This window comes from Bos javanicus, chromosome 12 (assembly GCF_032452875.1).
Source record: "Bos javanicus breed banteng chromosome 12, ARS-OSU_banteng_1.0, whole genome shotgun sequence".
NCBI lineage: Eukaryota > Metazoa > Chordata > Mammalia > Artiodactyla > Bovidae > Bos > Bos javanicus.
The window spans coordinates 32550931-32676078 of NC_083879.1; the positions used below are offsets into that span (position 1 = coordinate 32550931).

Below are 125148 nucleotides of genomic sequence, written 5' to 3' on the forward strand. Positions count from 1 at the left end.
CAAACTATTTTATGGAACTTCACAAAACAAGATTAAATCAAACAGCAATTCCTACACTGTAAGCTGGCCGCAAATCCTCAGTGGGATATGCCCAAAGGACACAAAAACCCGGAAGCCAAGCCTCCTGAGGCTTTCAGTCAACATGCTGTTGATGGTCACACTCGTACTGTCATTCTGAGACTCGTGTCTAGGTAGTAACATGCGTGCTTCAGTGGAGTCCGACTCTTTGCGACCCCATGGACTACAGCCCACCAGGCTTCTCTGTCCATGGAATTCTCCAGGCAAGAATACTGGATGGGGTTGCCATTCCCTTCTCCAGGCGATCTTCCTGACCCAGGAGTCAAACCAGGGTCTCCCAAGTCTCCTGCATTGACAGGTGGGTTCTTTACCCCTGAGCCACCGAGGAAGCCAGAGAGTTACGCAAGACAAATCAAATTATGCTGGTATTTTGAGAACTTTTCACTGTGATTGAAAGAAGACACAGTGTAAGACTGACAAAGCAAAATTCCTGTAAATCTTGGATTTGAATCCCCGTATCAGAGGATTTTATGATTATTTAATCTTTCCTAAAGAACACATATTTTCTAGCTCTGTCCATGGAAAAGGCCTACAAACAGAGTGACCCACCTGGTGGTAATTACCTCTCCCAACACTCAGACTGTTATCTCTACACGGCATATCCCGCTAAAAACAATCAGGAATCCTTGGAGAAATGGCCCCTTGCAGATTTGGGCCAGGAAACCTTTACAGATAAGCTAGGAAACTATCACAGGCTACTCAGGTCAAAGCTAGGACAAATGAAACATATTTTTATATGAATGAAAAGTGCAGTGGGTTGAAAAAGGCCAAATATGTTTAAGCCCCCGAGTTCTCATTGATACAAGAGCCTACCAAAACAATAACTCATTTGATTACCTTTGGATGATATTAAGGAACAAAATCTTTATTCTCTTTTGAATTGCTGAATCAGGGGACACAACCAAGTATTTGTCCCTCTTTTCCTATATGATCTGGACCTGAGAGAAACCAAAGGAGTGATGACAGCATTCCATCTAGTCAGGGAAGAAGGAATGATAGAATATCACCATCTTGCAACTTGCAATTAAATTAATTGCTAATTTAAGTAAAATTAATAAATCTACATGATGATTATCAGTGGTCAGTTACATTATACAAAAAGAGAAAAGCATGATACATTTGCTAATGGATAATACATTTGCACACACACCCCTAACCAAGCCTCTAGAACTGGAAGTACAAGGGGCAGAAAAGCATGTTAAAGGACTCCCACAAGAATCCCATCATCAATATTCAGCCTGCAAGAAACTCTGAAAGAAAAATAACTCCATTTCTGGTGAAGGTAGGGTGCAGTTAGGGGAATGGGGGGGCGGGGACCTAGAGATTAAAAGACACTCAAGAGACATATATGCCAATGTATGGACCTTATATCTTATATGGATTCCAAATCAAACAACCAAACTGCAAAAAAGTATTATTAGGCAATCAGAGAAATGCAAACGTTGGCTGGTTATTTGATACTGAGGATATGATTGTTCATTTTTTAGGTACGATATTATTGTGGGGTTTTTAGAGTTCATTTAGAAATATTTATTGAAATATTTACAGAGTTTGAATTATCTGGGCATTTGCTTCAAAATAACCTGGGAGGAGGGGTAGTGTCAGAGAAGATGAAACAGGCTTGGCCATGAGGAAACTGGGTGGGCGTAGGTGGATGGGGGTCATGATATTGTTCTCTGCGTTTATGAATATTCTAGGGTGTTCAGCGAAGACTCAACTTGCCTGCCTGCTCAAGACTCTTTTTAACTCAAGCAAGGCAGATGGCAGTACTGGGTCCCTGGAGGGGAGTTTAGACAGAGCAGCAGGGTGGTCTCAGTGCTTCCCTTTGAGGGGGCCACCTACCAAGCAGGGCATGTGGGACCAGGCACAGATCCTGACCCGTACAGAATGACCAAGCACTATTAGGAGCTGGGGAGGCGGGGGAGAGCAGGAAACACATCTAGACCTTCCCATCACAAGATAACAGATCTCAAATACCTGGATAACAATCTCAGCCCAGCACTGAGATGCGTGACTCAGATACCAGGAGCAAAGGAGGGCAGAGTTGCCTGAAGAATAAAAGACACCAAAAATCCAGCTTGGCCTTTATCTACTAGAAACTGAACTTTCTCCCTCTGCTCCCAGCTCTGCCTGCCATCTCCTCCCCTCACCCCACACCCTTGCCTCCCCACTTCCTCTCCCCTCCCTCTTCCTCCCTTCCCCCTCTCCTGCCAGCATCTGGGGGTCTTTCTCTGGCCCTGTCCCTTCTCCGGGATTCACACCGAATCCCTCCTGTGGAGGCAAGTCCTGTGTGCCTTCCCACAGCGCCTCCCACACCTGGGCCAGGTGCCATTTCCTTCTCCAAGGGATCTTCCTGACCCAGGGATTGAACCCAGGTCTCCCGCATTGCGGGCAGATGCTTTAACCTCTGAGCCACCAGTACCTCAGAAGGAGATTGTATTTGGAGACAAGTAGTGGCTCATGTGGTAAAGAGTATGCCTGCAGTGCAGGAGACCCGGGTTTGATCCCTAGGTCAATCCCCTGAAGAGGAAATAGCAACCCACTCCGGTATTCTTGCCTGGAGAATCCCATGCACAGAGGAGCCTGGGGGGCTACAGTGCATCAGGTCACAAAGAGTTGGACACGATTGACACTTTCACTTTTCTTTAAAGATGTGATTAAATTAACAATGTGTGTGTCCTCAATCGCTCAGTCATGTCCAACTCTTTGGGACCCCCTGGACTGTAACCCACCAGGCTCCCCTGTCTGTGGAAGTCTCATGGAAGGCAAGACTACTGGAGTGGGTTGCCATTCCCTTTTCCAGGGCATCTTCCCAACCCAGGGATTGAAGCTGCATCTCCTGCATTGCAGGCAGATTCTTGACCATCTGAGCCATGAGGAAAGACCAGAGCTCTGCTCTATTTCCCCCGAATTCTTTGTGCCTTTAAAATTATCTGCACCTTTGGTATTTGTCTGTGGCTAAGGACAGTGCCATTCACTTCTGCATCTCCACTGCCTAGTACAGTCCTAGCCCATGGCAGGTACTACATGAATGAAGTCCTAAACCAATGTTGTTTAGGATATATGGATAGTGAAATTGAATGTCGTTGGTTCAGGAATTCAAGATGTTTCTTAAATAAACAAGGAGATCTCATCTGTCTTTTTGGTACTGCCTGCAACGCAGGAGACTCTGGTTCGATCCCTGGGTCTGGAAGATTCACCTGGAGGAGGAAATGGCAACCCACTCCAGTATTTTTGCCTGGAGAATCCCAAGGACAGAGGAGCCTGGGGGCTACAGTGCATCAGGTCACAAAGAGCTGAAGACAACTTAGTGAGTAAAGCACCGGGTGTAGGAATCCGAGATGTTTCCTAAACAAACAAGGAGAGCTTATCTATTTTTTTTGGTACTTCTGTTATCATAATTTCCATTTTTCAAAATTTGGGAGGTGTGATACTAAATCTGTCTCACAGGGAAGAGGGGAGGGCGGGAGGGAAGGAGAAGCAATGGAGGAGCCCCATGCACACCACCTCAGAAATCCTCATACCCAGCCCCGGGGCAGGGACGTTCTGGTCCTCATTTTATAGATGAGAAAACAGAGTCTTGGAGATGATGCCAAGGGTCCAATGACGAAGTTGAGGAGAAGAGATTTAAAAACCAGCTGTTGGCAGAGGCCAACACAACACAACACTGTGAAGCAATTTTCCTTCAATTAAAAATAAATAAGTTTGGAAAAAACCCAGGGAAAGTTTGTTATTATATATCCCATCCAATTTCTAACGCTTGATTGTCTTTTAAAATATAATTTGGCATTAGTTATAGTAAAATCCCATGGACGGAGGAGCCTGGTGGGCTGCAGTCCATGGGGTCGCTAAGAGTAGGACATGACTGAGCGACTTCACTTTCACTTTTCACTTTCATGTATTGGAGAAGGAAATGGCAACCCACTTCAGCGTTCTTGCCTGGAGAATCCCAGGGACGGGGGAGCCTGGTGGGCTGCTGCCTATGGGGTCGCACAGAGTCGGACACGACTGAAGCGACTTAGCAGCAGCAGCAGCATAGTAAAACAAAAAAACCCCCAACTGTCTAACTGCGAAGCCCACACCCATTCCCTGCCCTGTTTTCCCCCTGCACAAAGCGTTGGTGTTTCAGGACCAAAGGCACAAGATCCCCACGGACTCATTTCTCTTAAGATCTCTTGAGCGGGTGAGCTGCCTGCCTTTGGGTTCTCTCCATCTGGTCATTGCCATTTGGAAGACTCAGCTCAGCACTACTTCCACAAATGTTGCCACAGAGTCAGCAGGAAATTTTAAAGGGGGGGAAAAAAAACAAGCAAAAAACCCTGCTGCATCTGTTCAGGAGCCTCCAATTACTCATCTGCTTTATTAATATGAACGTGACCTCGGTGTGATTTTTTTTGCAGAAAAGCCTGGCTGCCTTTCTCTCTGAGCACAACCCACGAGGCCCTCTGACCTCAGACAATATATGTCCGAGAATCGCCTTGGCTTTCCTTGGTACTGCCGCTCTTCCAAAGCGCCTCACTACATGGGCTTCTCCAGGTGGCTCAGCGGTCAAGAATCTGCCTGCCAATGCAGGAGACATGGGTTCAGTCCCTGGGATGGGAATATCCCCTCGAGGAGGGAATGGAAACCCACTTGTACGAGTTGGACACGACTTAGCGACTAAACAACAACAAAAACAACAACATCCCATTACACGGATCCCTGGGGAAAATTAATCTGTTAAAAAACAGGAGTGAATACATGTATACAATTCCCTAACGCGTCCCTGCCTGGTTGCCTGGCCTACGGCAGGTGCTGGTTACATCTGTCGAGTGAATGGAGGGTCCACACCAAAATCTCAGGGCTGGACGGTCAGGAATGACCACCTTCAGCCTCACCTTCACAAGCATCTCGCCTCACCACCCATGGCTACATGGAGCGCCCCTGAGGAATGTTGCTCCCCCGGGTGAAACCTGCCTCCTGACACCTTTCCATGCTGATAAGTTGGGCCTAAGAGGCATGTCTTCCAGGAACAAGTGCCCTTCAAACCCTCTTATTAGTGCAACCCCTCAAGTCCATTATAAAGGAATTTGTAGGGGAGTGGAAGGCTGCCTCTAAGATCTCCCGGCCTCCGGCCATGAATCTCTAAATGTCACAGAGCCCTGGCACCCTGCCCTCTTCCCCCTGCCCACCCCCACCCCCCAGCCTGGAATGCAGGATTGTCCCCTGGCCCGGTGGGGGAGGGCACCCGCCTCCCCCTCCCCCCGCCCCCACCCCATCCCTCCACCTCTGTGGAGCCTGTGATGTTTGAGCCCGGCTGGCCTGCCGGCACCCAGGACGCCAGGCAGTGCAGGCCAGGCACACCCCCATGGCTCCCCCATTGATCCCCGGCACCTTGCGGGCCCTCTCTGTAAACGCTTTTATTTTCGCTTCAGTTTATGGCCTCCCCTTCCCAAGGATCACAACTTGTTTAAACCAGCTCTAAACAAAGGCTCTGGTGATTACAGACCCGCGGCTGGTTTTACGGGGGTCTCCCTTTGTCCATTTTCTCTCTGTCTTCCTCCCTCCCCGCCCCCGCCGCCAGGCACTCGGTTCTGCCAGCAGATCGTCTGGATCCCCTCAGCCCTGGCTGCTCTGACAGGCGGTAGGGGGGTGGGGGGGGCAGTGAAGCCACCAGGAACCTGCGCATCCCAATCGTCCTGAGCTTCAGCCAGGTCCTCAGCTCCCCTCCCAGGAGTGAGGGGCCTCTGGCCATGTCCTCAGTGGCAGGGGTGGGGGGACCCACCGGCCCAGACCTCGGCCCTTCTGTGCCCCTTCTGCACCGTCCTGGCCAACCCCACCCTCCACCCAGCTGGTGCGGAGTCAGCCAGGGCCGGGAAGGAGCCAGGACCCTGCTCCAGCCCCAGGCCTGCCTGCTGCGGGATGTCCAGGTCAGCTGCCCAACCTCCAGCCCTGGCAACTCCCCAGGCACAACCTGCTGGGTGGGCAGCATGGGCCCAAGCTGGTGTCCTCCTAGTCTGTAACTGGCTTGCTGCTTCTGTGCGTGCTCAGACACTAAATCGTGTCTGACTCTTTAGCAACCCCATGGACTGTAGCCCACCAGGCTCCTCTGTCCATGGGATTCTTCAGGCAAGAACACTGGAGTGGCTGGGTGTTTCCTACTCCAGGGGATCTTCCTGACCCAGGAATTGAACTCATGTTTCCTCCATTGGCAGGTGGATTCTTTAACCACTCACCCCCCTGGGAAGTCCATGCTACTTCCTTAGGTCCAGCTAAATCCCACTTCTGGGCCTCCCCTGGGGAGCTAGAAAGGGCAAAAGCATGGAGAGAGCCTGGGGGACCCCAGAGCACAAAAGCCCTGAGGTTCCCTGGGGCTCGGCAGCCCTGGGGGTGGGGGGATGCGGCCACTGAGCAGACATGGTCACCCTCCAGGGCTCCACAGACGGAAGGATAGACAATGAGGCCTGAGAAGGCGACACCGTGGAGTCCTGTTGCCCGTCTTTGTCTCAGCCTGGGGATTCCGACTTGCAGAAGGCATTTGTTCAAGGGATCCTCAGGAAAGCCTTTGAAGGAAGCGTCTAGGGCTGAGGGGGAAGGGTGTTTGCTAACCAGCCTGACCAGGACAGAAAGAAGACTGCCTCCATCTGGCTCCTGTCCTGGTCACTCACACACACACAGGTGGCCTCAGCGTGACTCAGAGTATGCTCCAGGGGACAGGAGAAAGGCCGTCATGGGGGATAAGCCTTTTTCCCATCAGGGTCCCTGGTTATCCCCTCTCCAGGTGGGATACTCTGTACAGAACACCTGGAAGGCAGCGCTACCCAGAACTGGAGCGGACACTCAGCAGATGTGTTTGAAAAATAAATCATAATCTGAATCCCTCCTCAGTTTCCAGGCTGCAAAGTGAATGACATGCGAGGATAAGCACACAGTCATCGCAAGGAAGCGCTAGACTGGGGGTGCAGTGGGAGCCCGGAGAGGAAATCCTCCCCCTTCTTCCATCTCCCAGAGCTCCAGCCTCTGAACTTCAGGCCAGTGAAGGAAAAAGGAGCCTCAGAGACCAGATCCCAAAGTTGCTCCAACTTTTACATAACCCATCATAGGAAGACTGTAGGGGCGCCCCAGGTGACCCTAGTGGTAAAGAAGCCATGCAATGCAGGAGACGCAAGAGATGGCGCTTGAATCCCTGGATCAGGAAGACCCCCTAAGAGTAGGAAGTGGCAAACCCCTCCAGTATCCTTGCCTGAAAACTCCCATGGACAGAGGAGCCTGGCGGGCTATAGTCCACAGGGTCACAGAGTCAGAGACGACTGAGCACACAGGAAGATTGAGCCCCAATCCTCACACGCACTCCTTCTATTATATATATATATATATGAACAGCAATTCCATAGTGATTTTTCTTTCAGTCTGCAGACCTATTGCCCTTGTCATACTCATGACTGCTCAGTGAGTGTTTCTGTCTTGTCTTTTCGGAAGGGTGATCTAGGTCATAGAAAAGTGACTTACTCCATAAATGGATCTATTGATCAAAATTATTTAAATTAGAATACCAGCAATTTATTTGGTTTTAGAAATTCACAGTCTGCTTCCATAATTGGTGGGGAAACATCAAGACCTGAGAGTAACTAAGACCCAGAACAACCACCGGTGGTCCAGCGGTTAACAATCTGCCTGCTAATGCACGGGGGCACAGCTTCAGTCCCTCCTCTGGGAAGATCCCACAAGCCTCGGAGCTGTTAAGCCCGTGTGTCCCAGCTGCTGAAGCCCAGGCGTCCTAGGGCCAGTGCTCCGCAACAAGAGAAGCCGCTGCGATGAGAAGCCCACGCACCACACCCAGAGAGTAGCCCCCACTCGCCACTAGAGAAAGCCTGCACGTGGCATCAAAGACCCAGTGCAGCCAAAAATAATAACTAACTAAATAAATAATTAAAAAATAAAAGAGTCCAGAAACAACGCCACACAGACACTGGATCGACATCGCAAGCACCATGGAGAGAAGTGGAGAGCAAGGTCTTCTCAATAATCGGTGTTACAGCAATCGGTTCTTTACGTATATTGGTTCCATAAACGTGCAAAAGACAATCTTGGCCCCCACTCCACACCATACATCAGTTCTACATGGACTGATGCTCTAAATGTGAAGGACAAAACAAATTTTCTATAAGGAAACAGGAAAATATCTTCTTGACCTTGAGCTCTGGAAACTTTTCAGATTCATAGACACACAAAGTAGAAGGATGGTTGCCAGAAGGTGAGAGTTAGTGTCTGATGGGAACAGACTTTCAGTTTGGGAAGGTGAGAAAGAACAGTTTACAGCCAAGGATGCCCTTGTGACATGATAAAGGGGAAGGAGAGCTGTAAACTAAAAGCAAACATAACAAAGAAAAGGTTCTGTCAAACCTGATGTTCGAGACCACCCTCTTTTGTGCTTTTTAAATTAGCCAAATCTATCCTCAGTGGAATCTCGATCTTTTGTTTCCACGCAACCTTGATCACATTTTTGGAGGTTTCATTTAGCTGAGGTTTGCAAATTTGCTTAATGCCTCTGGCTTACCCCACTGCACTGAGCTTTGGAATGAACACACACACAAATAAATCATACACTTTCTCCTCACTGGGGCAACAGACGAGAAAACAGTTTCAACACTGTGGGACTGGTGGCTTTTGTTGTTCAGTCGCTAAGTTGGATCCGACTCTTTGTGATCCTGTGGACTGTAGCCCACCTGGCTCCTCTGTCTGTGGGATTCTCCAGGCAAGAATACTGGAGTGGGTTGCCATTTCCCTCTCCAGGGGATCTTCCCCACCCTGGGATCGAACCCTTGCCTCCCACATTGCCAGGCGAGTTCTTTACCACTGACTCTGCTTTTATTTCATCTGTGGCTCCCCAAAGTCTTAATGCCTGGATCACAAACTGAGAGGGGAACAAGGAAAGGAAGCCCTTCGTGGGAGGATGACTGGGGAGGATGGGGAATCTACAGGTGAGAGGAAGGATAAGGGTCTAAGAACAAGAACAGGGCAGAAAAGAGGACTGAAGCCCCCTGGTGGGGAGAAGGGGTAGAGGCTGTCAGGGGCAGCCAAGACCCATGGATGGGTTCCCACAAAAGGCTCCCTGGGGACAGCAGAGAGCTGAGGTTTCAAGGTTATTCTTTATCCTTTATCTGGGAGAGTGTTGTTGTTTCAACTACTACTCCCCTCTCACAGCCCTACTTTGGTAGCTCAGAGCTTGCAAAGCCCTTTCCCATGTACCGAATTCTATTTCATTTCTGCTAATGTTTGGTACTTCACTGGGTGCATCAGTTACCTTTTGATGGCACAGGTTTTTGTTTTTGGTTTTTTTTGAAGGATTTTTGGTTTTGTTGTTGGTGCCAAAATACTGTTACTGATACCAAAATTTCTCCTATTCCTTGTTAAACCAAAGTAAAAACTAGACACGAAAGTGCTAAATATGGTTTTCTGTTGTTCGCGCTCAGTCTCTTAGTCGTGTCTGACCCTTTGCAACCCCATGGACTGTAGCCCGCCAGGCTCGTCTGTCCTTGGGATTCTCCAGGCAAAAATACTGGAGTGGTTTGCCATTTCCTTCTCCAGGGGATCTTTCTGACTCAGGGATGAAACCTGGGTCTCCCGCATTGCAGGCAGAGTTGGTAAAGGATACTGCTCAGAGGACTGCTCTGCCCTTATGAAGATTGTGTTGTTACACTGCAGTTTCATCTGGGTGTTGTGGTCCAGGCAAGAGGTAGGTTAGATTTCCAGAGTCAATGGAGCCTGGCACTTTCTACAGGTTAGAGGGATGGCCAGGTCGCAGGGGACCTGGGAAAACCAGTACACTAAGTTGCCGGGGAGACGCTGTGTGGTTACACAGTGCCCCCTCCTGGTCTTTCCAGGAATTCAGACAACCTGCAGCAAAATCAGGACTGGAACGCGTGGATTCCTGAGCCTGAGACAGATAGAGAAGAGGGTGTGGCTGCATAATTTTTCCCCTACACCTTATGAGCATAATAAAACCAGGGAGGACTGGCTGTGTCTATAAATTCCTACTGACTGGAAGCCACCAAATAAAATGGGAGGCTCACGGTAGATGCTGAGTGCCCCGGGAGCAGGTCTGGGCTGGGAGTCAGGGAGACGGCCCCAGAGGCTGGCATGTGTTTGTTCACTGGGTCGAGAGCTGATTGAGTCAGGAAGGGCAGGCAGAAACTAACCCTCTCTTCACGTTTGCCAGGAAATGGCCCTGCCAGGCACCAGAGTGTCGAGGGCTCAGCTTGGGCATAGCAGTGTGATGAGCTTATTGCTCACAGAGAGTCATCTTCCACCTGGGATTTTCCGAAGCACCCTCCTTGCCTGGAGCTCACTGTCAGGTCAGGACTTTGCAGGGCACTCCTCGAGGTGGGCGTGGCAGCTCACAGAGACCTCCATGGCCAGGAAAAGACATGCTCGGGGAGCCACAGGCTTGTTGGCGTGGCAGGCAGTAAAGCCTAAGAAGGAACTCACCATCCGTGTGGGCCTCGTTGAAGGAACTTCATTTTATTTTGCTGCTGATTAAAGCTAAGAAGAACTGATGCCTTCAAATTGTGGTGCCAGAGAAGACTCTTGAGAGTCCCTTGAAACTACAAGGAGATCAAACCAGTGAATCCTAAATGAAATCAACCCTGAATAGTCATAGGAAGGACTGATGTTGAAGCTGAAGCTCCAATACTTTGGCACCTGCTGTAAAGAGCTGACTTGTTAGAAAAGACCCTGATGCTGGGAAAGACTGAAGGCAAGAGGAGAAGGGGGCAACAGAGGATGAGATGGTTGGATGGCATCACCGGCTCAATGGACATGAGTTTGGGCAAGCTCCGGGAGATGGTGAAGGACAGGGAAGCCTGGTGTGCTGAAGTCCATGGGGTCACGAAGAGTTGGAAACAACATGGTGACTGAACAACAAAGCTGTGTAACTGTGGAAGCCTTGCCCTTTGTTCACATGGAAAACCACTGGAAATGGACCTTGGAGGGCCCAAGAAGACTCAGTCCAGTACTAAATTTTAAATCCTGGTACTTTCAAGATGGAACAAACAAATGCGTAAGGAAGCCACTTGAAAATCTCACGGAGCTACCCCGTATGAGAACAGCAGGATAGACAGACAAACAGTATCCTACCGGACCAGGACATGTTACATCCCCACAGTGAGTCCACGCAGAAGAGAGTCCGGAGGAGTCCCAGGGATGTAGTGCGGATGGGCGGGGGCGGGGGCGGATGTGCAGTAGGGATAATGCAACAGGAATGGGACCTGGACCAGAACTCTGGGCTTCCAGCTGCCATCGTTCATTCTCCAACCAAACTCTGCGGTTAGGTTCTGACAAGCATTCCATACAGTTTCCTGCCTGGAAGGACCCTTAATGCTGGAAGTAACACACCACTACCAATACCACTTCCTCATCACTCGGCGCTCTTTTAGCCAGTAGAGAGACAAATAAATGCTGGGTTTTATACTGAGAATATACTTCATATGGGGGGCTTTCCAGATGATTCAGTGGTAAAGAATCCACCTGCCGGTATGGGAGACATGAGTTAGATCCCTCGGTCAGAAAGATTGCCTGGAGGAGGAAATGGTAACCCACTCCAGTAATCTTGCCTGGGAAATCCCGTTGACAGAGGAGCCTGGCTGGCTACAGCCCATGGGGTCACACAGAGTCGGACACCACCTAGTGACTGAACAACAACAACTTCGTGTGGGAGGCTGTTCTGAGTACTTTCTGTCATTAGCTCACACCATCCTCCCACCAGGACTTCAGCCCCATGTTACACAGGAGCAAGCTGAGCTGCAGAGCAGTTAAACCACTTTCAAGGGAACCAGGTTACAAACCCTGCCATCTTGCTGCATAGACTGCCTCAGGAACCACCAGCCAAGCCAAGCTCAGAAAGAGGGGGTCTGGACAAAGAATTAATCTCAAAAATATACAAGCAGTTCATGCAGCTCAATACCAGAAAAATAATTGACTCAATCAAAAAGTGGGCCAAAGAACTAAACAGACATTTATCCAAAGACATACAGATGGCTAACAAACACATGAAAAGATGCTCAAGATCACTTATTATCAGAGAAATGCAAATCAAAACCACAATGAGGTACCATCTCACAGTGGTCAGAAGAGCTGCTATCCAAAAGTCTACAAACAGTAAATGCAGGAGAGGGTGCGGAGAAAAGGGAACCCTCTTACCCCAGTGTTCCTCTCAGCACTGTTTATAATAGCCAGGACATGGAAGCAACCTAGATGTCCATCGGCAGACAAATGGATAAGAAAGATGTGGTACATATACACAACGGAATATTATTCAGCTATTAAAAAGAACGCATTTGAATCAGTTCTAATGAGGTGGGTGAAACCGGAGCCTATTATACAGAGTGAAGTAAGTCAGGAAGAGAAACACCAATAGAGTGTACTAATGCATATATATGGAATTTAGAAAGATGGTAATGACAACCCTATATGCGAGACAGCAAAAGAGACACAGATATAAAGAACAGACTTTTGGACTCTGTGGGAGAAGATGAGGGTGGGATGTTTTGAGAGAATAACACTGAAGCATGTGTATTACCATACGTAAAATAGATGACCAGTGCAAGTTCGATGCATGAAACAGGGCACTCAAAGCCGATGCTCTGAAACAACCCTGAGGGATGGGATGGGGAGGGAGGTGAGAGGGGGTTCAGGATGGGAGACACATGTACATCCATGGCTGAGTCACCTCAGTTCACTCGCTCAGTCATGTCCGACTCTTTGTGACCCCATGCACTGCAGCACACAAGGCCTCCCTGTCCATCACCAACTCCTGGAGTTTACTCAAACTCATGTCCATTGAGTTAGTGATGCCATCCAACCATCTCATCTTCTGTCTTCCCCTTCTCCTTCCACCTTCAATCTTTCCCAGCATCAGAGTCTTCTCAAATGAGTCAGTTCTTTGCATCAGACAGCCAAAGTATTGGAGATTCAGCTTCAGCGTCAGTCCTTTCAATGAATATTCAGGACTTATTTCCTTTAGGATGGACTGGTTGGATCTCCTTGCAGTCCAAGGGACTCTCAAGAGTCTTCTCCAACACCACAGTTCAAAAGCATCAATTCATGTCAATGTATGGCAAAAACCACCACAATATTTTAAAGTAATTAGCCTCCAATTAAAATTGACCTTTTTTTTTTTTTTTTTAAGAGAGTGTCTGGTGGAGCCAGGGCTGGGAGGCTGCCCCTTGGAGGATATTTCAGGGTTCTTCTGTATAAATGTTTTATTTATTGCACACTATTTTGGATTGTGGAGTCCAGGCCACCACCGTCTGCTCCAGGGAAGCTGGGCGTCGTCCATCCGGGTGCCTGCGGCTCCCTCTGGCCAGAAGCTCACCGGGCTCGTCCGGGGTGGCTGTCTGCCTGCTGACCAAGCCGTGCAAACAAGGGCAGCAGCTGCTCAGTGTGGACGGAAGCACAAGCACAGTTTGCAGAGTAAACGGACTCTAATTTGGACAAACAGGGCCGTGGCCGGGGGCCTGGGGAGGGCAGAGCGTTGAGGGTTGTTGGCACAGTGTTCCCACGGGCTGAGTGGGAACGGGTGTCCCCTCTTCCCCAAGCTCCCCAGGGGAAGGAGACTAAATGGCTAGGACTGAAAAAGAAATTAACCTGGAAGGTGGACATCTTTCCAATTCACCGAGGATGCTGCCAAGCGGAGGGAAGACTATGTGGAAGGGCGCGGGGTCTGATCAGGTTAAAATGTTTAAATGTTCCCACCAGCTTAGCAACCCGGCAGGTTAGCCCAGGCCCAATCTCAGAAAAGCAAGCCGGTGAAAGGACATAACACAATAATTCCCATCCTGAATAAAAGTTGATCAAAGAGTCAGGGAGACAGTGCCTTGAACACTGATTGCATCTCAAACGTTACTGCGTGTGTGCATCACCTGGGTACAGGTAAGCTGATCTACCTGCCTCCCGGTGTCTGGGCCAACGGGAGGCATCATCTAGCTTCGCTGGATCTTCCCTCTCTCCACTTGTGCTCCGAGGGCTGCTTCGAGACAGACCGAGATGGTAAAAGGCAGAGCACAGTGCCTGGCACATTGTGGATGTTAGACGGCAGATGTGTTGTTAATTTCAAAATTGTCACTGGACAAACACCCAGTGTGGTACGACCCCAGCGCCCCTGGTGAGAGTATTGCTGCTAGCACAGCTGCGCCTTCTCCAGAGAGCTGGCCTCCTCAGGACGCCACCTGCCCTGAAAATGCCTGGAAGTTTATACCTACTGACTTCCTGGTCATTGTTCAGTCTCTCAGTCATGTCCAACTCTTTGTGACCCCAAGGACTGTGGCCCACCAGACTCCTCTGTCTGTGGGGTTTCTCCAGGCAAGAACAGTGGAGTGGGTTGCCATTTCTTCCTCCAGGGGATCTTCCTGACCCAGGGATTGAACTTGAGTCCTGGGCATTGCAGACAGAGTCTTTACCACTGAGCCACCTGGGAAGGCCGCCTACTGACTTGCCTAGGTACAAAAAATCCTGGCCCTCTTGTGGCAGGTCGGACAGCTTTGCTGATCTGTTCATGTTGCAGATCACTCCCAGGATCAGGCTGAGGCTACATTACATTTCTGTTCAGTGTCCCTGCTGCCTGACCCCCCTCACTCCCTGTGGATCGTCTTCCCCTGAGCACACGCCCTTCCTCAGCCTTTGCACATCTCAGACCTCGGCCTCTGCCGCTGCCAGACTCCAGTGACCCAGCAGGGAGAATGTGGTCCTTGCGTGGAGATGGTCTGTGGTGGGACAGTGACTGGCAAGGGGACAATTACAGTAAGAGATTCCACAGCCATAAGGCTGGGACGGTGTGAGAGCTCACAGGATGGGTTCCTGACGCAGGAAAATGTTCTCGGGGGACAGAGGCACCTGACCCCGAAGGAATCAGCCGAGCACTGGGGCAGAGAGAGGGTCACCTTCAAGGCTCAGCGAGGGCGTGGTGAGTCTGAGGGTTTGCAGGGGCCCCTCTAGAGGACAGTGACCAAGGGGCTCCAGAGTAACCCCCACTGCCTTCTTTCCATGGGCTGCAGGAGTTGGGCAGAATTGCCGTGGCAACACAGCCTGCATCGCCTAAGGCTGCCCTCGGGACTCTGCTGTCAGGATGATGGAGATGCCTGCAACCTCTCGTACTGAGGTTCTTGAGCTCTTCCCCATGAGGAGCTTTGTCTGAAACCTGCGCCTTTCTTCTTCCCACCTGCAGCAGAAAGAATAAGGCTGTTGTTGCAAATATGATGTGATTTCTCTTACAGAAGGTACCTGGAGCAGGCAAATACATGGAAATGGAGAATGGAAGGGTGGGTGCCAGGGGTAGGGAGGGGCATGGGGAGTGAGCCTTTAATGGAAGCAGACTTCATGCGGGGAAGATGGGAATGTTCTGGATGTGGACGGCGGTGACAACAGTGTGAAGGTGGTCAGCGCCCCTGAGCTGGACGCTTAAAAGTGGTTGCAATGGTAAACGTTATGCTATGTGGGTTTTACTACAATAAAAAGGTGAAGTAAAGCTATTGCCTAATCTAAACTCGGGGCATGGAGCGATGCTGTGTCTTATGGTGTAAGACTAAGAAGCTATTGTTTAGTCGCTCAGTCATGTCCTACTCTCTCAGGACCCCATGGACTGTACCCCGCCAGGCTCCTCTGTCCATGGGATTTTTCCAGACAAGAATACTGGAGTGGGTTGTCATTTCCTTCTCCAGGGGATCTTCCCAACCCAGGGATTGAACCCTGGTCTCCTGCACTGGCAGGCGTATTCTTTACCACTGAGCCACCTAGGAAGCCCAAGACTACGAAATTACCAGAGACAAAGTTTTTAAAGCATCATTTAGTACCAGAAAGCAGATGGCTAGATAACCAGGTAATCGGACCACATGTCTGTAGGTGCTGGCTCCCTCTCCTGGCAACAGTGGCCTGGAGAGTTCTGAGAACATAATGTGATGATTCATCTCTGCGACGAAGCCCTTTCTGGCAAGCTAAACCTCTCTCCTCCTGGTCTACCTTTCTAGAATCACACAGAAAGCAGTAAGAAAAATGTGCACGCTAAGTTGCTTCAGTCGTGTCTGATTCTTTGCGACCCCATGGACTGTGGCCCACCAGGCTCCTCTGTCCATGGGATTCTCCAGGTAAGAATATCAGAGTGGGTAGCCATTCCCTTCTTCAGGGGATCTTCCCAACCCAGGATTGAATCCGTGTCTCTTAGGTCTCCCGCATTGGCAGATGGGTTCTTTACCACTAACGCCACCTGGGTGTTCTTAAAAAAGAGAGAATGTTCAGTCCTTCCCCCAGAGTCCATGAGCTTTGATAAGAAAATACAATAGGAAAAATACCAACCACTGTTCCTAGCTTGAGCTCACAGAACATCATTGTCATTTGGGAGCTCTACTCCAACCAGAACAGAAACAGGACCCTGTCTTCCTGTGGCCCTGAGGCTCCAGCAGGGCAAGATGGTCCTCTGATGGCCTGTCCAACACTGGCCCAGCATTGCTAGGGGCTCTGGGGATAAGGGAGGAAGCCAGGACAGAGGGAGGAGGGATGCCTGGCTCCCAGACCACCTAGCACCTCACCCGTCCTTGTTAGATATAAGGAATTTGGCCCAGGACAAAGAGGTTAAGTCCAAAGTCACATGCTTTCGTTAGGTAGGCGGTGGCCCTGGCTGGGGTCAGAACCCAGCCTCTGGGTCCCTCATCAAGACTGCGTTATCCTAAGACGTGACAGTCAAGACGCCACTTGATGACTGGTTAAGTCTAATTAACTCCCACCTGGAATAACTGAACTTTTGTGCTGCTCATATTTGTTTCTTTGATACTGAGTGTTTGCTCAGGTAGAGTAAACTTTTTAAAGATATGGAGCAGGGTCAGAGGCCTTGGTTTTTACACAGTGATAAGTACGGAAGAGTGGCCATGGCTTCGCAGGTTCATCTGACTAAGGAATCAAGTTTTTGTGGATCAGATTATCCTCCCAAACTGCCTCCCTTGTGTTTGGCCCAAATGAAAAAAAAAGAAACAAATAATTATTGAGGCCTGCCAAATGCCAGCCTTGCCCATCATCCCCCTAAATTCTCATGGAAACCCAGGGGCATCATATTCGTGTGGTTACAGGTGGGGCAGCTGTGGGCTGAACAACTAGTCCTAATTCCCTCTCCTCCAGCTGAATCTGGGTGCAGAACTCAGCTGACATTTAGGCTGCATTATAAGGCTTTCCTGATAGCTCAGTTGGTAAAGAATCTTCCTGCAATGCAGGAGACCTTGGTTCAATTCCTGGGTTAGGAAGATCCACTGGAGAAGGGATAGGCTACCCACTCCAGTATTCTTAGGCTTCCCTTGTGGCTCAGCTGGTAAAGAATCCTCCTGCAATGCTGAAGACCTGGGTTCAATCCCTGGGTTGGGAAGATCCCCTGGAGAAGGGAACGGATACCCACTCCAGTATTTCTGGCCTGGAGAATTCCATGGACTATACAGTCCATGGGATCGCAAAGAGTTGGACACGACTGAGCAGCTTTCACTTCACTTCAGGGCCTGGTAGTTAGCGCCTATGTGTAGCATCTCTTGAATGAATAACCCAGCTCTTATCCATCTACCCATAGCATCTGTACTCTTGCCCCTCAACCGTATCTATTATCCTTCGTTGGAAGGTGACATATAGACCTTAGAGATTATCCTCAGGCTCAAACAGCAGGGTGACAACGCAGTCAGATGGGAGCTAAAAACACCTGATGAAGGAGAAAAATAAGCAAAACTAGTTTAACGAATCATTAAAGCCGATGGAGGTTAGGGAGTGGGAGGGGTGTTGCACAAGTAACAGCTAACTGTGTTGAGATGTCACATTTTTGCACAATGAAGAGACAGGAGAAAACCTGCGTCCTGGAGCTGTCCCTGCCAAAGTCACAACGGGGAGGACCAAGAAGGCTGTCAGGCCAGCAGAGCAGCATGGACGGTGTGTAGACCAGAACACCAGGGTCCTCGGGAACCTCTCCTGTGGCTTCCCCTTCTTTCCCACAAATGGCTGTTGTTGTCATTCATTCGATAAGTCGTGTCTGATTCTTTGCAGCTCCATGGACTGCAGCACGCCAGGCTCTTCCACTAACAAGACAGAGTCTAAAACAGAAAGGAGCCTAATGAAGATTCTGAAACCTCCTCCCGGCCGAGAGCTCTCTGTGTGCTGCTCCCTGCCCTCCCGGCACAAGTGACTTCTGTTTACAGGCTCTGGGAGGACCAGACCTTCCCACTGAGGTTTATGGCGGCATCTTTCCATCAAGCTGAGAAATCATCAATCAGGAAAAGCTACCTGGAGCTCCTGGCCCCGTCAGACATTCCTTTCATGTCTGCCTTTCCCCCCATTCAGTTGTTTATATCCTCAGCCTCAGGAAATCTTGGAAGTTACTCCAGCTAAAGCAGGCTGCACTGTGCCAGCAAAATGCAGTCGGACCTGCTGACACAGGGGCTTGGCCGTGATCCACTGCCCTGGGGTAAGACTCTACATTTGTTCTGAAAGTGGGGGGATGGAGAAGGAGGTGGTGAAATCAATACCTCGCGCTTCTCCTGACTGGATGGGAGGTGTGTGCTTTCTTTTCCACCCTAGATGTTGTTGAAGCTGTTTATTGAAAGGTTGTGCAAATATGATCAGTCGGCTCCAGGGCCATTAATAATCTGCTGGACAAAGCCGGCTCCATTCCGATTGATTTTGGATTTCTGAAAATGTCAGATTTCTTGGAACAGAGATGAAAGCCCAGGAGGCGTTGGCCCCGGCGCGTGAACTCTTTGCCTCCACTGGGACTGATCCAGTGGGTTCTGGAGGTTGAACAGCGTGATGCTGCCACGAGCTTGCTGATCTGCATGGGTCTGAGGTTTTGCAGCAGCGCTGGAGGGGGAGGAGGCATCACAAACAAATACTCGACGTGTCAAGACGCCAGGGCACAGCCTGCCTGGTCTACAGTCCAAGAGTGTCATCGGCCACAGTATCATGGAGGAGGCTCACTGAGGTTGCTCCTGTCTGCAGGTCACTTTGCCCATGTCGTTCCTCCCCTGGGGCCTTCCTGGGGCTCCAGGGACATAATTTCTGTGGTGCGTTTGTTAAAGCCCACATTTAGAACAAAGCCACTTGGAATGTAAACTATGTATGGAGGTTCCCCAAACACTAAAAATAGTTACTATATAGTCCAGCAATCCCATTCCTAGGCATATATCCAGAGAAAACCCTAATTCAAAAAGATAGTGCACCCCAGTGTTCATAGCAGCTCTGTTCACAGTCAGTAAGACATGGAAACAAACTAAATGTCCATCAACAGAGAAATGGATAAAGAAGATGTGGTCCGTACATACAGTGGAATATTACTCAGCCACAAAAAGAATGAAATAAGGCCATTTGCAGCCACATGGATGGACCTAGAGATCATCATACTAAGTGAAGTAGGTCAGAGAAAGACAAATACCATATGATATCATTTAAAAATGAAATCTAAAATATGACACAAGTGAGCGTATCCATGAAACAGACACACAGACGTAGAGATCAGGCTTGTGGTTGCCAAGGGGGAGGGAAGGATTGGGAGTTTGGGGTTAGCAGATGCAAACTATTATGTACAGAATGGATAAACAACAAGGTCCTACCGTATAACACAGGGAATTACATTCAATGTCCTATGATAAACCATAATGGAAAAAAACATGAACAAGAATGGATGTATGTACAACTTAATCACTTTACTGCCCAGTAGAAATTAACACAACATTGTAAATCAATTATACTTCAATAAAATAAATTTGTAAAATAAACAGAACAAAGTCATTTGCAGGTGAACAGCTCCTATACAGACTGACATGAGGGGTCGCCCATGTAGACAGAAGAGCTTCACGGATGGCCTATAGGAAGAAAAGTTAACCATTTTTTTTTTGGCCACACCGTGTGGCTTGCAAGATCTTAGTTCCCCAACCAGGGATTGAATCCTTTCCCTCAACAGTGGGAGCACAGAGTCCTAACCACTAGACAGCCAAGGAATTCCCAGGAAAGTTATTTTTAATGAAAGCAACATGTAAAGAAATAATAAGTGAATTTAAAACTAGTCAGTTTAAAACACATGGTGATGGAACAACTCAGAACTCTAAAAGAAGTACATGTTTTAACACTCATGTTAAAGTTGAAAAAAACAAAACAAAAATATAACTTTTTTTTTCTTAGTTGTGCTATTCTACTTAGTATTTTATTTTCAAAAATAAACCCTGGTGTTTCATGCATCTTTGAATCTACCTAGGACATTATGTGGAGAAGGCAATGGCACCCCACTCCAGTACTCTTGCCTGGAAAATCCCATGGACGGAGGAGCCTGGTGGGCTGCAGTCCATGGGGTCGCTAGGAGTCGGACACGACTGAGCGACTTCACTTTGACTTTCCACTTTCATGCATTGGAGAAGGAAATGGCAACCCACTCCAATGTTCTTGCCTGGAGAATTGCATGGACAGAGGAGCCTGGTGGGCTGCTGTCTATGGGGTTGCACAGAGTCGGACACGACTGAAGCGACTTAGCAGTAGCAGCAGCAGCAGGACATTATGGGGTGAAAAAACCTTTTAAATGGAAGACAGAACACTCAGGATAGTGTGGGAAAATCTGTGCCTAGTAACCATTTTAACCGTTTCTGCTTTGAATGGCTTTACCTTGGGAGAGCAATCACATCTGGCTCTTTACCAAATCGGATTCACTTTGAAAACCAAGTTGCAAACTGAAAAGTGTTGCATGGGCTGGCAACCTAGACTTTTTCCTCTCAATAACTTTAATACTTCCATACTTCTGGATTGGGCTTCCCAGGTGGCACTAGTGGTAAAGAATCCATCTGCCACTGCAGGAGATGCAAGAGGCACACGTGTAGTCCCTGGGTTGGGAAGACCCCGTGGAGAAGGAAATGGCGCCCCACTCCAGTATTCTTGCCTGGAGAATCCCATGGACAAAGGAGCCTGGTGGGCTATAGTCCGTGGGGCCACAGAGTCAGACACGATTGACCATGCACACACACATACTTCTTGATCAGCTCAAAATGCTATTTAAAAAAAATCATGGCCACGGGGTGGGAGCAGGCAAGGGGGGTGTCGAGGAAGCCCCGGGCCGGTGTCAGTCATCTGCTCCACCTTGGTCCAGTTGAGCCCAAATCCACTGGCAGTTGCCCCAACAATTCATAAAAGTGATGTCAATTAGCCAGAAAGAGCATGGCTTTAATATATCTTGTGGTTTTATGCTGCAAAAAAATTACAAAGAAGAGAGTTCCTAGGGAACATGTTTCAGCTTCATGGGTAAAGTAGATAGAGACTTGGAGTAATGCTGAAAATGCTAGCAAACTCCAGTTCAGGGACACGCATTGCCAGTGAGTCAGGAACACAGGGGTTTTCTCTCTAAACATCTTCCAGACGGTGTCTGGGCCCTTGCTGTGACCTCAAGGGGCCCCCAAGCCATCCATACATCTGGATCTGTGGATGCAGTGGGCAAAGGGCTAGAATGGGCGTGAGAGGAAGTCATGGGGAAAACCAAATTGCAAATGAAGAACACATCTGCTGGGTTGTCCCACAAGGACGCTTATTCACCGGATTAGTTAGTAATCTACCATCCCATCCTTTAAGGTCCCTCTCAAAGTCTCCCCTGAGAGATCATCTTAAAGGAGATAGGGCCAGGAATGATCACTTTCCTCCAGGCTCAGCTGTGCCATGCTCTATCAGGAGGCGTAAGAAATCTGGTCCATTCTTAAACATTGATAATTCTATGATCCAGAGAAAATGTAGTGGTGTCTTAAACTTGCATTGCCCTGCCTTTGAGAGTTGTAGACAATCACAGTGTATTGTTTTGTGTTAAAGTTAACCCAGAGGCATTACAAGCTAGAGATGGGAACTCACGAACCAGATTCTAGTACATGCCTTCCAGGAAGTGCTTCCTGGGTGTATGGGGGTGTGGCAGGCAGTTTTTCTTGGGTCTGCTTCCACCCACATCACGGATAGCAGAGGTGGAGAGGGTTAGAGAGCGGGGCTGTCCTTTGGCCACCTCCCTGGCATACCTGGCCCAATGCCTGCACTGATGCCACTGGGGTGGGGCCACCCTGGTGCCACTGACCCTGGGGCAGAATGACGTGGCTAAATGCAATAGCCTCCCTCCCTGTGTGCACTTTATTAGGGGACTGGAAACCTGACATCCCAGGACCAGGCAAGAGTCGAGACCCAGAAATCTCAGCCCCCAGAGAGCTACCTGCAAGGGCGCCTCCACTGGCCCAGGAGGGACAGGCCAGCCCTGAAGATGGAACCAGAAGCAGACGTCAGCTCAGGATGGCAGGGGTGGGTGGGCAGCCAGGATAGACTGGGGAGAGGGTTAAAAAGTGAAAGTGTTACTCGCTCAGTTGCGTCTGATTCTTTTCAACCTCATGGACTGTAGCCCATCAGGCTCCTCTGTTCATGGGATTCTCCAGGCAAGAATACTGGACTGCCATTTCCTTCTCCAGGTGATCATCCTGACCCAGGGATCGAAGCCCTGGGGAGGGGCGGGGAGCTTATGATTTAACCCAGGGATTATTGGGGCAGCCCTGCTCCCCCCCCCCTGAGGGTGGTGCTTGCGATGGGCTGCATCACCAGCACCCAGGATGGGTCTCCCTGGGACATCTTATCAGTGACGTGCATATTCCAGAAATTGTTAAACACGAAGGACAAATTATGGACCATGGGAATCTGGAGGCCTTGGTCAGGACAGGAGCAAGGCCTCACTCTTCCGCATCAGCGTCCCTGAGATTCCTGAGACTCCTGCCTGGAGGAAGGAACAACTGCCTGGAGGCAGGAGGCGATTCCTGGAGGACGACGTCACACGGGACTGAGACAAGAGCCCCCGTGTCTGCATTGGGGCATCCACACCCCCAAACAGCAGCAGTGTCGGGGGCAGGGGAGAGTCTAACCTACAAGCTCGAAGACAGGTGGGCGGGCCAAGAGGGCCAGTGACCACGCAGCTCCAGAAAGTCCCGGCGTCCAGCAGGGCAGGGCTGCAGCAACGAAAACAAGGGACGGGTCGTTCCTGGTAGTGCAGTGAGTAAGAGTTCACCTCCAGTGCAGAGGATACGGGATCAATCCCTGGTCCGGGAAGATCCCCGGAGCAGGGGAGCAGCTAAGTCCGTGTGAACCCGGCACACCTAGAGCCCGGGCTCTGCAACTAGAAGCCACCGCGATGAGAAGCCCACACACTGCACCTAGGGAGTAGCGTCTGCTTGCCCCCACTAGAGAAAGTGTAAGAGCAGCAACAAAGACCAAGTGCAGTCAAAAACGAAGTTAATTAATTAATTAAAAAAAAAAAGTGGCCAACACATCCCCTCAAAATAAAACGGCTATCTGAACTAAAATGTTCCTCCTGACTCACTCAGGAGGTCAGCAGGCCAGACATGAGCTACTTTCCCACCGTGAACCAGCATATGAATGACCCCGAGGCCCCTGACCATCCCTGGCTTTAGGGGCAGCCTCATCCAGTTCTCCTCCCCCGCAACCCAGGTCGACAGGCCTGGTCCCTGCACTTCACTTCTTGGGGAACAGCGACACTTGCTGGCCGTCATGGTTACTAGGCGCCAGTGCTCGGAAATTAAATGGCCTCTTTCCTCCTTATGTGAAAGCTCTGTGTGAGAGTGGTGTCAGTGTAAGCACGACAGAGACTATACCCTGCTCCACCCTCCGGGGGGCACTTTCAGCCTCCTAAGCAGCAAACATATCTTAAGGAGTGTCCATGTCAAAGTATCCTTCCCCCTTCACCCTGCACTGAGGGTGGGAGAGTCTGGGCTTGTGAGCGCACACACACACACAACTCGATGTTAGAGACAAGAAAGGCACAGTGATGGGACCTGGAAAGGTTGTCGAAAAGGGATATAAGGAACTTCCCTGGTGGTCCAGTGGTTAAGACTCTGAGCTCCCACTGCAGGGGGCGAGGGTTCGATTCCGGGTCAGGGAACTGAGATCCCACATACCGAGTGGTGTGGGCCCCCCGAAAAAAAAATAGAATGAATCTCTTCCCAGCAGAGCCAAGACCCAGACACAGGCCCAGGCCACCTGCTTGGTGAGTTAATGAGGGCATCAGACATGGGTCTCTTCAGACATGGGTCAATCCACACATGCAGAGACCTCACTGCTTCCCAGCTCACCGGTTAAAGAAGGGCTCAGGTGTCTTTGTGAATCCTCTCCTACCTGCTCCTTGCCTCAGGGCAGGCCGGGGCAGGCTGCAGAGCTGGCAGAGGAGCCCAGCTGTGAAAGATGAATTCATGGGTTCATTCAGGAAATAGTCACGGAGTGTGTCTACAGTCCAGGCACCATACGCTGCGAGAAAAGCAGAGAACACGATCAGTAATGCAAACGTGAAATATGAAGGTTGCCCATGTTGCAGATGGGAGAGAGACCGACAAGAAATAAGGGACAAAGGTGCTTCCTGAAGTCATGAAGGAGGTGACACCTTAGTGACGCTTTTACGTCGAGGGTGCAGTGTGAAGGACCCCTTAGACTGGTGGCATGTGGATGCATTCATGAGAGTGCACCTGAGGAGCCAGCCAGGAAGGGGAGGACCGTTCCCGGCAGGGACCAGCAGGGCCACAGCCCTGTGAGGGGACCGAGGGGGCGCGAGGGAGGGTCCATCCAGGCCAGAAGGCTACCTGTGCAGGTGTCGTCACGGACAGCGACGTTTTATCCTACAGAAGGGGGCACTTCCCTACAGTCCAGGAGAGAACAGGTGTATCAGAGTCATGTTGCCGAAGTGGCATTTCCTCTTCAGAAAAGAATGTTTTGCCCAAAATGAAAAACAGAAATGAATATAGCTTTCCCAGGGGCAATGGCTTACTGTAGAGGAAGTAATTTAGATACTGTGTTTGGTTTTCAAATCACAGGCAGATTTTTATTAGTAAGAGGAGAGGGACAATCTGGCTTCACCAAGATAGGTGATCACAACATGCTGACTGCACCGCCAGGTGGGGCTATGGACTCAGAAGTGGGGCCTGGTCCAGCCGGCGGCCGGGAACCTGGACCCATCTTTCCCAGAGGGAGGTGAGCTGCCTTCCTTCTCAAAAGGCACAACAGATGTTTGCTTTGCTTTCTTTTCGCAGAACCTGTGCTCTTTCCTCCCCCTTTCATATTGTCTTGTGTGCCGGGATCTCCTACACCCCAGCATTTGGTCACTGGGCCAGCATGTCCCTGTGGGGAGGAGGGGAAGGACCGCAAGTTCAGGGAGTTCAGCCCTGGTGGTGCTCCTAACCAGAGCCTGCATGTCTGAGGTGTGAGGCTGGGGCACAAACTCCATGATGGAGACATAGTTCTCTAGGGATCACTTATTCAAATATTGGAAGGACCGATACTGAAGCTGAAGCTCCACATTGGACACCTTATGTGAAGAACTGACTCACTGGAAAAGACCCTGATGCTGGGAAAGATTCAAGGCAGGAGGAGAAGGGGACGACAGAGGATGAGATGGTTGGATGGCATCACCGACTCAATGGACATGAGTTTGAGCAAGCTCTGGGAGATGGTGGACAGAGAAGGCTGGCATCCATGGGATCGCAAAGTCAGACATAGCTGAGTGACAAAACAATAACAGGGATAACTTAGGAGATGGAGGAGAAGCAGGGGTCGTCTGAGTCCTTAACAAGCCCGGGGCAGTGCCAGCTGAGCCAACATCACGGACTCCAAGAGGACGGCCTGCTCCTGGCCCGAATGTAGACAAGGAGCCTGAGGCTCAAGTCGGTCATCCAAGGGCACAGACTGGCTCCTGGCACTAAATGCACAGCCAGAAGATTTGCTCGCTGTGAAGTCAAGGACCAACGAACGGCGCCTTCCAGGTGAGCACAAGTGAGGATGCTGTTAAGTCAGCTGCTACTTTCCTCTAGTTTGGAAAAGGAAGATGAATCTGGTTCCGGACAAATTTGGGTTTGGTTTGGCAGGAGGCAAGCTTTTATTCCCTGGAGTGTTTTAGGAAGTTTCACAAGAGGTTAAGTGTTGAAGAAAGGATAGGAGACGGATGGGGCGGGGCAGGCAGGAGGGAGGCCCAGCCTGGACCAGGGCCTGGATGCAGGACTGGACGTGGGACAGCTCCTCAAGGCCCTCCCCAGCACAGTGAGCAGGACACCCAGGGAAATGCCAATAGCCAGCAATCTTCTGTCACAGGCGTCCTGCAGTCACCTGCTCTGTCACGTCCTGCTGTTTTGGGATCTGTGGCCTCTGAGGCTTTGAGTTTTCCACCTGGACTGGCATTACAGAGACCTGCTGTGGTTAAAGGAGAAGCTAGCTGGGCAAAGAGGGCAGGAATTCTGCCCAGCAGTGGGTGGGTTTCAGACAGTAGATGGCCTTGGACACCAATCAAGACACTGGGGCTTCAGAAACAGACTCACAGGTACCAAAGGGGAAAGGGGCGGGGGAATAAATCAGAAGTGTGGGATTAACAGATACAGACTACTCTACATAAAATAGATAAGCAGGGACTTTTGTGGTGGTCCAGATGCTTAGATTCCGAACTCCCAATGCAGGGGGCCTGGGTTTGATCCCTGGTCAGGGAACTAGATCCCACATGGGGCAACTAAAAGAAGATCCTATATGCTGCAACTAAGACTTGGCACAGTCAAATAAATAAATATTTTTTAAGTAATAAAAAATAAAATAAATAAGCAATAAGGATTTAGTGTATAAAACAGGGAAATATATTCAATTTCTTATAATAACCTATAATGGAAAATAATCTAATATACATTTACGTACAAAACTGATTCACTTTGCTCTACACCTGAAAGTAACACAATATTGTAAATCAACTGTGTGTGTGTGTGTGTGTGCTCAGTCTCTTCAGTTGTGTCTGACTCTTTACAACCTCATGGACTGTAGCCCACCAGGCTCCTCTGTCCATGGGATTCTCCAGGCAAGAATACTGGAGTGAGCTGCCATTTCCTTCTCCAGGGCTTCTTCCCACCCAGGGATCGAAACTGGGTCTCCTGTGTTTCCTGCATGGTGGATTCTTTACCAGCTGAGCCATCAGAGAAGCCCAAATCAACTATACTTCATTAAAACAAAGAGAGGCCCTGGGGTTTTCATCCTAAGCCATGAAAGTGCTGGTACAGGGGAATAACATGGGTTTTCAGAAAAATAATCCAGGGGCAGATTTAGGATTGATCCACAGACTGGAAGCTGGGTGGCCTGAAAGATTATGGGACGAGTCAATCACTTGTGATTTCCTGTTTGCAGCTCCCTCAGACTGGGATGTCCCTTCCTGCCCCGCCCTCCCACTGCCCCCTACCTGGGGACATGCCCCTTCATTCCAACAATCCGGCTAAGGCTCTTCTCTCTGGAAACCTCCCCACCCCCAGCTCCCAGGCATGGCATCTCCAAGCAAAACCCATAGAACTGAGCTTGTATAACAGCGCTTTGTAGAATGGTAACAGTTTGAAGACAGGGGGTGTGTTTTCTCCATTTTTATAACCAGCACTCAGCTCTGCTTGTGATAAACTGTGATGCTAAAAGAATGATGAGGGATGAACAGGGAGCAGCTGGGTGATTGTAGGGATGAACACGCTCCTTGGAGACAAGCCTCGGCAGAGTGACCCAGGACGTTTGGGTGAGGACTCGGGCGCGTACAGGGCACCCTCTTCCCCTTCTGACCATCCTCTCAATCTTGGTGGAGCACCTCTCCGTGTGGACGGGTCTTGTGGGCAGGAACGCTGCAGTGGGGAGTGGGTAGAATTGTTAAGAGAGAGAGTGTGTGTGTCTGGCTGCTTGCTGCCCAAAAGCCAATAAACAGGCCAGCCTGGTGGAAAAGAAAGTTTGCTTTATTTCAGATGTCAGCAACCGGGGGGCCCGGCGGGGAGCAGACATCTGTCCAAAGACTGACTCTCCCCACCACCAACAAGCAGAGGGTAAGAGCTTTTATAGACGTGGTGCTGGGGTGGGGGGCTACATGCAGAAACAAGCACAGCCATCTCTGACAGTCATCTTCCATTGCTCATCAGTGGTCTGTCCAGCATCACCTTGGTTGTTTTAGGTACAGTTGATCTTCAGTTCCGGGGTCCATTTGTTCTGATTTCTTTGCGGCCAATTCTTGGAATTGTGGCAGCTCTTATCATGGGTACAGTCTGGTCATCAAGTAGTTAACTTCACCTGGGCTTTTAGTATGTATAAGACAGCTCACAGGATATGGCTCAGAATATTATCTATAGCCCTTGAGAAAGAACTAAAGGTCCTTGACTATTCTTAATGACTACATTATTATTATTTAGTCTTCTTTGACTGTTTTCCTTTGTTTCCACAGTTGTCACTTCTCTGATGAAACTTATTCTCTGACTAAAGATAGACAAAAGGCATGCAGAGGTCATGGTTTCAGGGCAAGGACCGTAGGGTCCCGCTCCATCTCAGAATGCTAAACCCACCCAGGGCTTTCAGCTGCCCTGGAGGCCATGCTTTCCTCAGGACCCGGGGCTGTGGGTGCGTCTTGATGCGTCTCTTCTGTATCACCTTTGTGCCACAGGCCATGTGAGTTTTCGACCTCTGGACTTCGTTGTTGCTGCTCTTTACTCGGTTCCGGCCTACTCTTTGAGACCACATGGCCTATAGCCCGCAAGGCTCCTCAGTCTAGGATTTCCCAGGCAAATGAAATGGGTTGCCATTTTCTTCTCCAAAATAGCGATGGAATCCACATCTCCTGCATTGCAGATTCTTTACCTCTGAGCCACCGCGGAAGGTGACTAGAGGTAGACAGATATAAATCACCGTTTTCACGTTGTATCAAACGTGCTTCTTATGTAAACCCTCCTTTAGACCCCTTGTCACTTTTATGTTACTGACTTGTCACACGTCTGACCGTTCTCCACCCAGTGACATCAGTCTGCATCGGCTAGTACCTGTACTTTGCTCAGTGGACACTCCCTGAGCCCTGGAAAATGCAGTCCACATATGCATGCTTTCCTTCTCTGGGAAGAAGCAGAACACCCCAAAGGAGAAAGCTCACGACTGGAGGTGTTCCTAATAAGCGCAAGCACATGGCTGTTTCTCTGGTTGGTCAGCTTGAAAGCCTCCTGGTTCAGGAGGGGTCAGATAGCAGAGTGGTCAAGCCCTACCCCCAGCCCTGCTCATCGTTGACTGTCACCTTGGGTAGCTCACTTGACCTCTCTGAGCCTCAGCGTGCCCTTCTGTCAGGCCACGTCAGGGTCACACCTGCACAGAGACAGTGTGGGCAAAGCACCACTCCAGGAGCTGTTAACCTCCTTCTAAGCCCGCCTCTCCAGCCCTGCCTGGGGAGCTTGGTCCACAGCCAGGGAGAGGCCCTTCTGGTTGCCGCAGAATAAGGACTGAACAGAACTACTTGTGACCAGGTCTCCCCCACTCAGCCTCTCAAGTGGGACACAAGGAGGTTCTCTGCAGATCTGCTAAGTGGTTTCTCAGATACGATCCAGCATGAATCACCATGTCTGGGACAATCCTGCAGTGACTCCAGCCTTCCTCTGACCTCCCAGGCTCTGCCGGGGCACGAGAGACCTCTCCGTGATGTTGTCCTTAAAAGGCCGGAGTCGTGCCTCCCAAATCCTCGTCTTGCCAGAGACACGTCTATCCTTCTAAACCCCAATGACCTTGTTTGGGGTTTCAGGCAGAACAACGTGAAGATGAGACAGGATGCCAGCCGGCCATGTGGCGTCACGGCGCTGAGCGTGGGGAACGTGAGAACCCAAGGACGCGGTAAATCTTTACTGAGCGTGTTACACTGAAGGCACAGCCCTTCACTGTGGCCCTCTCTGGGAAAAAATTCACGAATTCCCCAGCCAGTAAGTCAGCTTGTGTTTATCATCTGTGTACTTTTTAACCAAGATGGGTTATGGTTTCCTTTTGTGGTGGGTAACGCTAGCAACCCCGTGACTTTGGACTTATTCCATCTGGCAGAATAGCCTGAGTTGGGTTTTGGCTTCTTTTTTGTTGTTGTTGTTTAGTTGCTCAGTCGTGTCTGACTCTTTGGGACACCATGGACTGCAGCCCACCAGGCTCCTCTGTCCATGGGATTTCCTGGGCCAGAACACTGGAGTGGGCTGCCATACCCTCTTCCAGGGATCTTCCCAACCCAAGGGGTCCAACCCGTATCTCCTGTGACTCCTGCAATGGCAAGTGGATTCTTTACCACCGAGCCACCTGGGAAGCCCTTTGACATCTTTGCCACCTGACAATTCACCCAGGCAACTATTTTACCACCTCTGGGCGCAATACCTGAAGCTGTGCACTCATTACTAAAATTCTTCCTTCATTCCCCATTTCCATGCGAGGGAGGAGCCTGGCATGCTCCTTCCTTGGCACGTGAGACTGATTCCTTATCTTGCCTTCCTGGCTGCAAAGATCTTTCCTCTGACTGAGACTGTGCCCCCAAGACACACAACAGGGCAGCTGGCAGCGTCGGCCTCATGGACACTTCCTGCTCACCCTGTGCCGTGCACTGGGCACACGAGTGCTCCGCATTTGTTCACACTGAGGGTGAACTAAAGAAAGGCAGTGCTGTCCTCTGGGTTCCCAGGCTAGTGGGGGACAGTTGTCACCCAGCGTGGCGCCCTGATCTGGGTGAAGCACAAGCTGGACTCAAGATTGTCAGGAGAAGCAGCAACAACCTCAGATATGCTGATGACACCACCCTTATGGCAGAAAGTGAAGAGGAACTAAAGAGCCTCTTGATGAAAGTGAAAGAGAAAGTTGGCTTAAAACTCAACATTCAAAAAACTAAGATCGTGGCATCCAGTCTCATCACTTCATGAAACATAGATGGGGAAACAATGGAAACAGTGACAAACTTTATTTTCTTGGGCTCTGAAATCACTGCACATGGTGACTACAGCCATGAAATTAAGACATTTGCTCCTTGGAAGAAAAGTTATGACAAACTTAGACAGCATATTAAAATGCAGAGATGTCCTTTTGCCAACAAAGGTTCGTATATTCAAAGCTTTAGTTTTTCCAGTAGTCATGTACGGATGTGAGTTGGACCACCAAGAAGGCTAAGCACCGATATACTAATGCTTTTCAATTGTGGTGTTGGAGGACTCTTGAGAGTCCCTTGGACTGCAAGGAGATCAAACCAGTCAATCCTAAAGGAAATCAACCCTGAATATTCACTGGAAGGATTGATGCTTAGGCTGAAGCTCCAATACTTTGGCCACCTGATGGGAAGAGCCGACTCATTAGAAAAGACCCTAATGCTGGGAAAGATTGAGGGCAAAAAGGAAAGGGGGCAACAGAGGATGAGATGGTTGGATATCATCACCGATTCAAGGGACACGATCTTGAGCAAACTCTGGGAGATAGTGGACAGAGGAGACTGGTGTGCTGCAGTCCATGTGATCACAGAGTCGGACATGACTTAGTCACTGAACAACAACACGGTGTCCTGACAGGGAGCATAGGACACTCTATCTTAGGGTGCTGGGCACCCCTGGAATCAGGGAAAGCTTCCCAGAAGCTCTCTGCCTTGGCCCCAAACTTGAGCAGCAGCCCTTGAACCTTGAGGGTGCCTCTCCCCAAAGCCTGCCCCTACCCCTGCAAAGAGACTGTGGGGTCTTGCAGGCAAGCCAACAGCCCTCCGTCTGGGCCCCCTGTGGAGGCTCCACCTGGAGAAGCTGAACATCCACAAGGTGCCCAACGTGGTGCCTGCCCCAGAGCAAGTCACCAAAGTGAAACTGTTTTCACTAAAGGACTTCGATCAGAAAATAACGGGCTGCATGCTGAGGCTGTGGGCACTTGCTTACCATCCCACAGTCCACGCTGGGGAGCTGGGAGTTCACGGGAGACAAGGGTGGAGCGAAAGGAGCCACATGACAGGGACCCAGAGATAGGGGGCACGCTCCCCTTGTGGACACCGGGATTCTGATAAAGGATTAGGATCCTTCCTTGCCCACGGTCATTTCTTGCAGTTTTACTTTTACGATAGAATAGCAATGGTTGCCTTTCCTGTGGCAGGAAGTTTGTTTTTCTTTTCCTCTTATCTCTCTTATTCCTGTCTCGCTTTTCCTGTCCTCCAACCCCCTCTCCTTGTTCACTTGAAATTAAATGGAATGAAAAGAGGCATCTTAATCTACCAGCTCTGAGCAAAGGGAAATTTGCATCTCTTCAGTTGCTCCTAATTATTCATTTCCTTTCTCTCTTCCCCATCTCGAAAATAATTGCTGCGTGAGTCATTTTCCCTAGATGAGAACTGGAAGTGGCCGGGCTGTCGGAAGTGACTGAACTTTCTCCTCCAGAATCTTCAGGGTGGGTGAACTTTGATGGAGCTGTCCTGACCGTGGCCTAGTCCCTACAACAGGAGGGGCAGTGGGCGCACAGAGCAGTGCTCCTTCGTCAGCATGTAGTCGTGTCATTATTGTTTTTATATTTAATATTTATGACCTGCTCAGAGTATATGTGGGGCTTCTCTGGTGGCTTAGATGGTAAAGAATCTGTCTGCAATGCAGGAGACCCGGGTTCAATCCCTGGGTTGGGAAGATCCCCTGGAGGAGGAAATGGCAACCCACTCCAGTATTCCTGCCTGGAGAATTTCATGGACAGAGGAGCCTGGCAGGCTACAGTCCATGGAGTTGCAAAGAGTTGGACACGAGTGATTGACCAACAGTTTCACTACAGTATGAAGAGTGAAAGTAAAGGTAGTGGCACAGTTGTGTCTGACTCTGTGATCCCGAAGATCACTATAGTATATTTGGTGTTAAAGCGGAGCTCTAAAAGTTCAAAGTCAATAATGACAATAATCCCTCATATTTATCATCAATAGTTTATGATTTGGCTTCACACACATTTACAGATTGTGAAGTTTAGTGACTTGATCAAGTGGCAAAGCCAAGAATAGAACTCCCCTCCCTGGAAGCAGCTCCCAGCTTTCTACGTGCAGGTGGGTGGCGCAGAGGGACTCTCTGGACTCCGGAAAGGTGGAGCAGGAAGATGAGGGAGCCAGGAGGAGAAGCGGATGCAGAATTCCAAAACAAGAGTGGCTGGGACTTCTCTGATGGTCCCGTGGTTAAGAATCCACCTTCTAATGCAAGAGACATGGGTTTGATCCCTGGTCGGGGAACTAAGATCCCACACGCCACAAGGCAGCTAAGTCAGAGCACCACTAGAGAGACGCCCCTACACTTCAGTGGAAGATACTGCATGCTACAACTAAGGCCCGATGCAGCCAAATAAATAGTACTAAATTAAAAAAAGAGTGGCTTGCCCTGAATATTCTGTTGGCATGGCCTCAGTGCCCACTCCTCCTCACCCCCTGGTCCCCACTGCCCCTTGTACTAAGGAGCGGTCTGCCTCAGAGCCCCAGAAATGCCTCTGCAACATTGACCCAGCCCAGCCTTGGATGCTGAGCCAAGTGCTTCCAGCCTCCTCGGCTCTGCCTTCCTTCGCACTGTAACTGCTCGATCCCACCTGCCAGGCTGTGCATGGCCATGATGCCCTCAAGAGATGCTCTCATCTGCTGACCCTGATCAGTGCTTTTCCTATTAGCTCTCCTCTCCTCAAACCAGGACTTTGGAGAGAAGTGCAGAATCCCAGGTCTGAGCTGTAAGGGATGATCTCAAAGCCAGCTTCCCTCTGATTGCTGGAACTTTCATTACAAAATGGAGGGGGCTCTTGGATTTGTTTGAGATGAGGAGGAGGGTGTGGGCCAGGAGCGCACCTGAATTCTTAGAGGGTTGCTGTTTGGTCAACTGAAGAAGCCAAGGAAGGCAGGTGGATGTGATGGAGGAGGGTATATGAGAGACCACCGTTCCCAGAATCCTTGCAGACAAGACTGTGGATGTGGGCCATGTGGGGAGCATGAGGCGCGGGCTGCATTGCTGCTGCCCGCCAAGTCTGTCTGTGAGCACACCCACCCAGGCAATTGGCTTTTCTGCATCAGAACGAGCAAAGGCTGCCCCTTCCCATGTCTGTTCACTAGCCCATGGATGTCCAGAGGCAGGGTGCCAGGCAGCAGTTTTGATGCTCTCGTGTGATTCAGGACCTAGACAGATGATTGTGAAGCAGGAGACTTCCATTTATAACCTGTTACCTTAAATGTTGCCATGATTCTATAGGCAATTTAATACCCTTTGCCAAATCCCTGTCTGATGAAACTCATCGAGAGGACTCTGTCCTCTGCAAGTCAAATCTGTCCATGCAGGATGTGAAGATCTCCAAGGTCATGTGTGCGTGGCATTGCAAAGAAGAAACTTCTAGATTAAAGAAGCAAAACAGACATAACTAAATGCAAGCTTCTGTCCTGGAGTGAGAGAAATGCTAGAAAGCTCACTCTTGGTCAACAAACAATTTGAAAATGAACAGTGGCTTAAGTTAAAATTACAGGTCTATGAAAATTCATGCACTTGATGACTTTGGTTATGTAAAAGAATATCCCTGTTCTTAGAAAATACACACTGAAGTATTTAGGAATAAAGGTTCTCAGTGGATGTAACTTACTCCCAAATGGTTCAAAAAATTGAGATGTGGGGAGAGGGAGAGAGAGAATGATAGAGCAATAGAGCAGATGAGTTAAAATGTTAACAGTATGTGAATCTGGGTGAAGGGTTTATTACTGTTCCTTTTATATCCTTGGGTTTTTTTTTTAATATTTTTTTATTTTTGGCTGCATCAAGTCCTAGTTGCTGCCCACAGGCTCTGGAGTGTGCAGGCTTCATTGTTCTGAGACACGTGAGATCTTAGTTCCCCAGCCAGGGATGGAACCTGAATCCCATGCATTGGAAGGCAAAGTCTAAACAAAAGGAGGGAAGTCCCCTCCTTTTACTCTTCTTGTTTTTAAGGAGACGGTCACTCCTAGGGCCACAGGTGCTTCTTAAACGGGGGGCCTCAGCACCTCTCTTTCCCCAGCCCCAGCCCTGAATGTCCCTCCTGCCAGGTCCCCTTAGCAAGTCACTCCACCTCCCTGGGCTGGACCGGTGATGGATGGTCCCTTCGCTCCCAGCTATCCCATGTCCTCCTGCCCCAGGCTTACTGTGAGTCCCAGATGTGTCCTCACAGAGCAGATGGGATGCCCCTCACCAAGCTCCCCAGGGCCCGGAGTAAGGATTATGTTTTCCTTCATTCCCTCCGCCTTTCCTGTTTGCTTGCGGCTGTCAGAGCCACTCTCCTCCACTTAGCCAGGGAAACTGAGGTTATTGCATTGCCGTTTCATAGTGAGTGAAGGAATTAGATTCTAATAAGGTTTGTGTAGGAAATGAGTTTCTTAAGTACCAGGCTGAGCAGTTTCATATTGTAACTGAGGGAAAAGGAGCCTGAAAAATCATTAAACTCTCTCCTTAGGTAAAGAAAGATGAACCACAAGAGAAGGGCCATCCACTGACTCAGTCTGCAAAATTACCAGCGCCTGGGGGAGCTTCGGGTCCCTCCTGACAAGTAGAGAGAGGAAGTAAACACTTGTAATAATCTTTAGCAGCTGGACGTTTCTCAGAGACTGCTGGCTCCTCCTCCACGGAGCTATAATCCTTACTGACTACTAGACTATCCGCTCGGGTATTTGCACAAGTACCCCAAATTCAACTTGCCCCAAACATAATGTATCATCCCTTCCAACCCACTCCCCTGCTACCCACCCACCATGGGCCATCCAGTCCCCTGGCTGGAAACCCAGGAGTCACTGGATATTCTAGACAGTTCCCTGGCCCTCATTAAGTGCAGCATCAGTTGCAGATGCCCTGCGGTCTAACCTTGAGGTTTAACCGTGGGGTCCACCACCCTGGGATCTAAATCTGGAGTCTACTCTGGGGTCCAACCCTGGGGTCTAACCCTGGGGTCTGCCACCCTGGGGTGTAACCCTAGAGTCTACTCTGGGGTCTAACCCTGGGGTCTGCCACCCTGGGGTGTAACACTGGAATCTACCACCCTGGGGTGTAACCCTAGAGTCTACTCTGGGGTCCAACCCTGGGGTCTAACCCTGGGGGCCACCACTCGGGACTCCATGATGCCCCCCTGGTGCTCTACTCTCCGGCCAGCATTCTGACCCTCAGCACTTCTCACCTGGATCACAGAGTAGCGTCCTCACTCCTTGTCCTCTTTAGTCTAGTTCCTCTGCAGACAACCCTTTCTCCTGCTGCTTTTATTTTTCATGATTTTTAATATCTCATCTACAGGTTAGGAAACAAACACTAGAGTCACCAGTGCCCAGATGAAGAGAGAGAGAAGAGAGAAGGCTGCCGTTTCCTTAGAGGAGCCGTGCAGCCCCCAGCCCATGCATCCTCCTGCTTCTCCCCAGGAGGGAACCATGACCTTGACCCTGAGAGGGCTTTCACGTTTCTACACACAATCCAGAGTCAGATCCTGGAGTCCCACGCGACAGACCCAGCTGAGACTGTATGGATTCTCTAGGTTATTAGGGGAGGGCTGACATCTTTAAAGCATGGAGTCTTCAGTCCGTGTACACTATGTCTGTCCTCCTTTCATGCTCAATACAGATCTGTACTGAAGTCTGGTAAATATTTGGTTATTTTCCCCCAAGTTGTTTGCTGCTGTTTTACCAAAAGGCAGTTGGTTTTAGGTTGATCTTGGATCCAGAAACTCCTAACTTATCTGCAGAACCTAATACAAAGCTTTTGAACAGCATCACCAAAAGTGTGTTCCTTTGTGGACAGGCGTTCACACAACGGTTTCGGGTTCTGAGTTCAAACATCCTGAGAAGGAGCATGGTTGTGTTTCTGGGGGTTAGACACCCCTGCCCTGGTGAGGGGCAGCCCTGTAGGGGAAGTGATCACCCAGGCGAGGCAGGGTTCTCTGAACCCCTCTCTGGGTCTGCACTGAGCTGGGTCCTGGGGGACCAGCCCTGCTCTTGGGGGTCTCCTTCCAGCCCGGTAGAAGCTAGAATTACTTATTCTTTGCCAGACTACAGGGGTTTCTCCTCTGAGCACAGCAAGTGCCCACAGCTTCCCTACTCTTTCCCCTGGATCCCCTCCTGGGGTCCCTTCTTCCCTGTCCCTCTGGTGTCCTTTCCGTGTCTGGCTCTTCCTCTCCACAGTAGCTCCCAGATCACAGAGCCGCTGAGGGAGCGGGGAATTCACCCCTGCCCACCCAGCTTCTGGTGAAGTGATTGCTGGGTGGAGCTTCATTCCAGCTGGTTCTGAGGGAACCTGGCACCCAGAGTCCTCATGGGAGGGACTGACCAGGCTCTGCTAGATTCTGGCGATCACACCCTTGCTCGCCTCCTCCGCATCTTGCTATCCAGCTTCCCCGGGAGCCGCTTCTCCAAAAGCTACCTGTCTCTCCATCTCTTCCTTCTGTTTCCCTTTTTAGTGAGACTATTTGGCCCAATCTGCGTCTTCACCAGACATCCAAGTGGGTAGGAATCTCTAGGCACACGATTTATTGTCCAACTGTGATAGCAGAGTGCCCTCCCCATGATTCAGAGCAGGAACTCAACACAGGGGAAGGATAAGCCGACAGACCAAGCAAAGGGCCTCGGGGTGGCCAGAACCAGCAGTAGCAGGAGCTGGACCCCCACCCCCACCAGCTGGGAGGCAGGGCTGAACCCTCAGAGGGCCTGTCTGCAGGAGGTGGGGCCCCGGAGCCCACACTGCTGCTGCTGAAAGAACAGAAACCAGGCGGAGAGGTGGGAAGACGAGGCCTGACAGCAGAAAAGCAACAGGCCACGGACCAACTTCCAGCAGAGAAACCTGCTGCCCCAAGCAAGGGCATTTCTTTCCATTGAAAACACATCTGTGTTGAGAGCACATCCCTCCCAATCCAAGGGTCACACCAGAAAATCCAGGGTCAACCAGATGGCCTGAAATACTCAGATATGAGCAAGAGCAGCCATGACGTACAGAGAAGTCATCAGAAGCCCCTAACTGGACCCACGTCCCTGGATTTCTAAGACACCTGCAGCCAGGAGCTAACCCCTGTGACCTCTGAGCTCCACCAGGACTCAGGGACGCAAGCCAGGGTTCAGTGACCTCCCAGAGCTGAGCCCATGGGCTTCAGCCGGATGAGGGCCCTCCCCACCCCGTGGGAACCCCTGCTTGGGGAGCAGCTTCAGGAGGAGCCCAGTCAGCTCTTCCTGCAGCCCCGGGGCTCTGGCAGCAAGAGAACCATAAACAGGGCTGGCGCAGCTGGTGCAGGGACTTTGTGTCGGGTCCCTGGGAAAAGAGGACTGGCCTCAGCATAGCAGGGTGATCTGTCATCATTTTCTGGGGGCTAATTATAAGCCGGAAACCAGAACTTTGCCAATTTTGCCCTCTCCTCTGAGGACAGCAGACAGCTGACAAAGGTTTCACTTTGGGCAAAATGGTCCGACATGCCGTGATCTAGATTTCCCGGCCTCAAAAATAAGATCAAATGATTTGTTTGAAACTGGGCCACCACAACACGGCGAGAGGTGCTGGACGAGCCAGGGGCTGGGGAACTGTGGTGTCCTGGGAGCCTGACAGATCACCCAGCTTGTCCTCTGCCTTCAGACAGGCACCTGCTCATGGAGTCTGCACGGATGCGGGGTTTTTCTCATCTTAGAGTCCTTCTAAGCAGATTTCACACTATTGTCAGTTGACTGTTTTTTTCATATTTATTTATATGGCTGTGCCAGGTCTTAGCTGCAGCAAGAGGCATCTTCAGTTGTTGCGTGCGAACTCTTAGCTGCAGCATGTGGGGTCTAGTTCCCTGACCAGGGATCAAATCCAGGCCCCCTGCACAGGGAGTGCAGAGTCTTATCCACTGGACCCCCAGGGAAGTCCCCTTGTCAGTTGATTTCGACGGTCAACAGCTTGTTAAGAAATCCCCCCGCCTTGCTGTCCTAATTCACACCACCTGCACCCCTTGCACAAGCCCCGTCTGCCTCCTTAGCAATCCTGGTCCTCACGATGCTGACCTATGATGATCTTCCTGTCACTACCCCAGGAGAGGGCCATGCCTCCGAGGCAAGAAGTCAACGTCTCCAGAGGAAAGACAAAATTCAAAGATCTCCGCCAGGAAAGAAAATATGGAGGACAGAAGCAAATCTGGCTGTTGGGGCCACAGTCCCTCAGGACCCGCAGTTGCTCAGAGGACTCCCAGAGCACAGGAGTTAAGAAAGGCTTCCGTGTCACGGAGGAAGTGCAGGAGCTGGACCAACTGTCATCCATGGAAGGACCTCGGGGCGAGCATGTGACAGCTGTGACACTGCCGGTCACACATGGCTGAGTGTGCTTTCTGGTCCCCCGGGCTACACTCCGGACCCCCCACCCCCACCCCAAGATGAGCATCCCCTCTAAACTTCTCTAGGGAGCGAGCTTTGATGGAAATTTTGAGCGGTACTGTACTGTAGCATTTGTTTTGTGGGACTATTTTGCTGTCGCTCCTATTCATCTTGGGCTTTCCCAGTGGCTCAGCTGGTAAAGAACCCAGTCACTTGTGCTTGGTCGCCCAGTTGTGTCTGACTCTCTGCAATTCCGTGGACTATAGCCCTCTAGGCTCCTCTGTCCATCAGATTCTCCAAGCAAGAATACTGGAGTGGGTCGCCATTTCCTTCTCCAAAGGATCTTTCTGACCCAGGGATCGAACCTGCATCTCCTGCACTGGCAGGTGGGTTCTTTACCACTGAGCCACTTGGGAAGCCCAAGGCTACAGTCCATGGGGTCACAGAGCTGGACACAACTGAGCATGTGTGTGCACACTGTTCACCTTGCTGGCCAGATGCTTCCTGGTTCTTCTCTCATCTCTTCGTTCATTCCCCAAACATTCGCAGAGCAGTTACCATGTGTTCAGGGTCAAGGACTAGCTGTGAGCACAATCTGCCTGGTGCCTGTCCTGCAGGAGGGTCCAGTCTACAGGGAGCAGATTCTCCTGTTCCTGAGCCTGTCTCCCTGCTGTCTACTCTCAGGGCCTTCTAAATGTGCGTGTGATCTCATGTCATTGTGAGACAGTCCTGTGTTCTACCTGCAAGGTGATGTTGGGAAGGTACGTGGTCCAGAGGGTCCCAGAGGGGTCAGTGGTGCTGCGTGGATGCTGAGCCACTTCTGGGCCAGAAGGATTGCTCACTTCAAGACTGGCCTGTTTCAAAACAGACATAACTGACAAAGGAAAATCCACTAGACTGCTATTAAAGTAGCCAGGTCCTCGCTCACTTGCCCTCCATGATGAGTCACAGTTAATCCCCAGACTTAATGAAATAGCACAGCTGGAGGAAGCCCCTGTTACCAGGAACATGAGTGATAAGGAACCTTGGTAATAGGACTGCACTTTATGGCACAGGACCAAGCCGTAGCCAGCCGGACTCCAGCCACTAGGATTGGGAGATCAGACCCATTGTGCTATCACTCCGACCCCACGGCTTGGTGCTATCCGGCAGAGACGGGGTAAGAGTTAAGAACACAACGTGGAATGAAACAAGGCAGTGATCTTCCAGAGGCAGGCCATTCACAGGACACCCACAGAGGCGTTGTGTCTCGTAACCAGCCCTCCCTCCTAACCACCTTAACCTGTTCTCTAGAATGCAGGAAGAAGAAATTTTAACTACCCATGGGCCCTCTTACTCTTGCCTGGAAAATCCCATGGGCGGAGGAGCCTGGTAGGCTACAGTCCTTGGGGTCGCTAAAAGTCGGACACGACTGAGAGACTTCACTTTCACTTTTCACTTTCATGCACTGGAGAAGGAAATGGCAACCCACTCCAGTGTTCTTGCCTGGAGAATCCCAGAGACAGGGGAGCCTGGTGGGCTGCCGTCTATGGGGTCGCACAGAGTCGGACATGACTGAAACGATTTAGCAGCAGCAGCAGCAGCATAGACCCTCTATGAAGTGTTTAGAAAAAGATCAGGCATGAAACTTGCCTAAGTGTTACACGGAAGCCTGGATGGGAGGGGAGCTTGGGGCAGAATGGATACATGTGGCTGAGTCCCTTCACTGCTCACCTGAGACTATCACATTGTTAATCAGCTACTGTGCTGTGCTCAGTCACTCAGTCATGTCTGACTCTGCGACCCAGTGGACAATAGCCCACCAGGCTCCTCTGTCCATGAGGATTCTCCAGGCAAGAATATAGCAGTGGATTGCCATGCCCTCCTCCAGGGGATCTCCCCAACCCAGGGATCAAACTCAGGTCTACCTACTGCATTGCAGGTGGATTTTTTACCAACTGAGCCACTAGGGAAGTCCATTAATCACCTATATCCCAATACAAAATAAAACGTTTTTTAAAAAGAAAATAGATACGTGTATATGAATAACAAAATCACTTTGCTATACACCTGCAACTAATACAACATGTTAATTGACTGTTGTGGTTCAGTTGCTCAGTCGTGTCAGACTCTTTGTGACCCCATGGACTGCAGCATACCAGGCTTCCCTATCCCTCACTATCTCCTGGAAATTGCTCAAATTCATGTCCATTGAGTCAGTGATGCCATCCAACCATCTCATCCTCTGTCATCCGCTTCTCCTCCCACCTTCAATCTTTCCCAGCATCAGGGTCTTTCCAATGAGTCAGCTCTTCCCATCAGGTGGCCAAAGTATTAGAGCTTCAGCTTCAGCATCAGTCCTTCCAATGAATATTCAGGGTTGATTTCCTTTAGGATTGACTGGTTTGATCTCCTTGCAGTCCAAGGGACTCTCAAGAGTCTTCTCCAACACAATTCAAAAGCATTAGTTCATCGGCGCTCAACCTTCTTTATGGTCCAACTCTCACATCCATACATGACTACTGGAAAAACCATAGCTTTGACTATATGGACCTTTGTTGGCAAAGTGATGTCTCTGATTTTTAATATGCTGTCTAGGTTGGTCATAACTTTTCTTCCAAGGAGCAAGCATCTTTAATTTCATGGTTGTAGTCACCATTTGCAGTGATTCTGGAGCCCAGGAAAATAAAGTCTCTCACTGTTTCCATTATTTCCCCGTCTATTTGCCATGAAGTGATGGGACTAGATGCTGTGATCTTAGTTTTCTGAATGTTGAGTTTTAAGCCAACTTTGTCACTCTCCTCTTTCATCTTCATCAAAAGGCACTTTAGTTCCTCTTCTCTTTCTGCCATTGGAGAGATATCATCTGCATTTCTGAGGTTGTTGATATTTCTCCCGGAAATCAACTGTACTTCAACATAGAAAAAAAAGTTAAAAAGAAAAAAAAAAAACTTGCCTGCAGCGATTGGAATGGCCTCTTAATGCCCACATCTGCATTTTCCCAGCTGAGTTTCCCTGCAGCCTTTGGCCATAGCCCACTGTGTGACCGTAGCACTGAGCAGAGCAGAGCAGCACCCAGACAGAAGCCACAGGAAGTCCTGGCTCCGTTAGGATTAGCACATGACATAAGTTGAGTGTTTTCCCAGACATATCTCCTACAATGTCCCTCTAATTATTTACTAGAAAAGAAAAAAATTCTGGGAAAATTGAACTGCCTGACTACAAATGGCTGATTGTTTTTCTTTCTTCTCATCTATTTCTTAGGAGAAATAATCCACCAGTGAACCCCAGGCAGCCATGTTTCTAAACAAGCATGTTCGGTATAATAAGCCTGGTAAACTATACTATTAATATTAACTCTGACTAGCTAGGCTCGGGCAAAGTGCCAGGCTCGAGCATCAGAGGATTCTCTCAGGACCTCTTGAATCCAGACATCAGCTGTTACCTTTGGGTAACTCAGCATTTCCATTAGGCTCTGAACCAATCGATCATTTCCATGCCCTGCTCGAGGCAGCTGGTGAAGTGCGAGCTAGAACACGGTTTCATTTTTATTTCAGATGGAACGAGCATCTAATTGAACCCTTACACAATGGCATTCCAGCCTGGAAAATCTACCTGCTGGTTTCACCACCAACTGGGAGTTCTCAGAAGCGGTTGACACTTCCACAATAGCGGTGGCGATTTCATGAAATTGCAGCTTCTGGCTTGATTTCCCCTTCAACATTGCTGGCTCATAAGACCAGTGACGGAGGAGAGACACTGTCGCCTTCTACGCCACCTTCAGCTTAGTCACCCCGAGTGATGTACACATGCATAACCACTCTTGTCTCAAAATAAAGCAAGGAAGGGAGTCAGAAAAGGAGTGAGGGGGTGTCTGCTTGCCACCACGCCCCTCCTGGCTCCTTTCTCTTCAGTCTAATGAGCTGTTGTTAATTCTTTTCCTCCCACTCAAGAATGATCACACTCCTGTTCCTTTCATAGTTTTCAGTAGAAAACACACTTATTTTCCAGAATAATATTTCTTCTATTCTTTTTTTTACCCTAAAGCTGAAGTGCTTCCAGATTGATAAACAAAGGTTTGTGACTTTTATAAGACATCAGTGACTAAAGTTCTTCAGTAAGTTTGAATGTGATTCTGAGTCATAGTTTTAATTATGCTCATCTAACTTTGTGTTTGGGGGTTACTGCTCTAAGAGTTTTTACATCAGTTCAAACAAAAGTCACCAGAAAGCATGTCTATATAGGGGAAAAGCTAAGTAAACCAGAGAATGAGCCATAACAAACATCCAAGTACACTGAATAGCTGTTAAAAAGAAGCATTAGCCATGAAAATTGTTAAAATTTTTAAAAAGATCAAATTAGGTAACGTGATCTCATTTTTGCAGGAACAAAAGTATGGGTGTGCATGAAGGTGCTCAAAGTGCACAGAAAGGAGCCTGAGGAATTGCAAGGGAGCCCTTACAGTGGGGGGGGCACGGTGTTACGGAACTGGTGTGGGAGTGAGAATAAGGAGGAGGTGCGTTTCTTTCTTTCTCTTTTTCGGCCATGTGGCATGAGGAATCTCAGCTCCCTGGCCAGGACAGCACCCACATCCCCTGCATTGGAAGTGCAGAGTCTTAACCCCTGGACCAACAGGGAAGTCCCGAGGTATGCTTCTTTGATTCCTGTTGTGTCACTGGATCTCTTACAGGAAGAGCATCTCACGTGTGTAATATATATATGTGTACACGCACACACGTACATGCATGAGGAAGGATGCATGTGTATAAAAGAGAACAGTAACTTCGAACTTTGTTCCACCGCCACTGCAGCGTCCGTATAGTAGTATGATCACTCCCGGAGGCTGGAAACTGTTCCTCCTCTTTAGTTGATGGACTTTCGGAGGCTCTATCTTTCCTTTATTGCAACGACTCCCAACCTTGAATGCAGATTAGTATCACTCAGGAGCCGAGGCCACAGCTCAACCAAGGGAGCAAGCTTGGCATCCCTAACAGTGGAGCACGTGGCACTGGGCCTCTTGAGGTGATGCCACAGGGAGCACCCCATTTCACCTGTGAAGCATTTCTTCCACCTATGGAGTATTTAACCTGCCCCTAAATGAAGGCTTTGGGGCTCCCCAGGTGGCACTAGTGGTGAGGAATCTGCCTGCCAGTGCAGTAGACGTAAGAGATGTTGGTTTGATCCCTGGGTGGGGAAGATCCCCTGAAGGAGGGCATGGCACCCCACTCCAGTACTCTTGCCTGGAGAATCCCATGGACAGAGGAGCCTGGAGGGCCACGGTCCCTGGGCTCTCAAAGAGTCGGACACGACTTGGCGACTAAGCACAGTTAAGCCTTTAGTCCTACCTTCAATGCATAGAAAATTCGATAGCTAGGACATCAAGATAATAACACGACAAGGATGTAATTAGACACGTGGGACATTCTACAAGACAAACTGGCCTTGCCTCTTCAGAAAATCAATATGAGAGTGGAAAGCAGATCAATGGTTGCCTGGGCCCAGGAGCAGAGAGGAAGAATGACTGCAGAAGGGCACAGAGGAGCTTTTTACGATGACAGAGATTTGTATCTTGATTGGCATGATGATTACTAACTGATGCTTGCATCTGTCAAAGGTATGAACAGTACATGTGAAATGACTGCAATTTACAAAATCTAAAGTATACCCAATACAGTTGATTTTAAAAACAAAAACAAAATATCAGTGTCAAGAACTGAGACAAATGGTCCACATTTAAATAGACTAAAGAGCCTTTATAACCAGATGTGATGAGAGAAACTTGGTAAATGTGGGCTTGAAAAAAAATGAACAACTAAGAAAGGCGCTTTGGGAATAACTAGGAGAATTTAAACATGGACTGGATATTAGATCATATTGAAGACTTTTGAAAATTTCTTATGGTTGTGTAAGACAATATTCTTATTATTAGAAGATGATTACTGAAATATTTAGGAGAGGGGACTTCCCTGGTGGTCCAGTGTTTAAAACTCTGCACTCTGTGATCCCTGATCAGGGAACTCGATCCCATTCACCCCAACAAAGAGTAAAGATCCCGCATGCTACAACCAAGACCCAGCACAGGGAAATAAATAAATGGAAATAGATAGAAGTAAATATTTTTTAAAAATATCATATGACTCTCCTACTGGAAACTCTTCAATTGACCCCCACTGCACTAAAAATAAAATGCAAATATTCTCCCAGGTCCTTCCTGATCTATTTCTTGCACCACTCTCCCAGCAGTTCCCTGGCCTTTCTGCTCCTCGAACATGTTAAATTTCTTCCTCCCTGAGGACCCTGGGAATGTTCTTCCTAAAGATCTGCACATGACCTCTCACCCTTGTCTCACATCACTTCCTCACTAGCCCCTCCACCACCCAACCACCCCACTCCTCTCTAGAGGCCTTCAGCCTGAGTTATTTCCACCTCAATGCAACCTCTGCTATGCCCACTTTGTGTTTTGCCTGAACATCCTTTTCACTTTCGACCTTTCTTCTTTGAGAATAGCACAGAGCCAGATTTTGTTAATTTCTCATAAGTATTAATTGGTTACTCTGCTCATTAGTATATAATTCAATATATGATTTAACTGCCCAAGTTTATCATGATGGCTTGTTACGGAGACTTGTCTCTACCAGATAATTCTTGGTTTTCTATTTATCATGCGTTTTTCATGCTTCATTTTGCTCATTTCCTACCTGCGATATTTTTTTATTCTCTTAGTTTCTTCTTTTAGTTTGAAAATTATATATTTTATTTCTTTTTATTTGATTTTATTTTTGGTTGCCCTGGGTATTCATTGCTGCACACGGGCTTTCTCGAGCTGCAGTGAGTGGGGCCACTTTTCATTGTGGGGCGTGGGCTTCTCATTGCCGTGGCTTCTCTTGTTGTGGGGCGTGGGCTCTGGGCACATGGGCTCAGTAGGTGTAGCGCATGGCCTTAGCTGCTCTACGGCATGTGGAATCTTCCTGGCCCAGGGATCAAACCCGTGTCCCCTGCTTTGGCAGGTGGATTCTTAACCACTGAGCCACCAAGGAAGTCCTACATTGTGTTTCTGTTGTTAAGTATACTTTTAACCATGTGTACTTAAGAAAAGTCTGAAGTTAGGATACTACTCTTCCCAGAGAACAAAGTGACGCTCTCAGAATCCTTTCATGCTATACATCAACAGTCATGCTAAAGTATTAAGTCCAACTTGTCGTGAAAGTGCCCTGAATTGGCTTTTTTTGTGTTTTACAACCAGTGAAACACATCACTGGTTGTAAAATGTGACGTTCATGTTCTCAAAGCGTTCATGGCATCTCTCAAGAGTCTTCTCCGACACCGCAGTTCAAAAGCATCAATTCTTCAGCACTCAGCTTTATTTATGGTTCAAATCTCACATCCATACATGACTACTGGAAAAACCATAGCCATGACTAGATGGACCTTTGTTGGCAAAGTAATGTCTCTGGTTTTTAATATGCTGTCTAGGTTGGTCATAATTTTTCTTCCAAGGAGTAAGCATCTTTTAATTTCATGGCTGCAATCACCATCTGCAATGATTTTGGAGCCAAAAAAATAAAGTCACTCACAATAGAAATAAGGTTTCCATTGTTTCCCCATCTATTTGCCATGAAGTGATGGGACCAGATGCTGTGATCTTAGTTTTCTGAATGTTAAGCTTTAAGCCAACTTTCTCACTCTCCTCTTTCACTTTAATCAAGAGGCTTTGTAGTTCTTCTTGGCTTTCTGCCATAAGGGTGGTGTCATTTGAGTAACTGAGATTATTGATATTTCTCCCAGCAATCTTGATTCCTGCTTATACTTCATCCAGCCTAGCATTTCACATGATGTACTCTGCATATAAGTTAAATAAGCTGGGTGACAATATACAGTCTTGATGTACTCCTTTCCCAATTTGGAACCAGTCTGTTGTTCATGTCCAGTTCTAACTGTTGCTTCTTGACCTGCATACAGATGTATCAGGAGGCAGATCAGGTGGTCTGGTATTTCCATCTCTTTAAGAACTTTCCACAGTTTGTTGTGATCCACACAGTCAAAGGCTTTGGCATAGTCAATAAAGCAAAAGTAGATGTTTTTCTGGAATTCTCTTGCTTTTTCTATGATCCAACGGATGTTGGCAGTTTGACCTCTAGTTCCTCTGCCTTTTCTAAATCCAGCTTGAACATCTAGAAGTTCACGGTTCACATACTGTTGAAACCTGGCTTGGAGAATTTTGAGCATTACTTTGCTAGCGTGTGAGATGAGTGCAATTGTGCGGTAGTTTGAGCATTCTTTGGCATTGTCTTTCTTTGGGATTGGAATGAAAACTGACCTTTTCCAGTACTGTGGCCACTGCTGAGTTTTCCAAATTTGCTGGCATATTGAATGCAGCACTTTCACAGCATCATCTTCCATGATTTGAAATAGCTCAACTGGAATTCCATCACCTCCACTAGCTTTGTTCGTAGTGATGTTTCCTAAGGCCCCACTTGATTTCACATTCCAAGATGTCTGGCTCTAGGTGAGTGATCACACCATCGTGATTATCTGGGTCGTGAAGATCTTTTTTGTACAGTTCTCCTGTGTATTCTTGCCACCTCTTCTTAATATCTTCTACTTCTGTTAGGTTCATACCATTTTTGTCCTTTATTGAGCCCATCTTTGCATGAATGAGCAAAGTAATGTCTCTGCTTTTTAATATGCTGTCTAGATTGGTCAGGGATCAAACCCATGCTCCCTGCATTGGAGTGTGGAGTTTTTTAACCACTGGACCACTAGGGAAGACCCATGAACTTACTTTAATGAGCAAACTTACGGATTTTGCTTAGTATCTTACTCAAGCCCGGTGCAAAATCATAAAATTGGCTCCATTTAATAATTTTTTAAAAATAATTTTATTTATTTATTTTCAGCTGTGCTGGGTCTTCGTTGCTGCACGTGGGTTTTCTCTAGTTGCAACCAGCGGGGGCTCCACTTCGTCGCGGTGCACGGGCTTCTCACTGCAGTGGTTTCTCCTGTTGCAGAGTGAGGGCTCTAGAGTGCGGGCTCAGGAGTTGTGGCACAGGTGCTTAGTTGCTCCACAGCACGTGGGATCTTCCGGGCCCAGGGATCAAACCCGTGTCCCCTGCATTGACAGGCAGACTCCTGTCCACCGCACCACCAGGGAAGTCCAAAACTGGTTTCATTTTAATGTCACACTCCTGTTCGTTTGTTGACCTTATTTTCTAAAGCTATTGGGTGACTTTCATTTCTGAGTTTTTAAAGTTATTATCCATCTGTATGCCTTTACAGAAGCAGTGATACTTTCTGCCTGAAGTACCCTTGCTACTTGTTCTCTGGTCAAAGAGTGCCTCCTTCGTCATATTCAGCCTTCTCTTTGAAGCTTCCTTTCTTCGTTTCCAGAACTTACACAGGACTGGGAAATAGACTCTTGGAGGGCACAACAGAACCTTGTGCACCAGAACCCAGGGGAAAGGAGCAGTTACACCACAGGAGACTGTCCCGGACTTGCCTGTGGGTGAACCAGAGTCTCTGGTGGAGGCGTGGGATGGTGGTGGCCTGCTGCAGGGTTGGGAGCACTGAGTGTAACTGCACATGCATGGGATCTTTTGAGGGAGGTCACCATCATCTTCATTACCTCCACCACAGTTTGGCCCCAGGTAAATAGCAGGGTGTTTGCTATGACCAGTGCATTCTCTTGGCAAAACTCTATTAGCCTTTGCCCTGCTTCATTCCATACTCCAAGGCCAAATTTACCTGTTACTCCAGGTGTTTCTTGACTTCCTACTTTTGCATTCCAGTCCCCTATAATGAAAAGGACATCTTTTTGGGGTGTTAGTTCTAAAAGGTCTTGTAGGTCTTCATAGAACTGTTCAACTTCAGCTTCTTCAGCATTACTGGTTGGGGCATAGGCTTGGATTACCATGGTATTGAATGGTTTGCCTTGGAAACAAACAGAGATCATTCTGTCGTTTTTGAGACTGCATCCAAGTACTGCATTTCGGACTCTTTTGTTGACCATGATGGCTACTCTATTTCTTCTAAGGGATTCCTGCCCACAGTAGTAGATATAATGGTCATCTGAGTTAAATTCACCCATTCCAGTCCATTTTAGTTTGCTGATTCCTAGAATGTCGACATTCACTCTTGCCATCTCCTGTTTGACCACTTCCAATTTGCCTTGATTCATGGACCTGACATTCCAGGTTCCTATGCAATATTGCTCTTTACAGCATCAGACGTTGCTTCTATCACCAGTCACATCTGCAACTGGGTATTGTTTTTGCTTTGGCTCTATCCCTTCATGCTTTCTGGAGTTATTTCTCCACTGATCTCCAGTAGCATATTGGGCACCTACCAACCTGGGTAGTCCCTCTTTCAGTGTCCTATCATTTTGCCTTTTCATACTATTCATGGAGTTCTCAAGGCAAGAATACTGAAGTGGTTTGCCATTCCCTTCTCCAGTGGACCACATTCTGTCAGACCTCTCCACCATGACCTGCCCATCTTGGATGGCCCTACATGGCATGGCTTAGTTTCATTGAGTTAGACAAGGCTGTGGTCTATGTGATCAGATTGGCTAGTTTTCTGTGATTATGGTTTCAGTGTGTCTGCCCTCTGATGCCCTCTTGCAACACCTACCATTTTACTTTGTTTCTCTTACCTTGGCCATCCCCATGGAAAAGAAATGCAAAAAAGCAAAATGGCTGTCTGAGGAGGCCTTACAAATAGCTGTGAAAAGAAGAGAAGCGAAAAGCAAAGGAGAAAAGGAAAGATATAAGTATCTGAATGCAGAGTTCCAAAGAATAGCAAGGAGAGATAAGAAAGCCTTCCTCAGCAATCAATGCAAAGAAATAGAGGAAAACAACAGAATGGGAAAGACTAGAGATCTCTTCAAGAAAATTAGAGATACCAAGGGAACATTTCATGCAAAGATGGACTCAATAAAGGACAGAAATGATATGGACCTAACAGAAGCAGAAGATATTAAGAAGAGGTGGCAAGAATACACAGAAGAACTGAACAAAAAAAGATCTTCACGACCCAGATAATCACGATGGTGTGATCACTCACCTAGAGCCAGACATCTTGGAATGTGAAATCAAGTGGGGCCTTAGGAAACATCACTACAAACAAAGCTAGTGGAGGTGATGGAATTCCAGTTGAGCTATTTCAAATCATGGAAGATGATGCTGTGAAAGTGCTGCACTCAATATGCCAGCAAATTTGGAAAACTCAGCAATGGCCACAGTACTGGAAAAGGTCAGTTTTCATTCCAATCCCAAAGAAAGGCAATGCCAAAGAATGCTCAAACTACCACACAATTGCACTCATCTCACACGCTAGCAAAGTAATGCTTAAAATTCTCCAAGCCAGGCTTCAGCAATATGTGAACTGTGAACTTCCTGATGTTCAAGCTGGTTTTAGAAAAGGCAGAGGAATCAGAGATCAAATTGCCAACATCTGCTGGATCATGGATAAAGCAAGAGAGTTCCAGAAAAACATCTATTTCTGCTTTATTGACTATGCCAAAGCCTTTGACTGTGTGGATCACAATAAACTGTGGAAAATTCTGAAAGAGATGGGAATACCAGACCACCTGACCTGCCTCTTGAGAAACCTGTATGCAGGTCAGGAAGCAACAGTTAGAACTGGACATGAAACAACAGACTGGTTCCAAATAGGAAAAGGAGTACGTCAAGGCTGTATATTGTCACCCTGCTTATTTAACTTATATGCAGAGTACATCATGAGAAAGGCTGGGCTGGAAGAAGCACAAGCTGGAATCAAGATTGCTGGGAGAAATCTCAATAACCTCAGATATGCAGATGACACCACCTTTATGGCAGAAAGTGAAGAGGAACTAAAAAGCCTCTTGATAAAAGTGAAAGAGAAGAGTGAAAAAGTTGGTTTAAAGCACAGCATTCAGAAAACTAAGATCATGGCATCTGGTCCCATCACTTCATGGCAAATAGATGGGGAAACAGTGGAAACAGTGTCAGACTTTTGGGGGGGGGCTCCAAAATCACTACAGATGGTTATTGCAGCCATGAAATTAAAAGACGCTTACTCCTTGGAAGGAAAGTTATGACCAACCTAGATAGCATATTCAAAAGCAGAGACATTACTTTGCCAACAAAGGTCCATCTGGTCAAGGCTATGGTTTTTCCAGTGGTCATGTATGGATGTGAGAGTTGGACTGTGAAGAAAACTGAGTGCGGAAGAACTGATGCTTTTGAACTGTGGTGTTGGAGAAGACTCTTGAGAGTCCCTTGGACTGCAAGGAGGTCCAACCAGTCTATTCTAAAGGAGATCAGTCCTGGGTTTTCATTGGAAGGACTGATGCTGAAGCTGAAACTCCAATACTTTGGCCACCTCATGCAAAGAGTTGACTCGTTGGAAAAGACTGATGCTGGGAGGGATTGGGGGCAGGAGGAAAAGGGGACAACAGAGGATGAGATGGCTGAATGGCATCACCGACATGATGGACATGAGTTTGAATGAACTCCGGGAGTTGGCGATGGACAGGGAGGCCTGGCATGCTGCGATTCATGGGGTCGCAAGGAGTTGATCACAACTGAGCTGAACTTAACTGAAATAGAAGAGAGGGAAGAAAGCTCCACCCATCAACAGAAAATTGGATTAAAGATTTACTGAGCATGGCCCCACCCATCAGAACAAGACCCAGTCTCTCCCTCAGTCAGTCTCTCCCTTCAGGAAGCTTCCATAAGCCTCTTATCTTTCTCCATCATAGGGCAGACAGACTGAAAACCACAACCACAGAAAACTAACCCATCTGATCACATGGACCACAGCTTGTCTAACTCAATGAATCTATGAGCCATGCTGTGTGGGGCCACCCAAGATGGACAGGTCATGGTGGAGAGTTTTGACAAAATGTGGTCCACTGGAGAAGGGAATGACAAACCACTTCAGTATTCTTGCCTTGAGAACTCCATGAACAGTATGAAAAGGCAGAAAGATAGGACAATGAAAGATGAACTCCCCAGGTTGGTAGGTGCCCAATATGCTATTGTAGAACAGTGCAGAAATATCCCTAGAAAGAATGAAGAGACGGAGCCAAAAGCTGCTTTTATTGCACTTTAGATCTTGGGAATAACCTGTGGGTAAGGAATTCTTTTCCTTCAGCAGTCTGGAGATGTCATTAGGTAGCTGCTGGCATCTGCTAAGCCCACTGTCAGTCAAAGTATCCTTGTTTTTAGGTACCTGTCTTTCTGGTGATGCTGGGCTGCTGAGATTCTGTGGTTTCCCTGCTGTGTCTGTGTGAGGACATATTTGTATCTATTCTGCATAAGACTGGGTGTGTCCCTTCAATCTATATGCTCATCTTTTGTTTTCCCTTTTATTACTGTGACTATATCCTACATTCAAAAGAGTGCGTGGACTGTACAGGTACAAAATAGTGAAATAAACACCTGGAGCCACCAACCAACTTAGGAGACAGAGCTTTATCAGAATATCAGAAGTCCCCGTGTGCTTTCCCTGACCACACCCCTCTGCATCCTCTAAGAGGTATTTGTACACCTGACTTTTACATCAACAATTCCCTCGTTTTTCTTGAAGGATATACCACAATCGTATGAGTTTCTACACAACACGTTGTTTAATTTTGCCTATTAGTCTGGGACTTCCCTGGTGGTTCAGTGGCTCAGACTGTGCTCCCAATGCTGGGGGGTCTGGGTTCGATTCCTGGTCAGGGAGCTAGAACCCACAAGCCACAGCTAAGAGTTTGAATGTCAAAACAAAGATCAAAGTTCCTGCATGCCATGACTCAGCCAAATAAATAAATAAAACTAAATTTTTTTAAAATTTCAACTATTACTCTACTCTATATTACTATAGTATAGTAATATACTATATATAGTATACTATATATTCTCCATGCTTCTGTGACTCTTTTCATTCAGCATAATGCTTTTGAGATACATTCTTGTTAATACATGCAGCTGTAGTTCACTTAAACTACTGTATGGTATTCCATTATATAAATATACCAGGAAATAAATATTTATGGCACAAATAGGTATATGAATAAGTAAATTTATTATTACACACAGCCCCATTCTGATGACTAAATTTTGCTCTCCCTCAATTTTTGAAGGAGGCAAAGATTTCCTAAACAAGACACAAAAACTTTGGTAATAATAGAAAAAAATGACTTCAGTTGGAAAATATTAAAATGAAGACTCCTATTCATCGAAGAGACATTATTAGCAGATTAAAAATAGAACCTACACATTGGAAGAAGCATTTGCAATACATGCTCAACAAAGGACTCACATTGTGAATAGGAAAAAAAACCCTTCAAATCGATAAGGAAAAGAATATTTCATAGAAATAATGAACAAAAGACTTGAACAGAAACTCAACAAAAGAGGATATCCAATAAATATCTGAAAAGTTCTCGACTTCATTAGTCACCAGGGAAATGCAAACTATAATTTTAATGTGATATCATTATACACCTACCAAAACAGCTAAAGGGGAAAACACTGGATACTGCAAGGATACAGAGCAACTTAAACTCCCACCTACTTCTGGTTGGTATGTGAATTTGCAAAACAAGTTTTGGAAAACTGAACATAAATTGAATGAAAGCTTAACATATGCTTTCTCCACAATTCAACAATTCTACTGCTAGGTAGAGATAGGTAGAGACCCACCAAAAATGTATATAATGATTACATTCAACACCATCTCAATCAAAGCACCAGAAGGTTATTTTGTAGATATCAGCAAATCAATTCTAAAGTTTATATGGAGAGGCAAAAGACTTAGAAGAACCAACGTGAGGTTTAAGGAGAACAACAGAATTGGAGGACCGACACCACCTAGCTTAAGGCTTATTATAAAGCTACAGTAATCAAATAGTGTGCGCTTGGTGAAAAGATAGACAAATAGATCGATAGAACAAAACGGAGAGCCCATAAAGAGACCCACACAAATATAGTCACCTGACCTTTGGAAAGGGAGCGAAGGCAATTCAATTGCGAAAAGACAGTCTTTTGAACCAACGCTGATCAGCGGGACATCCACAGGTAACACAAACAAACGAAGAATCTAAACCCAGACCTTACACCCTTCACAAAACTGCCTCACAGTGGATCGTATACCTAAATGTAAAATGCAAAACTATAAAACTCCTAGAAGATAGCATAGGAGAAAATCTAGATGACCTTGGGTTTGGCAATGACTTATAGATTCAACACCAAAGGCATAATCCATGGAAGAAAGAAGGGTGAGTTGAAGTTCATTAAAATTTTAAAAATAATTTAAACTTTTTGTTTCCTATTAGGGTCCAGCCAGTTAACATTACTGTGATAGTTTCAGATGAACAGTGAAGGGACTCAGCCATATATATCCATGTATCCATTCTCCCTTCAGATCCCCTCCCATCAGGCTGCCACATAACACTGATCAGAGTTCCCTGTGCTATATAGCAGGTCTTTGGTGGTTATTCATTTTACATATAGCAGTGTGTACATGTCGGTCCCAAACTCCCTAACTATCTCTTTCCCCTATCCTTCTCTCCTGGCAACTATAAAACTTCATTAAAATTTAAAACTTCTGCTCTGAAAGACACTGTCATGAGAATGAGAACATAAGCCATAAACTTGGAGGAAAATTTTGCAAAACACATATCTAATAAAGAACTGATAGCTACAGTATGCAAAGAACTCTTAAAACTAAGAAAACAAAAATGAATTTCAGTTGTGCAAAAGGGAATTGCCTGGCAGTCCAGTGATTAGGACTCAGTGCTGTCACTGCTGGGAGTTTGGGTTCCATCCTGATTGAGAAATTGTCCCACAAGCCACTCAGTGTAGCCAGAAAAAAAAGAAAAAAAAATTGAGTGAAAGATCTGAAAGGACACCTCATCAAAGAAGACATATTAATACAAATGGCAAATAAATATATGAAAATATGATCAACATCATAGTCATTACGGACTTGCAAATTAAAACAACAATAAGATATCACTGCACACTATTAGAATGCCTAAAATCCCAGCTACTGATCACCCCAAATGCTGGTAAGGATGTGAAGCAACAGGAACTGTCACTCACTGCTGATGAAAATGCAAATGGCACAGCCAGGGACTTCCCTGGTGGCCTGGTGGTTAAGAATCTGCCTTCCAGTGAGGGGGGTACAGGCTGGATCCCAGGTCGGAAACTAATAGTCCATGTGCCATGGGTTTGGCAAAAAAAAAAAACAAAACTGCTCAAGTCCATGAGCCTGTAAAATTCATTTGTTTAAATCATCTACAATGATTTATCCTTCTCTCAAGACTGACTTGGAAAATTTCCTTAAATTAGTGTTATTCTCACTGTTTTTGTTGTTGTTTTAATCACTTCAGTCGTGTCTGATTCCTTTGTGACCCCATGGACTGTAGCCTGCCAGACTCTTTTGTCCATGGGATTTCTCAAGCAAGCATGCTGATTGCTTTTTTGTATTATAAAGTCATTTTATCTCAGTTATAATTTTATTTTCATTTTAATGCTATGACTTTGCTGCAATGATCTGAAAAAGTTAATTTCAAGAAGGATTATTTTCTCATTTTTATAATCATGTTCTTATATCCTGTAGAAAAATATTGTCTGAAATGTGAAGAAGTCTTTTCTGATTGGAAAATTTAAGAAAATCTTTTTTCTATAAAATGTTACATGCTTGAGCCCAAATCTTTCAGGACCCACTTTATTCTCTGTGAGTAGCAAACCAAGAAACATTGCATTTTCTATCTTGACGCTGTATCTACACAATTTGCAACTGATTAAAATGAATAAGCACTCGTGTGTGTGTGTGTGTGTGTGTGTTAGTTGCTCAGTCATATCCAACTCTTAGGGACCCAATGGACTGTAGCCCACCAGGCTCCTCTGTCCATGGGATTCTCTAGGGAATAGCATATACTTTGGGGAGCTTTTTGCCAGAATTAGTAAATTGCATTCTGTTAAAATGGCAACCCACTCCAGTGTTCTTGCCTGGAGAATCCCAGGGACAGGGGAGCCTGGTGGGCTGCCGTCTATGGGGTCGCACAAAGTCGGACACGACTCAAGTGACTTAGCAGCAGCAGCAGCGGCATCCTCATATAAGGGGCTTCCCTGGTGACTCAGACAGTAAAGAATCTTCCTGCAATGCAGGAGACCTGGTTCGATCCCTGGGTTGGGAAGATCCCTTGGAGGAGGGCATGGCAATCCACTCCACTCTTCTTACCTGGAGAATGCCCATGGACAGAGGAGCCTGGCAGGCTGCAGTCCACGGGGTTGCAAAGAGTCAGACATGACTGAACAACTAAGCGCACACATCCTTATATAAACCTTCAAAAAGATACCATAGAAACAAGCTTTTTGTGAGTGATAAATGGGAAAAGGCAGAACTTTCTGCCCAGTCCATGTTTAAGATGAACAATGAATGATAAAAAATGATAATGTGGAGTGATAAAAAGGGAAATCATTTTGTTGAGGAAGATTTTGGGTGGAGCGACAGATCTGACAGCTAGGACAATTGCTATGTGATTTTGCAATTTAGTTCTCATTCATTTCTAAATTTCTTTTCCTCTGTCTATCTCTCTCTGCAGGATAGTTAAAAGTGTTTCAATAGCAAGAAAGAGTCTTTTAAGTAATTCAAGCAGAATGACACCTGTGTCTCTTTGCGATTCATCCCACAATCATCTGTGTCTGTCTTTGTTGTCTCTGGAAAAACAAACACCATTCAGGAACTAAGCCCAGATTTGGAGCACTCCAAGGATAAGCATCAACATGCCTGAAGTTACCAGAGAAAGAAAACACAGAGAGGGGGGCCTCACGCTGGCCAGCAGCATATAGATTTGAGGTTTAAATCTACTGCTCACTTCCCTGGCATTTCCCCAAGCTGGCCCTTTGAATAACTGCTAAATAAGTCCAGATAATTGTCAGGTAACATGTTACTCCATACCTGATGGCCACTGTTAGCTAACTTTATATTTAAGCAGACATATGGTAGCTCAGCTGGTAAAGAATCCACCTGCAATGCAGGAGACCCTGGGTTAGGAAGATCCCTGGAGAAGAGTAGGCTACTCACTCCAGTATTCATGGGCTTCCCTGGTGGCTCAGATGTTAATCTGACTGCAATGTGGGAGACCTGGGTTTGAACCCTGGGTTGAGAAGATCCCCTGGAGGAGGAAATGGCAACCCACTCCAGCATGCTTGCCTGGAAAATCTCCATGGACAGAGGAGCCTGGCAGGCTACAGTCCATGGGGTCCCAAAGAGTCGGATACGACTGAGTGACTAAGCCCAGCACAACACATAATAGTTTTTAAAACAAAGTGTTTTCTTCACACAGGGAAAAAAAAAAAAGATATTGAACCTTAATTATCTGGGCTCTGTCAGTCCCCAGGGTCTAGGAAGCAGAGAGGGGAGGGGCAGAGAAAACACCCTCAACCCTCGTGTCCAACACGTGGCTGGAGTTTCAGAGGTTCCCCCACCCTTGGCTCCAACACCGACAGCTGTCAGTGGGGAGTTAGGAGGTTTCACCACCTAACAGGCTGACAGACCGCATACATCATGGGTCTGTCTGCTCAGATCCAGTGTCTCCTTGGATGAATCCCTGCTCTCTTCCCCTGTCACAGCCTCACCCACTGCTCTGCCCTCCAGTGCTGTGCCGTCATTCAGAGCAATTAACAGGGCATCTGACGCACCGGGAAGATCACGGGGAGCGTTGTCAGACAGAAGCCCCGTCAACTGCCAGCAGCTCTGCTCTGCTGGGAGGGTTGTGATTCATGAGGGAGGGCACCCAGCCTGGCTAAAGGAACTGGGAGTTGGTGTGTTTGTTCCACTTCACACTGCACAGAAAACAGGGGCCGTGCCCTGCTGCCCCAGCCCCCAGCCCCCGCCTGGCACACAGGCAGGCCTTCCCTCCCCCAGAGGAGGAGGCCCAGGGCGCTGCCACTGCACTCCTGTTACTACCCCAGTCATCCTTCGCTCCATTCCGCTTCTCCCTCCAATATGAGGGTAGAAAAGTGGTGTCTGCCTGCAGCCCTGGGAGCTTTTGTTGGAAGGGGCCAGGGGGTGGAAAGTGTTCCTTCTAGTGCCTGTCCAGTCCAGCAGTCCCCACACTCCTCCCCATCAGTCACAGATTCCTTCTGAAATTCCTCCAGGCTGGAGCAAGACCCAGCAGTGTTGTCCCCCAAGCAGGGTCACTGAGAAACTACAGAGCTTCTTGAAAAGGCCAAACCCACGCTCCTAAGAAGAGTTGTGCCTCCCTGGTACTTTCCTGGTGGTCCAATGATAAAGACTTCGTGCTTCCACTGCAGGGGACGTGAGTTCGATCACCAGTCAGGAAACTAAGATCCTACAAGCTGCATGGTGCAGCCAAAAAAAACAAATGAGGTAGAGAGACCTAGTTGCTAGCCAACTGTTGTTCAGTCGCTCAGTCATGTCTGACTCTTTGTGATGCTGTGGACTGCAGCCTGCCAGCCTTCCCTGTCCTTCACCAAGTCCTGGAGTTTGCTCAAACTCATGGCCATTGAATTGGTGATGCCATCCAACCATCTCATCCATGGCCGCCCCATTCTCCTCCTGCCCTCAATCTTTCCCAGCATCAGGGTCTTTTCCAATGAGTTGGCTCTTCGCATCAGGTGGCCAAAGTATTAGATCTTCAGCCTCAGCATCAGTCCTTCGGATGAATATTCAGGGTTGATTTCCTTTAGGATTGACTGGTTTGATCTCCACGCAGTCCAAGGGACTCTAAAGAGTCTTGCCCCTTCTATTTTTCCTTAGTGACAGAACTACAGTATCACTAGGGGTGCAAAGACACCCAGAGAAAAGTCTACATTTCCCAGCTTCTCTTGAAGCTGTGTGTGACTAAGGAGATACAAATGCAATTATTGTGTAGGACTCTGGGAAGATTCATAAATGAAAGTTAGGTCAAGTGGGATCCTCCTTCCTGCTGCCTGGAACTTAGATAGCTGGTGCTCCACACCCATCCTGGACCATGAGGAAGACCCTGAGGGTGAGAGGTACACGCTAGCTAGAAGGGCAGAAAGATGACTGTTTCTTCAATCTCAGATTAGCAATAGAACTACCACTCCAGCCCGAGTTATTCTACACTGGACTTTTTTTGTTTTAATTCTTTGGCTTCGTTTTTGAACAGTGTTAGGTTTACAGAGAGAAGGAAATGGCAACCCACTCCAGTGTTCTTGCCTGGAAAATCCCAGGGACGGGGGAGACTGGTGGGCTGCCGTCTCTGGGGTCACACAGAGTTGGACACGACTGAAGTGACATAGCAGCAGCAGCAGGTTTACAGAAAAAAATTGAGCAGAAAATTCAGAGAATTCCTCCTACCCACGGTTTTCTTGCTTAAATCAGAATTTTGCTTGAAAGTGGTACATCTGTTACCCTCAGTGAAGTAATATTGATACGTTATTATAAACTAAAGTCCATAGTTTACATCAGGTTCACTTTTTATGTTGTACATACTGTAGGTTTTGACAAATGAAAATGACAGGGATCCACCATCCCAGTATCATATAGAATAGTTTCACAGTCCTGAAAACCCCCTATGCTCCATCTGCTCATCCCTCCCTCCCTTGGAATTCCAGACAACCACTGATCTTTTTACTGTTTCCATAGTTTTGCCTTTTCCAGAATATGCTTAGATAATACGTAGCCTTTTCAGACTGGCCTCTTTCACTTAGCAGTATGTGCATAAGTCTCCTCCATGCCTTTTTGTGGCTTGAAAGCTCACTTCTCTTTATTGCTGAATTAGTATTCCGTAGCCTAGATGATGGCACCCCACTCCACTACTCTTGCCTGGAGAATCCCATGGATGGAGGAGCCTGATAGGCTGCAGTCCATGGGGTCGCTAAGAGTCGGACACGACTGAGCGACTTCACTTTCACTTTTCACTTTCATGCATTGGAGAAGGAAATGGCAACCCACTCCAGTGTTCTTGCCTGGAGAATCCCGGGGACGGGGGAGCCTGGTGGGCTGCCGTCTATGGGGTCACACAGGGTTGGACACGACTGAAGCGACTTAGCAGCAGCAGCAGCAGCCTGGATGAACCACAGTTTATCCATTCATCTCATAAAAGAAGCCAGATTGCTTCTAAGGGACTTTTTAAATATGAGAAGAAACTTCCTGTTTATTGAAGCCACTGTCATCTTGGAGTTTCTATTGTAGCCAAAAGTAGTAGTCCTAACTGACATGCTTCCATTTTAAGAAAGACTCAACCAAGTTCCAGCTAAACCTGTGCAGCCCCTCCCAGCCAGGCCGTCCCCCTGTGCACAGTGTCTCTAGGCCCCAACTCTGCCTGGGGGAGGAGGGAGGAAACGGCTAATCTTAGAATCCCAGTTCAGCAGAAACTTGTGGGGAGGGAGGTTTGTGCGGAGGGGACTTCAAAGGAATCCCGTGATGAAACAACAAGTCCTGCTTACCCTCCTGGGGCAAAAGTGAAGTGTGAGTCACTCAGTTGCGTCTGACTCTTTGTGACCCCATGGACTGTAGCCCGCCAGGCTCCTCTGTCCATGGGCTTCTCCAGGCAAGACTACTGGAGTGGGTTGCCACACTCTCCTCCAGGGGATTTTCCCGACTCAGGCAGGCAGATTCTTTACCATCTGAGCCACCAAAAACTTCACTAAATCATAACCAGGACAAAAAAAGATGACTTGCTTTCTCCAAACCTGGATTCCTCACCTCAGGGAAGAAGTCAAGTGAAAAGGAGCCCTGAAATGTATTTTCCTAACTGGTCGAGAACTAATCTAGCCAGTGTCTGCCCCTCACCTACCACATGCCTTGCACAGTTGTGGGTTGGGTGGGCACGTTTCTTCTGCTGTAATCCTCACCTGTGCAAGGCACTGAATAGTGTTTTCCTGGAGTACCTGCTCGCCCTCTGACAGGTCACTTGCCAGGTAGGCAGGTCTTCCTGTTTCTTCTCCTTCTTGGCTCCAGCCCAGTTGTGTCTAATGGTTCCTGTCGTTCAGGGAGGAGTCCTTGGTTTCTTACCTGGCCGAGGGATGACCTCTCTGACTTCTAGGTGCTGATGCTTCTCATTTCTTCTCCAGCTCATAACCCCCAACCCTTCAGACCCTGGGCACCTCTCCAGCTCTGACTGGTACCATCTCCCCTCGAGTGTTTACTCCTGGCCTCGCTTCCACTGGCTTACCTGGCCCCACCTCCTGTCCTCGTCTCACCTGTCACACCTGACCGCACCGATTCAGGCCACACTCTGGATCTCAACCTCTGTTTAATCTCAGAGGTTGGCTTGTTGAGTCCAGCATGAACTGGGGCCACTTTCCTCTCCAACCAGCTTCCATGCTGGCCGCCCAACCCTCCTGAACCTCAGACCATTGTCCTATATCATCCTGGAACCAACAGTGTGTCTATACAAGGCAAGGAAGAGCAACAGGTAAAATATTTGGGAAAATAACACTGGCACGTCTCTGCAAGACTTTTCCCAGCAAGGAGGGAAAAGGGTGCCAAATGAGAGCAGGCACTCTTGGAAGGGATTCACCATCATTTATCAATGTCCTATTCTATTTGATTAAGCTCTACACGACAGCCAAGGGATAAAACACAGTAGAGCATAAATGATAGATATGAAGAGAAACAGGAATTATTTAAGAGTTAATCTCAACAACAATAAAAATGCAAATTTCCTGGGCGCCTATTTTGTGCCAGATGCCTGTGCATTTACACGTCACTTCCCTTACCCCTCACACAAATTGCGTGAACTGAGGGTGGAGAGGCTGGGTTCTTTGATCAAGTTATAAAGTGGTGGAGTGGGAATTCCAGCCCAGATTTATCTAATCCGAATGTGAGCTAGTTGCTGAGTGACTGAAACCAGCAAGAGGCCCACGGAACACAGGGACTTTCCTGGCTCAGTCTCACTCTGATCGACTCTGTGCTCCAAGTATCCAGAGACTGTCTACAGAGGAGACAACTGGGATGCTTGTTAAGGAAAGGAAAAGAAAGATAGCTAAGTCATGTCCGACTCTTGTGATCCCATCAACTGTAGCCTGCCAGGCTCCTCTGTCCATGGGATTCTCCAAAAGCACATCAAATGGCGCTTCCCTGGGAGCACAGTGGATAAGAATCTGCCTGCCAATGCAAAAGACACGGGTTTGATCCCTGGTCCAGGAGGGTCCCACATGCAACTAAGCCTGTGTCACAACTCCTGAGCCTGTGCTCTGGAATCCGTGCTCCTCAGCAATAGGAGCCACTGCAGTGAGAAGCTAGTGCACCCCAACTAGAGAAAGACCACATGCAGCAGCAGACCCAGCGCAGCCAAAAACTAAAATTAATACTTTTTTAAGTTAAAAAAAAGAGCACATCTAATGAATGAGAATGTCTGGTGTTGCGGGTCCATGGATCCAAGTTGAGAATTTCTGGAACCTGCCAGTAATGAAAATTTCAAATTGCTATTTCTACAGACCCCAGTGAAAATGTAGACAGCTGTCCTCCTGATTCAGAGTGGTCAAACCATCCAGATGATGTTCAGGACGTGATGGCACAGGGCCCCCCAACTTTCAGGGTCCCTCTGCTCCTAACTATTGCCTGCCCACCCATTCTGGCTTCCATGATTGAAAAAGGACAAATGTTTCCCACCCCTTGTGATTCCGTCCTGAAGGCTTCATTTCCACTGACTTCTCTGACTGTGCCATCTCTCCCCTTGCCTTCTCAGTGGGATTTTATGTGATATGTGCTTTCTCCTTTGTGAGGGGCACCCCAGTCAGCCCCCATTGGTCATTCATGCAGACTGAGAGGAGCTAGCTACAAAGGACTTGTACATAATTGCAGACTGAGGGCTGAGGAGTCACCTCTAATCCTGTTTATCCTAGAACAAAACAGAGGTGGGGGGAGGGCTTTCCAAGATACTAAAAAGACACAGACCAGACGCCCTCTCCGCCTCGACCCTCTCTCATGTCAGCCTGCAGAGGATCAGCTCCTCAGCTTCCAGGGTGAGGACTGTTCATATCCCTGCCATCTGCAGTGGGAGGTGGCAGCACACGCATGCACATGTGCACACATATGCATGCACACACATGTGCACGTGTGTGCACACACTTTGGGGATCCTGCTTCTGTGCTATGCTGATGCCTTGGGGTCCATCAGCTGCTTCTGCTGCCCCTCCACATGGTTCTCAACTCCACTGCAACCCACACCCTCCGCTGGACATTACAGCGAGGAAGAGGTCTCAGCACTGGTTATAACCCATTGTTAGCTATGTTTTTGGTACATTGTGGGTGCTATTCCTTTCCTTCATGTGACATGTTTGCTGATATCTCCCCAGTCACTTTCAGCACTATTGAAATTCCTCTTTTGGGAAACTAAATAGCCAGAATTAAATTACTTGAGATGCTCCTGTTACAGGCATTGATCTGGGACTATAGAAGATGTTTTGCCCACGGGTCCCTGGTTTCACCATAGTCCTTGTCAGTTTGCACCAGAACAGTGACGCCCTGACTCAAACCAGCTGGGAACTTGAACACCACATCACATTTCATGCACTTTACTGAATCCTAATGTGGACCCGCTAAACACCCCTTGGCAATACAACAGGAAGATGTCTACTGGGTCAGAGTCCTCAAAGGACTGAGCCAGAAGGCATGGCTATTTCTTGGGTGAATTCAGCTTGTTCAAAAGGCTGTTTGAACACTGCCAACACTTGAATATTTTGGAATTAACTGAGTAAAAAAGAAGAACCCAATTCTGTAACTATACACAAATACTACTCTGGGGTTTACCATAAGATCTTTGGTTTCAGTGGTAAAGGATCCACCTGCCAATGCAGGAGACATAGGTTTGATCCCTAATCCAGGAAGATCCCACATGCCGTGGGGTAACTAAGCCCGCGTGCCCAACCACTGAGCCGGGAGCTGCAACTGCTGAAGCCCGTGCGCCCTGGAGCTCGTGCTTCACAGCAAGAGAAGCCACTGCGGTGAGCAGCCCACTCACTGCGGCTAGAGAAAGCCCGTGGGCAGCGACAAAGACCCAGCACAACCAAAACTAAATAAATAAAGTTATTTTTTTTAAAGACTTTTGGTTTGAACTCAAAGTCAGATTCTGGACTCGATAGGTAAGTTTTTCGTGCTAAGCCACGTGACACTGGGATGTCCCCGGTGCTCCAGTGGCTAACACCGTGTGCTCCCAGCGCAGGGGCCCAGTGTCAGTCCCTGGTCAGGGGACCAGAACTCGCCTGCTGCAGCTAAGACCTGACCCAGCCACACAAACAAAGACACCTGAATAAACGACTCCACATTGTCGAATGAGTCCATCCTCCAGAAGAGAAAAGACTCAAATCAACCTTGGTCTGAGGAAAACATTCGAAACAGCTTGTGAAGTAGCACAAGTGGTGAGCTACCTTTGGGTGTGTGGGTGAAACGGGGTGGATAGGGACAGAACGAAGTGAAGATTTCCAGATTTCCACTTTACGCCTTTTTATAGTTTTACATTTTTCTGAACTACATAATACACCTGTTTCAAAAAAATAAAACTGGAAAATTCTGCTCCACCAGGTATATTTGACTCTGGCCATCTACACAGATGCAGTGATAGTGGTAAAGAATCCACTTGCCAATGCAGGAGACATAAGAGACACGGGTTCAATCTGGTTGGGAAGATCCCCGGGAGGAGGAACTGGCAACCCATTCCAGTGTTCTTTCCTGGAGAATCCCGTGGACAGAGGAGCCTGGCAGATTACAGCCCATAGGGTCGCAAAGAGTCAGACATGCCTGAAGCAATTTAGCATGCAGATGCATGATACACCGCTATCATTACATTATATCACCCAATAACCAGCTTAACGCCAATGACTGAACATCGGACGGCACAAAACTCTTAATGTTTGCACGAGGTGGTGTGTAGAGTGGAGAGCGCGTGGGAGCAGTCGTTAAAACAAGGCTCTGATTCCCGTGCTGCCACACTCTAGTTATGTGGTCAAAGCTGGTAGTCTTTCTGAGCCTCGGTTTCCTCCGAAAAGTGGAAATAATAGCTTCACTGCCTAATTTACAGGCTCCCTCGATGGCTGAATGAGGCAGCAGCCATGAAAAATGTGTGCAGGCTCCAGAAAGCTACACCAAAGCAAAGGTCAGTTACTAACAGAAATTCCTTTGCTTCTAAGGAGCTGCCACGTGGGCAGCGGGTCAATGACACGGGAGCCCAGCTCCGTCAGTCTTGAGGCTCCTGCTCCCCTCCTCTCCTGTCCCGCGGTCAGCAAGGAGGGATGAAACAAGACCACGGATGGCACAGAACGTTCAACGAGCTGTGGGGGTAGGGGAGTGGTGGGAGGTGGAGTGGCCCCAGTGACATGGACCCTGCAAGGTAGGGCCTCATGGGATCCGAGCAGGTCAGTTTGGCCTCTGCCACAAGCATGTAACACTGGGATTGTCAACCCTCTTCCGGAAGAACTTAAACAAACAACCTCTACCCTTAATGCTTGCATTTAAAGGAATATTTACAAACATCAGACTTCTGGTTCCCGGACAAACTCAGCATCAGCAAGATCACATTCTTGTCAGGGTCAAGTGGCCTCGTGCACTCATCTCTATGTCCAGCCTCCCAGCACAAACAGAATAAGAACACATAAAATTCAAATTAATTGAATCCGACCCTTGGCAAGCATCCACTCTCCTGTGACCTGGATAGTCCCTTAGCCTACTTGTGCTGTAATTTCTGTGACTCTAATCAGCGTTACTAAGAGTAATAGAGGCAATGAGCAGTTCGGGGTTTTCCCCTTCATTTACTTAACTCACTTCAGAGTAACAACCAAGCACCTACTATGTGCTTGGGGCCCAGGGAAGAGGCATGAAGGGGTCAGAGGAGGCTCCATGGAGGAAGGAGAATGTGCATCTGCTCTTGCAGGCAGGTTAGGAGCTTGACGGGCAGGAGTTCCATGTGGAAGGAGTACACGAATGTGGGCCTGGAGACAGAAGAGACAAACCGTGTTTAGGGTCGATGAATACACGAGGTCTGGTAGGAACCAAGAGAAGATTGTGTCGGGAAACGCATACTGCCACTCTAGATGGGCAGGTAAGACTCGACCATGACTGACAAGGGAGGACCCCACTGCCTCCAACAGGCTTGAAGTCGACCTGCAGAGATCAAGCAGGGAGGCGCAGCGGCCTTCCTTCCAGAGGAGAGGGTGGAAAGACGAGGGGGAAGAACAATGCTGATGGGCTGCTCCGACCGTCTGCACAAGTTTTCCCCCACTTGGAGTCTTCCATGGCTCCGGATCCTGACCATCCTTCCAGTGGGCGTTCGGATGTGCGTGTCAGTGTGAGGGAAGTGACGTGAATGCCTGTTTTCGAGCATCTAAATCTGTCAGCAGTTGAATGACTTCACTTGGAATCCCTTCATGGAATGAGTATTGATATTACTCACACAGATACTCCTTTCAAATACCCGGATGGCTGGGAGAAGAGAGAAGCTGACTCTGGGGCCAGTAATGGGCCTCTGAGACCTGAGCGTCTGTTACAGGCTCCTCCTCCTAAAATGCAATCACAGGTGAGCATGCTGGCTTCTTAAAGTGCACTGGGGAATGGGGACAATGAAGAGGGGGACCGAGGAAGGGGTGCTCCCGGACTGCACCCCATGGGGTGTCGTGAAGACTCATGAGTTAAACTGTCCTCGGTCCTAATCGTCTGATACAGCCGGTCATTCAAGCAACCCCAAAATCGTTGGTCAGGTGCCTCCTTCTTGCTTGTTCGTGGCACTCGGGGTTTTCAGCGCACCCGAGAAAGAGAAAAGGGAATCTTGTAAAATGTTCATTTTTTTTAACCTTCTGAAGCATGAAATTAAAAAAAAAAAAAAAGTGGTCTGCTTTGTGCCAAAGGAACCACGCCTTCAGAAAGATTCAATGATGCTGTTCAGGTGGTCATGTTGAGAGTCTGAAATGCAAATGAAGTATGTTATTTTCTATAAGTGACTTTGCCAATAAAGGTTGGGCTTTGGACAAAAGAACCTAAAAATATTAGAGCTGGGTTAAAGGAGACGGGCAAGACATGACAGCTGAATAACATGATGCGACTGGATCTCCTGCCACAGGGAAAAGACGCCGTAAAGAACATGACTGGACGCTAACTGCATCCTTGTCAGTATCGCAGTGAGAGGCCTCTGCCCTGTCGGTTCACACGCCTCCTCGGGAGCTTCCTGGGTGAAATCGGAAGAAAGAGACAGACACCTCAGACTGGTAGGCAGCAGGTTTAATAAGCAAGGGAACTCACGTGGCATCTGGAGCGGCTGCAAGACAACAAGATCTCCGCCCCACCCTCGAGAATCTTGAAAGTTTACCCAGAGGCCTCAGCTGGGTGCAGTCAGATGCACAGTCCAGATGGTCTGGACACATCACTGTCTCAAGGCTAAGTTCCCTGCAACTTCTGGGAGCAGGGAGGACAAGCAAAGGGCACATTCCAAGGACAGGGGGCAGGGTGAAGGACCTCCAGTTGCCCGGGGCCAGCTGTCAGGTCAAAGCAGAAGTCAAATCTTCCTGGGGACCTTCTCCAGAACTGCACCCTCCTGATCGGCTCTCACAAGCTCATGTGCCCTCTCTCCCACAGTGTGCCCTGCATGGTCAGCGAGGGTCCCACTAACCATAGGTGGCTCCTCTGGAGGCAAGCTGGCAGCTTTGAAGGCAGACGTCACCGCAACCATGCAGGCACGTGCAAGAGAAAGTATGGATTAAGACAGTCATTGCTGGAACTTCCCTAGCAGTCCAATGGCTAACACACCATACTCCCAATGCAGGGGACCTGGGTTCAATCCCTGGTCTAGGAACTAGATCCCACACGCTGCAACTAGATCCTACATGCCGCAAGTAAGACCCGGCACAGCCAAACAAATAAATAAATATGGCCTTGGCCATCGTCACATTTACCTTTAGGGTGGGAAACAACCCTCTGCACCACTCAGTCACCATTCAGTGGGTGCAGTGGCTTTTGCCACCTTGGTGTCAGAACCCCTACCAACGTTTGGAGTGAGCCTTCACCTCAAAGTTCTGGGTGGGAGGCAGGGACCACCTGCCAAAGCAGATGCTGAAAATGCCAGATATTTTCTTGGCCTCTGTCTAACTGTGCAGCCCCCACGGTTGTTCTCTAGCTCACCCAGTGATTCTGTGGCTTACTTAAAAGCCTTTTAATAAACCCCTGCCACCTTTGTTTTTTTCAATCAGCCAGAGCCTTTTCTATTGTTTGTAAATGAAAACCTTGACAGGTGTACCATGCAATAGTCAAGGTCAAATGCTTCATCAGGAGAATGGTAGCAGCTTCCAGGGGTGCCTGCAGGGGGATGATTGGCTTGGAAAGAAGTACAGTACAGTGGTTTTCATATCAGAAAGACTTGGACTTGACTCTCAACTGTGCCACTCTACCTGCTGAGAGGCTTATGAGAAAGTTAATGAACCTCTCTGAGCCTCATTTTCCTCATTTGTCAAATGGGGATGAAAACAATGAGTTACTCTAATAGAATCATTGGGAGGATTAAATGAGTGAGTGCACCTAAATTACTATATGTGATTGGCTAAATTATTCATGTGTCAACTTGACCAGGCCATGGGGTATCCAAATATTTGCTCCAACGTTATACTGGGCGTGTCTGGGAGGGTGTTCCTACATGAGATTAACATGTGATTCAGGAAAGCAGATTGCCCTCCCTGGTGTGGGTGGGCCTCATCCAATTAGTCAAGGCCTAAATAGACTAGAAAGGCTGACCCTTCCTTAAGTAAGAGGGAACTCCTTCCAGCCTGACTGCCTGGAGCTGGGACATTCATCTTTTCCTGCCTCTGAACTCAGACTGAAACACTTGCTCTTGGATCTTGAGACTGGCTGCTTCAGACTGGAAACACACCGTCAGCACTGCTGGGGTCCCAACTCGCTGATGGCAGAACTTCTCAGTCTCCGTGATTACATGAGTCAGTTCCTTGTAATAATAGTCATAAGAGGGACTTCCCTGGTGGTCCAGTGGCTAAGACGCCATGCTCCCGGTACGAGGGGGCCTGGGCTGGATCCCTGGTCAGGGAACTAGATCTCACATGCTGCAACTCAGAGCTTGCATGCCACAGGTAAAGATCCTGTGCCATAACTAAGACCCAAATAAATAAATATTTAAAGTAATGATAATAAATACAAATACATCTTTATCTTGGTTCTGTTTTTCTGGAGAACTCTAATACCCTAATACATGGAACACAGTGCATATTCAGTCGTTATGGTAGGTAATTGTTGTTTATTATCTTATTATCATGCTACAAAGATATAACCAGCACACAGATCACCAATGGCCTCTCAAACATTGGGGCAGAAGCCTCATATTTTCTCCATCTGGAGAAATTCATTGGCCTTTCTTTTTAAACCTTTTTCTTTTCCCTCTCTCTTGCCCCCGACCCCAGCAAGTACACTCACCCTGAGCTGGGGCGGGGAGGCACTCTTAGCCCCCACTGTGCTCTGTGAAGCTCTGCTCCAGCAGTAAACCACTCTGCAGTGACCTGCTCACTGCCACAGCCTCTGGAAGCTGACCTGCAGCTCGCCCCCTCCTCCCCTGCAAGGTGCTAACCTCCCGCCTCCTGGAGAAAAGAAAGCACATGAATCACCAGGGCTGCTGTGGAGGTATCTCCTCCAGGTGCCCATCAGAGAAGAGTCTGGGGAGAACACACAGCCCTGGGGCCTGCACATGTTGGCCATGCCCATCACCCCAGCTCCCACCCACGGCCCGAACCCCCACCCCCACCCCCATAGCCTTCAAAGGCAGGAGCTCTCAGGGAAGGGCAGCCCAGCCACCTGGATGCAGCACCAGCCTCACCTGCCTCACCAGCCACAGCACCAGGCCAGTCCAGGCCCCTTGCTCGTGTGACACCCCTGCCTTCCCCCCTACAAGTCTGACTTCCCTGGTTAAACAGGAAGCCTGGGGTGGAGTCCAGGAGTCCGGACTGGGATCTTATTCAGAGCTTTCAAACAGGAGACAGCCTCAGGACTTCAGGGTGCTCGTGAAAACGCAGATTCCTCCTCCAGGGCTCAAATACTAGCAACAGGGTCCCAGGGATTCCCTCAGAGGTGATGGCAGGCCCTACGGAAGGCCAGGGAAGCAGCCTCCGAAATTCTTTCTTCTTCCTGGAGCCAGGCTTCCTGGTTCCTGGCTTAAATGAACTGAGGCCACTGTGTGACTTCTCTGAGCCTCAGTTTCCTCATCTGAAAGATGGGAATGATCGTAACGGTACCCAGAGGATTGTGGAGAAAATTAAGGTGCTAGCATATGGTAAAAGATCAAGAATTGTTAGGTATTATTATTGATTGAATAACTGCCCCTCAGCAAACCTTCTTTTTCCCAGATGTGAAGTGGGAAAAATCACATCATTCAAAGCAACTACTTATACCTTGTAGAGTGTTCAAGTATGCCCTTTCCTAAAACAACTTCAAAATATTAGTAGTGACAGGGAACTTCACTGGTGGTCCCCTGGTTAAGAATCCATCTTGCAAACCTCAACATGAATCAGCCATAGGTATACATATATCCCCTCCTTTTTGAAGGTTTGACAGAAAGCAACAAAATTCTGTAAAGCAATTATCCTTCAATTGAAAAATTGAATTAATTAAAATTTAAAAAGAAAAAGAATCCATCTTGCAATGCAGAAGATGCAGGTTCAATCTCCAGTCTGGAAACTAAGATTCCACCTGCCACAGAGCAACCAAGCCTGCACAACACTTGAGCCTGAGGACCACAGCTCGAGAGAGTCCAAGCACTGCTGCCATGGAAGATCAGGCAGGATGCAACAAAGGTCCTGCATGCCACATGGTCAAATAAATAAATAAAATAAATGTTTTTTAAAAATTAAAACAACAACAACACAACAACAACCACAACTGAGTACCTCGTGTGTGTCAGACTCTGACAACAATTCTGCTTGACGGGTAGTGTTAGCTTCATTTTAAGATAAGGAAACTCTTCTTTTTTTCACTTTGCCCAAGTTCACAGGGGATTGACGACAAGGCAGGGTGTGAAGTTGGTCTCACTCAGGAGCCCACCTGTGCGGCCTCCTTAAGCAGCTTGGTAACTGTTCTTTGGCAGGAGCTCCTGAATCTTCCCAACTTTTCCGGAGTTAAAAATCCATGTGAGTGTTCCCAGGCAAAGTAATCTCTGCTGTTTTTACCACCGTTCTTCTAATGTAAATAGAGAGTGCTGGTAAGAAATGGTAGCAAGTGTTTTTACAACTTTACGCATTAATCTTCATGGAACATGAAATGATGCTCATAGAAGATGAAAGTGTTAGTCACTCAGTCGTGTGCGACTCTTTGTGACCCCATGGACTTTAGCCCACCAGGCTGCTCTGTCCACTGAATTCTCTAGGCAAGAAAACTGGAGCCAGTTGAATTTTTGAATGAACTTTTTGCCCAACCCAATATATAGGGTAGATAAACAACAAGGTCCTACTGTATATTCAGTATCTTGTGATAATGGGACTTCCCTGGTGGCCCAGTGGGTAAGACTTGGTCTTTCAGTGCCGGGGCCTCAGGTTCGATCCCTAATCAGGGATCAAAGATCCCACATGCCTCACCCTCTGGACCAAAACAGCAAACTACAAAAAAACAGAAGCAATATTGTAACAAAGTCAATAAAAGACTTTAAAAATGGTCCACATCAAAAGAAATCTTAAAAAAAAATAAATCCTGTGATAAACCATAGTGGAAAAGAACATGAAAAAGAATGTATGTATGTGTGTAACAGAATAACTTTGTTGTACAGCAAAAATCAACACAACACTTCCCTAGTGGCTCAGATAGTAAAGAATCTGCCTGCAACGCAGGAGCCCTGGGTTCAGTTCCTTGCTCAGGAAGATGCCCTGGAGGAGGGTATGGCGACCCACTCCAGTTTTCTTGCCTGGAGAATCCCATGGACGGAAGAGGCTGGCAGGCTACAGTCCATAGGATTGCACAGAGTCAGACACAACCGAAGAGCCTTAGCACACAATGTAAATCCACTATACTTCAATTAAAAAAAGTAAAACTTTTTTTTAAAGGGATGATACCTATTTTGTCCAAGTAGACCTGCTCTGGAAGGAAATGGCAACCCACTCCAGTGTTCTTGCCTGGAGAATCCCGGGGACGGGAGAGCCTGGTGGGCTGCCGTCTATGGGGTCGCACAGAGTTGGACACGACTGAAGTGACTTAGCAGCAGACCTGCTCTGGAGAACATTTTCTTTCCAATTCACCAGGAGAAGAGCCACGTCTGACAGTTTGATGGAGGGTGCCCAAAATATCTTTTGGGGGGGCGGTGCTGTTATGCACGGGAGACCCTCATAGGTGCTGTGGGGCTGAATTCAATGATGATGACCCGTCCAGTCCTGAGAAAGCTGATTTTCTACTGGGGTGGAGGCACCTGATTTTCTACTGGGGTGGAGGCATCTCATTCAAACAGGAGATGACTACGTTTCATTTGGGACCGGCAAATTTCTACTCTGCTGAAATGTCTGCTCTCACAACCCAGTCATCACTTTCATCCGTTCACTCACCTTGAGCCCTGGCTAACTTAATGGTGTTTGAAAATCATTGGGGATTTTCCCCCTAGATCACATCTTTCAAAGTAGCTTGAGACAAATTTCAGCCAAGTCTTTCCAAGTCTCCTTTTGGAGACAGATCGAATGGTAAGGATAAACTATTAACCACACAAAGTATCTTCACATTGTAAATTTTAATTGGTAACTTTGCATCATGAGCAGTTAAAATTACAACACATACAAGGGAAAAAAGCTACTCAAGCCCCACATTTTTGACTAAACAGTCATCTGGTCTCTCCTACTTGCTCTTTTGTTCAGTGCCGCCTTCCATGGCTATTTACTTTAATCCATTTTCTTGAAAAGGATATTAATAAACTCCAGAACTTCTGTGGTGCTCTTCATCTCAATACGAGCAAAACAAATTTATTTTCTTCTGTTCTAATTGATTTATCTTCCCATCTTTCAAGTTTGCTTTTTTCGTAGGTCGCATGTCAATTACAGAATGTTTGCAGGATGTACCACTTAGCCATTTGGACCCTGTCCAGTCCTCCAGAACCTCACTGATAGGCATGTTAATTAAATCATTCTGCAGTTTAAGGGCAGAATTAAAGTCGAAGCCTGACCAGAAGGAGGATGATTAGTGGATAGAGAAAGAGCCAGGAATTTCAAGACAGAGTGATGATGGGAGGGGTGAAGAAGGACCAAGGATGCTTAGTTCCTCCTCCCTCGTGAGGATGGAGGTGGCCCCCCCAGACTGATGATGACACTTTGGAGGTAAGGCAAACCTTACGAATGTGCATAGACTGTCCTGTCCTCAGCCACCCAAGTTTTCAACATTCTGCCAAACGTTTCAGGAGTTCTACCATCGTCAGCAATATTTCCTGCCACCGCTAATAAAGAACCTTCAACTACTCTGAACCTCCTGCCCTCATTCTGCAGAAGTGACAAGTTGTTTCATCATCATCTGCCTTGATTGTCCTGGGCACCAGAAATAATGTCGTCACTCATTCATTCATCAAATATTTACTGCAACCCCACGCCCCCCGCCAGCCTATATGAAAGCACTGGGCTAGCAGCACTGGAGTGCAAAGTCATAAAACGCCGTGACTGCCCTCAAGCAGGTTGGGTTATAACACAAATGCTACAGGAAGACTCCAAGAGAGCGCCCTGGGAGTTGAATATAGCATGGGACTTGAAAGACCTTTTAGGTGGAGAATAGGACAAAACATTCAAGGCAGTAATTTGTGCCAAGGCAGGGAGGCATGAAAGAACCTGGTGAAGAGTGAGAAAGGCAGAGTGTTCTGTTGGAATGAATTGTCAGCTCTGTGTGTGTGTGTGTGTGTGTGTGTGTGTGTGTGTGTGTAGTGGGGGCAAGGGTTTTGGGAGGAGGGAGTAATGAATCTTGAGAGGTGGTAAATAATCCTGATTCTATGCCTCATTAATATTTTATCCAGTAGATAGGGGAAAACTAGCTGTTTTTTCAATCACAGAAATAAGATGATCAGGTTTGCTTTTAGTAAGTTTGGGTGCAAAGAAAGAAACCATTCTGCCAAGAAACCAGAGTCTTGTCCACATGCTTGCCTGCCAATCCAGGCAAGAGCTGCAAAGGCCTAGATTAAGACAAAGGGATGCTTTAGAGAAAAATAGGAGAACAGACAGACCAAGTGCCCCACTGGTGAGGGTAAGGGAGACAGAGAGGGGTGGAGAATTTTCAAGCAACTCCAGGGAGGGTGCACTTGCTGACAATAGCAATACTCAAAGGGAGATTGCTTCTCTAATATGAAGGAGAGGATAAACTTCCATTTGAATCAATAAATGATAATGTTATTCATGTTATAATTTTTTAGCATCTATGTGCAAGGAACTTCTCCCCTAGAAAACTACCTGGTGTCAATTTCATGCCTGGGGAAAGTGCCCTAATTAAAGATGCATGTGGGAGCGCAGGCTCAGTCAAGTTCAACTCTTTTCGAACCCATGGACTGCAGCCCTCCAGGCCCCTCTGTCCATGTGATTCTCTACGCAAGAATACTGGAGTGGGATGCCATTTCCTTCTCCAGGGAATCTTCCTGATCCAGGAATTGAACTCGAGTCTTTTGCATCTCCTGCATTGGCAGGCAGGTTCTTTCCCAGATGAGCCATCCTGCAGCTATCCAAATCCCATTCCTCCTCCACAGACTCTTGTTTCTCCCACAAATTCCTTCTAAACCAACCCCTCACTGCGGAAGCCACCAATCAGAGTTCAGACCCAGGGCAAGCTCAGAGCAGTTCTGGGCTCTGGTGCAAGTATGATTTCTATAAAAAGACATTTAAAAACAAGGAGCAAGGTTACCATTTGCCTTTAATGGAAAAGTGGCTAGCCGTTAGTTTTTTAAAAACCTTTTATTTAAAAAAAAAACAACAATCTTTATACAACTTCTAGACAATCACCGTTTGAATTTTCAGAAATACATATACACTTGAAAACCAACAGTCTGTATAAAAATAAACTCTGAGTGTCTGATTAAAAAGGGGGACCCACCCCCCGCAGTCTTCTCAGTAGCACGAATGCATGGGTTAAAAGGAGATGAGTCAAGCAGCCGTGGTGCTGTGTCTACCCCAGGGCGGGGGCAGAGGGGGCCTTGGCCTTGGAGGACAGAGCCTGCTTGAAGCGCCTCTTGAGATCCTGCATGTTGGGAGAGCGCGGCCGCGGGACGACGGACGCTCTCCTCCTCTCTGACCCCAGGTTGTGTAGCTTGCTTACTTCTCTGCACAGATGCCGGAACGCATCACACACATCTTCGTAGTTCTCGCTGGTGGAAACTTCCAGGAATAGGCTGCCCAGCTCGTTGGCCAGCTGGACGCCCTCTCGGGTCTGCACCTGCCGGGCATGCAGCAGGTCCCCCTTGTTGCCCACGATGACGATGGGGGCTCTGGAGTCAGGGTGGACCTTTCGGATGTGCTGGTGCAGGGGGCGGATGGCCAGGTAGCTGTCGTAGTCCGTGATGGAATAGACCAACAGGAAGCCCTCTGCCCACTGCACGCACTTGGACAAGGGGTCACCCACCTGCATGAGGCTGTCCTGGACCTGAAAAGAGTGAAAAGAGCCCGGATCTAGGAAGGCCTCGGTGGGAAGGCACCAAGAGAATATCAAAGCCACCCTTGGAAAAAAACGTTAGAAAGAGAAATCACTAAATATAGTTTTCAGATGCTACCCGGCTTCTGCAGGAGGCTTTTAACATGGAAAGACCCGATTCTCAGGCAGGGTCCCGGCCTGGGTTATTTCTGAGCTGTTACCCATGCATCACTTTTAAGCTTGGCAGGTTGTCTGTGATGAGCCCTGGAGGACTGACTGAAGAAGGACTTCAGTGAGAACTTTCAACTCAGGATGGCGCAATTTTTAGGGAACTAACTTCGAACAAACAAACCTTTGAGCATAAGCCAAGATAAATATCTATTCCCAAACCCATAAAAATATTTTTAGCATGTCCTTCTTGAGAATGTTACAGAAACAAATTCCTTCTTTCAGATCTTCCCTCCCTAGAACAGAGAGCAATTAGTAACTTGTTAATCAAGTTACATTCCTGACAGCTTGCCCAGGGGTTATCTGAATGCAGGTACTGCAGAAACAGCTAGAAACGGGAGCGCTTCGGGGGTCTTCCTGGAGAGAAGACCCTCTCCGGAGTCCCACCCCATAGTTTTGTTCAGGCTCCAAGGCTGAGCTCTTACAGAATTCCTGGGATCCCTGTAACCAGTGATGCCCGGGCTGCTGCTGCAGAGAGAAGGTAAGCCTGACTCCCAGTTTCCGAGGTGGCTGACAGGAGGGGGCGGCCTCTAACGACCTCCTCTCCCCGTCCCCTCCTCCTATCGTGGCCGGTTTCTAACACTCCAACGACTGGGCCCTACCTGGGACGGCCCACCCCCTCCATCTCCTGCCATGGCAGGCGGATTCTTTACCACTAGCGCCACCTGGGAAGGCCCCTGCATCTCAGTGCATAACCTGGCTCCGGCGTCCGAAAGCGCGTGGGCCGCCGGCTCCCTTCAGTCCTTACCTGGATGCCCCCGGGGGTGTCCTGGATCTGCAGGGAGACCTGGTCTCCCTCCACGTACACAAGCCGCGAGTACAACTTGCCTGGAGGATTAAGGAGACTTGGGTTTTAAATTCTCATACTCTCATCAGAAAAAAAAAAAAAGAAACAAATATCCGAGCACGCAGCCCCAACAGCGCGAGAGGAATCTAACCTGTATTCGGCTCATAATCGCCGATGAATCTCTTGGTCAGGAAGCGCACGATCATCGCTGAAAAGAAAAGAGGAAAATTCAGCTGCAGGACTAGGACGAGACTGCCAAAGCCGACCGGCTCAGGAAAGAGGGCGTGACCGGCCGCGGAGCCGCTGGTACCGCGCGCATCCTCAAGGCTCCGCAGAGCCCAGGGCGCGGCCGTGGCCTCCGCAAGTTTTGAGGCGGGTGCGGCCGTGGGTGTGCTACGGCCGCACCTGGCACCACACAGGTGCCCACTGGCTAGGGCCCGGGCATGGATGCTCCGGGGGAAGCCGCGGGAAGCCAGGTGAGCGGGGCAGGCGGCAGGCCAGCAAGCGCGCGGACACGAGTGGGTCTCCCCTGCCCTCCCCCGCTCCGCGTAGAGCCCGCCTTGTCCCCGGAGCACTCACCGCTCTTGCCCACGCGGCCGGCGCCCAGCACGGCCAGTTTGATGTCCTTGGGCAAGAGGTAGTCGGAGGAGGACTCGGGGATGGGGGCGAGGAGAAAGTGCCCGGACATGGTGGGCGGCCGCACGGAGCGCACTCCGGAGCGCGGGGACACTGGTGCGCGGGGACCGCGGCGGCCGGCGCGGCTGGCCAGGCCCGCGGCTTTTAAAGGGCTGGGCGCGCTGGGGGCGCTGCGGCCGCCTCCTCTTCCCGCCCCTTCCCGCAGCGGCGGGCAGGGGGCGGAGCCGGAGGGCCCGGGCGACCGTCACCACCGCGTCGCTGCCTGACGCTCCACGCCAGCCCCCGGGCCCTGGAGACCCCGCCTCCACTGCGCCAGCATTGCCCGGGCGGCCCCTGCATCCCTCAGAGGCGAGCCCTGGGTCACTAGACCAGTGGGTGAATCTGAGATCAGAGTTACGAGCTGGGGGACGAAAGGAAGAGGAAAAAGGCGATCGGCCAGATGTTTCCGCATCAATGGGAAGGATAAACTCCTGTCCAATGTTGCCATTTGTATCGTTGAAAGATGCTGAGGGGCGGCATTATTAAGGAGAAGTGCCCTGACTGTTAGTGGAAGGGAGGCGCGGTCAGTGTGACCTCGCTCCAGATTTGTGAAGGCCCCTTGGGGAAGCGGTCGTTCACAGCTCAGCCTCCAGACCCAGCCTGGCTGCTGACGCCGGCTGAATTGACTCTTTAGCGACACTTAATCAGCATCCCATCCACTGAGAGCTCTGCCTCCGGACTAATTCTCCATCAGATCCCGTCCTAGGACCTGAGTCACTCGTTTGCTTCGTTATACAAGTGCTTACTTCTAGGTGTAAAGTGGAGTTTAGGGTGGGCGTGGAAGGGGGAGGAAGAGGACACAAAAGCAAAAGGGCGCCTGTCTTGAGTTTCTGAGCTCACAGTGGCCAGGCTAAACAGCCTGGCTCTCAGTTCTCGCCCTTAAAGGCCTTGACTCTGACCCCTCTCACATCCACATGGGTTAATCGCCAAGTTCCCTCATTTCTTTTGCCTCAGTCTCCTGGGGTCTCCTCGGCTCCCTCCCTCCTGCTCGCCTGGCTTCTTGCCTGAAGAATCTGGGAGTGGACTGGTTTCCTTCCCCCTCCCCCGGGGTCGCTTCCTCTGATCTCTGTCATCCTCAGCCTTGTACCCAGTGATGCACTCTCAGGGCACCCTTGGCAGCACTGACCCCCAGCTGTCATTACTGCCTAGTAGAGTGTTTATTTCATGTCTGTCTCCTGGAATGCAGGGCCTCTAGCTTGGTCTTGGATGCCCAGCACATAGTGGTATCTTAGGAGGCTGTTAATAAATGTGAGTTCACTGACTGACTTTCTGAATGAATGGGGTCTTCACTGTGTAAACTGGAGAAGACAGAAGTCACATGTGTAACCTCGTTCCCCAAACCCTGGTTTTGAGATTAACTTGCTCTCAGGAGAAAGTGTTCCAAGAAACACCCTGAGAGGGATCGCCTTATGTCAGCTGAACTGGCTTTTGGCTTTGCACAAGCAGTCCCTTTCTGTGCAGCCTCAGTCTGACCGGAGAGACGTGAAGCCCAGACCCTCCTTCCCTGACCGGGGAAAAATCCCACAGAGATGGTGGTGACTTACAGAACCACCTTGAAATCACCAGGTTCAGTGACAGGGACCTGGGCTTCTGCCTTTCAGGTTTCTCTTGGCCTCTGCTTCTTGAGCACAGAATGGCTCCTGCTTCACCAAACATCAAGTACTCATCCAAGCCAGAAGGGAAGGAGGGAACCCTCTGTCTCTTTTTATTATGAAATAAAGTAACTCTCAGAACCCAGCAGGCTCTCTTACGTCCCAGTGGCCAGAACTGAGAAGCTGGGAACAAGTGTTTCCAATGCCCAGCAGAAAAGACCAGGACGAGCTCGAGTCAGCTCCTCCTGGAGGTGACACACACCACTACTATGCTAGGAGCCCAGTGGTGGAAGAGGGGACGCGTGCTGAGCAGCAGTCATGGGCTCTGTCCACACACCCTCACTCTCCTGAGGCTAAAACGTAGTATTTACAAGGGGCAAGAGAGCCCTTTCTTGGCTGAATCGTGGGCGTGTCTCCTCACCTGACTTTCTTACGTTCTCACGTATATACGATCATTGTAGGTTAAGGTCACCCCATAGGGAAGATCCCTAAAACTGTTCTCTGCCCGGTGGCGTTATGTTCTGTCTGTACTTACACTGCACCTTTGCTCAGAGAGCTCGAAACATTACTCCTCCATTCTCCTTGGAAAGCTCTTTGCATTTGCAAACACACAAGATCACCCATGACCTTTCAATGCAGGTGTGTACCTGAACGGTAGAATTATAAATAGCCTTGCCTAAACTGTAGGTGCTTGTCTTCTATTTCATTTGAATTTCTTTGTATCCAGAGTTATGTAATATGGCTGTGCAAGCAACATATCACAGGCATGCTGAAGTGGTTTTAAAAAGATAATAGAAGTGTGTAGGCGCAGATATGAATATACAGATCTGTGGGTGTTTAGAAGTGTGAAGAGTAGATTTGGTAATACGCAAATAGCAGGCTCCGGACTCTATTAACCTTCACCAACCACAGGAAGGAGTTTGATTTCCAGCCCTAGACAAAACTTTGCCAGGGATCCTCCTGGACTTCAAGAACATCTCTTCCAGCACCATCACTCAATGTCAGCTACCTTTCCTGTGTATCCTAAATTCCCCAGTATAAAAATTAGGCTCTGTTCTCTACCCACTCCCTACTTTATTTCAGTTCAGCAGTCAAATGATTGAAAATCTACTCTCAGCAAAGCTGCTAAGCGCTGGTACAGAACACAGAGAACAGCTTTCTATTATCAAACATTTACTGAGAGGACAATAATGTGTAAGACACTCTCACCTGCCTTCACAGACATCCCCTTTGTGAAGTTAATTAAAATAATTATCCAATTATCATTTATATATTATTCTTGAGTTTACAAAAGAATTTTCAATTATCTTAATTCTCCCTTAATCTTAATCCTGTGAAATGGGTAAAAAAAAAATTTTTTTTTAACTTTTTGGCCACCCTGAGAGGCATGTGGGATCTAGTTCCCTGATCAGGGATCAAACCTACACCCCCTGCAGTGGAAGCACAGGGTCTTAACCAATGGGACAGCCAGGGAAGTCCCTTGAATAACTTTTAATGGAGTATAATCTTTATAAGTATTGAAACACTATGCTGTGCACTTAATATAAGTCAGCTATACTTAAAAACAAACTCACGGATACAGAGAGCAAGACAGGTGGTTACCGGAGGGGAAGGTTGGAAGGGAGGTGAAAAGAGTGAAGGGGACCACCTGTATGTTAACTGTAGCTTTGGCGGTGATCGCTTTGCAATGTACACAAGACGCTGGTTTATAATGCTGCATACCTTGACCTTATGTTAGAAATATGAGGTGGGGGTCAGGTTATCAGGGAAAGCTACAGGGAGAAAAGACTGGTCTCTGGGCATATTGGATAGATGGAAACACAAGGGTAGAGACAGGTCTTATCTAGCTGGGAGAGCAGCATGAGCAAAACCAGGAAGGTAGGACGTGTGTGGCACATAGTCTCAGATCAGATGCAGTAGACCCTGATGCTGGGAAAGATTGGTGGCAAAAGGAGAGTAGGGGCCAACAGAGGATGAGATGGCTGGATGGCATCACGGACTCAATGGACATTAATGTGAACAAACTCCGGGACATAGTGAAGAACAGGGAAGCCTGTAGTGCTGCAGTCCATGGGGTCGTAAAGAGTTGGACACGACTTAGCAATTGAACAGTAAAATGACCCCAAATGTTGGGGAGCAGACTGTGGATGGTAGTGAAGGCCATACTGTGGCTTCGTCTGGGGGCTCCTGAACACCCCTGACCTGTCTCTGAGGAGGCGACCCCTAGTACATGCAAGTGCCAGTGCTGTCAGTATGCAAAGGACAGGCGACATCTCTGCTGTCAAGCATCTTCAAGCTGTTTGCTTATTCATCTCCTGTGAGAAATTAATCAGAACTCTTGTTCTTTCTCAGGAGCAGACACTCAATCACATCTCCCCTTGAGCTAAGCCATCATCTCATTTGATAGACAGCAAAGAGTACCCCATGGCATCCCTTTTCTAAACCAAATGATTTCCATAAACTGCACTCTTGCTGAGAAAGTTCTGTGAGGATTCTCTATGCTTTTTTTATGCAGGACTCTGAGAGATGGCCCATCCGTGGCTCCTCACCACATGGCTCCTGCTGTTTGAAAAGACCCACAGTAGAGTCTTGGATGGTTTTTCATGCCTTTGTACATTCTCCATCTTAGCATAATAGCTGCAGTTTCTGCCTCACTCTTTTCATAACCAAGCAATCTGCCTAAGATTCTATGAAGATTTCTCACTCAAACAATACTAATTTTTCCCTTTTAAATAGGGCTGGGATGAATATGCTATAAACACTCATATCCCAAACAAATCAAATTCAGCTTGAAATTCTCCTGTGCTCAAAAAAATAAGATAAACCTGTTATAGTGATGCCTATTGCTAAATTTTAGCAATTGTTTATATTTTAGAATCTTTCCTATCCTAGTACAGAAAAAAAATGCAAATCTACGCTAATGGGAATATAGAAGAGATATGAAACTGAGGTTTTTTTGTTTTGCCAAACATTTAGAAGGAAATTTCAGAGATGTAGCTTATTCAACCCTTCAGATTGGCTTCAGCTGAACACGAACATAAGGCCTTCAGTGATGCCTGGCTAGATCAGAAGAGAAAGTCCAAGAAGCCACACAGCTTCAATCACGATTGTGGCTCTTATTAAGAACAGGGTGAAAAGTTTTATAGTTAGAATATTTTTCTTCATTCTCATTGGGATGTGTGGAAAAAAGGGAATTGTACAGTAAGGGATTCATTTATAAATGCATACTTTGTGATGGTTACTAATTAAAGGACCTGCATTTCAAGGCAGGCACATACTTTTATCAGCACACACAAAGCTCAAGCATTTCAATTTAATTCATCTCTCCACTAATAAAACCTTCCAAGATCATCTGTAAAATAGTTGCACTAAACAAGAGATGCCCAAGAGTTGGAAATACAGATGTAGAGCTTCAGAGAAAGTGAGCTCTGAAATTGAGTCTCAAGTTTATTAGAGATGGCTAAAGATAAATCTAGCGGATCTCACATTTGAGAATGCTTCTCAATCATCCAGGGAGCTTGTTTCAAGTGCCAGGCTTGACTGGCAGAATTTCTGACTCAGTGGCTCTGGGGTAGGTTTGCATTTTAAACAAGTTCCTAGACGTGGATGCTGCCTCTGGGGCACCATACTTGAAGAACCACTGCTCCTAGAAAGAACTTAGGAGGGACAGACGTGGAACCTCAAGGAAGATCCAAAATAAAGTGGCCGAGGGAGTTAGACAGGCAGGGAATTTGGTGAAAAGATGATGGCAGAAGGGCCTTCCCAGGTGGCATCGTGGGAAAGAACCCACCTGCCAATGCAGGAGATACACACGTGCATGACGGCCGAAGCCTTTGAAAGGAAAACAATTTCCTGGCCCTGACAAATACTAGGGAGATGAAGCCAAATTGGAAAAGTCTCCAGATTTAATTAGCAGGGTGTTTGGTGACCTCTAGGAGTAGTTTCATTAGAGTGGTGTAGGTGGAAGCCAGATTTGAGTGGGAGACTGGGAGTTGAAGCTACAAAAGAAATGAGACACAGGAGAAGCTGTTTGTTTCATTTGCTGGCTCTCAGCAGTCCATAAGCTGAAATGAAGGCAGCAGTAGTGGAAAGGGTCAAGCAAACAAGAGAAAGCAAGAATAATTGGTGAAAACAAGGGCAGTGTAGTGTCAATGCACCTCTCGAAGCCTTATTTTGCCTTGATTTAAATAGGATTTCTGATTGGACTTCTTCTCCTAGGTTGTAACTTCCTTAAGGGTGCTTAACCTCCTTTCAGGGTAAAGTAGGGGAAGTGACAGTAACCATCTCCTAACTTACTGAATCTGACTTTGGCTGGAAGTGGTACAAGATGTCAGAAAGGCAGGTAGAGGCCAGATGATACAGGGCTTTGAATGTGAGAATAAAGGTCAGAAACACAGGGAGGTTCAGCAGAGATGGCAGTGGAGGCAAAAGGAAACCAGGTTAAGTGGCCCAGAAGCTAACGAAAGCCCAATTCAGTAATTCAACATTTTCTTCCACCAGATTAGCAAGGACTAAATTATAATGCGCTTCCCTGGTGGCTCAGACAGTAAAGAATACTCCTGCAATGCTGGAGACCTGGGTTTGATTCCTGGGTCAGGAAGATCCCCTGGAGAAGGAAATGGCAACCCAGTCCAGTATTCTGGCCTGGAGAATCCCTGTGGACAGAGGAGCCTGGCGGGCTATAGTCTATGGGGTCACAGAGTGACACAACTGAGAGCAGCAACAAATTAGCAACAACTGGGGAGAGTGAAAAGACAAGCATTTTCACTCACTCACAGAGTACAGACTGGTACAACCCTTTAGGAAAGCAATCAGTATCAAGAATCTGAAATTCAGTACTGTGCCTGAGGATGCAGATTCATAGTCTCACCAATGACAGCAATTTATAAAACTGCTGTACTGCACACCAGACAGAGGAGTTCCCATTTCCTGGTGACCTCCCCTCTGCGTGGCCGGGCTCATCTGCAGCCCTTTCTCTGGTCTAGCCTCAGCAGCCCTCCAGCACTGTGTCCCATGATCCTCCATTTCCTTTTTGACAAGTCAAGTTACACTTCATTTAGTGAGTTAAACGTGGAATCACTCAAAGCGCACAAAGGACTTGTAGAAAATCCTTTGGTCCAATCTGTTGGACTTGCAGACAATCCTCATTTTACAGGAGCAACACAAAACAAGGTTAGCATGACTTGCTGGAGAATGAACAAAGGTTTGAAGTATCTTAATGTTTCCACATTACATGAAATATTTAATAACTCATTACTCCTGAGCAACGTGGTTGGTTAGCCCTCAAAATTCAGAAACACTGTAGTCTGTAGTTTATAACAGTCACTGTAGTCAATAAATGCTCTTGAATGAGAAAAGCACTGCCTTTTAAAACAAGTAGACATCTACTTTAGGTTATTTTCCTGTAGTTTATAAAGTCCACAGGAAAATAAAACCACCTAAAGTAGATGTCTACTTAAAAAAAAAAAAGGCAGTGCTTTTCTCATCCAAGAGCATTTATCAAGGACATATGTGCCAGAGGCTTCCCTCATACATAGCTCAGTTGGTAAAGAATCCACCTGCAATGCAGGAGATCCTGGTTCCTGGGTTGGAAAGATCAGCTGGAGAAGGGATAGGCTACCCACTCGTCTTCTTGGGCTTCCCTGGTGGCTCAGCTGGTAAAGGAAGTGAAAATCACTCAGCAGTAGTCCATGGAATTCTCCAGGCCAGAATACTTAAGCTGGTAGCTTTTCCCTTCTCCACGGGATCTTCCCAACCCAGGGATCGAACACCTGTCTTGGGAAGTGTTTTTTTTTTTGGCCGGGGGGGGGGGGCGGGGAGGGTGGATTTCATTCCATCAACCTAAACCAGATATCATCTGATTCCAAGCACTTTCATACCCTTCCTTAACATGCTTTTATCAGGGATGGTTCATCTATGATTCAAGGTAAATGAAGGACAAGCAGAAATTCTGTCAAATGAAGAAAGCCAAGTATGGGTGTTTTGGGCCAAGGCAAGTGTATGTGCAGAACTTGGGCAATGCACAGAATTTTCCTAATAGAGCCATCATGTAGGAAAAGAATATTTAGTAGGACCTGGACTTCAGAGTTACAGACAGCTGTTTTAATATTCTTGCCCTGGATGAAAACTGCAAACTCAACAGATCACAATGTTGTCACCAAACACTGTGTGACACCATGTTGTGTGTTTTACTTGGCTTCCAATCAAACCTCCACAGCCACCCCGGAGGGGGAGATCTTTCCGCTTTGCAAAGGCAGAAGCAAACACAGGCTAAGCAGTGTGCATTACAAGAGGATCAGTAAGTGGGAAGTCTTGAAGCCACTCTAACAGTAGCTACAAGAAATGAAGAGAAAGTGACTAAAAAGGCCGGAGTGAAGAATGGCTGTGACATTCATAGAATAGAATTTTCAAGTAGGCAGTGACTTCAACTGGTGCATAAGTGGCACCATGAACTTACCTTGAAAAACACAGAACGGGAATGCCAACAGATGCAATTCATTACGGTTCTCCTTTTCTGCAGTGGTGGTAAACAATTTCTTTTGCCCAACAGTCATGTTTAAACATAACCCTCCACCACTAGGTGTGCATCTTTAAGGGCAATTAATAACCAACCACACTCACTGTGTTAGGTCAGGAACCCAAGACTCAGTGCCAGGTCTGCTGGACTCCAAAGCAGACCTACGACCATCCCGCCACCCCAGATAAAACCGAAGGCCGCCAACACCAGGGTTTCACTCATTCACAGCATTTACCAACATCATACACAGGTTCTTGTCTCTAACAGTGGGGAGAGAACACCTTTTAAACAAGCTCGCTACAGGTACTACCACAGAATCCTGAAGGCAGGGGAGTGGGATGGGATCAAGGCCCTACTGGGTGTTTACCACATCCAATTAAAAATACCCAGGAAGTAACAGAACCCAAAATGTGCTCCAAATACACTAAGTAGCTTTAAAATATTATTACTATGAAGCAATAAATCCTTGCCCAACTCTCCCCCCTCATAACCTTGGCACCTTACTTGACTTGTGCCTCTGCTTCCTTTCATGCAGAATGGGCAAAACTGAACTTATTCCAAATTTTTTGAGTACATTTTATTAAGTGCTTAGAAGGCCACATCAGTTTAAATAAAAAAGGTCCTCTGGTTTTTAACACTCTGCTGAGCACTGCTGCATGAATGGTCTAAACAGCTCAGGCTTCAAAGTTAAGTTCCTGATCCTCAAAACATATCTATTTATGATGCAATTAAGAGTAATCAACTTTTCCTGAACTCAACTATAATGCAACAGATAATCTTTCATTCATTATATCCCCCCCCAAAACAGGGATTTAATAGGCTATTTTCCAAGAAGTAAAAATACTTTATAAATAATATCTGGCAGTGTATTAAAAAATGGAGCATACTGAACAACAAACTATCTTACACCTTTCAGGAAGAAAAAACACTAAATTTGAAAAGACATCACCCACTCAATTTGGACACAACACCTCTACTCAATTAAGAGAATCATTTGCACAGTCCAGGTCTTTATTTCTACACCCATCAGGCCATGAATTCATAGGGAATGGGCTCCAACAGTTCGGGTTCCTTTCCATTGGTCCTCACAAAGTGTGCTTCTCTGGGTGGAGCAGGCTAAAAAAACACAAGGGAGTAATTATATAAAGTACTGTAACTCAATTTCAAACTGTTCCCAGAACCAATAACACACTCAACACCAAGAAACCCTGCCAAGCACTCACCTGGCGCTTCAGCTGAACCCAAGTCCCTTTCTCTTTGGCTTCCTTCTTTTTCTGATCATTTTCCTTCACACGTTTCAGGAAGCTATCTCGGCTCTTAGAGTGCTTAATATGCTCGATACGCACATTAATTCTCTTGGCAAGAATCTTGCCCCTGGAGAAAAAAGAGCCTTGTAAGTGCTTCATCAAAAACACAGCCTAAATTCAGAGACTCCTTTCATGGGTTTTACTTTAAACCATGAACCTCTACCCAGAGACAAGATGACAGCAAATTTACAATCATTTATTAAATCTTGCTGAACTGGGTGTTGAGGCAAACATCCCCATTCATAAGCTCTCTTCTGTGAGATGACAGACTCTCAAGTACCAAATAATTTAAGCAAAACCAGACCACTAATAAAATGTACAACTTATTAAACTTCTTACCTTCTGAAAACTATAACTACTTAGTTAACATACTCCATAAGGCTTTAACATTGTAAGGTGCAAACTAAGTTTATTACAATGTTTCCTCTGACAGGTTACAAGACAAACACCCAGTTTGCCTGAGTTTTAAAAGGTTATTTCCTTTGCCCCACTTGAATGACCAATAAAGACATAAGTCCAATTGGCAAAGTGAAAGGGGGTGTGAGGCAATATACAAAGAATTAGACCTTACTTACTTAACTTGTTTGTTTACAATGATGCCAACAGCATGCTGGGTGACATTGTAGACTCTTCCAGTTTTGCCATGGTAACATTTGTGGGGCATTCCTTTTTGAACAGTACCCATTCCCTGTTTAGAAAGGAAGTCAATGTTATGCCACCAATTTCCCCCCTCCTTTTAAACCCAAAGTAAGATATTTTAATTTTTTTTCTTTAAAAGGCAACTCAAGAGCTCTCAGAGCCGGTGAAATGTCATTTTCACGTTGCTTTAAGCAATCAAAAAGACAATCATCATTAAGCTCTGGAGTGCCAGGACACATACACTTAAGTTCTTATGATTTCCCCCCTAACTTTTCCACTAGCTGTTAAAAACAAGTAATGAGAAAATTCTTAAGACTCAAAAATAGCCATTTTAAAAGCTTGTTTTTGAAAGTAAAATTACAATAGCCATTCCACACTCTAAGGAGCTCCTCCTCAGTAAATAGATTTCCCCTCAATTAGGAAGACAAAAAGATGGAATACACACTGTTCAAATTTCAACACAACTTTTCTAACTTCTAATGTTACTCCGTGGTTAATTCTCCAGTTTTATAATTTACCTTGATATCTACAATATCACCCTTCCTGTAGATTCGCATGTATGTGGCCAAAGGAACAACTCCTGCAAAAAGAAAAAGAAAAAGAAAAAAAAAAACAACACACAAAACAGTCAATATCGAGAGTAAAAGAAATACTTACTAGCCTTCAACACACTTTTTGGCTGTTACAAGTACTTTATCTTGATAGCCAACAATTTAGAAATTATATATAAAATGCATGTTTTATATTAAAAGGCAGATGCTGATTATCAGTGTCATTTATTAACAACACACTGTATGAACCGCAACACACAGGCAATAAACCAGGAGGAGGGCAGCTCCACTCACCATGTTTTCTGAAAGGCCTGGAGAACATGTAGCGGGTGCCCCGCCTCTTTCCCTTTGTGTTGGTCATCTTGGCGAATCACTGAAACCAGAAAGCACAGAACACTCAAACACAGTGTCAACAGTGTCATCTTCTCCTTTAACCAAAAAATATGTAATTACAAATGCACTCATTTCAGTAGCAACATCAGAATTAGGGAACAATCTACAAGGCTGGCTCACCAATCAATAGCTCTTATAAAAGGGGAAAAAGCAGTAATTTTACCAAGATTTTTGTCAAAATCACCTAAAAAGTCTAAGAAGCAGAACTGGATTTCAGAATCCAAACCAGCACTTTCCCTATGAGAATATAAAAACACAACAGGACCCTGGCATACTATTTCTGAGACTGCCAAGAGCACTGGAATTACTAGTAGGCAAAGCATAAAACTCAAGTCTTTTATTTTTGCATATTGGATACCCCCCCTTTCAACCTACAGGTTTCTCTTATACAACATCTATTAACTTATCAAAAATCTCTAACTCACTTATCTAATTACTCAGTTGTTTACCAGGAAATGTAAGGTGTATCTACACTGTTAAACTTTTCACTTTGTTTCCCAAAAGCTCAAAATAATGGTTTTAATTGCTTCAGATCACCCAAGAGAACTACCATTGCTGGCAACGACTCCTACCACAAGGAGATCACAAGTTAGAACACAGTGTTCTAACCTAAATCAATCTCTCAATATGTTACCATATCTTCAAAAGTGACTCCCAAGAATCTTTTTCATATGACTTGCCTGGCAAGGAAACAGAATGTTTTAGCTAACCCATCAAAGTTAAACCACTGTGCACACTCTTACTTCACATTCTACTAATTACTCTGTAATGGTCTATATGGGAAAAGAATATTAAAAAAAAGAAAGACTTATGTATAACTGATTCACTCTGCTGTACACTACAAACATTGTAAATTGACTGACTATATGCCTATAAAAACTTTTTAAAAAATATCCACAACAAAAAAGAAAGGCAAGAAGAATCTATCAAGCCTAAATACTGCTTCAATTCTCAACTCTACATTTGTACTAAGTTCATATAAACTCGCCTTACGTTCATAAACAAGGAGACATGCTCTGTGGGTATCAGTAAATCATTTCTTGACTACTGAGCCCACTAGTTAGAAATCCATTCACGACCCAAGACACATGACTTGCCTTTTGCAAAGAAATAGAAGAAAACAATATAATGGGAAAGACTAGAGATCTCTTCAAGAAAATCAGAGATACCAAAGGAACATTTCATGCAAAGATGGGCTCGATAAAGGACAGAAATGGTATGGACCTAACAGAAGCAGAAGATATTAAGAAGAGGTGGCAAGAATACACGGAAGAACTGTACAAAAAGATCATCACGATCCAGGTAATCATGTTGGTGTGATCACTGACCTAGAGCCAGACATCCTGAAATGTGAAGTCAAGTGGGCCTTAGAAAGCATCACTACAAACAAAGCTAGTGGAGGTGATGGAATTCCAGTTGAGCTATTTCAAATCCTGAAAGATGATGCTGTGCAAGTGCTGCACTCAATATGCCAGCAAATTTGGAAAACTCAGCAGTGCCCACGGTACCAGAAAAGGTCAGTTTTTATTCCAATCCCAAAGAAAAGCAATGCCAAATAATGCTCAAACTACTGCACAATTGCACTCATCTCACACACTAGTAAAGTAATGCTCAAAATTCTCCAAGCCAGGCTTCAGCAACACGTGAACCGTGAACTTCCAGTTGTTCAAGCTGGTTTTAGAAAAGGCAGAGGAATCAGAGATCAAATTGCCAACATCCGCTGGATCATGGAAAAAGCAAGAGAGTTCCAGAAAAACATCTATTTCTGCTTTCTTGACTATGCCAAAGCCTTTGACTGTGTGGATCACAATAAACTGTGTTAAATTCTGAAAGACATGGGAATACCAGACCACCTGATCTGCCTCTTGAGAAACCTGTATGCAGGTCAGGAAGCAACAGTTAGAACTGGACATGGAACAACAGACTGGTTCCAAATAGGAAAAGGAGTACGTCAAGGCTGTATATTGTCACCCTGCTTATTTAACTTATATGCAGAGTACATCATGAGAAATGCTGGGCTGGAAGAAACACAAGCCGGAATCAAGATCGCCGCGAGAAATATCAGTAACCTCAGATATGCAGATGACACCACCCTTATGGCAGAAAGTGTAGAGGAACTAAAAAGCCTCTTGATGAAGGTGAAAGAGGACAGTGAAAAAGTTGGCTTAAAACTCAACATTCAGAAAACGAAGATGAGGCATCTGGTTCCATCACTTCATGGGAAATAGAGGGGGAAACAGTGTCAGACTTTATTTTTGGGGGCTCCAAAATCACTGCAGATGGTGACTGCAGCCATGAAATTAAAAGACGCTTACTTCTTGGAAGGAAAGTTATGACCAACTTAGACAGCATATTCAAAAGCAGAGACATTACTTTGCCAACAAACGTCCGTCTAGTCAAGGCTATGGTTTTTCCTGTGGTCATGTATGGATGTGAGAGTTGGACTGTGAAGGCTGAGCGCCGAAGAATTGATGCTTTTGAACTGTGGTGTTGGAGAAGACTCTTGAGAGTCCCTTGGACTGCAAGGAGATCCAACCAGTCCATTCTGAAGGAGATCAGCCCTGGGATTTCTTTGGAGGGAATGATGTTGAAGCTGCAACTCCAGTACTTTGGCCACCTCATGCGAAGAGTTGACTCATTGGAAAAGACTCTGATGCTGGGAGGGATTGGGGGCAGGAGAAGGGGACGACAGAGGATGAGATGGCTGGATGGCATTACTGACTCTATGGACTTGAGTCTCAGTGAACTCCGGGAGTTGGTGATGGACAGGGAGGCCTGGCGTGCTGCGATTCATGGTGTCGCAAAGAGTCGGACACGACTGAGCGACTGAACTGAACTGACGGAGCACATCTCGCAGTTTGGGCAACTCTGGCAGCTGCTACAAACAAGCCTGCCAGCCTCCTCTGTCCTGGGATTTCCCAGGCAAGAGTACTGGAGTGGGTTGCCATTTCCTTCTCCAGATCTTCCGGACCTAGGGATTGAACCCGGGTATCCCGCATGGTAGGCAGACGCTTTTCCGTCTGAGCCACCAGGGAAGTCCACAAACTAGACAGAAGGACGCAAAAACTAAGGCTAAGCGGTTTCTTGCTTAACTCCCCTCCCCGCCCCAAACTTCTAAATCAGACAGAACTATTCAGAAATCCCTGTACTCAACACTTGCTGCCCTGCATTAATACACCCGTAGCCAACAAAAGCATTTTCCCTTTGTCCAACTGAGGCCCCAAGACAACATTTAAACGACCCGAAATCACTCCCTCTGTATGAACGACTAACGGCCTCGGTTTCTTAGTCCAGGTGGACTCTGGGCACCTCTGCGGTTCTCCGACCAGGCCCCAGGCTCACACACACACCCCGCCAACCCGTTCCTACCACCCTGAAGCCCCTAGCCCGCAGCACATATACTTCAGCTTCTGCAACGAGAATAAGGATGCCACCCTGAAGGCATTCGAAAAGAAAGGGTCACGCGGCCCCAGAGCCGGTTCGAGGAATCCCAGGTCAGCAGGGCTGAAGACGTGCAAGCGCAGGAGGGACCAGTTCCCTTGCTCCGACAGACCCGAGTCACGTCACCCAGGGGCCGCGGCCCCGCTTCTCCGGGGCTCTTCCCCTCAGCAGGTCGCGGCCTCGGCCCAGCCCCGCGCCCGCGGTCCCGGGTCTGGATGGACACGGCCCCACCACTCGAGCCAGCGGCCCCCGGAAAAGCTAGACAGCCTTTCTACGGCTTCATGCGCGGCCTCAGCCGCTACAGGGTTGAAACTCACGCCTGAGGGGCCGGGAGAGAAACGAGAGGCGGCGGGAGCCACGCGCTGGCCTGTACCTGGAAGATGGCGGTTCCGGCCGAAAAGAAGGAGGCGGGGCCGCGCATGCGCCTTTCAAGGCCCTGTGGGCTGCCCACGGCGCTGCCTGAAGAAACGCCGACCGACAGCCATTCTTTCCTGAGGGGTGAGGTTATTGTCCCTGAGGACGAGGAGAGCCTGTGAGGATACTGTCATTTCTTGCGAAAAAGAGGGCGAGGTAATCGACCGACACAGGCTGACACTTGGCTCTTGCCAGACAGCCCGGAAAGGGGCCTTCAAGGGGGTCCAACGGGCGCCGCCGTCCCGAGCGTGTTGACGTCAGCGCCTGCGTCAGACGCCACGCCGGGTGCGGGTGTGTGCGTGCGTCCTCGGGCAGCATTCGGGCGCGCGAAGTTACAGGTCTGTTCTCGCTGCTGCAGTCAACGGGGATGGCTATGTGGGCAGAAAAGCCAGGCTGTAGTGAAGAAAGCGTGTTGTCCGGTTTGTACGTGTTTCAAACCTTTTTTTTCTCAATGCGTAAAAGCATAGTACACACTTCCTGGTAGGTTCGTGCGTATTACAACCACTTTGGAAAGCCACAGGGCAAAATCTAGTGAAACGGAAGATGAACGAATAATCAGATTCCGGGGATTTCCCTGACGGTTCAGTGGCTGGGACCCCGCTTTCCCAATGCAGGGGTCCCTGGTTCCATCCCTGGTGGAGGATCTAGATTCCTGTCTGCCGCATCTTGTGTTGCAACTAAAGATTCCGCAGGTTTCAATAAGGATCCTGCTTGCTGCAGCTAAGGCCCTAAGATGGGGGGGGGGGGGGGGCGGGGCGGGGGGCAAATAAAGAAGTCTTAAAAACACCAGACTCTGGCATTTTTAGTTGTTGGCCGTTACAGTCACTCCCTTCCAGCTCCCACAGGTCATCTTTCCTTTCTTACGATTCTCCTTGCTAAGGCTCCTTGGATAAGCGGAGGCTCTGCCTTCTCCCTGACAGCATCTCCACAGCTGAGCGTCGTCCTCAGCTGCACACAGGCTAACTGCAGTCACTATAATAAGTCATATCTGGGCTGTAGTTTGCGCGCATGGACTTTGTTTTCTTCAACAGATAGCAGTGTTAAGCCACGTGGCTCAGATGGTAAGGAATCTGCTTGGAATCCGCCTGCAATGCGGGAGACCTGGGTTCGATCGCTGGGTCGGGAAGATGCCCAGGAGGAGGGCATGGCAACCCACTCCAGTATCCTTGCCTAGGGAATCCCATGGCAGACTAGAGTTCATAGGGTCACAACTGAGAGTCGAACACTACTGAGCGACTAGCACACGCGTGCACACACATACGCACGATTTTAGTTAACTTAAAAAAAAAAATGCTGGGAATTCCCTGGTGGTCCAGTGGTTAGGACTCTCTGAGTCCACTGCAGGGGGCATGGATTCGAACCTTGGTCTGGAAACTAAGATCCTGCACTTCAGTTCAGTTCAGTCATGTCCAGTTCTTTGATACCCGATGAACTGCAGCACTCCAGGCTTCCCTGTCCATCACCAACTCTCAGAGCTTGCTCGAACTCACCTCCATCAAGTCAGTGATGCCATCCAACCATCTTATCCTCTGCCGTCCACTTCTCTTCCCACCTTCAATCTTTCCCAGCATCAGGGTCTTTTCCAAGGAGTCAGTTCTTCACATCAGGTGGCCCAAATATTGGAGCTTCAGCTTCAGCATCAGTCCTTCCAATGAACATTCAGGGTAGATTTCCTTAAGGATTGGCTGGTTTGATCTCCTTGCAGTCCAAGGGACTCTCAAGAGTTTTCTCCAACACCGTAGTTCAAAAGTTCTGACAAAACGTGGTCCACTGGAGAAGGGAATGACAAACCACTTCAGTATTCTTGCCTTGAGAACCCCATGAACAGTATGAAAAGATCCTGCAAGCTGCGAAGTAAAAAAAAAAACAAACAAACAAACAAAAAACCTTACTTGTCATAGTAAAATTGTTCTATGTCAAATTTCTATTTTTTAGCAGATCCTGTTATTTATCTCACTCATCAGTGGATCTGGACTAAGGGTAACATGGTTAATCCTCTTATCCTAAGAAAAACATAATTAGTATGAAAATAATAGTATAACAAGATGAATTCCAAAATTAAATGTGTTCTTGCTGTGGCCTACCGTTTTAGACTTTGTACATATGTATTTGTGCATATGTATGTGTATATTATCGGAGAAGGCAATGGCACTCCACTCCAGAACTCTTGCCTGGCAAATCCCATGGACGGAGGAGCCTGGTAGGCTGCAGTCCATGGGGTTGCTAGGAGTCAGATATGACTTCACTTTATTTTTTCACTTTCATGCATTGGAGAAGGAAATGGCAACCCACTCCAGTGTTCTTGTCTGGAGAATCCCAGGGACGGGGGAGCCTGGTGGGCTGCCGTCCATGGGGTCACACAGAGTCGGACACGACTGAAGCGACTTAGCAGTAGCAGCAGCATGTGTATATTGTATATCTTTGTACATATGTGTGTACATATGGATGTGTGTATTTTATATATATATATCTGTCTATGTACATATATTTGGGTAGGGAGGGAGAAATTGAGATAGAATTTTTAAATATATATACCCTGAAATGCACAGATCCTAAGTGTTCATTTGTATGATTTTTGACTAATATATACAATCTACTATATACAATTAGTATATATACAATATGCTAATATATATACAATCAGTATATATACTAATATATACAATCTTATAACCAATATCTCCAAGCAAGATTAGAACATTGCCTGTGTTTCTTCCCAGGTAATCCCCTCCCCAACTAGAATAATCCAATATTCTGATTTTTATAACCATAGATTAGTTTTACCTATTCTTAAATCTCACATAAATGGAAATGTATGTACAGTATGTACTCTTTGTTGTCTGACTCTTTTTTTTTTTTCAGCTTAGTGTTTCTGAGTTTCAATTATGTTGTTGCTGGTATCAGCAGTTGAATTTATTTTTTTATTGCTAAGTAGTAGTCCACTGTATGAATATACCACAGTTTGTTTATACATTCTTTTAATGGAAATTTGGTTGTTGTTTTTTTTTCCCTTGATTTTATGCTGTATGAATAAGTTTTAGTCACCAAGTTGTATCCGACTCTTTTGTGACCCCGTGGACTGTAGCCTGCCAAGCTCCCCGTCCATGCAATTTTCTAGGCAAGAATACTTGCCCTTCCCTTCTCCAGGGGATCTGCCTGACCCAGGGATTGAACCCAGGTCTGATGCTAGGAAAGATCGAAGGTGGGAAGAAAAAGACGACAGAGGATGAGATGGTTGGATCGTATCAATGAACATGAGTCTGAGTAAACTCTGGGAGTTGGTGATGGACAGGGAGGCCTGGTGTGCTGCAGTCCTTGGGGTTGCAAAGAGTCGGACACAACTGAGTGACTGAACTGAAATATTCTTGAGGATATGTTTTCATTTCTCTTGAGTAAATACTGAGAGCATTGCTTGATCATAAGGTATGTCTAACTTTGGAGAAAATTGCCAGATGGTTTTCCAAAGTGAACCCTTATTTTATTTATTTAGCATTTTCCTCTGAAGAGAGACTACAGCATTTATTTTTAACACAGGCTTTTAAAGTAGATTTGTGTCATTAGCTCCATTGTACAGATCTGAAAACCAAAGTGGTTTCCTAAATGTCTGATGGTCAGTTTATCCCATTTGAGATCATTAACTGTAAAAAGAGTAAGAAAAGGCTTGAAACTTAAAAAGAAATGTGAAGTAAATTAAATGTAGAAAGTAGGAAAACTCAAAATTCATTTAATATTTATAAGCATATAGATTAAAACAGGTACCGTTCTGAGGGATGGGACCATAAAAATGAATAAAACATGATCCTTGCCTTCAAGGACTCCAAAGAGCTTGGTGGAAGAGGAAGGCCACAGACTGTTCTAGGTGGACTAGCAGAGGACACGGAGTGTGAGCAACACAGGAGTTCTGTGGCTGATCCACTGCGCCAAGGTGAGCGGAAGGGGTGGGATAGAAGAGTCCCTGGGTGAGAAAGGAAGCTTCGCAGAGAAGGCTGAATATGACGAAGGAGGCACTCTTTGACCAGAGAACAAGTAGCAAGGGTATTTTAGGCTGAAAGTATCACTGCTTCTGTAAAGGCATACAGATGGATAATAACTTTAAAAACTCACAAATGAAAGTCACCCAATAGCTTTAGAAAATAAGGTCAACAAACGAACAGGAGTGTGACATTAAAATGAAACCAGTTTTGGACTTCCCTGGTGGTACGGTGGACAGGAGTCTTCCTGTCAACGCAGGGGACACGGGTTTGATCCCTGGGCCCGGAAGATCCCATGTGCTGTGGAGCAACTAAGCACCTGTGCCACAACTCCTGAGCCCGCACTCTAGAGCCCACGCTCTGCAACAGGAGAAACCACTGCAGTGAGAAGCCCGTGCACCGCGACGAAGTGGAGCCCCCTCTGGTTGCAACTAGAGAAAACCCACGTGCAGCAACGAAGACCCAGCACAGCTGAAAATAAATAAATAAAATTATTTTTAAAAAATTATTAAATGGAGCCAATTTTATGATTTTGCACCGGGCTTGAGTAAGATACTAAGCAAAATTCATAAGTTTGCTCATTAAAGTAAGTTCATGGGTCTTCCCTAGTGGTCCAGTGGTTAAAAAACTCCACACTCCAATGCAGGGAGCATGGGTTTGATCCCTGACCAATCTAGACAGCATATTAAAAAGCAGAGACATTGCCTACAAGGGTCCATCTAGTCAAAGCTATGGTTTTTCCAGTAGTCATGTATGGATGTGAGAGCTGGACTATAAAGAAAGCTGAGCACTGAAGAATTGATGCTTTTGAACTGTGGTGTTGGAGAAGATGCTTGAGAGTCCCTTGGACTGCAAGGAGATCCAACCAGTCAATGCTGAAGAAAATCAGTCCTGAATGGAAGGACTGATGCTGAAGCTGAAACTCCAATACTTTGGCCACCTGATATGAAGAACTGACTCATTAGAAAAGACCCTGATGCTGGGAAAGATTGAAGGCAGGAGGAGAAGGGGAGGACAGAAGATGAGATGGTTGGATGGCATCACCAACTCAATGGACATGAGTTTGAGCAAGCTCTGGGAGTTGGTGATGGACAGGGAGGCCTGGTGTGCTGCAGTCTATGGGGTTGCAAAGAGGCAGACACGACTGAGCGACTGAACTAAACTGGGGAACTAAGATCCCTCATGGTGCGTGGCTCACTAAATAATAAGAATAATAAAATAGCTTACGTCTCTATTTCCTTCCTGTGGGAAGATACTAGCCAAGTGTACATTTGGTTTATTTGGGTTTTCAGAAGACACTGGCAGTTTAACTCCAGCAAGGCAAATTTTCTAAGCTAGGAGAAAGCATGGATGTGTTCTCTTATGTGTGAGACTCTAGTTGAAGACTCCGCTTGAGTATCAGTAACCTCCATCGAATTTGCCTTTGTCTTGGTGGATTGGCACGAGGACAATTTCAAGAACTGATGAGTTTCTAGTATAAAAAGCATATAATGAGAATTCTTTTCTCCGGGAGAATGTCACTGTATGATAGCCAAAGTAATGAGGCAGAAATACCATGAATAACTGAAAAACACACGGTGAAGAATAATTATGCAAAATAATCTTTTTTCCATTAAAATTTTCATTTGAGATCTTGAGAAGAAGCAAAAAAAAAAAAAAATATGAACAAGAGAAACTCTAAAAAAAAAAAAAAAAGAAATAAAGAAATCAAGTAAGACAGGACTTCCCTGGTAGTCCAGTGGTTGGGAGTCTGCCTGCCAGTGCAGGGGACATAGGTTCGATTCCTGGTCTGGGAAGATCCCACATGCTGCAGGGCAGCTGAGGCTGTGTGCCACAACTCCTGAGCTGACATGCTGCATCTACTGAAGCCTGCCTGCCTAGAGCCCGTGCTCTGCAACAAGAGAAGCCCCCGTTCGCCACAACCACAGAAAGCCCACACAGTACCGAAGACTCAGGGAAGCCAAAAATAAATATTGATTAATTTTTAAAAATCAAGTAAGACAGAGTATACCCTTTCAGAATTTGATTCTGTCCATGAAAAAGGCATAAACAAGCGTGTGTCCATGGGATTAGGCATTTAAACTGAATCTCAACTCCCTAACTCAGATCTACTTTATCTGCATCCAGATTTTTCTGTTCCCAAATCCTACTTCTTCCTCCAGCTTCTAAAATATCTTCAACTGCCGTAGACGCTAAGGCCAGAGCACCATGAGGAAGAACTGAATCAAATATCAGGAGCCTTGAGGCAGAAAGTGTATTGAAAGGAAAGCTGGGAAAGCCATTGCAGTGATTTATGGAGACCTAGTTATGCTTTGACAGTAAGGCACAGCTTGGAAGTGTGGAAACAGATACAATGTAGGGTTTTCTAGTTTGCAGGAAGCATCTAGGAGATTGTCAGACTTGTAATAAATTCAAGGAGAAAACTAGTCAGTTGGAGTCAACTTATTCCTAACGATTACATTAGTTTTTCCACATAACACCATCACTTGGAGCCATTCCCATCTCTTCCAGGCAAATTTACTTTTTGTATTTGTAGAGAAGGAAGAAAGAGACTATCCCTCTGATCCCGTATTCTTGCTTCATAATAATTTTGAATAGGGCTGACAGACCAATTTCATGTCTATTGTTAGCCCTTATTGACTATGGGTACCTGGGCCTGCATTGAGAAATTTCTTCTTTTTTTTAATGACCTTATTCAATGCTCAAAGCAATAAACATAATATTGAGTCTTTATTTCACTTCAAATTTCAAGAATCTAAGTTGAAAATCAATCGGTCTCTCAAGGCCCGGGCTTCATTCATGTGGAAAATTAGAACTTACTGGTTCAGAGACAAAAGACTTTGTCTTAGAAAGGTTCAAAAGATTTCCTGGATGATAAATGGGTCCTACAGAATGCATTTGTATGAGTTAAGTGTAAATGAATCAAGCACAATGGATTAAGTTATCCTTAATTTATTTCATTTCCTATTTATTTAGAAAAATGTTGCACTTTGGGGGCTTCCCTGGCGGTCCAGCCCTTAAGATGCTGCACTTCCACTGTAGGGGGTCCAGGTTCGAACCCTGGTCAGGAAACAAAAATCCCACAGGCTGCATGGCTGACCAAAAAAGTTAAAAGAAAATGTGACATTTTGACTCCTTTCACCCCTTTCTCCCACCCTTCATCCCCCTCCATCTCTGGCAACCAATCTGTTCCCTATATCTTGTCTTTTTTTTTTAATTTTAAATTTTAGAGTCCACATATAAGAGAGATCAGGCAGTACTTCTCTGACTTTCACTTAGCTTAATGCCCTCAAGGTCATCCATGTTGTCGCAAATGGTAAGAATTCTTTCTTTTTTTATGGCTGAGTAATACTCTATATTTTAGTAAGTAATATATATTTTTTTCAATATGTGTGTGTATATACAAATATACCCTAAAGATATATCAATAAACTGTTAGAACTAATAAATGAATTCAATAAGTTTGCAGGATACAAAATCAATACATAAAAGTCTGGTATATTTCTATATATATACATTGCTAACTATCAGAGAAATTAAGGAAAATTCCCATTTTTAACTACATCAAAAAGAATAAAATTCTTAATAGTTTTAACCAAGGAAATGAAAACCTGTATACTGAAAACTATACCACATTAAGGAAATACACTGATGAAGGCACACATAAGTGGAAAAATACTCCATTTTCAAGGATTGAAATGAAATTAATACTGTTAAAGTGTCCAAACTATTTGAAGCAAGCTATAGATTCAATGCAATTCCTATCAGAATTCCAGTGGCAACTGTACAGCTGCTGAATTGCCTTGAACTGACTTGGATTTTTAATTTATACTGTAATTAGGCTAATTTTGCTTCACTATTATTCTGTCTGTAAATTTCCAGTGAAACTGCTTGTTAGGTCAAATTTCTGGGAAAATCACATAAATATGGAACTAGCACTTGATGAGACTTGTTAAAATTTCTCTTGGAGACACTTTAAAAAGAAAGCCACACAAGTTTTCTCAAAACAGCCTTTTTGGTTGTCAAGTGAAATAGGTGAGCAATTAGGCTTTGGTCCTCTGAGTAGACTCAGAATTTTCTGCTGACTGGCCATGTCCTGTCTTCACCTCTCTGCTATCATTCAGGTCCTTGGCTGTACTCTCAGGGAATAAAGAAGAGTTTGTGGTTGAAATATTTTGACTACAGTACTTGCTGACAAAAGACTGAAACCTTTTTAGCCATTAGAAAAATTACTTGGGCTCCAGTTTCATAATGCCAGGAATTTCCGAAATAGAATTTTTTGGAAAACTGACAGTAACTTTAACCATTGTAATGAACCACAATGACATCAAAATGCTCCTGCAAAATGACTGATACAAAGTGGTTTTGAAAAAATTTTAGCGCTGGAGTTTGTAGCTGAAGTAAAAAGTATTATGTGAACAATCTTTGTCAGACATTATTTTAGTGCTCCTAATTTTCACAAAGCTTTCACATTTTGCAAATGCAATCCCACTGCCAACTATTTTCTTCAAACTAGTTTTCAAGCATCTGTGATACTTAACAGTTGGTTTCTGTAGTATTTGAAAGCTGATTTAGGTACACGAAATTGGTAAGGCTCAATTTAAATAATTTGGTAAAATTCTATTTATTTTTAGTTGATCTAGGAGAAGATATTTGAAACTGGAGAATAAACTGGATAGGAAACTTCTTAGGGTAGTGGTCTGATTTCTTTGGCACAGTGGATTCCAAAAAATTTAAATGTAGGTTTCGTAAGGGTAAGGACTTAGTCACTTTGTATCTACTGCTTAGAGAGTGGAGCATGAAGGTGACTCAGTCGTGTCCGACTCTTTTCGACCCCATGGACTGTAGCCTACCGTGCTCCTCCGGCCATGGGATTCTCCAGGCGAGAATACTGGAGTGGGTTGCCATTTCCTTCTCCAGTAGATCTTCCCAACCCAGGGACTGAACCCGGGTCTCCCGCATTGCAGGCAGACGCTTTACCACCTGAGCCACCAGGGAAGCTCAAGTAAATGCTCAAGAAATAATTGGAAATAGAGATGGAAAAAATGGAACTGGATGGGAGCAATAAAATAGCCCAATTGGTTCAGTGTTACTATGGGTAATTTTTTTAAATGCCGATTATTTGGCTGCATCAGGTCTTAGTTGTTGCACGTGGGGTCTTCCTTGGGGTCGGCAGGCTCAGTAGCTGTGGCCTGGTGGGCTTAGTTGTCCCACAGTATGTGGAATCTTAGTTCTCCAACTAGGGATTGAACCCGCTTCCGCTTCATTGGAAGGCAGATTCTTAACCAATAGATCACCAAGGCAGTCCCTGGGCAGAATTTGATAACACTTTGCTAGGTGCATGTTCCCATTTCCTGTATAACTCAGCAATTCTATCGGTAAGTACCTGCAACTGCTTCTGCACATGAACACAAGGAGACATCCATAAGGACATTCATAGCAGGATGAAAATGGCGTTTCCACCTTCTTTTCTGCAAGCATTGAATAGATGCAGAGTCTATCTCTGTGGATGAAGTGACCCAGAATTTTAGTTATATGAATAACTCATTAGGGAAGTGCTTAAAAATAGACAGAAGATTTTCATAGAACTACACATTCCTTTTTTACTCTGGGTAATTTTAACATGGCATCAGACTGGCAAGTCACCTCTAATAAAATATAAACTGAAAACAGATTTTTTTCCTTCATTGTCTAGACTATTTAATTTTGTTCTCCTTTGCTATTTTGTCTAGTTTCAAAAGGAGCAGCTTCATGTGAAATTTGTGGGAAGGCTGCTATTCAGAGTTTAATGCCATTATGTAGTAGCCCTGTTAAAATCCAGCAGGAAGAATGTAGATACTTCTAGAAGATGCTGAAAACTATTTGAAAAATGAAGAATTCATAGACATAATTTCTCTAAAGTCATTGAGTTGGAGATTGAATAAATGGATAATTGAATGAATGGGTGATTCAAAATACATCATTAATGAATTGGAAGTAATCAATTATGTCACCTGGTCCTAAAAATATTCCTCTAAGGGCTTCCCTAGTGACTCATATGGTAAAGAATCTGCCTGGAATGCCGGGTTCAATCCCTGGGTTGAGAAGGAAATGGATACCCACTCCAGTAATCTTGCCTGGGAAATCTCATCGAGAGAGGAGCCTGGCTTGCTACAGTCCATGGGGTCACAAAGAGTCGGATACGACTGAGTGACTTAGATTTTTTTTTTGTCCTAGAGAATGAAGCATGTGATAAAGCCAGTGAGTTCCTTGGTCAAGATCCCACTGGCAAATGACAGCCTCTGTAAATGCATCTCTTTACAACATTGTGGTGATAGAGAAGACAGTCTCTGAGTTCGGGAATGCTAGTGCTGGTGGAACTCCTGGGGGGCAGGGAAGGCAAGCACATGATTGGAGCAAAGATCTATCCCACTGAGGCTGATTCTGCTGGAGGGGTCTCTTGCCGACTCCTTGGGGCACGGTGCCATCTCAGGGTCTCAGTGTTGATCAGATGCCAGCAGGTTGGACATTCAGCCCCTGAAGAAGCCAGACCAGAGTTGGAAAGGGAATAAGCTACTGGCGTGTACAGCTTCCACCCTGCCTCCTATGTCCTTTGTTCATGAGCCCCTGGAGCAGGCTCGCGGGTGACGAGGAAAGACTGCCACAGGTCCACAGGGTGGATCAACTTGACCACCTGATTACTGCTAGGGGCTAGGTTTCCCCTCCTCTTATCCATGAGTTTATGTATTTGGAGAAGGGCCTTAAGGGAGATTGTTGTTGTTGTTTACCCAGTAAGTCATGTCCTATTCTTTGTGACCCCGTGGACTGTAGCCCACCAGGCTGCTCTGTCTATGGGGATTCTCCAGGCACGAATACTGAAGTGGTTGGTATTTCCTTCTCCAGGGGATCTTCCTGACCCAGGGATGGAACTCACATCTCCTGCATTGGCAGGAGGATTCTTTACCATCTGAACCACCAGGGAGGCCCCTTAAGGAGATGCTGCTGCTGCTGCTGCTTCTAAGTTGCTTCAGTGATGTCCGACTCTGTGCGACCCCATAGACGGCAGCCCACCAGGCTCCCCCGCCCCTGGGATTCTCCAGGCAAGAACACTGGAGTGGGTTGCCATTTCCTTCTCCCATTCATGAAAGTGAAAAGTCAAAGTGAAGTCGCTCAGTCGTGTCCGACTCTTAGTGACCCCATGGACTGCAGCCTACCAGGCTCCTCCGTCTGTGGGATTTTCCAGGCGAGAGTACTGGAGTGGGGTGCCATTGCCTTCTCCCTTAAGGAGGTGATTCGAGTTAAATGAGGCCCTACAGAGGGGGCACTAATCCAACAGGACTATTGTCCTTAGAAGAGGAGGAAGGCTAAATGTTCATTATAGCTCAGTAAAGCTGGGAAAAATTTGAATAAACAAAAATGAGGAACAAAGGGGAAAAAAGACGAGGAGACCTCAAAGAGCTCTCTCACCACTGGCGCTCAGTGGAGAGGCCTGGTGAGGACCGAGAGAAGACCGCCTTCTCTTAACCAGGAAGAGAGGCTTCACGGAAACCAGCCCTCATGGCACCTTGCTGTTGGGACTTTTAGCCTCCACAACATGGAGAAAGAAATGGCTGTTGTCTAAGCCTGCCAGGCTGTGGAATTGTAATCTGGCCACCTGTACAGATTCTGTACACATTCCAAAACACATTCCAGCCACACGTCTCTCCCACGCCCTCCTGCCACTAAACTATTTTTTCCAAATCCCCGATCATGTGGTGAACCCGCTACCACTGCCCATGAGTCAGGTGATCATTCCTCAGACCTCCTCTTTTCTACAGTAAAGCAGGAGGACGCACCCCATCCTCCCTTCTTTCAGGCCACCCCTACTCGTTGGCTCATCCCTGCTGTCTGGCTCCATTCTACCATGTACATCCATGAATAAATCCAGCCAATTTCTCCTTCTTTGCAAGCGGCTGCAAGGAACTTTCCATCGGTCCACCAGTGTGTGTTGAGAGGGGAGCAGTCAAGCTGTAGGAAGAGGTGCCACGGAGCGTGGACCGCCCGATTTGAGGTTTCTAGACCTGCAGAGCCTGGTCTCAGTGCATCACTCACAGCACACTGCTGGGCATGCCCTGGGTGTGAGGGGTCAAATGGTCAGTCCCTCTGGGGCCCTCAAACTGTCCAGGAGCTGCTTTTCAACTGCGAAAATAGTTATCAGCAGGACTACTTCCCTGGTGGTCCACTGGTTAAGAATTCGTCTGCCAGTGCAGGGGATATGGCTTCGATCCATGGTCCAGGAAGATCCCACATGCTGAGGAGTAACTAAGCCCATGCACCATAAGTACTGCAGCCTGTGAGCCTAGAGCCTGTGTTCAGCAATAAGAGAAGCCACTGCGCTGAGAAGCCCACTCATTGCAACAAAGAGTAGCACCCACTCATTGAAACTAGAGAAAGTATCCGCTCACAGCAATGAAGAATCAGTGCAAGTAAAAACAAAAAAATTACTGAAAAAAATTATTTATCAGCAGTTGGCTTTACTTGGCTCTTATTGGGTCTTCCCAGGCCCTCCCCACCCCCAACCCCACCCCCATAGCATCTCCGTCTGCCACAGATTCTCCCAGGCCACTGGGTCTGCAGCTCACAGGGCTTGTAACACAGCCTGGATTTGTTTCAGAACCTTTCATACCCTGTGCCCATTCAAAATGGGCAGCCTGGTAGGTTACCTGGTGAGTCGGTCAGAGGGGCACACAGCAACACGTGGTTGAAGTCGCCTCTAATATCTCAGTGCTGTGTCTCCCAGGGGGTGTGGGGCGGGGCACAGCAGCTATCTCCCACTTGCAGAAGAAGACAGCCCAGCATGCCCCAGGCCCCTGGGACCATCAATGATGCAGCAGCCCCTGGACTTCCCAGGGGGTTAGCTCCCAACTCCTTGGCACGTGTTTTGCCAATGCACCTAAGGCTCCTGCCACCTCCTGCTCCCCGATCCAATTAGCATAATGCCATCAGAGTAATAGACCAGCATGACGTTCTGCAGAGTATCGATGCAAACAAGCGCTCTCCTGATTGGGTCCAAACAGCAGGATTTGATTTAGTTCTGAGGCAGAACAGTTACAATAGAGTGTTGTCCTTGACACATGAAGACAAACTGCTTTTAATTTTTTTGCTGATGGAGAAGGAGGGTAGTAAAAGCATTTTACAGATAATTTGGTGCATACTAGGTGCCAGAGAATTGGACTGTGAAGAAAGCTGAGCACTGAAGTATTGATGCTTTTGAACTGTGGTGTTGGAGAAGACTCTTGAGAGTCCCTTGGACTGCAAGAAGATCCAACCAGTCTATCCTAAAAGAGATCAGTCCTGGGTGTTCATTGGAAGGACTGATGCTGAAGCTGAAACTCCAATACTTTGGCCACCTCATGCAAAGAGTTGACTCATTGGAAAAGACCCTGATGCTGGGAGGGATTGGGGGCAGGAGGAGAAGGGGATGACAGAGGATGAGATGGCTGGATGGCATCACCGACTCTATGGACATGAATTTGGGTAAACTCCAGGAGTTGGTGATGGATAGGGAGGCCTAGCGTGCTGCGATTCATGGGGTCACAAAGAGTCGGACACGACTGAGCGACTGAACTGAACTGAACTGAGGTGCCAGAACAATGGAAACAGTGACAGACTTTATTTTCTTGGGCTCCAGAATCACTGCAGATGGTGACTGCAGCCATGAAGTTAAAAGATGCTTGCTCCTTGGAAGAAAAGCTATGACCAACCTAGACAGCATATTCAAAAGTAGAGACATTACTTTGCAGATAAAGGCCTGTCTCGTCAAAGCTACGGTTTTTCCAGTAGTCATGTATGGATGTGAGAGTCGGACTATAAAGAAAGCTGAGTGCTGAGGAATTGATGCTTTTGAACTGTGGTATTGGAGAAAACTCTTGAGAGTCCCTTGGACTGAAAGGAAATCCAACCAGTCCATCCTAAAGGAAATCAGTCCTGAATATTCATTGGAAGGACTGATACTGAAGCTGAAACTCCAATACTTTGGCCACCTGATGTGAAGAATTGACTCATTGGAAAAGACCTTGATGCTGGGAAAGATTGAAGGCAGGAGGAGAAGGGGAGGACGGAAGATGAGATGGTTGGATGGCATCACCAACTCAATGGACATGAGTTTGAGCAAGCTCTGGGAGTTGGTGATGGACAGGGAAGCCTAGCATGCTACAGTCCTTGGGATCTCAAAGAGTTGGACATGACTGAGCAACTGAACTGAACTGAGGTGCCAGAAAGTGTTGCCTTTGGAGCAGCCAACCCACAGCAACCCTGATGAGGAAGCCAGGGTTATAAACACGCCAGCCAGTCTCCAAGCTCCTGCTGGTGCCTCCAGGTACTCAAATCCAAATAAAACCCAATCCTATAGGTTAGACCGTGGGACAGGAGGCAGAGCAGAGAAAGCGGAGACTGGGTCAGAGATACAAATGGAAACCAGCATGACATAGTGCACACTTGATGAACAAGTGAATAATTGGATTCTGATGTTAAGGGCTTCTCTGGGGGCTCAGTGGTAAAGAACCTGTCTGCGATGCAGGAGACCCAGGTTCGATCCCTGGATTGGGAAGATCCCTTGGAGAAGGGAACGGCTACCCACTCCAGTATTCTTGCTTGGAGAATCCCATGGATAGAGGAGACTCCCAGCTGCCACTGCCTGTTTTGAGACCCATGACCCAGGTCCCACTCAGCTCTTTTCTCTTTCTTGCCCTCATAAGTAACTGTCTTATTTCTGAGCCATGTTCTATCTGTTTTTCTTTTCTCTGCGTATATTTTGTTTGGCATTGCTTAACACATGCAGAGGATGAAGTGCATCCTGACTGGAAAGCCAAACATTATTATTATAATTTGTATCTTAAATCATGGAAAATTCATTCCTTTCTCCTTATAGGGTCTGTTCTGCAATACACTGACATTGTGTCGTTCTTACTTTTCATGCACAGGCAAAACCAGACATTACCTTTCAGATCATCATAGTATCCCTTTTCTGAGCTCTGAAACATAGTTATACCATGAGGGAAACAGGCATGGGAGAGAAGACCTTTGATGTTCAGGGGGTTCACCTACTGTCTCTACCTGCTGCCAGCCCCTTCTGGGGGGAGGAGCACATGCCGAGGTATTAAATACTTGCAGTATTTAATGCCGCCTTGTCAGCACACTTCTTATGGGTCACCCTAAGTCACTTTTGCTTCTCCTTCGCGTCTCTCCAGTCTCAATGGAAATGAACAGCTGGCTGGCCATCCTTGCTCCCCTCCTCCCCTCCCCTCTCCTCAGGAGCAGAGTCCTTTTGTAGCAGGAGATCATTCTTTAGTCACTCTGGAGCCATTTCTCTCCCTGGATGACTCACACCCCTTTCTTAAAGGTCCGACCTCGGTTTTATCCTTCTGAGTGGTTAGTCATCTTAGTCATCAGATGGCTTTTCTTTGAAATCCTCCCTAAGCCCTTTTCCTCTCTAAAAGTTGAGGTCCGAATGAGTTGGATACTCTTCTGCAGAGCATTTCCAGGAGGGATGAGACCATAATCCTTTTCATAATTCTTAGGATTAAAACGTAAAACACAATGAAGTAAACCACTGACAACTGTGCCCTGACAAATAAGGATGCAAATACACAGTTGGGGGATTACCCTCGTTTCTCTTAAATATTCCCATTATGTTTCTTGCTCTGAACCAGGTCCTTATCTGCTAGGCTGCTGTCCTCCCTGATGTCCATTTTCTCCTTTGTAATCAAACCCCCAGTTACTGGCTGGACAAGTGACCCCTCAGAGTAGGGACTCTTTCTCAGGCTCCTTCCTAGCTCAATGGGGCTGTGATCAGCGGGATGATTTTGGAAGTGTTGCATGTGACGACTGACAAATAATTTTAAAGGGTAAGCGCAGGCCCTGCGACCCTTTCTCCCTTCTCCTTGCTGGAAAAGGAGATGAGATGGTAGGGACCAAGCACCTTTAGGGGCCATGAGGATGCTGTCTGCGGAGAGAGACCTGTACAACTATTGGCCTGGATCCAGATGATCATGTTAGAGCAGCCTGGGCTGCCTACCTTCTGGCTTGTTTTGTGTGTGAGAGATATTCATTTCTATTTTCATAAGCCTTTTGTGTGTGTGTGTGTGTGTGTGTATCTGTGTGTGTGTGTGTAGAGGCAAGAGTATGTATTTATTTCACGCAGCTAAACTTGACTCAATGGCCTTAGGAGGTGTTTGTATATGTTTTGTTTTGTTTCACTGGCAGAGAATGATACAGAGACTATCTAGCTGGTTGTTTTCCTCTCCTCTGTGTAAGAATAGCTCAAGTGTACCAAATGCTTACTGGGCTTCCCAGGTGGCTGAGTGGTAAAGAATCTGCCTGCCAATGTAGGAGACACAGGAGATGAGGGTTCGATCCCTGGATTGGGAAGATCCCCTGGAGGAGGAAATGGCAACTCTCTCCAGCATTCTTGCCTGGAGAATCCCATGGGCAGAGGATCCTGGTGGGCTACAGTCCATGGGGTCACAAAGAGTTGGACATGACTGAGCATGGACGCACCACTAAATGCTTACTCTCTAGCAGGTATTTGGTACGCCTTGATATTAATCCTGATATACATGCTAGTATGATGCTGCTTTTATTTTCTTTTTCAATGAAAGTACACTGACACCGAGAGGTAAATAACATGCTCAAGGTCACACAGTTGGTTAAGAGTGGATACAGGATTTGCATCGGACAGCCTGGCCCCAGAGCCCACCGTCTTGGTACTTTATATGAATGTGGATTCTGTTCCCTAAGGACCTATCAAAAAGGTGTTCATAATAGCTACCATTCACTGAGTCCCTGCTCCATGCAGGCGCACTGCTGAGACAGAAAGCAAATTCTAGAAAGCCTGGACTGAACTGGGCAGAGGGGAAGCAGAGCGAGCAAGGCAGCCAGGGGCCTGAATGGCGAGTGTTTCCAACATCAGAGCACCTTTCAACAGTGCTGGGTAGCATAATTTTCCTCTCTTTCCACTGATGTATTTTGAAATTGTGATTGATAGATGCATTCTTTTTGAAGTTCAGTAATCCACGATTCTTTCTTGTACTTCTGTCTAAATTATTCTCTTAAATTGCTTCATCTGGACTCTCCCTTTGTTTTATGTTGAGAATACTGATATCATACAAATCTTATTCATCAAATGCTTAGATTAATTCTGGAAAGTACTTACTCTTGTACTTGTCTTACTGACTCATATCCAAACTCATCACGAGACAAAAGAACACGAAGTATAATAAAAATACAGTAATTTCTCAGCTATTAACCTGCAGATATTATACATGACTTAAGCTACAAATAAAGTCAAATAAAAGATTCTTCGATGTCACTTAATAAACTAACATTTAAAAATCATCCCCTTTTAGACTAACAACCTTGGGAAAATTCAACACGCAATATACTCAATAAACTATTGATTGATGGCACGTGAAAATAACCATTCTTTTTTAATTCTCCTTTAGCTGTTCTTTAACAGGAGAAAACTCTTCTCCATTTGCATTTTGAACAATTAGTAAGGTGAACTTTCAGCCCAAATTAAGCTATCTTTCCCCATGAAATTCTGTCATACATTTTTATGCTCCTCTGCTTCTTGAATAATCGATCTCACCATCTTTTTAATTGAGAGCCACATATGAAAGTGTGACTCATGAGTATAAATCCTACACATTGTAACTTTGAACCAATATTGCAAATTAGATTCTCTGAGCCATTTTTTTTTCATGCTGATGCACTGTAATGATACAAATAATATCAGCTGCAAGATATAAAAGCTATTTTTCATAGCTAAATTGGTTATAGCTTTGAACTACCCAACTAGTACTTGAATATGGGAGCAGTAGAGTTTCTATAGTATCGTGCAGTACTGTAAGAACAAATGGTGAAGCATAAAAACCACTCCTTGTTGTTCAGTCACTCAGTTGTGTCCGACTCTTTGCGACCCCATGGACTGCAGCATTCCAGGCTTCCCTGTCCTTCACTATCTCCTGGAGTTTGCTCAAACTTATGTCCATTGAGTCAGTGATGCCATCCAACCAACTTAACCTCTGCTGCCCTCTTCTCCTCTTGCTCTCAATCTTTTCCAGCATGGGGGTCTTTTCCAAACCACTTAAAAAGAGACAAACTCCATAGTTTTGATCACTATTAAAAAAATAAAATTCTGTATTGCAAAAATGTGGCATTCAAAAAAGCAAACTACAGATTTGTAAAACTAAATATACCAGACAAAAATATAGAGAGCTCACAAAAATAACTTAAAAAACCATAGGACACCAACAGAAGCATAGGGAAAGACTACGGACACAAAATTCATGAAAGAAGAGGTACAAACAGCTACTAAATATAACAAAAGTTATTCTCAAAAACAAAGAGATACAAATTAAAATACACAGTGATTTAAAATATCTCACCTTAGCAAACATTTTAAAGTAATGCTCTGTTAAATAGATTTGGTTGGAGTGCACATTCTTGCTTTGTTCTGATCTTAGGGAGAAACCCTTTGGTCTGAATCCATTAACTATGATGCTAGTTGTATATTTTTCGTACATACTCTTGATCCTGTTGAAAAAGCTCCTTTTTATTCCAGAATTCCCTTTTGTTCTCTAGTTTGCCAACAATGCCCAAGGTTAGCAACAATGTCACAAGACATACACAGATTCTCTGCTGTGGGAGTGTATGTTTGCAGGCTGTCTCTAAAATCAAGTTAGCACTATGTATCAAATCTATATACTGTATGTTTAATTTTTTTTTCTTTGGCCACACCCTGGGGCATGAGGGATCTTAGTTCTGGACCTGGGATGGAACTGCTTGCAGTGGAAGCTTGATTTCTAAACCCTGGACCACCAGGGAAGTCCCTGTGCCATATTTTATGTCAGTACTTTTGCTTCCACAAACCAGACCTAAGACAGTCACCTGATATATGCCTAAAGATTTATTTACAAAAATATTCACTGAAATGTTATTCATAACAGTGACAAACTGAAAACTAATCTAAGGTCAATATTAGGACAATGGTTAAGACAATTATGGCTGAACATAAAAGAATAATATGCAACCATTCCTTTTCAATTTGCAGAGGCTTTTTAATGCTTGTAAGTGGGGGGGTGGGAAGTATGATAAAGATCAGTTCTGGTCCAGGACTCTGGCTTCAGGGTCAAAGATGTGAGATGAATGGATTTGAAGTGACAGGGCTCTGAGATCCTGACCAGGGACATGATTGGGGGACCAGAGACTGAGGGAAGACTTAAATTAGGGTCACAAGCCCACAAATCTGCGTTCAGTGGGGGAAGAAGTAGAGCCCAGTGTAGGAAAGAAGAAACAGAGCGAGAGTCATCAGTGAGGAACAGAACAGAGGAGACAGAGACCATGCTGCCAATGCAGGAGATGCAAGAGACGAGGGTTGGATCCCTGGGTCGGGAAAATCTCCTGGAGGAGGAAGTGTCAACCCACTGGAGTATTCTTGCCTGGGAGATCCCATGGACAGAGAAGCCTGGTGGGCTACAGTCTATGCAGTCCCGAAAAGTCAGACACTACTGAACAACGAGCACTTAAAGTAACTAAGGTTCCAACAGGCAGAGAGGGGAGGAAGCCATGATTTCCCAGAGGGTAGGAATTAGGTTTATCTTGTTCCCTACTGATTCCCTCGCTATAAGCTCGTTCCTGGTTCTTAGTAGGTGTCCAGAAAACATTTAACAAACGTTTGTGGGCAGGGTAAAGGGAAGAGACACATAATCAAATTCCCAGCCATGAGGAAACAGGTTTATTCATATAAAACCTAGTTTTCTTTGGTAGGAGGATAAGCTGCATGAAGAGGGGCATTGGAATTTAAATGGGAAAGTTATCTGTCAAGTCCAAGTATGCTAGACTAAGGAGCACACAGTAGATAATCACGATGGTGGACTGGAAATGTTCACCTGCAGTGGTTTTCAAAATCAGTGAAATAGACCAAAGATGAAGAACCAAGTGTAAATCTATTAAAAGATAATTGGGGGAATATAGATGCAGACTGGGTATTTGACAATGTTAAACAATTATTGTTCTTTTAGGTGTGATAATAATAGTTTGGTGATCTCAAAGAAATACAAAGAAATATTTACAGATAAAGTAAGAAGATATCTGGATTTTCTTCAAAGTCATCCTGAGATGTCCAGGAGTAGGGGTACAGATAAAACAAGCGTGGCTTTGTATTGATAACTGCCAAACTGGGTGATGGCAAAGGAGCTTTCTGGGGTGATGGGAAAATTCTCTATATTGATAGGGTGTGGCAGTCAAACAAGTATATGCATGCATGCTGAGTTTTTTGTCCAACTCTATGAAACCCCATGGACTGTAGCTCACCAGACTCCTCTGTCCATGGAATTTTCCAGGCAAGAATACTGGAAGGCGTTGCCATTTCCTACTCCAGAGGATATTCACAACCCAGGGATTGAATCCAAATCTCCTGCGTCTCCTGCATTGGCAGGCAGATTCTTTACCACTGTACCACAGGGAAGCCTCAAACAAGCATATGATTTATTAAAGCATATTGTACACTTAAAATCCATGCATTTTACTACATGCAAATTTTCTGTAGAAAAATTGGATGATGAGTAAATTGGGTTCTGTTTATTCAATGGGTAAGTTGGGTTGTATTTACCCAATGGGTAAATTGGGTTACTATTCCCCCTGCTTTTTTAATATATTTGAAAATTTTCATAACAAAAAGCAAAAAGGAAAGAAGAATCTACTGCAGTCTTGGCAGCAGGGAAATTATTTAAATTAGAGTAGTGGCATGGAAAGAAGGCAGAAAGATAAAGAGTGAGATCTTTTAGGTTCAAACAGGTGATGGATTGCTGGATGGAGCAGGATTTGGCCTCCCTGGAACACTCACGTGGTGTTGCAGAACTGCGGTTGGTTTGGGTTGCTTTGACCCAGGCATTAGAACAGGAGAACACAAAAGAATTCATTTGGTATTTTCCAATGCAATTCCCATTTTCTCCAACCAGCTTCATTACCTGCATCATCAAAATGCCTGCTTGATATTCTCATCCACAGAACTGCTACTCCACCATCTCTCAAGGGAAGAAAAAAAGAAAACAGTGAGAAGAAATTTTCTTTGATGTGCTTTGGTTTTAGGGTTGAGACTTTCTCAGACCATTTCATACTAGAACCAGGAGGAAGGATATTTAGGGCTTTGCAGGGTATGCTTAATCCTAGAGATCTGGTACCTTGACTCTTTCCCTGGGTGGCTTCTTCTGTTCGAACTATGTCGACAGAACAGACGGTATTGCCTTTTTCATGTCTGTTGAGTTGTTTTCATTTTTATATTTGAATGGGAGCAATCTCTCTGGGGGTATTTTCCTGAAGATCTGGTATTCTAATTACTAAAAATGACAATGAGTGGTGTTTGATGTAAGAGTTAGGGAGCAGGGATGGTCGAGGAAAGTTTTCAGGACAAGGTTGGCAGGTCCTGAGCATGTAACTAGTGTGAACAGGTTCTAACATGGCATGTGCCTGGGCAGGAAGGCAGGGTATTCACCCAGAGCTTTACAATAACACTCTGAGTAACATTCAAACATACCGTTAAATGCACTGTCCCAGAAGTACGCTGACAGGGTGGAAAGAAGACTCTACTGGAGGCAGCTCTGGCCTGGAGGTGGATCGTTCCCCCAGTCCTACTCCCAGTGGACACATTTACCTAGCCTCTCTTCCTTGCTTCTTCTCTTCTCCCTGTTTTTTAGAGCTTAAATGTTTTGTCTTCTGGTTCTGAAGATCAGAAGTCTGACACATGCCTCACTGGGCTAAACTCAAGGTCTGGGCCAGGCTGCATTCCTTTCTGGATACTCTAGGGAGGGGTCATTTCCTTGTCTTTTCCAGCTTCAAGGGACCATCCACATTCCTTGGCTTATCCCCTTCTACCATCGTCAAAGCCAGCATCCTAGCATCTCCGTGAACCCCCTCTCGTCATCACATTTTGCTTCTTCCCTTCTGACTGAATGCTTGCTTTGGCCAGGGTGGCCCTCATCCCCCAGACAGTCTCATGCCTCAAAGAGAGCTGACCTACAGAGCAGGTCTGGGGGCGAGCCTGCTTAGTCACCCAGCAAATTCCACACCTGTACCCTGCCAGTGATCTGCTCAGAAACTTACTTGTGTCTGTTTTCTCCACTTAAATGTGGAGGAACTCCACGAGAATGTGGATGGTCACCTGCTTTGCCAAGAACCTGGAACAGTGTTGGGCACAGAATTCTCACTTAATGAATGAATTAATCTTTTCCATTCCTCTTTGGCAAAGTTTAATTGCCCACCTACTTTATGTCAGGGATTCTTCTGAGTGCTGGGGACGAGAAGATATACAAGACTTAAGGATGGGCTTCCCAGGTGGCTTGGTGGTAAAGAATCCACCTGCCAATGCAGGAGACATCAGAGACACAGGTTTGATCCCTGTGTCGGGAAGATCCCCTGGAGGAGGAAATGGCAACCCACTCCAGTATTCTTGTCTGGGAAATCCCGTGGACAGAGGATCCTGGCGGGCTACAGTCCGTGGGGTCATGAAGAGTTGGACATGACTGAGTGACTGAGCACACCTAAGATCAAGGAGTCTAGCAGGGAAGACAGACAGTTCCCTAACAATGCACCACGGTGAACACTGTCATGAAGTCACACAGAGAAAGCCGAGTGGGCAAGGCTTCCCACACCTCCAACAGGGAGCAGATCATGAAGGATGAAGAATTAGGGCAAATGCAGTGACCACGTACCTTGTTGCCCAAACCAGGACACTGTGGAGAGTAAAAAGAAGGCTATTCATAATTACACCGAACAACAGGTGTAAGCAGAGACCGCTCTGGGCAAACCATGCTATGTGCGCCTTGGCGGAAGCCCGCAGGGATGGGGAGATGTTTGTGTGTTGTGGTGAGGGAGGGGCTGGGCTGGTATGGCAGGTGCCTGTGTGAGGGGTGTATTCTGGTGAGCAAGGAGCCCAGGCGTGTCCTCCAGGGTTGGGGCCTGTGGGGCTTCTTGGCAGGAGAGCAGCATGACCAGATCTGCGTTTGGGACAACAGCTCTGGCCATGATGGGGAGAAAGGTCTGGAGGGACACAGACCAGAGGAGTGAGACCAGACCAGAGGAGAGAGACCAGACCAGAGGAGGGACACAGATCAGAGGAGGGAGACCAGACCAGAGGAGGGACACAGACCAGAGGAGAGAGACAAGACTGGAGGAGGAACACAGAATAGAGGGGCACACCAGACTGGAGGATGGAGCCAGACCAGAGGTGCACGCAGAGGCTTCTAGCAGGATGCAAGGGCGTGTTCCAAAGACTAGGTGCTCCTGAGGTGGCCCTGATGGAGGGGCAGAGGAGGGAAGGCAGAAATGGGTGACGCTCATGTTCCTAGCCTCAGAGCCCGGTGGCTTCTGCTGGAGACAAGCAGAGAATGACTTCAGCTGCTTGGCAGACTCTGAAGAGTCATCAGGGAACCGACACAGGAAGCTGAACCTCACAAGGCCAAGTGCCCAGCCAAGCGGGCAATCCAAGGGCTGAGTCACTCCATCCAAGGGGTAAGCACAGGTGGAAAAGAGGAGTCCAGGTGACTCACGGGACCCAGGGAAGCCCGTGAAAGAGAAGTGCTGAAGCAGATGGGCAGTGGGGCAGGAACCGAGAGAGGCCTGGTTTTACACTGAGCCACAGGCGTGCCTGATGTGTTTGTAGCCTCCTGGGGCATGCTGGGCTGTCTTCTTCTGCAAGTGGGAGATAGCTGCTGTGCCCCGCCCCACACCCCCTGGGAGACACAGCACTGAGATATTAGAGGCGACTTCAACCACGTGTTGCTGTGTGCCCCTCTGACCGACTCACCAGGTAACCTACCAGGCTGCCCATTTTGAATGGGCACAGGGTATGAAAGGTTCTGAAACAAATCCAGGCTGTGTTACAAGCCCTGTGAGCTGCAGACCCAGTGGCCTGGGAGAATCTGTGGCAGACGGAGATGCTATGGGGGTGGGGTTGGGGGTGGGGAGGGCCTGGGAAGACCCAATAAGAGCCAAGTAAAGCCAACTGCTGATAAATAATTTTTTTCAGTAATTTTTTTGTTTTTACTTGCACTGATTCTTCATTGCTGTGAGCGGATACTTTCTCTAGTTTCAATGAGTGGGTGCTACTCTTTGTTGCAATGAGTGGGCTTCTCAGTGCAGTGGCTTCTCTTATTGCTGAACACAGGCTCTAGGCTCGAAGGCAGGCCTTAGGGCAGGGAGGCATACGGGGTGGCAGAAGAGAAGCTGTAGGCAGGTCAGTGTGGGGCCCAAAGGGCGAAGGAACTCAGTCTAAATGAATGCATTGACCCTGTCTGTGTATAAGTCCTTGGGGAGTATTTTTCGTGATTATTTTTTATTTTGGTGAAGTGTATAATCCATAGCATAAAATTTACCATATTAACATTAAGTACAAAGTCCAATGGCATTAAATGTGTTCATGTTGCTGTGCGCCATCACCATTGTCCATACCCCAGACCTTTTCATCATCCTTGATAGAGACTCTGTACTCATTAAACACTAACTCTCCATTTCCCTCCTCCCTGTCCCCTGGCAGCCACCATTCTCCTTGTCTCTATGCATTCAACCCATTTTATTATTTATTTATTGGCCACATTCCATGGCACATGGGATCTTAATTCCTTGGCCAGGGATTGAACCTGTGCCACTGCAGTGGAAGCACAGAGTCTTAACCATTGGACTGCCAGGGAAGCCTCTGATCATTTAGGTACTTCATGTGAGCGGAATTGTACATTATGGCCTTTTGTGACTGGCTTATTTCACTTAGCATCATGGCCTCAAAGCACTTCCATGCTGTAGTATGCATAAGAACGTTGTTCCTTTTCCAGGCCAAATAATATTCCATTATGTGTATTTGCTATAGTTTGTTTATCCATTCATCCATTGATGGACACGGGTTGTTTCCACCTCTGGCTACTGTGAATTCATTGCTCTTCGAATCAAGCAACCACACACTGTTCTGACTGAATCATCTTGTTGAAGAGAAAAGCGGAAAGAATTCATGAGAACGGTCATGCACTCTCTTATGTCACTCAGCCTGGGGGCCAGCAGAGGCCAGTCCTTACATGCAGTATCTCGTTTAATCTCCCCAACAAGCTGATGACGTCAGGGTCTTCCCCTTTGCAATAAAGAGGAAACTGGAGCTTAGAGGGTGAAGAGTTTGTTCAGGATCACAAACTGGACACCCTGTGGGGGTGAAGGGGAGGGATCCAACCAAGGTGACACCCTAATACTTTTTAAAAAAATGTATTTACTTACTATTGGCTACATGGGGTCTTCATTGACACTCGAGGGCTTTCTCTAGTTGCGGTGAGCGGGTTCTCTTCGTTGAGTGTGTGGGCTTCTCACTGCAGTGGCTTCTCTTCCTGCGGAGCACAGGCTTGGGGGCGTGTGGGCTCGGCAGTTGTGGTACATGGGCTTCATTGCTCCGAGGTACGTGGGATCTTCCCAGACCAGAGATTGAGCCCACGTTCCCTGCGTTGGCAGCCGGATTCCTATCCACTGTACCACCAGGGAAGTCTGAGACGCGCTAATTTTAAGTTGAAACCCTCTAGTATTTCAGAAGTCGACCACTGCTAACTACCAGAGAGTTTTATACAATTTTGTTTTTCCCTTATTTATTATTTTCGATGTCTGTTTCCTATTTCTTACGAATGATTAACTATTGAAGCCTTAAAAAGCTCCTTGCCGCTTGCAGGCAGCGAAGATGAGGGAGCAGTGGGACCAGGTGTGGCCAGTTTGTCAGAAGCAGCAGCCCCTGGCTTGAGCCTTGAACAGATGGGCGTGCGTTTCCCTGTTCCCTGGAAGACCTGTTGAAAGAAATTCTGGTATCATCTGTCATTTTTGCTTAAGCTTTGTGCCAGTAAGCAGATATATCTGCTCCTGTGTGTAACTGTTGTTCAAAAGAGAAATAAATTTTCTACTATGCTTGGTGAGCTTCTCTGGTGGCTCAGACAGTAAAGAATTGGCCTGCAATGCAGGAGACCTGACTTTGACCTCTGGGTTGGGAAGATCCCCTGGAGAAGGGAATGGCTACCCACTCTAGTATTCTGACCTGGAGACTTCCATGGACAGAGGAGCCTGGTGGGCTACAGTCCATAGAATCACAGAGTCGGACACAACTGAGCGACTAACACACACACACACACACACACACACACACACTATGCTTAGTAGAATTGGCCAGAGGGAATTGGGAAGGGCTAAAGCAAAAAAAAAAAAAAAGTCCTACAAAAACACCTAGAAAAGGTTAAGATGCAGAAGTGTCTGGGAGGATGAGCACTCTTCTGGAGAAAAGCACCGGATTGTTTCCTGGACAGGTGTCAGGCAGGAGGTCACGTGATGGTGGTCGTTGGTTCACTGGTTATATGATCACATGAGGGTGATCTCAAAAGAGATGAAAAGAAATATCATCTCTTTTCCACTTGGGCCTTGAGGATGGAGCACCAGGAACAGGAGAACAGACAGGGTTTTCTGTATTCACCTCCTTTCTTCCCATCTCTCATTTCCTCCATGACCTCTTCCTTTTGACAGAAAGTGAAAGTGAAAGTGAAGTAGCTCAGTCGTGTCCGACTCTTTGCGACCCTGTGGATTGTAGCCTACTAGGCTCTTCCCTCCATGGGATTCTCCAGGCAAGAATACTGGAGTGGGTTGCCATTTCCTTCTCCAGGGGATCTTCCCAGCTCAGGGATCGAACCCGCATCTCCCGCATTGCAGGTAGACGCTTTAACCTCTGAGCCACCAGAGCAGGAGAAATACCCATGGCTAGCCCTCTTGAGGCAGGCAGACAAAAGCTTGCCCTTCTGTAAAGAGACTGCTATCTTTCTTAACTCACAGAGTCTGAGCTAGTGTAGACAGAAGAGTCCAGAGTCTTACAGGAGGTAGTGTCAGACGTCAAATGTGTGTTCTATTTAGGCAGAGATGGACCAGACTGAACTAGGCTCCCACTGACAAGTTACTTAAAATTAAAAAAAAAATTTAGATTGTGCCCAATAATTTTAAAATATTGTCACATAACTACATCTTTTGGTTTAAAAAAATTCAATTTACTCAACGTTTGAAATTGACATACTTTTGCATATTCCCAAACTCAAAAAGCATAAAGAGTTTGCACCCATTCCCACTTCCTCAGTCCTGGGAAATCACCATGAACAGTTTCCTGTATGTTCAACAAGAGTTTCTGTATGCTAAATATACTTTGGAATTTTTGCCTTTGTCTAACATCACTATGCTCGGCTATTTTAATAGAAGATTCTTCTAAAAAGAAGAAGTGGGTGTCACGCCTGTCTGTCTCAAGTGATGACAGAGCTTGCGCGTCTCAGGAAACCCCCGGGGGCTACACTGCCCCATACTAGGTGCCCTTGGCAGGCTCCTCAAAGTCAAGTGCACAGGAGGCCTGGTGGGTGGTAAGATGCAAAAATGGCAATAAAATCACAGGTCAGAGGCAAACGTTTACAATACAAACTCCAAGTACATGGTTAAATTCTGGTGAATCATAGAGAAAAACTGCCCTGACATTTTTGAGAAGTAAGTCATAAGGAGAGGTCAGGATGAAGTAAGATGCTGCCTCCACAGAAAAATCCTACAGGCACAATCAAGAAAGTCAGAGTCATGATTGGGAAAGTTAGATGTAGGTGCTTCAGACTCTCAGAGTCCACAAAGTGCATTTTCTCTCTTTTTTTTTTCCTGATGCACTTTCTTACAAGAGCTGAGCAAATGCTGAAATGAAAATGTGAAACTCCAGACGGAAGAGACTCAGAGAAGCACTGGAGTGTCTCTGAGTGCTTTCAGAGACTTAACATTCACTGCATGGATTATTCAGCATAAAACAGTTCTACCTGCTCTGGAGGGGACATGCTTAAAGAGTAGGTGTTTATCAGTTTCTGTTCATTCACTGACGTTTATTCACTGAACACTTAACTGTTCTTTCTCAGGCCTTGGGGATAGCTCTAAAACAGACAGGGTTCCAGTTATCACAGATTTACACACGGTGGCATCAGAGTGGGCCTCCTGGAGAAGGTGACCATGTAAAGGAGGAGAGTGTTCCTGGGAGAAGGAATGGCCAGTACAGAGGCTCAGAAATGGCTTGGAGCTCGTTGGTGTTTGAGGAAGAAGACGGAGGTGAGTGTTACTTAAAAGATATAATTATGTTACTCTGAGATTTTCCAATTTTTCCCTTTGGATCAGATGACCCTACTCTCCAGTAAGTGGTAGAATTCTGGATGACCTAAAGAAGAAACAAGCACCTTCTTCTCTGCACAATGATAATGCTACAAATCACACAGTTGGTACTTAGCTGACTTAAAGTGGTTTGTGTACACGTCTTCTCTCTCAACTAGATGGCAAGCTTCTCGAAGGAGCAAGCTTTTTGTTCCTGAAGTGTCGGAAGTATTCAACAGATACGTGTCACTAAAAAACTGCAATTCAGATGCACAAAGTTGAGTAATCGTATGACTGGAATGGCTCACATTTGTATCCAAGGTTGTCACTGTATGGCTCTCTCTCTCTGTTCCCCCCTTTTCACAGGAGATAGAGTGGCTGATTGAAACCATTTGAAAACATATCCACTTCTCAAGTCACACTCAGCAGCTTTTGCACTTTTTCTAATCAGCTAGGATGCTCCCCAGTTTTCTCCCCAGCCTCCCACAGTCAGGCCCTGCTTAGTAAGGAGCCAAGCACTGAACAAACCATTCTGGGTTACCGCTGTGCTCACCAGAAGTCACGGTTTTTCTCCCCAGTTACAGATCAGTTAGTTTGGTGTCTCCTTGAGATTCTCTACCGTGTTTAGGCTCAAAAACGGCAGGATGAAGAATCCAAATAGAGAATAGGAAGGACGAGAAACAGGTTTCTCTCTTTTTTAATATTTATTTATTTTTATTAAACAGTTCATTTTGTATTGGGGTACCACTATAGCCAGTTAATGATGTTGTGATGGTTTCAGGTGAACAGCAAAGGGACTCAGCCATACATATACATGTGTCCATGTATTTATTTACTTGGCTGCTCCAGGTTGTAGTTGCAGTATGTGGGATCTAGTTCCCTGACCAGGGATCAAACCCAGGGCCCCCTGCATCAGGAGCATGGAGTCTTAGCCACTGGACCACCAGGGAAGTCCCAGGAAACAGTGGAGTAGGCTGCTTCTCCCACTTAGTAAGGATGGAGATAGCCATAGAGGTTCCAGAGACCATAGCCCTTGCTGGTCATTGTAGGTTGGATTGCATCCCCTTAACACTCCACCCTCATCTCCACAGATACCATGGACCACTCAGTGCCCCAGCCTTAGACGAGCCTCAGGCTCAGATGGGTGTCCTCTGTGGTCCCTTCCCTCACCACTGTTCATCCTGTTCTCCCAGGTTGTGAGGCTGGTCTCAGCTCGTCCCTCCTGCAGGCAGACATGCTTCACTCTCTCAGCTCGTTTTCCGTAAAACTCATCTGTTCGTCCCCAAAGGACCATGTACTCCTGAGGCCACAGATTTCTCTTAAATTGGTCAGTAGATGACCAACTGATATTGGGTTTAAGGAATGAACTAATTTTTTTCAGTTTTAAATAGAGTATAAAGGGGCTGTGCCTTTGGCCCTCTATTTGAAGACCTAGATTTAAACAATGACAAAGTTTTAGATATATTAGCTACAATGCCATGCTGCCCAGCAAAATAGAGTTGTATATCCATAGAGCATATGGTTCAACTTCATTCGTCTGAATTAGAAATCAGCCTTGAAAAGACAGTCACTGATTTGTTGATTGACCAACAAAAGAACATCATTGTTTTGATTAAATTATGGGGGGGCTTCCCAGGTGGCACTAGTGGTAAAGAACCTGCCTGCCAATGCAGCAGACGTTAGAGACGTGGGTTCGATACCTGGGTCAGGAAGATCCCCTGAAGGAGAGTATGGCAACCCACTCAAGTTTTCTTGCCTGGGAAATCCCATGGACAGAGGAGCTGGCAGGCTACAATCCATAGGGTTGTACAGAGTTGGCACGACTGAAGCAACTTAGCATGCTGGACAGTTTGTTGTTGTTCAGTCACTCAGTCATATCCAACTCTTTGCAACTCCATGGACTGCAGCACTCCAGGCTTCTCATCCTTCACTGTCTCCAGGAGCTTGCTCAAACTCATGTCCATTGAGACAGTGATGCCATCCAACATCTCATCCTCTGTCGTCCACTTCTTCTCCTGCCTTCAATCTTTCCCAGAATCAGAATCTTTTCCAATGAGTTGGCTCTGCATCAGATGGTCAAAGTATTGGAGCTTCAGCATCAGTCCTGCCAATGAATTTTGTTGTTCAGTTCCTCAGTCATGTCTGACTGTTTGTGACCCCATGGACTGCAGCACACCAAGCTGTCCTTCACCATCTTCAGCAGCTTGCTCAAACTCATGTCCGTTGAGTTGGTGATGCCATCCAACCATCATTCATTCATTTCAATGAATATTCAGGGTTGATATCCTTTAGGATTGACTAGTTTGATCTTCTTGCTGTCCAAGGGACTCTCAAATTTGAAACCATCAGTTTCACAGTTCAAAAGCATCAGTTCTTTGGTGCTCAACCTTCTTTATGATCCAGCTCTCACATGCAACTGGACAAGTAGATGATGTTAATTAGTGCCATCAAGAAGGTTAATTCACTCAACTGTCAAGGATCCAGAGAGAGAAGGGGAGAGACCCTGGGTTTTCAGCAGTTGGGTCTGGCCCCTGGCCCTGTACTGTGTGGGCAGCGCTGAGATAAACATGGTAAAATGAGCACAAAATGATCCAGGTCCAAGGGCCTTGGGAGCTTCTGTTAGCAAATGCATCTAAAATACAGATCAGATGACTGGCACACAGCAGAGCCTTGTCCCATCAGAGGGAGTGAGCTGGCAGCCTGCGAGCTGTACTCGCCCATCCTGATTATTAAAACCCCGAAAACCTTGCCAGTCTATGCTGAATGCCAGACATGTTTATAACCGTGTCTCCAGGTTTTATCCTCGTCACACTCCTCTCTCTCTCTTTTTTTTAATATGTTGTTGAGTCACTAAGTTGTGTTCCTCTGTCCTCCACTATATCCTGGAGTTTGCTCCAATTCAAGTCCATTGAGTCCGTGATGCTATCTGAACATCACACCCGTCACACCCCTCTGGGGTAGGCATAAACATTACTCTTATCTTCCAATTGAGGAAAGTAAGGCAAAGCACTATCTCTCTGAGTATATTTTGTAGCTAAAACCTGGATTTGGGTCCCAAAGGAGTGAGTACCTTTCAACCTCATTCTGTTAGAATCAAAATGAGACACTTTGACATTTACTGGGTTAGCAGAGTATATAGAAGTGTGACCTCGGGAGCCGGGTTAAAATCCTGGTTCTATTGCTTACTAGTTGTGCAAGCTTGGAAAGTTTTTTCTGGGCCTCTGTTTCCTCATCTGGAATGAGGTAGTGGTGGCACCGACTCCATGCCTGGTGCACAGAGAAGCCCTTGATAAGCACATCCTGTCATTGTGGGTGTCTTCTGCACTTCTCCCCACCTCCTCACCGTGTCCTTCCCTCCCCATCACAGGCAACATCTCACTCACTGATGTCAGCTGGTTGCAAACCCTAATGCCTGCAGGGGAGAGAGAGGCAGCAGAAGTATACAAAGTGACACTTGGTGAACTGGAGGCAGGAAGAGAACAGAAAATACAAAGTGGCTTGCAAGGAACTATACAAGGAAATATATAAAAGATTGTGCAAAATTATTCAGATGAAGCCATTTAAATAAATATCGTGCTGACCAAATGGAATCAGCTTGGCCCTAGGTTGTTTACTTGGTTGGCCCCTGAAGTTATCCGGGCGTAAACTGGAGCTGATACACTCAGGGAGGCCTGAAAGAAGTCAGTTGCACACAAACGCATCTTTTCCCTGCATACAATGAAGCTCTTTGTGAAGCTGATATGGCTGCAGGTGAAGACTGTGTTCTAAACCCAGATAATCCCTTTCAAGCTCTGGGGGCGAAAGTGTGACATTTCAGCTTAATTTTATCTTCAACAGCATTATAGATGGTAGAAAACAAAAACCAAAAAACGCACACCAGCGTAGCGCCTAGTGCATGGAAGACTCTTCTTTACATTTGTATCTTTCTATTCAACTTTAGGCTGGGGACCTGAGGCATTGAGATATTTGCTTTTTGGATCTGTGATATCACCCAATTTATTTAAGTTTTTGACCTCACTGTGAGGCATGAGAGATCTTAGTTCCCCGACCAGGGATCAAACCTGCATCCCCCGCAATGGAAGCACAAGAGTCTTAACTGCTGGACCGCCAGGGAAGTCCCTCACCTGAATTTTGATGACTCTAAATTACAAAGGTCTGTACAGTCAAAGCTCTGATTTTTCCAGTAGTCATGTATGGATGTGAGAATAGGACCATAAAGAAGACTGAGTGCTGAAGAACTGATGCTTTTGAATTGTGGTGTTGGAGAAGACTCTTGAGAGTCCTTTGGACAGCAAGGAGATCAAACCCATGAATCCTAAAGGAAATCAATCCTGAATATTGGAAGGGCTGATGCTGAAGTTGAAGCTCCAATACTTTGGCCACCTGATGCAAACAGCCGACTCATTAGAGAATACCCTGATGCTGGGAAAGATCGAAGGCAGGAGGAAAAGGGGACAACAGAGGATGAGATGGTTGGATGGCATCACCGACTTAATGGATATGAGTTTGAACAAACTCCGGGAGATGGTGAAGGACAAGGAAGCCTGGTGTGCTACAGACCATGGGGTCACAAAGAGTTGGACATGACTGAGCAAACTGAACATCAACCAACACAACGCTGGTAATTCTACCAGAAATCCATGTAGAAAGGTCCTTGTTCTTACGTGCATGATTGATTGCAAGCTCATCAGTTGTGTCCGACTCTTTATGATCCTATAGACTGTAGCCTGCCAGGCTCCTCTGTCCATGGGTTACACTTACACGTAAATCTGGTGGCTTCTGTTCCATGG

At 46.8% G+C, this 125148-nt stretch overlaps 2 protein-coding genes, 1 long non-coding RNA gene and 2 other non-coding genes across 8 annotated transcripts; all 5 read right to left on the reverse strand.

The window, feature by feature from the left end:
- Positions 1 to 24081: 24081 nt before the first annotated feature.
- On the reverse strand, positions 24082 to 69990 carry LOC133258384 (uncharacterized). Of its 3 annotated transcripts, none has more exons than XR_009740000.1 (3): positions 69929 to 69990; positions 65890 to 69692; positions 24082 to 24378 (listed from the first exon to the last, which is right to left on the reverse strand). It is a non-coding gene; the product is annotated as an uncharacterized LOC133258384 (long non-coding RNA). The 3 variants fall into 3 exon arrangements; XR_009739998.1 differs by lacking the exon at positions 24082 to 24378 and having other exon boundaries at positions 65853 to 66056; positions 69532 to 69692; XR_009739999.1 differs by lacking the exon at positions 24082 to 24378 and having other exon boundaries at positions 65853 to 69692.
- A 4987-nt stretch (positions 69991 to 74977) lies between these two features.
- Positions 74978 to 77473, reverse strand: RASL11A (RAS like family 11 member A). Its single transcript, XM_061434905.1, has 4 exons — positions 77264 to 77473; positions 76836 to 76892; positions 76646 to 76725; positions 74978 to 75681 (listed from the first exon to the last, which is right to left on the reverse strand). The coding sequence occupies exons 1-4, from the start codon at positions 77370 to 77372 to the stop codon at positions 75208 to 75210; spliced, it is 720 nt and encodes a 239-aa protein (XP_061290889.1). The 5' UTR covers positions 77373 to 77473; the 3' UTR covers positions 74978 to 75207.
- Positions 77474 to 86449: 8976 nt separating this feature from the next.
- Positions 86450 to 92433, reverse strand: RPL21 (ribosomal protein L21). 2 transcript variants are annotated; one of them, XM_061434908.1, is made up of 6 exons: positions 92173 to 92433; positions 88260 to 88338; positions 87933 to 87994; positions 87351 to 87463; positions 86692 to 86842; positions 86450 to 86584 (listed from the first exon to the last, which is right to left on the reverse strand). In XM_061434908.1, the coding sequence occupies exons 2-6, from the start codon at positions 88324 to 88326 to the stop codon at positions 86495 to 86497; spliced, it is 483 nt and encodes a 160-aa protein (XP_061290892.1). In that variant the 5' UTR covers positions 88327 to 88338; positions 92173 to 92433; the 3' UTR covers positions 86450 to 86494. The 2 variants fall into 2 exon arrangements, with proteins under 2 accessions (XP_061290892.1, XP_061290890.1); XM_061434906.1 differs by having other exon boundaries at positions 92117 to 92195.
- Positions 87191 to 87317, reverse strand: LOC133258701 (small nucleolar RNA SNORA27). Its single transcript, XR_009740153.1, has one exon. It is a non-coding gene; the product is annotated as a small nucleolar RNA SNORA27 (small nucleolar RNA).
- Positions 87564 to 87634, reverse strand: LOC133258697 (small nucleolar RNA SNORD102). The gene has a single exon (XR_009740149.1). It is a non-coding gene; the product is annotated as a small nucleolar RNA SNORD102 (small nucleolar RNA).
- Positions 92434 to 125148: the final 32715 nt, after the last annotated feature.

Coding starts and splice junctions, on each gene's coding strand:
- RASL11A (XM_061434905.1), bottom strand. CDS start 77,372: ATGTCCGGGCACTTTCTCCTCGCCCCCATCCCCGAGTCCTCCTCCGAC. Junction 76,893..77,263: donor CGGCCGCGTGGGCAAGAGCG/GTGAGTGCTCCG, acceptor TTTTCTTTTCAG/CGATGATCGTGCGCTTCCTG. Junction 75,682..76,645: donor ACACCCCCGGGGGCATCCAG/GTAAGGACTGAA, acceptor CACTCTTTTCAG/GTCCAGGACAGCCTCATGCA.
- RPL21 (XM_061434908.1), bottom strand. CDS start 88,326: ATGACCAACACAAAGGGAAAGAGGCGGGGCACCCGCTACATGTTCTCC. Junction 87,464..87,932: donor GTGATATTGTAGATATCAAG/GTAAATTATAAA, acceptor CTTTCTAAACAG/GGAATGGGTACTGTTCAAAA. Junction 86,843..87,350: donor ATTGTAAACAAACAAGTTAA/GTAAGTAAGGTC, acceptor TTTTTTCTCCAG/GGGCAAGATTCTTGCCAAGA.